The following is a 141,186-nucleotide window of genomic DNA, read 5'->3' as shown; positions in this document are numbered from 1 at the left end:
TTTACAGGCTTTGTGTCAATGCATAAAACACTGAGAAAAAATGGCTCTCACTGAGTGTCACCTCTTTTACTAAGGAAGGCAAGGCCTCAAATGAGCAAATGTTAGTGTGAGTTCACCTCAGGTCTAGTATGAGCCTGAGAAGAAGCCAAATGTAATTGTTTTTTTAATTTATTGGGGTGACCATTGTTAGTGATATTGCATAGATTTCAGGTGGACAATTCTGTATTACATCATCTATAAATCCCATTGTGTGTTCACCACCCAGAGTCAGTTCTCCTTCCATCACCATATATTTGATCCCCCTTACCCTCATCTCCCACCCCCACCCCCCTTACCCTCTGGTAACCACTAAACTATTGTCTGTGTCTATGAGTTTTTGTTTCTCATTTGTTTGTCTTGTTCTTTTGTTGTTTTTGTTTTCTATACCACATATCAGTGAAATCACATGGTTCTCTGCTTTTTCTGTCTGACTTATTTCGCTTAGCATTATACTCTCAAGATCCATCCATGTTGTCACAAATGTTCCTATATCATCTTTTCTTACTGCCGAATAGTATTCATTGTGTATATATACCACAAAATCTTTATCCATTCATCTTTCGAAGGACATTTTGGTTGTTTCCATGTCTTGGCCACCATAAACAAAGCTGCAATGAACATTGGAGCACACTTGTCTTTATGGCTAAATGTTTTCAGATTTTTTGGGTAGATCCCTAGGAGAGGGATTTCTGGGTCATATGGTAATTCTATTTGTAATTTTTTGAGGAACCTCCACACTGCCTTCCACAGCGGCTGCACCAACCAACAGTGCATGAGGGTTCCTTTTTCTCCACAGCCTCTCCAACATTTGTTACTATTTGTGTTGTTGATGATAGCCATTCTGACTGGGGTGAGGTGGTATCTCATTGTGGTTTTGATTTGCATTTCTCTGATGATTAGTGATGTTGAGCATTTTTTCATATGTCTATTTGCCATTTGTATGTCCTCTTTGGAGAAATAAATGTCTCTTCAGGTCCTCTGCCCATTTTTCAACTGGGTTTCTTTTTTGTTGTTGAGTTTCATGAGTTCCTTGTGTATTTTGGATATTAGTGCCTTATCGGGGGCACTGTTTGCAAAAATCTTCTCTCATTCCGTTAGTTGCCTCTTTATTTTGTCGATGGTTTCTTTTGCTGTGCAGAAGCTTTTATTTATTTTAGCTTTTACTTCCATTGCCTTTGGAGTCAAGTTCATAAAATGCTCTTTGAACCCAAGGTCCATAAGTTTAGTACCTATGTTTTCTTCTATGCAGTTTATTGTGTCAGGTCTTATGCTTAAGTCTTTGATCCATTTTGAATTAATTTTGGTACATGGTGACAGATAGCAGTCCAGTTTCGTTCTTTTGCACGTGGCTATCCAATTCTCCCAGCACCATTTATTGAAGAGGCTGTCTTTTCTCCATTGTATGTTTTTAGCTTCTTTGTCAAAAATTATCTGTCCATATTTATGTGGTTTTATTTCTGGGTTCTCAATTCTATTCCATTGATCTATGTGTCTGTTTTTCAGCCAATACCATGCTGTTTTGATTATTGTAGCCCTGTAGTACAAGTTAAAGTCAGGGAGTGGAATACCTCCAGTATTGTTCTTTTTTCTTAAGATTGCTTTGGCTATTCGGGGTCTTTTGTGGTTCCAAATAAATTTGATGATTTTTTGTTCTATTTCTTTAAAAAATGCCATTGGGATCTTGATGGGGATTGTGTTAAATCTGTATATTGCTTTGGGTAATATGGCCATTTTAACTATGTTGATTCTTCCAATCCATGAGCACAGAATGTCTTTCCATTTCTTTGTGTCTTCTTCAATTTCTTTCAAAAATGTCTTATAGTTTTCAGCATATAGGTCCTTCACATCCTTGGTTAAGTTGATTCCTAGGTATTTTATTCTTTTTGCTGAAATTGCAAAAGGAATTGTTTTTTGTATTTCTTTTTCTGAGATTTCACTGTTAGTATATAAGAATGCAATGGACTTTTGTACGTTGATTTTGTAGCCAGCAACTTTACTGTATTCGTTGATTGTTTCTAATAGCTTTTTGGTGGAGTCTTTAGGGTTTTCTATATATAGCATCATGTCATCTGCAAAGAGTGATAATTTAACTTCTTCATTCCCAATTTGGATGCCTTTTATTTCTTTCTCTTGCCTGATTGCTCTGGCAAGGACTTCCGACACTATGTTGAAAAGCAGAGGTGATAGGGGACAGCCGTACGTAGAGCCAAGGGCTTCAGTTTTTCACCATTAATTATGAGATTAGCTTAGGGCTTGTCATATACGGCCTTTATTATGTTAAGGTACTTTCCTTCTATACCTATTTTATTAAGTGTTTTAATCATAAATGGATGTTGTATCTTGTCAAATGCTTTTTCTGCATCAATTGATATAATCATATGATTTTTGTCCTTTATTTTGTTTATGTGATGTATCACATTGATGGATTTGCATATGTTGAACCATCCTTGTGCCCCGGGGATGAACCCCACTTGGTCATGATGAATAATCCTTTTAATGCATTGTTGTATTCGATTTGCTAGAATTTTGATTAGGATTTTTGCATCTGTATTCATCAGAGATATTGGTCTGTAGTTTTCTTTTTTTGTGTTGTCCTTACCAGGTTTTGGTATCAGTGTAATGTTGGCCTTATAAAATGAGTTAGGGAGTACTGTCTTTTCTTCAATTTTTTGGAAGAGTTTGAGCAGGATTGCATTAGAATCTTTTTGAAGGTTTGGTAGAATTCACTAGTGAAACCATCTGGTCCTGGACTTCTGCTTTTGGGAAGGTTTTGGAACACTGATTCAATTTTGTTACTGGTGATCGCTCTGTTTAGATTTTCCAGTTCTTCATGGTTCAGCCTTGGAAGGCTATATGTTTCTAAGAACTTGTACATTTCTTCTAGGTTATTGAATTTGGTGGCATACAGTCCTTCATAGTATTCTTGGATGATCCTTTGTATTTCTGTGGTGTCCGTGATAACTTCCCCTTTTTCGTTTCTGATTTTGTTAATTAGTGTCTTCTCTCTTTTTATCTTAGTGAGTCTAGCCAAGGGTTTCTCAATTTTGTTAATCTTTTCAAAGAACCAGCTCTTTGTCACGTTAATATTTTATATTGTCTTTTTGTTCTCTATTTCATTTAGTTCTGCTCTGATTTTTGTTATTTCCTTTCTTCTCCTGACCTTGCGTTTCACTTGTTCTTCTTTTTTTAGTTCTTTAAGGTGTAACATGAGGTTATTTATTTGGGATTTTTCTTGTTTCTTGAGATCGGCCTGTAATGATATAAATTTCCCTCTTAAAACTGCTTTCGCTGCATCCCAGAAATTTTGGTAGGATGTATTTTCCTTGTCATTTGTTTCTATGTATCTTTTGATCTCTCCTCTAATTTCTTCTTTGACCCAGTCGTTCTTTAAAAGTATGTTGTTTAATCTCCATGTATTTGTGTTTTTTCCCACTTTCTTTTTGCAGTTGATATCCAATTTCAAAGCCTTGTGCTCAGAGAATATGCTTGGTATGATTTCAATCTTCTTAAATTTGCTGAGGCTGATTTTATGTCCCAATATATGGTCTATCCTTGAGAATGTTCCATGTACACTAGAAAAGAATGTATAGTCTGATGTTTTAGGATGAAGTGCTCTATAAATGTCAATTATGTCCATTTCATCTAATGTGTCATTCAGGGCTGCTATTTCGTTATTTATTTTCTGTTTGGATGATCTATCCATAGCTGTCAATGATGTATTTAAGTCCCCTAGTATAATTGTGTTTTGGTCAATTTCTCCTTTTAGTTCTGTTAGTAGTTGCTTGGTGTATTTCGGTGCTCCCTGATTGGGGGCATAAATATTGATGACTGTTATGTCTTCTTGTTGTATAGTCCCCTTCACCATTATGAAATGTCCATCTTTGTCTCTTGTTATCTTTTTCACCTTGAAGTCTGTTTCATCTGATATCACTATAGCTACACCTGATTTTCTCTGGGTACCATTTGCTTGGAGTGTCAATTTCCACCCTTTCACTTTGAGTCTATGCTTGTCCTTGTAGCTGAGATATGTCTCTTGGAGACAGCATATGGTTGGGTTTAGTTTTTTGATCCAATCTGCTACTCTGTGCCTTTTTATTGGTGAGTTCAGTCCATTTACATTTAGGGTGATTATTGATATGTGAGGATTTCCTGTCATTCTATCTTTAGTTTTCTGGTAAGGCTGTGTCTCCATTGTTTCTTTGCCTTTTTGTTGTTGTCTATTATTTCTGTGTGGTGGTATTCTATGATGTTTCCCTCTGTTTCTTCTTTTATTTCAGTATATATTTCAGTTCTGGATTTATTTTGAGTGGTTACCCTTAAGTTTATGTAAAAGAAAGTTTGATATTTAGAGTATTCCATTTTCTTCAGCACGCTTACTTTCTCCATTCCCATATTCCGGTTCAGGCCTTTACTCTCCCCCTTTTTGAGTTTTGGTTGCCACAAATTGTCCCTGTTGATGGTGGTCGAATAGCCTCCTTTAGGATTTCTTGTAGTGCCGGTCGTGTATTAGAAAATTCCCTCAGCTTCTGTATGTCTGGAAAGGTCTTTATTCCTCCTTAATATCTAAAGGATATCTTTGCTGGATATATTATTCTTGGCTCATGATTTCTCTCTTTCAATAGTTTGAATATTTGGTTCCACTCCCTCCTGGCTTGTAGAGTTTCTGCTGAAAAATCTGATGATAATCTAATGGGCTTTCCTTTGTAAGTTACCGTCTTCTTTTCCCTGGCTGCCTTGAGGATTCTTTCTTTGTCATTGATTTTAGACAGCTTCAATACAATGTGCCTTGGAGAAAGCCTGTTGGGATTGAGGTAACTAGGTGTTCTATTTGCTTCTTGGATTCGAGGGTCCAGTTCTGTCCACAAATTTGGGAAGTTCTCATCGACAATTTGTTTGAATATATTCTCTGTTCCCTTCTCTCTTTCTTCTCCTTCTGGTATGCCCATTATTCTTATATTGCTCTTTCTGATGGAGTCAGAAAGTTCTTGTAGAGTTCTTTCATTTCTTTTAAGTCTCAAGTCTCTTTCTTCTTCTATCTGTGTCATTTCCAGGTTTCTATCTTCGATGTCACTGATTCTTTCCTCCATCTGGTCAACTCTACTACCTAAGCTGGTTATTTCATTCTTAATTTCTTCTATTGAGTTCTTAATCTCCAGAAATTCTATTTGGTTCTTTTTTAAAATTTCAATCTCTTTCGTAAAATGCTCATGCTGTTCTTTGATTGAGTTTCTGAGTTCCTTTAACTGCCTATCTGTGTTTTCTTGTATCTCGTTGAGTTTTTTCAGAACTGCAATCTTGAATTCTCTGTCATTTAAGTCAGATATTTCTGTATCTTTAAGTGCCTTCTCTGGAGATTTTTCACTTTCTTTCTGAGCTATCTTGTTGCCTTAGTTATTCATGGCAATTACTGGTTTACTATTTCTCTTCCTAGACATCTACAGGAGTGACTTCTGCAACAGGTTGATAGGAAGAGGTCTTTCTTTTGTTTTCCGGTACCTGTTGGTAGAATGTTTTATTACTTCTCCAACTGCAATTTATTTTTCTTCTCCCACACGGTAGTGCTATGTTTTCTCTGCACTATTCCTGCTTCTCACACAATGGGGAGACGGGCTTCTCCTCTGTTAATAGTTCGTCTAGGTCACAGGGCGCAGTGTCCCGGTGGGTATGCGGAGAGCTTTTGATGTTCCAAAGCTCTTCCAGCTCCTGATTCAGAGCCCATGTGGTTCAGCAGTTCTGTTTACTCCTACAGGGATCCGCCCAGATAGGTGGGGCCAGGGGCAGGGTGAGTTGTGAGAGGTGGCCCAGAGCAATGGCGGCGACCACCACCACAGCCAGTCCTGCTTCCACAGCTCCCTCCCCTTTGCCAGAAGTAGTTGGGCTGTGAATATGTGTTTGTGGTCCACAGTTCTCAAAACAGCAAATTTTCTGTTGTTTTGATCTGACACTGCTACTGTTTCGTTTCTAGCACTGCGAGGTGGGGGCGGGGCGAGCTCTGGGAGGGGAGGGAGGGGGCGGCTAGTCTCAGTGCCTAAGGCTCCGGTCTCTGCTCGGCAGTGCGGGCTTAAACCACCGTTTTCAGCTTTTTTCCCTCAGTCTTTTCTCCGAGGTCTCTGCCGTGAGCGTTGGGTGCAGCCGTGTTATATGCTGTCCCCTCAGCCCTGTGGAGCCCTGGCGGAGCCCTAGCAGTCCGATCTCCCGCAGCTGCGGTAGTTCCGGGAAGCAGCGAGCTCGGTGCACTGAGCGAGGTCTGCTTCCTGCGCCCGCGCGGCTCCGTCTCCACGCGCTTCTCCCTTTCCTCCTCCCCCACTCGTGCGAATCTCCCACCTGTAGGTGATTTCAGTCGGTACTGGGCCTCTTCATCTTACCTGTCTGCTGTGCAGGGAGTCCTTTGTGGAGTTTTTGTTGTTCGATTCTTTGTAAATTCCAGGGGAGCTTTACAGAGGCTCAGCTCATGCCGCCATTTTTTTTCTCCTGAGAGTCTTGAATGAGAGACCATGGGAGGCAGGGCCGGCACCAGTAGAAGCTCTGCTAAATCGAACGGCCACTCCCATTCAATTACAAGTTACCACCAGTGAGACTCTGTTAAAGCCAGGTTAGGGCAGAAATGGAAACATTTTGCTGCCAGCACCCACATGCTTGAAAGCAGGGGAATGACAGCAATGGACTTGGCACTGGCAGGTGCCAATAGGCTAATATGGCACAGGGACCCTCACGGAAGCCGCTTGTCACGTAGATTGTGAGGCGAGACCCTGTAGGGGTGGAATGCGGGGGCAGAGCGCCAGAGAGCAGTTTCCAGGCTCTCAGCCTCACGTGGAAAGCTGCTGGCTCGGGTAGTAGACAGCCGTCAGCTGTGGCTAGTTGGCTGTCACCTGTAACCCTTGAGCCAGTGGCCACTAATATAACTGCTGAGGCTATGTTGGGGAGTCGAGTCGAGGGAAGTCGAGGAGCGAGTCGGTCGGTTGGCAGAAAGCAGACAGCAGGTCGCATGTCGTGTGAATCCAGCCTCCAGTGAGCCTATAGCGGTATGACTCCCCTACCTATGGCTCCGTGGGTGTTCCTTTTTGGCCTCACCATATCCTGTCTTCTTATGCAGGGAGCGGGAGTAGAGACCCCGCAGGCCACCCCGCGCGACACATGTCAATGACGGCAGCATCACCAGATTTCCAACACTTCGCACCATCTTCCACCTTTTGATTTTCCCTGAACAATGATCAATCTTCTCCTTCATCGCAGCAAATTTGCAAGCAATGCGAGCAGGTGGCCGTGAGCACAGGTGCGCATCTGGCACTGATTTGTCCTGGAGGGTTCAGCATAATCACCTGAGCCGTGAAGCCAGCAGCTTCATTTGTGAGTCATTTGTGCTGTCACCAGCCCATTGCCACAACAATCATCTTTGCCAGACACATCTTGCCAGTGTCGTCCCCAGGAAGAGCTTCACTCAAAGCTTCACGGTGCATTTCAAAAGTCTTTCCTTCAGTTGTAACGCTGACTGGAGCAAAGGTGACCACCGTGCAGGGTCTGACAACACCAGTCTCCACTCGGCCCACAGGGACAGCACCAACTCTTCCAATTCCGTAGCCATCCTGGAGGAGCAGACGCAAAGCTTATCAGTTGGACGAGGTGGTGGCAGGATGCAATCCAGAGCTTCAAGCAGCGTGGTTCCACTGACACACACTCTTTACGGGTGACTTTCCATCCCTTCAACCAAAGCATGTGACACTTGGCTGCAGCGTGTTGTCACCATTCCAACCAGAAATTGGCACAAATACTAGTGTGCCTGGGTTGTAGCCAATTTGCTTGAAGTAGGTGCTGAATTCCCTAACGATTTCCGTGTCTCTTCTGGCTGAAAGGTGGCTCAGTGGAACCCATGTTGTTAACACCAAGAGTTAGTTGTTTCACAGCCAGTGTGTAAGTTAGAAGCGTGTGCTCATGGGTCTTCCGTTCTTGGGCAGACCTGCTTCAAGTTCACCACACCAGCAGCAACAGTGAGGACAGCGCCGTCAGCCTGTACTCGTGTTTTTGACAAAGTCTCTGGGTTCTGGAGCATCGGCAATGGTCAAATAATATGTGCTGGTCTCTGTCTTGGCATAGAATTAACCCCTGGTCGTTCGCAGAATGTAAAAGTATTTACGATTCTCTACAAAAGTAAGACGATTTATTGAAACTGTAAGAGAGAGAGAAAGACAGTTGTGTTTGGAACTGGCAGAAGTTTTCACAGGGCAGCCTGAGAGGGAGAGCTGCGGAGGAAGACGGGCAAGAGAGATGCTGGCAGAGTTGGCCAGGGCAGCGTCTGATGGAGACAGCTGCAGAGACAGCGGGGTAAGAGAGATGCTGGCAGAGTTGGCCAGGGCAGCGTCTGATGGAGACAGCTGCAGAGACAGCGGGGTAAGAGAGATGCTGGCAGAGTTGGCCAGGGCAGCGTCTGATGGAGACAGCTGCAGAGACAGCGGGGTAAGAGAGATGCTGGCAGAGTTGGCCAGGGCAGCGTCTGATGGAGACAGCTGCAGAGACAGCGGGGTAAGAGAGATGCTGGCAGAGTTGGCCAGGGCAGCGTCTGATGGAGACAGCTGCAGAGACAGAGGGGTAAGAGAGATGCTGGCAGAGTTGGCCAGGGCAGCGTCTGATGGAGACAGCTGCAGAGACAGCGGGGTAAGAGAGATGCTGGCAGAGTTGGCCAGGGCAGCGTCTGATGGAGACAGCTGCAGAGACAGAGGGGTAAGAGAGATGCTGGCAGAAGTTGGCCAGGGCAGCGTCTGATGGAGACAGCTGCGGAGACAGAGGGGTAAGAGAGAGATGCTGGCTGGCAGAAGTTGGCCAGGGCAGCGTCTGATGGAGACACCTGCAGAGACAGAGGGGTAAGAGAGAGATGCTGGCAGAAGTTAAGCCAGAGGAGAGTCCCATGAGAGAGGTGACCCGATGAGCAGGAGTGTTGGGGTTCCATATTTTTTCCATGCGGGATGTGGGGTGCTTATCAGCTTGTAGGGGGGTTGCCGTTATAAATGTCGTCTCCTGGAAACTGTCCTGTTCCCATCTGTGATGGACGTCAGCTTGCAGGGGAGTTGCTGTTGTGGTTGGGAACCGTTCTGTTCCCATCTAGGCTGGGAGATTGTTAGGTGGTAGGGGGTGGGCCTTGCAGGTGAGAATATTTGGTTCCCACCTGTGATGGATGTAAGGTGCTTGTCAGCCTGCAGGTGCAGTGCTGGCCCGGGGAGTCAGAGCCAAGCGGTTAATGTTTCAGCTCACTCCCGCCAGCTTACAAGCTCTCTCCTATTAACTCTTTACTTCTCTGCCCAGTCTCAGATTTCCACAGGGAGATATCAATGGTGATATCTCAGTTCAGTTTGTTTATCCAAGACCCAGGCGTACTTGAAGGAGCCATTTTCCATGTGAGGAGCTCCCTTCTCAAATTACAGAATCATACACTTGAAACCCATGTAATTTTACTACCCTTTGTCACCCCAATAAATTCTAATAAAAAATTGTTTTTAGATTTTTTGTCTTGATCCCACCACATTTATAGATCATATGGCCAGTAGTGGTTGATTTGCCTGAATCAATGTGTCCAAGACGACAATGTTGATTTGAGTATTTTCCTTTCCCATGTTCACTTAGATTTAGGGATGGTTTCACGACACCAGTGTTGGGGTGGCAAACCTGTTTAGAAAAAGCTCAAATATCTCCTTCTCAGTGACTGGAGTAGCATTATTTAGATCTTCCCCAGTCTCTTCATCTGGCTTAATAGAAGACAGCTGAATTCACATATTTGCTTCAGAATTACTTCTGTTGCAACGTACAGGTCATGTAGCCTCTGGAAAATTCTACTAAACACTTATGAGAGAATGAGAATGAACGCCTAAAATAAATCTTAATATTACTGTGAAAACAGTTTTGTTTTCCTAGACCCCCTGAGTCATAGGATCCCCTGAGCACTCCCCTAACTGCTGCAGTATGTAAATGTGTGTGTGTGTGTGTGTGTGTGTGTGTGTGTGTAGTGAAATTTCTCCTCTGCACACCAAGAAGATAAAGGTCAGAGGGGAGACTTGTCTTAAAACAGCTAAACACTTATAGTGGATTCCAGAAACATGTGTCAACCTCAACTTTAAAAGCTATAATCAACATTATCACCTCAACAAATAAATACAGAAAACTTCATAGTTACATGAACAGGTTAATGATATTTGACAAAATCTGGTGACTTTTCTTAGTAAAAACCCTAAGTTAATTAATCATAGAAGAAAAGTATTTAGAACAAATAAAATCAACTGTCAAAGTCAATGGCAGGATCACTGTAAAGAAATCCGTGCTAAAGTCACTTCTACTGAAACCAGAGGGAACCAGGTGACCACAGGGACATTCAGCAACGAGGCCGGTAGCACTTCTTCTAGGATGAGTTCGGGACCTTAAAACTCCGACCTCGTATGGAAATACAACTGCTCATTTTCAAATTCAAAGTGAAAGTTATATTGCTGAGGCTAAATGTATTTGTAATGAATGATTTGTAGAAAGGCCAGGCCATCCTGGGAGAGTCCATGGTATGGCTGGGTCACGTGACAACCCCCGTGATGGGTTCACCTTGGGATAAAATCAAGGGTGAAGGGTCTTCAAACTCCATGTTGTGTCTGAAATGGCACGTGGAATGGATCCCCAGCATTAGGAAAGGCACAAGTAGGGCACTGCACACAGTGAGTAATTATTGGAAAATTCTGGAGCAAACCAAGCATGTCTGCTTTTTCCTTCATTCTTTTCTGTATGTAGGACACAGAAAGAGATTTAGCCATCACAGAACAATTGAGTTATGGCAAGAGTTGGCCAACAGGTGAAGGAAACAATCTCTGATGCCGCCGGCCTATCCATGTCGTGGGCCTCCCGTTGCAGCTCATGCTTGTAGCAAGAGGTGTGAGTCCACGTTGGGTGTACGAGGGCTGCTGGCAGGTGGTCTGGGGAGTAGAGAGAAGTGGCTCCATCAGCCCACAAGTTTCCCTGAGGAGCTCAGGGCATAATCTCCTGGGCTCACGCCTGCTCAAGGGAAATGGAAGGAATAATAACACTGCTGATGGAGTTTGTGAGATAAGGTGCATTGCTGATCTGGGCACCATCGGAGATGCTCACAGTTTGGATAAACATTTCCATTTCAATTTTTCATACTTCTTATATACATCAAGTCAAATGATATTGATAAATACATCTCTTAATGAGACGAATGGGGCCTACTTGATTCTACATATCCTGAATAATATCACTTATGTCTAAAATAAGGCAATTTTAGTCATGTTTTCATATTTATAAGAGAAAAGTCTGAAGATACTTGTCACATGATTGTGCAGATGCGACAAGAATAAGTTTGTGGTACCAATGTCACTCGAATTCTTGGATTCCTCTAGGATATAGGTCGAAAAAGACATTGTAATATATCACTCAAAATTACTTTTAATGATTTATCCCCACGGGTAATTAGGTCCTCCTTTCATTTTATTCAAAGCACGGAATCAGACACCACTCTCTGGAGGCAAAATTTTGTGTGTGTCAAAATGTGACTTTGCATTATTGTTAGGGAGTCTAGAGATTTATACATGCAGACTCAATGCTGTGTAAGACGTGACGGGTGATGTGTACACTTTCTGTCTTTGGAAATGGAATGAGAATGTTTATGAGAGAGGAGGTGGGAAATGAGAACCAGAGTAACAAGATGAGACATATTATATAAAACTATACGTGGTCATGAAGATCCAGAAGTGATGTCCTCCATGTTTCCAACCCACATGCGTGTTAACCAGTCAGACTTAGCCCTGGAGAAGCCCTGGGATTCCACCTCAGCCAAAAGGATGTTTGTCCCCAGTGCATCCTGCTGAGGACAGGAGACCAGAGGCCCTGTGCCTCGGGATGAATAACACCTCCCCCACCCACCACCCTTTTCCCTTATTTTCAATATTCACTTTTTAGAATTTGAAAATCACAGTAACAGTCTTAGATGTGATCATAAAACAAAACTGAGATGATTGAAAAGTGACTATCTCATTTTTCTCCGTTAACTGAGAGAAAACCCAATGGAACCACAGCCAAATTCAGAAGCACACTTTGTTAGCCTTTAGGATAAATAAACAGTCCCCATTGGCTGATTTGGTTAGACTCAGTTTGATATTTGTCTTTGGGAATGCAGTGATTTATTCTGTTTGACTATTACTTACACTTTCTCCTTTGTGTTGCAGAATTGTGGTGGCTGACATTTACTGCCAGACCCTGTGACGAGCATTGTTCCTGTATTAATTCCTTTATCCTAACACACATCCTTGACACAGGCTATTATTATCTCCCTGATTTTACTGATGAGGAAACTGAGGAAGGGAGGGTGGGCACCTTGCTGAAGGCTCCACAAGTGCTAAGTTCCAGCTGAGCTTAAACCAGGTAGTCTGGCCCTAAATATGGGCTATTCTTCACTACTCAATAAACGAATACCTTCTAAAATTGAAAGATCCAAACAGCATTTGAAAACAAAGTCTAAATCAGCCTGATTAGGAGTCTGATAGGGCCTGGATTGAAACTGTAGCACCCTTGAGAACAGTTGACATCTTTAAATTTTCTAATATTTCCTTCAGGAACAAGTGTGTGCCTCGGATTTTTACATTCCGTGTCATCTTTGAGTAGATTCCATCGTTTTACCCTTCAAGCTCTGCGTGTTTCACTTGTGTAAACTGCAACATACTTTTGTTGTGCTAACGTCCCTGTGGCCAATGGTGTCATTTCCTCTTTGAGTCATGTCTGGGTGACACAGGATGATGGGATCGTGATTGTTGCTTCTGTGCTGATCTCGTAGGCAGCTCCACAATGAGCTTTTATCTGTTCTAACAGTTATTTCCAGTAGATTCTCTTAAATTTCTCTGATAGTTGATCAATCTATTACATATATCATGACCAATTCATTGATTCATTTCTTATTCTCATTCCCCCCCCCATTAGAAGGGAATGTTCACACCTAGATGGTTGTCTTTGTTTATCGTTTTATTTCTTACAGCAGTTTTATATCACAGAAAAGTTGAGCAGAGAATAAATGCAGTTCCCATATGCCCTGTATGTCCGTGCAGGAACAGCCTTCCCCACTGTCAGCTTTCAATTCTTTTGTGTCTATATTCAGAGGTCGACCAGGTCGATCAATTGTAATGCTACTTTCATTTTTGAAGGCCCTCCAGACTCTTCCCATGGTGCCTGCACCATTTTATATCCCCAACAAAGACACACAAGTGTTCTTATCTCTCCACTTACAAACCAACACGTGTAATTTTAATTTTAATTTTTCGATTATGCCATGACACTGAATGTAAAAATCCCATGTGATTTTGACTTCACCTCTGAATAACAGCAAGAAAACACCAGGGCAAAACTCTAGGTGTGTCTGACCTCAGCCATCCACTCTGCCTGCATTGCCCACAGATACAAAGGAAACTGCTTGCTGTGGCCCATGCTGTCTCTCCAGGCACAAAGCCCTCCCTCTCCCACCAGGCATCCTGTACGTCTCAGGGAAACCTGGGTCCTACGTTCCAACAAGCCACGTGGCTTAAGCTGTCTGGTCCCTCACGCTGTTGCCATGGATCCCTCCTCCCAACATTTCTTCATGACAAAATTCTGTCTGTTCTGAGTGTTTGTCAAGCGCACTGCCCTGTAACAGACTCCTTGCTAATGCCTCTCCTCAGAACTGTCATGGCCCCATCCCCGAATTGTCCATAGAGCACCCGCTTATGGTCGGGGAGGCTGAGACCTGCCCGCTGGGCGCTTCTACTGCTGGGTCCCTGACGACCCGTGTGGTCCTCCTGTTGGACACGGGAAACTGAACGGGGGCTTCTTTTGATCGGATTAGCACTGATTTGATAGGAAATCTTTCTTGATGTCGTTGGAAACATTCTCTTAGAGAAGGAAGTGAGTTGGCGGAGGTAGTCTTCCTGTTGGCACTGGTTTCTGTTGGGATATGAAACCACTGATTGTTTGTACACTAACCTGATTTAGTGCTTTGTCACTAATATTTATTCATTCATTCCGGGCATATTTGATGATCCTTCACGGTGCCACTCACGATGATAAGTAAGATGAGCTTATCTGACACTCAGCTTCCGTTAAGGAGCTTCATTCCAGGGGGGCTCCCATCAATTCACTGACTGTACATTGGTAAAGGTACAACCTCAGCTTTGCTGCAAAGGTGAGGAGCATGGTGCCAGCAACACCCAGCTTTGACCTGTCACCGGGGTTGTGACATGGATGGTGGCATCAGCCCTCAGGGAGGAAGGGAGGGCTGGACGCCAGGCCTTGTGACCTGCCACGTCCTCTGTGGCAGGACCAGGGAGGCTCACTAGGTACAAATAGCCCTGGCTCCCAGGGTCCTGAGTCCAGCTCCTGTAATTGCTCATCGTTTGCTAAAGCTGAAAACACAAAGCAAAAGAAACCATGAGGCTGTTCTTCCCTGTCCTGCTGATCACTCTGGCCTTTTGCTGCTACGAGGGTGAGTATCATTGCTAACCAGACTGGCATCTGCCCTGGTAAGTTCCCTGCTCTGAACTACATCACTTATTTGGGGAAGGGGGTGAACAGATCCCAATTCAAACCTTTTCCACCTCTTGTGGCCCAGTCCCCCAAAGCTCAGGGTTCATATGCTCAATTCCCAATACTCTGGAACTTTCATTTTAAAAATAGCGTTGCAGGCACATGTGAGAGTTCTCCATCTGAAGCCTCACTCCGTGTCTGTGATCATGTTCTCAGAAGCCACAGGACAGAATTAAATTGGGATGTGAATCACTGTTCTGCCACTTGGCAGCGTTATGACCTTGAACACAATGCTTAGTCTCCAGGTCTCCTCTTACTGGGCTTCACAGCCACCACCAAGAGCAGCTACGACAGTAGAGTAACGTTAAGTAGGTCCAGAGACCAGCTCTAGGTGGCAGTACCCAGTCGTTATCCAGTAGTCATCAGACCTTCTCCTGCCCGGGGTCTTTAAGGTGCCAGGTGAGCCCACAGCTGGTGACTCATAGCTGCAGACACACAAAATGTTACAGCTGGAGGGTTTTAGTTCTTAGTTCAAGAAGAGCCAGCATTCTCCGACTCCAAATAATAAATCTTCCATGGGCTCTGCCAATGAGCAGCACTCTACCCGCAATCCCTGCTCGTCCTCTGAGAGCACGAGCGCAACGGGAGCAGAACCAGAGCAATCGCTAGGGCTCCATCGCCATCACTCTGAACTAACTCTAGCCGTCCATCCAACAACGCTTTTGTGTGTCTCCATGCCCTCAATCCTGACCCATGTCTTTTGGAGTCTTTCTCTTTCATCTGACTCTCAGAGCCTCCTCGTCCTCCCCGTGCTGTCTGATTAGGGTCAGATGAGAGCCTGGAAGGGCACTTTCCAGGCTGCAGGTGACTCAACGACTGAGGGGATGGAGAATCCAGACCAGGAGAAGGGGTTACTTCAGGTCTCAGCACAATTGCCTTGGGTCAAAAATAACTCTGCGTTCCCACCTCCCACCCTCTCTGAGGAATTCTGTACATCAGTGCACAATAAAAGAGCCAACCATACTTTTGTGTATAAGCTTCAGATGTGTTAAACTTAAACTCATATTTTTTTAACTTTGTAGCTGTGTCGGCATCCAATGACATAATTCTATTGTTTAATTTAGTTTCCAAAGAGCATCTTCCAATACTTAGCAGGTTTACTGACCTCTCTCCAGATTTATTCCCCCTTCTATGATCTCTGGTGAGATCTGACTCTACCATTCACTTGAAAGATTGATAACTACAATCTCCTCTTCCTCAATATCCAAGAACAAAGAAGGTGTCATTCTACGGAAAGGCAAACCTTCGTTTTTGAAATCTAGGGAAGGTGAATTTCAGCACAGCAGGAGAGATGTGGAGAACAGTTAGTGTCTTTTAGAAAGAATAAAAACTGAACTAGGGATCCCTCAAACTGTTTTCCAGGGCTGCCTTGCTCTGTGACCTTGAGGAAGTCAGGACTTCTAGGGTTTGCATGGTCATTGGCACAATTCTGTGATGAGCTCATAAAACCACTGGGGTTCCTGTCCAGGTCTAACATCAGAGAGGAAAAGGGACTTTCTTTATATCACTTGCATTTCTTTTTCTTATGTTCCAGCCAATGCAAATGTGTGTCCATCCCTTGCTAGTGCAGCGAGAAGCTTCTTTTTGGATTCTGTACCCACCTACGAGGGCATTCTTCAGTTTTTTAATCCACCTCCAGAAGCTGCTCAGGATGTGGTGAGAGTAAAGGAAGGATTCAATAAGGACATATCCTATTTTCACCGAGAGAAATTTCTAAGTTTTGTGGTAAATTCTTTTCTTTCTGCACAGAGGTTTCTGCTCAGTGTACAGCCCGGAGGAGGGTTGGCATCTGCTCTGTGAGGGCACAGGAGGCGGACGCCCGTGCCCCCTGATCACGTGTGAGCGGCTGACCAGTGGGAACAGGGTGGATGAGAACATGACGCCTGCTGAGCTGTGCTTGAACTGCACAGAGAGTTTGGCCTGATCCCTCTTCTCAGGTCACCTCCCTGGGCACCAGGTTCCCCTCAGTGTCCTCAGGGGGAGGACAACCAGGGGCCCATGGAGCCATGTTGGATGCCCAGAGCTGCCTGCCTCCCTGCTCAGGAGCTGTCGGGGTCTGAGGTCCCCTCACCCAGGACCCAGGCACTGGGGAATCTCACGGGGAGTGTGGGAGTGTTGAAGGGGAGACAGCGGGAGGGAGGGAACTAGCCCCCGCCTCTGTCCTGATGGAGGGTCACCGGCTGGGGTCTCTGAGCTTCTGCAGAGCCAAGGCCCACCCCTCGTGCCTTTGCCCACTTTCCCACCCATCACGTATCACTGCCCGTGAATAGAGCCACCCCCTGTGATGGCTCCTGCAGCCTCATATGAAACCGAAACACTTAAATCATGTCTTTATGAAGAAATCAGATGTTTAAATGTTGTTGGATTCAGTCAAGTTTATGCAATTTCCATGATAGTTGGGTCCTCAGAGCAGAGAAGCACATGTGCCCTCACGGTGAATTTCCACACCTCCAGGCTGGAAAGCTGAAAGCTGAACTTCCCAGGCCCCTCCCACCCCCGTCCCGGTCTCTCAACCCCATGTCCATCTCAGAGTGAAAAAGCACAGTCCTGGGTCCTGCGGCTCAGAGAAAGCAAATCCTGGGCTGCTCTTCACCCTGCTCCTCCCTCCATTAGAATCCTGAGTCCCACTCTTGGGTCCCTCGGGGTCCCTTTGCTGGGCTGTGGACATGGCTCTTTCCTGACCCACATGGTTTGTTGTAAGTGGACCAGGACATCTGAGTTCACCGCTCGCACTGCTGTCCTGCCTGGGGCCCTCCAATGCCTTTGCTGGTTGAAATATTTCTTCCACATCCTGGTTTTGAGCAACAGCCTGTGTAAATGTGTCATGTCCGGGAGCAGCATGACTGACCTACTCGTTCTCTCTTCTCCTATTTCAGATGAATATAGTGTCCAAATGTGACTCCTAGATTGAAAAGAATCTCACACACATTGACCTCTGACATTCCATGTAACCTGATCTTCCCAGAAAATGTAAAGGTTTCAACATCTTGCTTCAATAAATCACTCGCCCTGCACTTCTCTGCGTGTCTCTCTATCATCCAATAGTCTCTGGTGGATGGGGTGGGTTCATCATGAAGTGGCCGTTGGGTGCTGTCACTAGTACATTTCAGGACCCAGCATCCGGGTTCCCATGGAGGCCTGAGGTGCAGGGACCACAAGAGGCAATATTGGCTCAGGACCATCCTGCATTACTTTACAGATTTCCCAGTCGCAGGGCCATGAGTGAAAAGGACAGTTAGGGGTTGAAAGCAACCACAAGGTTCCTGCTCCTGGGCCTGACCTGAGGGATACCCGCAGCCTCACTGTCTGGCCGGTCATGTGGTTCCCAGCCAGCAGCGTCACTGCTATTCCATCCTCATCATAACCACAAACAACCTGCCTGGTCCTCACCCCTTCACTGTGCTTCAGTCCTAGTATGGTCCCGTATCACTTGTTTTCTGTCCCTTCTCAGTTTGTAGTGAATTCAGGGTTCAGCCTCCAGCGAGCTCATGTCGCTCTGCACACTCACATTGCTCTTCACGGCCTGCACCGCGCGGCCACTGCTTCACCCCTCATGTCCCTAAAGATGCACAAACAAGCTTCCAGCTGCCGTCTGGACAACGCCACTCAAGCAATCCGCACTTATTTCCGAGAGAACATATGAAATCCACACAGTGTCTACCCCCTCCTGATGCCTCCACCACGGCCCCCATTCAGGCTAATGAAGGCGACTCAGAAAACTTGGATACATCAGAGACCCCCGGACTCATTTCCAGGGTCGGCTGTAACATACTGTCACACACGTGGTGGCTTACCTGATTTTCTCAACATGGGGAGGACAAAAGGCTAAAATCCGTAAGAGTCTGCCGAACACACAGTGTCAGGAGGGCAGCGCTGGCTCTGGAAACTCAGGATGAAAATCTGTTCATGGCGCTTCCAGTTTGGAAGGCTGGTGACATGCCTTGTCTTGTGCCCATATCACTATAATCAGTGCCCCATGTGACCTTGCATTCCTCTTTCCATGTGTGCAAATCTCCCTCTGCCTCCTTCATGTAGCATTCAGAAGAAAATTAAGGATTATCTCCCTAACTCCAAATCTGTAACTTTATCACCTTTGCAAAGCCTTTCTCTGCTCTGATGGATAAATCACAAGTTCCAGGTTTCATATGTTGATGTCTTTCAGGGGACTATTATGAACCTGTTGCAGAACATCTCCCTCCTGACATCTAAGAGTCATCTAAGAGCTGCCCCGTCCACTTCCAGAGCCACACTCGGCTCCTGTCCTTTCCCCCCACACAGCCATCATCACGGCCCATTCCTACTCCTGCCTGGTGGGTGCCAAAGTCTCCCAAGGGGTCTCCTGGGGTCTTGATACCCTTCCTGCAGCACCCCCTACTCATGGACATCACAGTGACACTCCTAAAACAAATGTGACCCTCCTAAAACAAATGTGAGTCCGATCTTACGCCTGTGACCATGAAATACTACACGTCATGTGTTTCTGAATGTGTCAAGCAAGAGGACTTATTCTGAGTCCGAAGCCCATTCTCCAATTATAATAGAGATATTTATTCACACTGTGATTGAGAGAATAGAAGATAACAGTTATGTACTATTATCAGTGTCTCCAATTCTTTGACCACAGATGTGTATTCTTAATCACATCAGGAAACATGTGCACTGGAATGGTCCCTATTTTCTGAAACACATTGCACGTTCAGTGTGCACACTATGCATGGTACATGTCTGACTTATTTCGCTTAGCATTATACTCTCAAGATCCATCCATGTTGTAACAAATGTTCCTATATCATCTTTTCTTACCGCCGAATAGTATCCATTGTGTATATATACCACAAAATATTTATCCATTCATCTATCGAAGGACATTTTGGTTGTTTCCATGTCTTGGTCACCGTAAACAAAGCTGCAATGAACATTGGAGCACACTTGTCTTTATGGCTAAATGTTTTCAGATTTTTTGGGTAGATCCCCAGGAGAGGGATTGCTGGGTCATATGGTAATTCTATTTGTAATTTTTTGAGGAACCTCCACACTGCCTTCCACAGCGGCTGCACCAACCAACAGTGCATGAGGGTTCCTTTTTCTCCACAGCCTCTCCAACACTTGTTACTATTTGTCTTGTTGATGATAGCCATTCTGACTGGGGTGAGGTGATATCTCATTGTGGTTTTGATTTGCATTTCTCTGATGATTAGTGATGTTGAGCATTTTGTCATATGTCTATTTGCCATTTGTATGTCCTCTTTGGAGAAATGTTTCTTCAGGTCCTCTGCCCATTTGTCAACTGGGTTGCTTTTCTGTTGTTGAGTTACATGAGTTCCTTGTGTATTTTGGATATTAGCCCCTTATCGGAGGCACTGTTTGCAAAAATTTTCTCGCATTCCATTAGTTGCCTCTTTATTTTGTCGATGGTTTCTTTTGCTGTGCAGAAGCTTTTAAGTTTCATATAGTCCCATTCGTTTATTTTAGCTTTTACTTCCATTGCCTTTGGAGTCAAATTCATAAAATGCTCTTTGAACCTAAGGTCCGTAAGTTTAGTTCCTATGTTTGTTTCTATACAGTTTATTGTGTCAGGTCTTATGCTTAAGTCTTTGATCCATTTTGAATTAATTTTGGTACATGGTGACAGATAACAGTCCAGTTTCGTTCTTTTGCACGTGGCTATCCAATTCTCCCAGCACCATTTATTGAAGAGGCTATCTTTCCTCCATTGTATGTTTTTAGCTTCTTTGTTGAAAATTATCTGTCCATATTTATGTGGTTTTATTTCTGGGTTCTCAATTCTATTCCATTGGTCTATGTGTCTGTTTTCCTGCCAATACCATGCTGTTTTGATTATTGTAGCCCTGTAGTACAAGCTAAAGTCAGGGAGTGTGATACCTCCAGTATTGTTCTTTTTTCTTAAGATTGCTTTGGCTATTCGGGGTCTTTTGTGGTTCCAAATAAATTTGATGATTTTTTGTTCTATTTCTTTAAAAAATGCCATTGGGATTTTGATGGGGATTGTGTTAAATCTGTATGTTGCTTTGGGTAATATGGTCATTTTAACTATGTTGATTCTTCCAATCCATGAGCACAGAACGTCTTTCCATTTCTTTGTGTCTTCTTCAATTTTTTTCAAAAATGTCGTATAGTTTTCAGCATATAGGTCCTTCACATCCTTGGTTAAGTTGATTCCTAGGTATTTTATTCTTTTTGCTGCAATTGCAAAAGGAATTGTTTTTTGTATTTCTTCTTCTGAGATTTCACTGTTAGTATATAGGAATGCAATGGATTTTGTATGTAGATTTTGTAGCCAGCAACTTTACTGTATTCGTTGATTGTTTCTAATAGCTTTTTGGTGGAGTCTTTAGGGTTTTCTATATATAGCATCATGTCATCTGCAAAGAGTGATAATTTAACTTCTTCATTCCCAATTTGGATGCCTTTTATTTCTTTCTCTTGCCTGATTGCTCTGGCAAGGACTTCCGACACTATGTTGAAAAGCAGAGGTGATAGGGGACAGCCCTGTCGTGTTCCTGAACGTAGAGCAAAGGGCTTCAGTTTTTCACCATTAATTATGAGATTAGCAGAGGGCTTGTCATATATGGCCTTTATTATGTCAAGGTATTTTCCTTCTATACCTATTTTATTAAGTGTTTTAATCATAAATGGATGTTGTATCTTGTCAAATGCTTTTTCTGCATCAATTGATATAATCATATGATTTTTGTCCTTTATTTTGTTTATGTGATGTATCACATTGATGGATTTGCGGATGTTGAACCATCCTTGTGCTCCGGGGATGAACCCCACTCGGTCGTGATGAATAATCTTCTTAATGCATTGTTGTATTCGATTTGCTAGAATTTTATTTAGGATTTTTGCATCAGTATTCATCAGAGATATTGGTCTGTAGTTTTCTTTTTTGTGCTGTCCTTACCAGGTTTTGGTATCAGGGTAATGTTGGCCTCATAAAATGAGTTAGGGAGTACTGTCTCTTCTTCAATTTTTTGGAAGAGTTTCAGCAGGATTGCATTAGATACCTTTTGAAGGTTTGGTAGAATTCACTAGTGAAGCCATCTTGTCCCGGACTTCTGCTTTTGGGAAGGTTTTGGATGACTGATTCAATTTCGTTACTGGTGATCGGTCTGTTTAGATTTTCCAGTTCTTCATGGTTCAGCCATGGAAGGCTATTTGTTTCTAAGAACTTGTCCATTTCTTCTAGGTTGTTGAATTTGGTGGCATATAGTCCTTCATAGTATTCTTGGATGATCCTTTGTATTTCTGTGGTGTCCGTGATAACTTCCCCTTTTTCGTTTCTGATTTTGTTAATTAGTGTCTTCTCTCTTTTTATCTTAGTGAGTCTAGCCAAGGGTTTGTCAATTTTGTTAATCTTTTCAAAGAACCAGCTCTTTGTCACGTTAATTTTTTATATTGTCTTTTTGTTCTCTATTTCATTTAGTTCTGCTCTGATTTTTGTTATTTCCTTTCTTCTGCTGACCTTGGGTTTCACTTGTTCTTCTTTTTTTAGTTCTTTAAGGTGTAACATGAGGATATTTATTTGGGATTTTTCTTGTTTCTTCAGATAGGCCTGTAATGAGATAAATTTCCCTCTTAAAACTGCTTTCGCTGCATCCCAGAAATTTTGGTAGGATGTATTTTCATTGTCATTTGTTTCTATGTATCTTTTGATCTCTCCTCTAATTTCTTCTTTGACCCAGTCGTTCTTTAAAAGTATGTTGTTTAATCTCCATGTATTTGTGTTTTTTCCCACTTTCTTTTTGCAGTTGATATCCAATTTCAAAGCCTTGTGCTCAGAGAATATGCTTGGTATGATTTCAATCTTCTTAAATTTGCTGAGGCTGATTTTATGTCCCAATATATGGTCTATCCTTGAGAATGTTCCATGTACACTAGAAAAGAATGTATAGTCTGATGTTTTAGGATGAAATGCTCTATAAATGTCAATTATGTCCATTTCATCTAATGTGTCATTTAGGGCTGCTATTTCGTTATTTATTTTCTGTTTGGATGATCTATCCATAGCTGTCAATGATGTATTTAAGTCCCCTGGTATAATTGTGTTTTGGTCAATTTCTCCCTTTAGTTCTGTTAGTAGTTGCTTGGTATATTTCGGTGCTCCTTGATTGGAGGCATAAATATTGATGACTGTTATGTCTTCTTGTTGTATAGTCCCCTTTACAATTATGAAATGTCCATCTTTGTCTCTTGTTATCTTTTTCACCCTGAAGTCTGTTTCATCTGATATCACTATAGTTACACCTGATTTTCTCTGGGTACCGTTTGCTTGGAGTGTCAATTTCCACCCTTTCACTTTGAGTCTATGCTTGTCCTTGTAGCTGAGATATGTCTCTTGGAGACAGCATATGGTTGGGTTTAGTTTTTTGATCCAATCTGCTACTCTGTGCCTTTTTATTGGTGAGTTCAGTCCATTTACATTTAGGGTGATTATTGATATGTGAGGATTTCCTGTCATTCTATCTTTAGTTTTCTGGTAAGGCTGTGTCTCCATTGTTTCCTTGCCTTTTTATTGTTGTCTATTATTTCTGTGTGGTGGTATTCTATGATGTTTCCCTCTGTTTCTTCTTTTATTTCAGTATATATTTCAGTTCTGGATTTTTTTTTTTTTTTGAGTGGTTACCCTTAAGTTTATGTAAAAGAAAGTTTGATATTTAGAGTATTCCATTTTCTTCAGCACGCTTACTTTCTCCATTCCCATATTCCGGTTCAGGCCTTTACTCTCCCCCTTTTTGAGTTTTGGTTGCCACAAATTGTCCCTGTTGATGGTGGTCGAATAGCCTCCTTTAGGATTTCTTGTAGTGCAGGTCGTGTATTAGAAAATTCCTTCAGCTTCTGTATGTCTGGAAAGGTCTTTATTCCTCCTTCATATCAAAAGGATATCTTTGCTGGATATATTATTCTTGGATCATGATTTCTCTCTTTCAATAGTTTGAATATTTGGTTCCACTCCCTCCTGGCTTATAGAGTTTCTGCTGAAAAATCTGATGATAATCTAATGGGCTTTCCTTTGTAGGTTACCATCTTCTTTTCCCTGGCTGCCTTGAGGATTCTTTCTTTGTCGTTGATTTTAGACAGCTTCAACACAACGTGCCTTGGAGAAAGCCTGTTGGGATTGAGGTAACTAGGTGTTCTATTTGTTTCTTGGATTCGAGGGTCCAGTTCTGTCCACAAGTTTGGGAAGTTCTCATCGACAATTTGTTTGAATATATTCTCTGTTCCCTTCTCTCTTTCTTCTCCTTCTGGTATGCCCATTATTCTTATATTGCTCTTTCTGATGGAGTCAGAAAGTTCTTGTAGAGTTCTTTCATTTCTTTTAAGTCTCAAGTCTCTTTCTTCTTCCATCTGTGTAATTTCCAGGTTTCTATCTTCGATGTCACTGATTCTTTCCTCCATCTGGTCATCTCTATTACCTAAGTGGGTTATTTCATTCTTAATATCTTCTATGAGTTCTTAATCTCCAGAAATTCTATTTGGTTCTTTTTTAAAATTTCAATCTCTTTCGTAAAATGCTCATGTTGTTCTTTGATTGTGTTTCTGAGTTCATTAAACTGCCTTTCTGTGTTTTCTTGCATCTCATTGAGTTTTTTCAGAACTGCAATCTTGAATTCTCTGTCATTTAAGTCACAGATTTCCGTATCTTTAAGTTCCTTTTCTGGAGACTTTTCACTTATTTTCTGAGCTGTCTTGTTGTCTTGATTATTTATGGCAATTACTGATGTATTATTTCTCTTCTTAGACATCTCCAGGAGTGGCTTCTGCAACAGGTTGATAGGAAGAGGTCTTTCTTTTGTTTTCCAGTACTTGTTGGTAGAATGTTTTATTTTCTCTCTGACTGCAGCCTTTTTTTCTCTCTCACACGGTACTGCTATATTTTCTCTGCACTATTCCAGCTTCTCACACAATGGGGGGATTCCCTGGGAGACGGGCTTCTCCTCTGTTAATTAATAGTTCGCCTGGGTCACAGGGTGCAGTGTCCAGGTGGGTATGCGGAGAGCTTCTGAAGTTCCAAAGCTCGTCCAGCTCCTGATTCAGAGCCCTGATGTTTTAGCAGTTCTGTTTACTCCTGCAGGAATCTGCCCAGATAGGTGGGGCCAGGGGCCGGGTGAGTTGTGACAAGTGGCCCAGAGCAATGGCAGCGACCACCACCACAGTCGGTCCTGCTTCCACAGCTCCCTCCCTTTTGCCGAAACTAGTTGGGCTGCGAATCTGTGTCTGCAGTCCACAGGTCTCAGAACAGCAAATATTCTGTTCTTTTGATCTGACACTGCTACTGTTCGTTTCTAGCACTGGGCAGGTGGGGGCGGGGCGAGCTCTGGGAGGGGAGGGAGGGGGCGGCTAGTCTCAGTGCCTAAGGCTTCCGTTCTCTGCTCAGCAGTGCGGGCTTAAACCACCGTTTTCAGCCTCTTCCCTCAGTCTTTTCTCCGAGGTTTCTGCCGTGAGCGTTGGGTTCAGCCATGTTATATGCTGCCCCCTCAGCCCTGTGGGCCATAAGCGGAGCCCTAGCAGTCCGAGTTCTTCCCTCTCCCGCAGCTGCGGTAGTTCCGGGAGGCAGCGAGCTCGGAGCACTGAGCTGTGTCTGCGTCCTGTGGCTGCGTGGCTCCATCTCTGTACTTCTCGCTTCCTCCTGCCCCACTCGCGCAATTCGCCCACCTTTAAGTCAATTCAGTAGTGGGCCTCTTCGTCTTGCCTGCTGTGCAGGGAGTCCTTTGTGGAGTTATTGTTCGATTAGTTGTAAAGTCCAGGGGAGATTTACAGAGGCTCACCTCACGCCGCCATTTTGATCAGAATCGCAAATGTAATTCTTCTACCTCACATTTATCTCTACCTGAGACAAGGGTATTCAAGGTAAAATCTGTGAATAATTCACCTCCACTCCAAATCTATCGTGTCTGGTTTGTCACAGAGGGTGATCAATAAATGTCACACACAGTGACACCAAAGGCTACTTCACTGCTCTGGTTTCTGAATTTGGGGACTTGAGTAAAAGTGCCTTCTCGGAGGAGGAAAAAAATCAGGCCAGCAATACAGGCATTCTCACATTTTGGTTTTTCCATCTGCATTTTCAACTGATGCTTTTACATGAGCTTTTGTGAACAGAGTTATTGTATTTGATTCACCTGAGAATGGTCCTCATGTGCTTTGCAGAAAACATGGAGGTAAAGAGACACACACTTTACTGTGGGGTCATGGACATGAGGTGGAGTTTTGTTTCCTGAGTAAGAAGCTGTGAAGGGCTCAGTGTATCAGCAGGTGACAGAGCTGATCCATAATGACTGAGGCACCAGGCAGAGTCCTAATGAAATCCTGTTCAAGGAGTCAGTCACCCGTTTCATTACTAATGTCCTTCACTTACCTTTGGAATGAAGTGCCCAGCAATGGTCAGCTGGGGTGAGGGGACACCCATAAGAACATGACCTTCTTCTCTATTTCTAGCTTCTTCCTAATTCATTAGTGTCCTTGGCAACTGAAGCTCCACCTGAATTACTAAAAAAGTGAGTCCCAAACAATCCAGATTGAGAATAATGTATTCACAGGGAATTAACTATTGACTCATCTCTCAGGCTCTCTGCCATTTGTTTTTTCTTCAACATAAGCCAACTTTGTTTCTCTTGTTCCTGTTCCCTTTATGTTGTCCCTGCTCAAATGCATGCGGCTTTTCTATCCTATGAGGCTGTCCTGTCCCTCTCTTGACACCAAGAGGCACACTTTGCACACTTCCCTTCCCTTGCCAAGTGCCATGTGTGCTCAGGGCCTCTGTACTTGCTGTTCCCTTGACCTAGAACACTCTTCTCCAGATGTTCCCCGGGATTTCACCATCCAAGGTTAAAAGTCCCTGCTCCGATGCGTGCCTGGGCCACTTTACAGGACGGATGCCCTACAGGTTGTTTGTTGTTCTTTACACCATCACTTTCCCTGGATCTCACAGTCAACTGTATGTGTGTTCATTGTCACCCCAGTGAGAGAGAGGTAAGCTACACGAAAAAGCTAACAAAAACTGGACGAAATTTAATTCTACATTTATAATCAAATTCGTGAAATTTACTTAAATAAGTGAGATATTCTTTGCAAAAACAATCTTCAAAGTAGGCGAGACTAATATTTTCCCACTCCATTCTGTGGGTGAGGGAAGTCTGCCTCCAAGAGGCGGAATGAGGTATTGCACCCAGCCCAGGTGTTGCCTGAAGCAGGAGGAACAGACACACAGGGTATGAACCATTTTGTACCTAGGAGATGGAGAAGGAAAAGAGAAGCAACACGAGGAGGAGGAAGGGAAGGAAAAAAAGGAGGAGGAGGAGGAGGAGGATGGGGACACAAAAAACCACCCTAATAATGAAACAAAACGGCTCATAACATTGTAATTAGCTTTTCTTTTTTTCAGCAAGCATGTCTGCATTCATTGCAACTACTGTCATGTGACGTTATTGCAGTTCCAAAGTCGTTTTTGGTTCGAAAACTCAGTCTCCTTCGTTTCTATGAACAGAACTCAGGGTGGCTGGGTTCTGGGTGTTTCCCCGCTGTGGCTTCCTGGCCCAGCGCCAGGTTCATCCTGTGACTCCTCCCCTCGCTGGGGGGAGGGGTTACGTGGCCACCAGGAGCATAAAAGGAGGAGCTCAGCGCCCTCAGCTCCAAAGTGAGTCCCTTCCTCGCTGCCACACCGCACTCACCAGCCCACAGCCGCTGCTGCGCCATGAAGCTGCTGACCGTCCTCATGCTGATCGCCCTCCCCGTCTCCTGCTTTGCAGGTGAGCACTGACTCGGAGGGCGGGCTTCGCTTTGCAGGGTGTTGTCAGGGCCCCTGTGGACGACCTCCTGTTCCCCACAGCCCAGCACAGCGCCTCTCATTTCTCCAGGGTCCTCGTTTTTCATGTGTTTGGCTTCTCTGGGCTGTGGAAGCCAGGAAGGGGGTGCAAGGAGGCAATGTTTCAGGGCTTGAAGGAAATCCCAGATCCTGAGTTTACTCTCCTAGATGTGAGAACTCAAGACCGTTGACCATAATCTTTCTGAATGTGCGTCTCTCCTGGGATGTAAGATGACAAACACCCTAGCTGTGCCCATAAAGGAATTCATACCTCTGTAAGTGAGCCCACTTTTGCATGCTTTCATCCCAGGTTCTGGCTGCACGCTCCTTGAGGAACTGATAGATGATACAATCTCTTCTGAAGTGGGCGTTGATCAGTTCCTCACGGAACTACAACCCTTTATAAGTGGTGAAACCACTGCAAAGGCCCTAAAGCTACTGAAGCAATGTTTTCTTGACCAGGATGATGAAACTCTGGACAACATCCAAGTGATGATGGTAATTTCGATTTCTTCTTTAAGTGTTTTCAATCCACTGGACAGAGACAAGCAGCCTCTAAGTCTAATTATGCCAAAGCAAGTGTCGACCATGCTTTATTTCCCCGGCTTTCATTGTTGGTGAGTGTGAATAACACTGTCACACCAAGAAAGCCATCCGAGGTTCAGTGCTGCTCTGTCTCTTCACTTTGTGGAATCCTTAGTGAGTGATAAATGAAAAGGGCAAAGAGGGATAAAATTGCTTGGGCAAAAGCTCCCCTAATCGTCAGCTTAGAAAATATCTGATTTTTAAGACCGTCCTTCACTTTAAGGGTGATCAGATAAATGAATTCCTCTTGTTGATAGATCAAATAGTAAAACATTTTAAAGACTTTCTAAATAAATCCTGTCTGCATCCTAAGATTGGATCTGTATCCTCAACCGGGTTGTTAAAATCTTTCATTACAAAGTTACTTACTATATCCCTCTGCGCCATAACCCCAAACCTCAGGAAAAACGCTTATTTGTCTGTGTTCCCATGAGTGTGGTCATTTATGTGCTAATCAATGAATAGGACCCATACACACCTCCTTCATCCCTTTGAAATCCTCAGATCTATCACTTCTCTATCCCCTGTGGGCTGTTAGGTAAAATTCCATAATTATGGTTTTCTTCCTCCATCATAAGCCTCATAGAATCTTGACCCTTGGCGGCACACAAGTCCTTCTGGAGCCCTATTGCATTGAGCGTCAGGGTCACTGGGATTGTTGGGTCCCCTCATAGACAAGAGTTCGCTCTCCAATGGAAGGGAATTATTCACATGCTTCCTGCACCCAGGGCTTCAGGTCCATCTCCCTCCCTCACATTTCACAGTGATCTTGTACCCCAGAGTGTAAATATATGACACAATATAAGTCAGTTCATGCTGGAGCTTCCGTTTCTTGGCTGATGTTGTTTTGTAGAATCTGGACTCTGGAATTCATCTTCTCTTAATTCCATTGACACTTCCTTGTCATCTCCAACCTTGTCTTCCCAGGAACCCATTTGCCTCACTGTCCATCCTTTGACTGTGTCCTCCTGTGACAAATTCTTACAATCAGTGTCATTCTTTCATGAACTTCTTGTTGGACACACATTTTGTACCAAGCACTGCTCTTAGCATCAGGATACATCAGTGAGGAAAACAGACAAACATCCCTTCCCTCAGGATGCTTATATTTTATTGAGGGGAGAAAAATAATGAAGCAAGTAAAGAGATAAATTAAAAAGTATATTGGGAGGTGATAAATACCACAGAGGAAAATAAGGAGAGGAGGAAGGGTGGGCGTGCGGTTTTAATTAGGACGGACAGGGAAGAGCTCAGTAAAGTCGTCATGTTTCAGCCCAGATCTGAAGGAGGTGAGGCAGAGAGTGCGAGGCGTCTGGGAGATGAGTATTCCAGGAGGAAGGACTCTCCAGGGTCTGGATTCTCTTTAGTTTTTACATAAATAGGTGTCATCATAAATTACATTAGGGACCAATATTCCAGGAAACAACAGATTAAGGTTCTGTTGGCCAACCTATGTGAGATGCTAAAAGGTGGTGATTCTGAATACTAGCCCGCATCTGAGTCACCTAGAGGTCTTGCTGAGACAGCTTGTTGGTCCCATCCTTGACTTTCTCATCAGAAGATCTGCGCTGGGGTCCAAGAAGTTGTGTTTCACACAAGCTCCCAGGTGATGCTGATGTTTCTGGTGTGGGAGGAGCATATTTAGAGAAGCAGTGCTGGGGGCAACCTGCCGGTCTCCCCAAGATGTGTCTTACGAGTCTGAGTTTTTGGGCCAAAAACAAGGTTGGCACTTGGGGGATGTGAATGGACTAAAGAAACCACTCCTACTTATCACCATATTTGAAGCTCAGTGGAGCAGGGGCTGTACATTTGCTTCTACTCGGAGAGTGTCCCCAAACTCTAGGTTGTGCCCCAATGGGACCCGGACAGGATTCCAAGCACTATGAGCTGCATGCGTAGGGCAGGGCAGGGGGAGAAATGTTACGGAAGTTCAGGAGTAAACCAGTCATTTCTTGTATTTTCCTTCCTTCTTCTTAGGTGTGAACCAAAAGAGATACCATTGGACCATCGCTTCATGGCAAAAGTTGGTGAATGAGATGAAGGAAACAATGTCTGATGTCCAGCAGCCGTTCCCACGTCATGGGCCTCCCTTGGCAGCTCACAGCTTGTAGCAAGAAGTGTGAGCCCGCGTTAGGTGGACGAGGGCTGCTGGCAGGTGGTCTGTGGAAGCAGCGAGTAGTGGTGCCTCAGCTCACACATTTCCTGGATGACCCTCATGGCAGAAATCTAGGATCACCTAGGATCACTATGGCAACGGAAGAAGGAAAAAAGTGGGTTTGAGGAGTTTATAACATAGAGTACAGTGGTATTGTGGTTACCAGTACAGATGCTTACACCTTTGATGAACCCCTGACAGGCTCAATTTTGATACTTCTTAATTATGTGATGTAAAATGCCCATGGCAGTTCACGCCAACCTCCAGCTGCTCATGGCAGCCCAGCTCCAGGAAGAGCTGTTGCTCACAATATTAGCTGTAGAGGGTGCAGTTCACTGGCCCATGTGGGAACCCAACCGGTGACCTCAGCGTTAGGAGCACCGCACTCCAACCACCTGAGCCACGGGGCCAGCCTCCCAATATACTTTTTAATCTACCTCTTTATTTGCTTCATTATTTCTGTACCCTCGATAAAATATAAGCATCCTGAGGGAAGGGACTTTTGTTTGTTTTCCTCACTGATGTATCCCGATGCCAAGAGCAGTGCCTGATACGAAATGTGTGTCCACGTGTGCTCCAATGTTCATTGCAGCTTTATTTACGGTGGCCAAGACATGGAAACAACCAAAATGCCCTTCGATAGATGAATGGATAAAGAAGTTGCGGTATATATACACAATGGAATACTATTCGGCGGTAGGAAAAGATGAAATAGGACCATTTGTGACAACATGGATGGATCTTGAGAGTATAATGCTAAGCGAAATAAGTCAGACAGAAAAAGCAGAGAACCATATGATTTGACTGATATGTGGTATATGAACCAAAAACAACAAAAGAACAAGACAAACAAATGAGAAACAGAAACTCACAGACACAGACAATAGTTTAGTGGTTACCAGAGGGTAAGGGGGTGGGGGGTGGGAGATGAGGGTAAGGGGGATCGAATATATGGTGATGGAAGGAGAACTGACTCTGGGAGGTGAACACAAAATGTGATCTATAGATGACGTATTGCAGAATTGTACACCTGAAATCTATGTAACTTTACTGTCACCCCAATAAACTTAAAAAAAAAAGTGCATCCAACAAGAAGTTTATGAGTGAATGACCATGATTGTAAGAACTGGTCACAGGAGGACACAGTCAAAGGATGGACAGTGAGGCAAACGGCTTCCTGGGAAGTTGGGGTCAGAGATGAGGAGGAAGCAGCAATGGAATTGAAGAGAAGGTGGATTCCAGAGTCCAGATTCTACAAAAGAACCATCAGCCATGAAACGGAAGCTCCAGCATAACCTGACTTATATTGTGTCATATATTTATTCTCTGGGTACAGAGATGACTGTGAAATGTGGGGGAGGGAGATGGACCCGAGCTCTAGGGGCGGGAAGCATGTGAATGATTCCCTTCCATTGGGGAGCAAAGCCTTGTCTGTGAGGGGACCCAACAATCCCAGTGACCCTGAGCTCAACACAATAGGGCTCCCAGAAGGACTTGTGTGCCGCTAAGGGTCAAGATTCTCTGAGGCTTATCATAAAGGAAGGAAATTATAATTATGGAATTTTACCTAACAGCCCACGAGGGATAGAGAAGTGATAGATCTGAGGGTGTGAAAGGGATGAAGCAGGTGTGTATGGGTCCTGTTCATTGGTTTTCACATAAATGACCACACTCATAGGAACACAGACAAATAAACGTTTTTCCTGAGGTTTGGGGTTATGGGCACAGAGGGGTATGATAAATAACTTTGTAATGAAAGATTTTAACAATCCGGTTGAGGATATAGATCCAATCTTAGGATGCAGACAGGATTCATCCCTGCCCTGCCTGAGCCCCCTTTCTCGCTGGCTGTTCCCCTCCCTGCACACTCAGACCAGGGACACAGAGAGCCCGGCCATGGTGAGCCTGGCTCAGCATGGACACAGGGACTGAAGGAGATGTGGGAACTTGAGCTTGTCGCAACCACCAGGACCTCAGGGCCTGAGCAAGGCAGAGATCGTCCCGGAAGATGGGGTGAGAGGGGAGGAAAATCACTTTCCAGAGAAGGGTCGATGTTGGGCTACAGGTGGTGAGGAACAGCGTGCTGCTCAGATTCTGCAGTCCTGCACCCATGAGCTCTTCATGAATAATGTGTGTGTGCGTGTGTGCGAGCACACGCGTGTGTGGTGTGAGTCTCTCTAAAGCCTCCATTTTCATCAGATCACAAGAAAAGAATTTTAGGTTTGCAGATACTTTTTTGACATGAAATGTATTTGATGTTTCAACAAGTGTCTTGCAATTTGCAGCTCAAAAGATCAAAAAAAGAAAGTTGTGGTTTCTACCAATGGACACTCGGTTCTGTTCTTTCTCTGTAGTCGTCTGAGCCAAAGGTCTTGTGGAAATATGTAAAACACGTTATATATTGTTTGCTGGAAAACAAAACAGACATCACCCCGCCACCACTGAGACTGTGGTGTAGGAGGGTCCCTTGGGATATTGGCTGTTTACCTCTTGCATCTCGACTGGCTGCCAGCGAGAATATAGTGGTATTAACCCCCTATCCATGACTCCGTTGTCCCTTTTCGGCCTTACTGTATCCTGCGTTCACCTGCCGGAGCTGAGCCCCTGTATTATAGTGGGCTATTCAATTTCATATTCTTCACTTCTGGGAAATCTTCTGGATGTTTTTCATTGGTGACTTTCTTCCCATCACAATGTCTCTCATTCTAGAAGCCGGTTAGTTGAACATCCTACAAGGAAGCGTTAGCAACTTTTCTTTTCTCATGTTTGTGTTCTTTATCCTTCCACTATGAATAAATCACTTTTGTTACACATATCTTTTGTCTTCCAACTCCTTTATTATTTTTTTCCACCTGTCATATTTTTTATTTTTCCAGAGCTGCTAGTACTTTGAATCTTTATTAACCATGAAGAGAGTAACAGATCTTAGTAACCTGAGCTTTCTGCAGACCCATGAAGGTGTCCCACGAGAGGAAGAGACTGGCCCAGAGAACTTATACCAGACCCAAGAGTATGAGTGAATTAAGAACTTTGTCTCCTTATCTCTCCCCATTTGTAAGCCCTAAATCTGTCAGAAACTATGGTTAGCAGGTTGAAGAGAAAAAGGGAAGCAAAGGGGAAAAAGTATTAATTGTGACACAATGTGAAGTTTTGATTCTTATACAGGCCTGGATATACTAACTTCTAAAGGGAGACATTGAACTTCACATGATAGGCATAGAGAACCACTGAAAATTTCATTCATCTTCACTGAACAGGTGGTGATCATTACCTGTTCTATTCCTGGGAATATGGTAAGATAGGTTATTTGCACCATCCCACTCATGGGGAGGGGGAGTGGGGAATGCTGAATATTGGTGAGTTTTAAAGAGCAAAAAGTTTTCAATTTTGATTTTTACCTGTATAGTTCATACTTTTTGTGACTTGTGTAAGAAATCTGTGCCAAACATAAAGACATTGAGATATTGTCCTGTTTCCTTCTAGCTTTTTATTTTCAGCTTTTACATTTAGGCCTATGGTCCATCATGAATTAAACGTGATATATGGTGAGGTTGGGATTTGTTTAGTATATCCAATTGTTTCAAGACAACTTGTTGAGTTATCCTTCCCACACTAAATCGCCTTTGCACCTTTGTGAAAAGCTAAATGACCATATATTCGTAGTTCTATTTCTGGACTCTATATGGTTCCAAGGATCTATTTGTCTATCTTTACACCAGTATCATACTATCCTGACTACTGCAGCTTTGTATTAAGTTTTTAAGTTATGCAGTTTTGCCCCTCCAAATTTTTTCTTATGTTTTCAAAATTGTTTTGGCTATTGTAGGTCCTGTGCAGTTAAATATAGATTTTCCAGTTGAAACCAGATTTTTTTCATAAACTTACAAAAGAAAAAAAACCTATTTGGACTTTGGTTGAGATTGCATTGCATTAAATCCGTCCATCAATTTGGAGGAACCTGACATCTTAAGAATACTGTTTCTAATCGATGAATACTATGTTTACCTCGTTTAGCTCTTCATTAATTTCTCTCAGCAATGTTTTATAGCTCTTACTGTACAGGTCTCTCACATCTTTTATCAAATTTTTCCATAAGATTTTGATAATTTTGGATATTGTTATAAATGGAATTGATTTTAATTTCAATTTGACTGTGCAAAGTAAGTACATAGAAATACAATTGATTTTTGTATATAAATCTTATACCTGCAACCATGCTAAATTCCCTTATTAACCCTTTGGTAGGCACTATCAGATTTTTCTACAAGTCATCTCTGAATGGTTTTAATTCTTCCTTCCAGTGCCTTTTTTCTTTTTGCCCTACTGCAGTGGCTACAACCTCCTGTAAAAGGTTCAGAAGCAATGACAATGGACATTTTTGCATTGGACCTGTTAGTGGGACAAATACATCCATTCACCATATTTGCTGGGGAATTTTTTTTTGTAGGCGTACATTATCAAGCCAAGGAAATTCCCTTTAAATTCTAACTTGCTTAGAGGTTTTATCTTGAATTAGTCTTGAACTGTCAAATGCACTTTCGGCATCTATGAATTTAACCACATTGTTCTCCTGTAGTAATATGAATTACATTAATTGACTTTCAAATGCTAAATCTATTTTACATTATTAGTATAAACCCTATTTGATTAAGATGATTTGAGTTGATCCTTTTTTATATAGGATCATTTGTTGGATGATTTACTAAAACTTTTGTCAAGAATTTTTGTGTTGCTGTTCACGAGAAATAACTGTAGTTTTCCTTTCTTGCAATATCTTCGTCTGGTTTGGGGATCAGAACAACGTTGGCCTCATAGATGGAGCAGGAAAGTATTCTTTCCTTTTCAATTTCCTGGGAGTTGTGTAGAATTGATATTATTTCTTCTTTGAATATGTGGTAACATTTACCACTAAAGTGATCTAGGCTTACAGTACTTTGTGAGATTTTACACTACAAATGCAATTTCTTTCATAAATAAGGCTATTTAGGTTTTCTATGTTTTCTTAAATGAACTAAGATATTTTGTATCTTCCAAGGAATTTGTGCTCCTTTCATCTAAAGTGTCAAATTTATTGCGATAAGTTGTTCAAAATATTCTTTTTGTTATATTAAATTTGTGGAATCGATAGTGGTGTTACCTCTCATTCTTGACATTGGTCATTTTTTCTCCTGATCTGTCTAGGTAGAGGCATACAAATTGTTTTTGAACTCCTTAAAGAACCAGCTTTTGCTTTAATTAAACTTTCTCTATTATTTTTCTCTTTTCCACGTCATTGATTTCTGCTCTGCCTTTGTTATTTCCCTTCTTCTGTTTACACTTTTATTTGCTCTTCTTTTTTCAGTTTCGTAAAGTAGAAGCTGGAGTCACTGAGTTGAGATCCTTTTCTAATACAGCATCTAGTGCTATAACCTTCCCTCTAAGTACTGCTTTCGTTGCATCACAAGATACAAGGTCAACACAAAAAAGTCAACTATATTTCCAAATACCCGCAAAGAACAAGTGGAAACCAAAATTAGAAAAACAATACCGTATACAATACCTCCAAAAAAGTAAATACTTCAGTCCAAATCTAACGAAACTTGTACAGGACCTGTATGCCGAAACTACACGATGCTGATGAAAGAAACCAAAGATGTAAATAAATGGAGAGACATGTCAAGTTCATGGTTTAGTAGATTCACCATCATCAATATATGAATTCTCCCCAAACTTATCTATAGATTTAATGCAATTCCAATCAAAATCCCAGCAGGGTTTTTGTAGTAAGCTGATTCTGAAATTTACACAGAAAGGTAAAACTGATAGAAAAGCCAAAATAATTTTGAAAAGAATAAAGTAGTAGGAATCACACTATCAGATTTTTAAGATTTTAACAAAAAGCTACAGTAATCGTGACCACACGGTATTGGTAAAAGGAGGGACTCATGTCAATGAAAGAGAATACCAAGTCTAGAAAAAACCCATATGGCTAACTGATTCCTGACAAACATACAAAAGAAATTCAGTGGAAAAAGAATAGTCTTTTTAACAAATGGTCCTGGAACAACCGGACATCCATCCATATGACCCCCTGAAAACAAACAAAAACATAAACCTCACACTTTAAAAAAAAATTAACTCAAAATAGATCATAAATCTAAATGTAATATGTTAAACTATGAAACATTTAGAAAAAAATATAGGAGAAAATCTTCAAGAACTGAGGCTAGACAAAGATTTCTTAGACATGACACGAAAAAGCACAATCCATAAAAGAAAAAAAAAAAGTAAATAAACTGGACTTCACCAAAATGAAAATTGTTACTCTATGATAAAACAATGAATGAAGAGGCAAGCTCAGAGTAGAAAATATTGCAAAGCACATAACTGACAACGGATTGTATCTGTAATACATAAAGATTCTAAACTCAACAGTAAGAAAACGACCCAATTTAAAAAGGAACATAAAAAGAATTTTAAAAAATTTAAAAATGGCAAAAAAAAAAGGAAAAAAACGAACATAAAAAGTGAACAAAAGATTTGAACAGACACTTCATCAAAGATACACAGATGACAAATAAGCACATGAGATGTTCACCACCATCGGCCATCAGGGAAATGTAACTTAAAACCATGATGAGATTTCGCTACGTTTGTGAGAATGGCAAAAATAAGAAATACTGACAATACCAAGTGCGGGTGAAGATGCAGAGTAACTTGAACTACCTTTTTGCCGAGTAGCAACTTTTTCTCACACTATATAAATATGCTTACAAGTAGGATTTTGACATTGTGACTTTAGGCAAACACACACTCGCCAGTTGACTTCACACAAGTTTCTAGTCAGAGCACAGATGGAACAAATTTGAATTGTGCACCACATTTGAATAAACCATAAAGTTTTTCTTTGCATGGATGGAATCCTCTAGATTTCAGCCTACTCCATATGTTGACTATTTCCTCATTTTTTTAAAAGCACTCTTGAATTTAGCCTTTACTTTGTCCTAAAGCAAGAGTCAGCAAACTTTTCCTGTAAAGGGTCATAGGAAATTTTTTCAGCTTGCGGGTCATAAGGCCTCTGTTGCAACTATTTAACTCTGCGCTCAGCAGAGCCGCTGGAGATGACAGACATTTGTTTCTACCACGTAGGTTCCAGTAAAACTTTTCAGAAACTGGCTGTGGCTTGATTTGGCCCACCGACTTGTCCAGGGGCTGGGGCAGCAGATTAAGAAGCTGGTGGCTGTCGGCTGTCACACATGAAAACACAGCTGGCAGCTATCAGGCAGGACCCAGGGTCATCTCCCACTGGCACTAAGCATTTAATTAGCAGCTGCCTGGTTCTGTTGGAGAAACATCTGAACTGCTTGCAAGCACTGGTCCCACGGTCGCTTCAAGAGACATGGCCTTTCTAATTGTCCCCTTTCTACTTCTGCTTTAGCAATACATCCATGTGCTTGACTCTGGTGACCATCTGTACAAGGGTAGAGCCTGGGGGCATGGAGGTGCTGAGGGACGTCTTAAGTGGTGGAGCTTGGTCAAGAACCCAGTTCGCCTGACCTCAACCCCGGGTCTGGCCCATTGAACAAGCCCTCCTATACAAACAGGGAGTTCCTCAGAAAAATCAGGAATTATCTTCACCTGCCCCCTCGAGAGCAGCTGACGTGTTTCTCAGGGTTGCCCGGGAGCCATCAGATCACCCACTGCATCAGCCTCTCTGGGGTGGGACCCTGAAGCACACCCCTGGAGAAGGAACAGTGCCTCGCTCCTCCAGCCCATCCGGTAGCTCGAGACACACAGCTACTGGGCCAGGGTCCAGGGCATTCTGCTGAGGCCCCGTCTTCACGATACCCACAGCAGGCTTGAAGGAATAGACTTTATTAATCTAGCTCTCAAACACCAGTGGCTAAAATTCGGCTGAATTATACCCATCTATTTACAGAGTGACACCTGCAGGCCAAGCGAGGCTGGGCCTGGCACTTCCCCAAACAGCCACCAAGCGCAGCCTCCACACAGGCCTGGGCCACTTTCCATCTGCAGCACACAGAGAACGTTTATATATACAATGACCAAACCCTCAGTGACAATACCAGGCAGGAGGGCACCAGATCAACAGAGAGGTGGACAGACAGGCAGACAGAGAGACCGGGGCTGAGACTGCCACAAGGCCAAGGGCCTGCCTCAGTACTTCTTCAGGCTGTAGGCCAGGCTGCCAGCAACCCTGCTGCCCTGTAGGGGCGGCGAGTTCCAGACGGCAGAGCTGGTGCGCTTGTGGTAGCGAGGCTTGCTCTTCTTGAAGATGTCCTCTAAGTCCAGCTGGAGAATGGTTCCAAAGAGCTCGGGGAGGTTCGGGGGATGGTAGTACTGATGGATGATGGCCTGGCTGAGCTGCGTGCCTGCAGGATAGAGGGCCGCGTCACTGCCGGGGACTCCCCACGAGCCTCCTCTTGCCCCTGCCCCACCTAGAGAGCCCTGGCCACCCTCTCCATGCCAGCATGCCCCACATCCTGCCATATCAGCTCCTCTGAACCCCCATCCTCCGCCTGTAGGGAGCCGGCCCACAGGCAGATGAGTGGCCGGCAGTCAGGGTCTCCCGCTGTGTACGTGACAGCAGGCCTGCAGGGCCTGCCAGATGCTTTCTCCCACGGAACGCTCTTCGTTTGCTGGACCTATATAACCTTGCTTCTTCTCTGCCTGCGGACGGATCGCTAACCCTCTGGCTGGCCGCCACCGGAGACTCTCCCCAGTCAGTAAGTCTCAATAAACCTGCCTCGCACTCAGCCAGCTGGTGTATTCTTTGGGATGGCAGCTTCTCAGGCACAAATCTTGGAACAACTCGGACTCAGTCCGAACACCGCGCCATCACCAGACACTGGTAATGTTCTCATCACTTGTTCCCACTGCCATCCTCTTAGCCTAACACGGGTCCTCAGGAGCTCCCAGGGGCCAGGCACTTGGCTGGGCCCTCACTGCATGACCTAATTATCCCCACATCCACCTGGGAGCCAGGACTTTTATCCCCCCAGTTTATAATGGCGAGATTTGCCCAAGGCACACAGCTAGTAATTGGCACAGCCGAGGTTTGGAGACAGGTCTAGCTCCAGAATTTAAGCATATGACGCCATCCTCGACTGCCTGGGTCGGCTATTCATCTCATCAGCCCAGAGGCCCCGAGGTGGAGGGTGCAGACTAAGGCTATGGGTGGCACACAAACACGCCACCACGGCTGAGGGGGACACAGCAGGATCAGAAGTTGGAACGTGTGCCCAGCTTGCTCTGCCTTCCGTATATCAACTCACTTCATCCTCAGTAACCCTTCTTACCACGCCCATTTCACAGATGACAAAACTGAGAGCGTAAGTAAGCTGGTGAAGGTCAACTATGATTAGGTGGCTTTGCTGGTCATCTAGCTCCCTGGCCACACTGACTCCTGCATGCTACCACCTCCCAAATGACTTGATGCTGGTAGTTAAGGAGACTAAATCAGATTCTCGTCACTGTGGGGTTCAAATGAGGTGACACTCACAAGAGCAAGTTGCCTTCTATAGAGTGCTGACCCCAGGGGAGTAAGACTGCTCGCCACTCTGACCCCCAGCCCTACAAACTATAAAGCACCCACTGTGTGCACAGCCCCACTGTACTGCTGACAGGCATTGCACCTAGGCCTCAGGCCACACAGTCACACTCACCCACACTCCTGTTTCAATGCTGGGGCCCAGAGTTGGGCTCTATAAACTCCAGGGTCAAATCCTGCTTAAGAGCCCTGCCCCCACCCCAGCTGGCTGGAATCCCCAGCCTGAGCTCTCCGTGCACTGCCTAAACCCCACTATTACCCTCAGCTCTATTCCTGCCCCAGGCTGCTTATTTGGGTCCAAGTGTCACCTGGCCTGCTGGGCAGACTCCATGGAGGGGCATAGCACCCGCCTCAGAACACCCAGCACCATGGTGCCCAGAGCCAGCCGCAACTGAATACATTTGTGGAGAACAAAGGTGCCCCACATCACAGATGTGGTCCAAAGATGGGCCCACTGGCCATCCTTCCCTGGGCACATCCTAAGGCCCGATGCAGGCCCGTCAGGCCATCGTGTCAAGCTGCCGACTCGGGCACAACAGCCTCCCGACACCTGCATCGGCCAAGCCACCCCCGCCAGGGCCCCAGAAATCACACGTGAGGACCCAGGTCTCCAGAGAGCCCCAGCCCTGTTCACCTCTGGCCCAGGAAGGGATCGGTTTCCGGGGATGGGCCTCATCGTCCGTGGAGTCATCGCTATTCAGATCCATCCCATAGTTATCCGGGTTAATCCTGGGGGGCGCCCTGTGCCCTTGTGGAGTCATCTGATATGAGGTACAAGCTGGAGACTGGAAAAGACACACACGGCCGTCAGCCTCCACCTCGCCCCACTCCTGTGCCTCCTGCCACCCACGAGTGCTGGGGCTCTGGCCACTGCCTCATCTCACTCAAAAGGCTCAGGGTCACTTTTTAATTTAAAAAAGTCACACCACATACACAGCTCTGTATCTTTCTTTTTCATGTTAAAGTTAAGTTGCAAATGTATTTCCAGGTCAGTGTGTCTGCCGTGAACAGCTCCTGAGACTCCACTGTCATTTAAACATCTGTACAGGTGAACGTTCAACTAACGTCCAACTTTCCTATGCTACACTCTAAACCCCTCCTCACAGTACATTTTGTTTATAAGACATTAAACTGAAGTAGCCTAAACGCTCGTCCATAGGCACTGGTTAAAGAAATTCTGGCAACTGCCTAGTAAACAGCCGTCAAAAATAAGAGGTTTATAAGTGTTGAAATAGACAAATGTCTACAATATACTAAATGAAAGAAAAAAAGGGGCGGTAAAAACATCAAGCTGCCAAATGGTATCTATCATGGAGTAAGTGTTTGTGTCCCCCTTCCCAAATGTGGAGTCATCCAGTGGGGGGTGGAGCCTTTGGGAGGTGATTAGGTCATGAATGGGATAAGTGCCCTAAGAGACCCCAGAGAGCGCCCACTCCCCTTCCACCGTGTAAGGACACAGCGAGGCCCAGCCATCGTGCACCAAGGCAGAGGACTCCCAACAGACACAGAATCTGCCGGCGCCTTGACCTCGGACTTCCCGGCTCAAATAAATACTTGTTGCTGAAGCCACCCAGTCTATGGTAGGTTGTTAGAGCAGCCTGAACAGCCTAGGCAGTCTGTATACTCTGTGTTCATTCAAAACTCTGTGTATGTCTGTGTCTAGGTGCACAAAATGTTTACGTGTGTAAAAATATAGAAAGATATACATCAGACTTAAAGTTTTCATCTGAGGGTATATTTCCTTTCCTTTATACTTTTATAAAGTTTCATTTCTTTTTTTTTTAACAACAAATTCCATTTTTAGATAAGAAAGAATCTATGTTATTAAAAATAGGAAAAACTACTGGGCCAACTGTATCCTTTCTTTCTTATGGTTCTAATAAATTATCTGTGCCTCCCGCTGCTGGGAAGAGAATAGTCAGAGCTCAGTCCCTCTCTGCTCCAGTGCCCCAGCCTCACCTGCACGTCCATGGTCATGTTCAGGGCTTTGCTGGCTGCTGCAGCCTCTTGGGCTTTCTTCTTTTCCTCCTGCAGCTGCTGTTGCTCAGCCAGGCGCTGCTGCTCTTCCTGGGACCAGCAGCCAGCAGCGTGTTAGACACTGGGTATATGTACTTCCCCTGCCCCCATGCCAACCCCACGAGGCCAGGCAGCCAAGGCAGCTCCTGCCCCAGAAGCCACTGCTCAGGCCCCCCCAGCCCACAACTCAGCGCCGACAGCTCAGCGCTGATCCCATGCGAGCCCCACATGCCCGGCTCCCGTGTACCTTTTTCTTCTTCTCCTCCAGTTCCCTCTGCAGCTTCTCCTTCTGGAGCCGCAGGGCTTTCTCCCTCTCCTGCAGCTCCCTGAGGATCGAGTGAGAGCCTGTCAGAGCAGGAAGCTGAGCCCTGGCCCTGTTTCCATCCCTGACCCGGAAGCCAGGCCCATCGGCACTCACTGTAGAGGACGCAACCGCAGACTGGACAAACCAACTAAGAGCCAACAGCCGTGCCTGCACCCACGGTGCTAGTCAAGTGCACACTGAGGGTGCAGGTGGCGCTCAGCTTTGCAGTCCATCACATCTGGCCCCCGCGCTTCCACACAACCGAGGTCTCAGCCTCAGTGTCATCGGTTGTACAGTGGGGTTCATGACACCTTTCCTCCAGTCACGAGAATCAGATGAGATAATCCAGCCTGACCCACAGGGTAGACACTGGGCTCCAAGCCTGGCATGAAGCAGGGCTGGGCTGTTCGTGGGCCTTGGAGCCACCTCCACGTTCTAGCTTGTGACTCAAACAAGTCATTTAACTTCTCTGCACCTGTTTCCCCCTCCAGAAAGTAGAGCTGCTGGTTCCTACGCCACAAGGGTCATCAAGTGACAATTAAACAATGAAACGTTTGTAGCTTGGTACCCACCAAAGCTGCCAACCATTATGTCCATTATCACACCATCACCCCTCGAAGATCCTGGCATTGCCCAGCCCACATGCAATTCTAAACCACATCAGCGGATGCTCACCCACCCACCCTGTCCCCTTCCCAGATTCCTGTCTCTGACTCTGCCATAGGACCAGAGACACCTCTGCGTCAATCAATCAGCACAGGGCGAGGGCCCCAATGCAGTCCAGTCCTCTGCTTGTGACTCCCCACGTCTCCATTGGGCCTGCAGCCACCCAAAGCCGGACACGGGAGAAGTGTTGCCTGGTGTTTCTGAGGCAGCAGATGGAGGCAGGAAAGACGCAGTTGCTAGGCCCGAGCCTGGGGTACACCCGCCATGTACACACACGGGCACGGTTCTCTGTGTCTACATGGCAATAAACAAGCAGGCTTGTCTCCACTCACAGGCAGGTCCCACCTGGCCTGGCCAATTGGGATGGTGGCTTGTCCTCCCTGGCCAACTGGGACGGTGGCTTGTCCTCCCTGGCACCCTCAGGGCCCGTACAACCAAGCACAGGGGAGGCCCCGGATAAAGGCTTGTAGAGCTAAATGTGGGATTCTTCCCTGCCTCTCAGACACCTCTGCCTCTGAGAGCTGGAAGACCTCAGGGCTCATCTGCCACGGTTCCCAAGGTGGGTAGTCGGGACACGGTGGGGAGCGGGGGGACCCTGAGTTCTCATCACACAGGGGAAGCACATTTATTGGGCAGGGGCCAAGCACGCCGAAGGTCCTGCAACACACCACAAAGAAGCTACCCAAATGCCCATGGGGGTCCTGCTGAGAAATACTGGCTCATCCCATCCCCCCTGCTTCCATGTCAGCTGAGGACAAAATGAACCAAAGGCATCAGCACATCCAGCTGAAGGCAGAAGCAAGGGCAAGTCCCAAGTGACCCTGCCCATGACCCCTGCAAGCTCCCAGAGCCAACGCACTACATTCAGATGCTCTGCCTGCTGTGAGCCTCTGGGTTTGGAGCCAAAAGAAGCCTGTCCCTCGTTTGCAAACCCCCAAGTGAAGATGGGGGCTGTTTCGAGGGGACGGCTCTAGCTCTCATCCACACACACACAGGCGGCAGGTGGTGTGACTGCAGGGTGCTGCCTTGGCCCCGTGGGGCAGCGCCACCAGCCGGGCCCGAGGGGCGACCTCACCTCTCAGCCTGGAGCCGCTCCTGCTCCCTCTTCCGCTCCTCCTCCCTCTTCCGCTCCTGCTCGCGCTGCTCCGCCAGCCTCTTGGCCTCGGCCGCCTTCCGCAGCCTCTCCTGCTCCTCCTCCTCCTTCTTCTTCTGCAGCAGCTCCTGGTGCCGCCGCTCTTCCTCCTCCTGTGAATGGAGAGCAAGCTCAGGGGCTCAGGCCAGGCCTGGGCTGGGCTGGAGAGACGTGAGAGGTCAGGGAAGGAGGGCGGGGAGGCTGGCTGGAGGGCTGCGCCCCCCTGGAAGCCCAGGCTCCTGTCGCATCAGAGAACGTCAGGGGCTGAGCCCGGGTGACCCCAAGCAAAGCGCCACAGAATCACCATCCCCACCCGCCAGAAAAGGCATCTTGTGACGATTTCTTTTGCTGCTGCTGCAGGTTTGGTTAAGGGTACATCCCGGGGCCTATCACTAAAGCCCTCTGGCCTTGCGTAACCGATCCAGGGTCACACAGCTCATAAAGGGCAGAGCGAAGATTGCAAGTATGGCTCCAGAGTCCATGCGCTTAACCCTCAATGGCCACCTCTACAGAAAACGGGAAGCAGGCCACTGTCACCATCTCTGTCCCCAAGGCATCTAGCTGTTGAACCTCTTCAGGGCTTGAAGTCACAGACCCACCAGAATTAACCCAACGAAGCGGGGTGTGCCCAGCAGTCCTCAGGGGCCGAGGCGGTGCCCACCCGCCCCACCTCCTCCCTGGTGCCCAGATCCCGCTGTCCGCCTGCCTGCGCACCTGTTGTAGCCACCTGAGCCTCCGCGCCTCCTCCTCCTGCTTCCTGCGCACCTCCACCTCCTCCATCTTCTTGGCTGCTGCCTTTTTCTTGGCCTTCTCCTCAGCCAATCGCTCCTCCTTGGCCTGCAGAGCCCACCCACATGTGCCCATTGGAGAAGCCCTCCTCACTCAACCCTGCAGACTGGGGCGCAGAACTCTGTGACAGGCACCCCGTGCCCCTGCAGACCCAGCATGTTCCTCATAGCCCAGGGGAGGGGGCGCCTGGAAGCCAGGCCTGCCGGGGGGTATCGGCCTTCCCCCCCCCACCCCCCACCCCCGCAAAGGGCTGTTGGTAGGTGCAGAGCAGAGACCTTCCGCCCTCGGCCTGGCTCAGAGCCAACTCCGGGGCCCCTGTGACGGACAGGGAAGGGGTCCGGGGCGACAAACCCGTAACTTCCCGAGGGGGCCCCTCGTAACTCCTGGGCCCCCACGTCTGACCTGCTTGGGCCCCAGGAGGGGACAGGCCGCCCGAAGCCCAGCGCGCTACCTTCTCAGTCTTCTCGTCGAGCTGAGCGAACTTCTGCTCGATTTGCTTCTTCTTCTCCTCCTTCATCTGCTGCACGCGCTCCCGGGCCAGCAGCACCTTGCGGAGGCGCTCCTCGCGCTTCCTGCGGGCACAGGGCGGTCAGGGGGGCCAGCGCGGTCAGGCCGGGGGCCGGGGGCCGGGGCCGGGCCACTTACAGCTTCACCTCCTCCAGCCGCCGCCGCTTGTCCTCCTCCACCTTCTGCCTGCGCAGCTGCTCTGCCTCCTCCTTCCGCCGCAGGTTCTCCAGGCGCTGCCGCTCTTTCTCCTGGGGGTGCGAGGGCGTGAGCGAGGACAGCCCAGCGCTGGGCCAGGGACGCGGCTGGCCCCAGGCCCACAGCCCCCACCAGGTGGGCGGCAGCATCAGGCTGCTTCTGAGGGCAGGGTCACCCTCACACACACCTCTGTCCCCAGCCAGATTGAGGCCTGGGGCTCCCATCTTTCCTCTGGGGGGACCCCAAGGCCTCCCGAGGGCCTGAGTCACGAGTGCCCTGGCCTGAGCCCTGCCAAAAATCAGGTTCAAAGCAGGAGGTGGGCGCTGATGATGACTATGCAAAAGTGCCTTTGAAAGGAGACTGAAGAAAGCTTGGGAATTTATTACTATTACGCTTTGCAGCTGTTATACTCTGTGTGTTCCCTCTCTGTTTCTTATGTATATCAGCTATTTCATAATAGTTGGAAAAAAAATAAAAGAAAATATTGCCAAATGCCAACAGAGGTTACTACAGACTGGCAAGGTAGATTCGGGATGGCATTTTTTTCCTTTATTTCCCAAACTTCCTGTGGATACAGCTATATAACAATTTTAAAAACAACTATTTAAAAGTACCAGTTGGTTGTTCTGCAGATGACACTGGGACACCCCCCGCCTCCCACAGGCCTAGAAAGCTCCAGGCGCAAGGCCATAGCAGTGGGCAACCAGCAGGACAGGCAGGGCTCCAAGCCCTCCCTGGCCAAAGACAAGGCGGGGTCTGTGTCCCTGAACAGTCAAGGGATGAGAGTGGGGGCTGAGACCCGGAAGAGAGCCCCCACCCATCACCCTGCCTGGCTCCCATCAGATTCCTACTGCTGGGCTCAGCCACCCATAGGCTTCTTTGTCCCTGCACTGTTTACTGTCCATTCTTCCTTGGCCTCTGACTTTGCAGACTTCCCACCTAGAAATCTGGCCCCAAAGTAATACAATCCTTAAAGGTAGAGAGGCGGCTCCGACTATGGGTAGAATAGAGTAGACATACTCCACCCTCTTTCCTACTGAACATGGCTTTAAAGCCTAACAGCCACATTTGCGACCTCTGCAGAGGAAGCAGCAGCAGGCAGATCGGGGAAGAGCAGATCTTTGAAGTATAACTGAGCCAGCAGTGAGTTTGACATATTTTTTTCCTCCAGTCTAAACTCAGTGCGGGCTGAAACCCCAAAGGGATCACCAGGGTGCAGAGAGAACTCCAGGGAAAGCCCTCTAGTTCTGATTCAAGAGTAGAAGGGGACACCTAACATTCAGACGGTGCAGAAACCCCGTTTTTGTTTTTCTCTTCTCTCTCATGCCCCAGCCCACACGCCATCGTGTGGCAACCAAGACAGAGCAGTTAAGGGAACCTGCACAATCAATATTTGAGGGAGGAGAAGCTTCCTCTACACTGCGAAGCTGCGATCCCGAAGGGGGGAAGACACTGTTGCTCTTTTCTTTCTCTGTCTTCCAGCCAGATGGCCCTGGACGCAGTCATGGAAGCACACAGCAGAGCAGGATAACTGCAGTCCCAGCTTCCTGCCTGCAGGACAGAATGGGGGAGCCCCAGCGAAGCAGAAAGGACTGGAGAGATGGAGAAAATGACACCATAATGTTTCTAAACTCCTGGGCTCAGCCTGGATCTAACCTTAACTATCACAGCAAAAACTGAGAATTTTAACTCACCGACCAACTGCTAGGTCCCAGACTGACCGCTGACTGGCTAACCTCGGGCAGATCCAAATAGCACTGCAGCAGCCACTATGAAAAACAGTATGGAGGTTCCTCCAAAATTTTAAAATAGACCTACCGCATGACCCAGCAATTCCACTTCTGGGTAGTTATCCAAAGAAAATGAAAACACTAACTGGAACAGATGTTTGCACTCTCATGTCCATTGCAGCATTATTTACAATAGCCAAGACAGGGAAACAACCAGGGTGTCCATCAAGACATGAATGGATAAAGAAAATGTGGTCTATATATTCAATGGAATGTTACTCAGTTATAAGAATTAAAACCTTGCTATTTGAGGCAACATGGATAAACCTTGAGGGCACTACGGTAAGCGAAATTAAGTCAGACCAAGAAAAGACAAATAAAGGAAAACTAGAGAATTTACTGCCAGTGGACCTGTTCTAAAAGAATAGTGAAAGGACACTCTCCAGACAAAAGAGAAATGATACCACAGGGACACGTGAAACATCACGAATGAAGGAAGAACAATAGAAATAATAAATATCTGGGTAAATATCAAGAGACTATTCTTTTCCTCTCGAGCTCTTTAAAACATTTGACAGTTGAAAGCAAAGTTCTAACACTGTCTGAGGGTTATTCAACATGTGGAGATCTAATATGTAACACAAGGAAAGCATACAGTGGAGAGAGCAGGAGGATTTCTAATTCCAAATGAACTGATAAGATAGATAATCGATTCTAAAGTGATTGTGAAAGTTCAGTACGTAATGCCTATAGCAACCGGTAAAAAAACCTGCAAAATGACAGCAAAATCACAGAAGACAAATTAAAATGGAATACTAAAAAATGTTCAAGTGAACATTTACAAAGTATAGAGTTCACTATATAATTTTAATAAATTTTACTATATATATATATATATATATATATATGTTTTTTTTTTGTTTTTTTTTTTTTTAACAAAAGGGTTGTTTTTTTAAAAGATGGAGAGGGAAATGGAAGCAGAGAGACGACCCTTAGCCATAGGAGCTGAGCTGGGCACAGGAAGGACGTGGAGGAGGACGCTGGCCTTAGGGAGGCCCCCACGGGCAGGGAGCGGGTGGCCTTCGGCCAGCTCTTGCTCTCCAACTGCCCAGACCCAGGAAGACCAACAGGAGGCCAGACCTCCATCCTACTGCCCTCACCACACCACCCTTTCCTCCTGCCCTGAGAGCCGACCAGACTCCTGCTTTCAACAGGGCTTGGCAAAACGGGTTTTTGTCCCGAAACTTGAGTGCTCACATTTCCCAACGTGGGTCAGAGAACTTATCCTGCTGTATTATGAATTGTACAGAAGAGCTGCTTGTGTCACAGAATCCACGTTTCCTCTCTGCCCCAACCCTTGAAGGGGGGCTGGGTTGTCCCTGCTCCCCAGAGGACACATCAAGGCCAAAGCAGAAGGTGGGAGGAACCCAAAATTTTGTGAGGTCCCTTCTGCATCCAGGGGCTTCAGCTGAGCAGTCTCCCTTCATGCCAAGCCCCATGCTGGGTGCTCGGGGTTTGGTTCATCCAATCTCTATGAAGGGACATCTGGTCTCATTTTGTAACCAAGGAAACTTAGGCCCAAAGGTTAGGAAAATGGTCCAAGGCCCCAAGCCCCCTGTTCTAGGCTCCCTGGTCTCCTAACCGAGGACTGTCCTACCCCTACCAGATGCCTGGGCAGGACCTGGGCTCCCAAAGCAGGAAAAGGCAGCTTCTCAGTCATCCCCATAAGCGCGGCAAGGCTGTGATCGGCCTGGGTGGGGCACAGTAGTGCCCTGTAGGAGGAACAAGTCTGTGGGCCCAGGTGCCTAGCAGGGGTCTGGCACAGGCGCATAAGGCCACAGAGCCCGTCTGCTGGCATATGGGAAGGCAAGTCGTCACCTTGGCCACCCAAAGGGGACCAGCCTCCTGCCAGGAGAGGCACGTTCAGGCCCCACATGTCCAGCCGCTGGGAAGCCCCCTGACCTGCCAAGCCCTACAACAGTGCTGCTGAGGCCCCCAGGCCCTTGGTGGAAGCAGAAGCCCTCCTAGCAGGAGGCCCTTCGAAGCACCAGTGGGAACTAAAGGAACGAAGGGGCTGCAGCCCTGCAACTCGGGAGACCCCGGGGAGCCAAGACTGCGGGCCCAGCAGGTCCCAGCTCTGTGTCTCCTTGCTCACAGCAGGTGGCCCAGCTCAGCTCTGAGGTGACTGAGAAGAGAACAGCTTCTGTGGCCTTCTTTCCAGAGGTCACTGCTAAAGGATGGTTCCACCGTCACCCGCAACTGGCCTTCAACCACCCATTGCTCTGCCCCCGCCTCAAGTCGGCAGCTGAGGTGTGTGACCCAATAAATCTCAGTGGCTCTGTGATTTGTCTGTTCTCTTCGCAGCCTCAGACTCTGAGGGGATGCCCAGTGCTGGGGGGGTGGGAGGGAGGCGGCTATGGCACACTTCAAGCTGTGGTCCTGGGGGACAGCCACAGGTCACCCCCTCTGCTTCTTCCTGCCTCAGGGAGGCTCCAGGACTCCTCCTCCTGGTAGCAGAGTCAAAGGCACACCGGCCAGGGCGTCCTGGCTCCAGAACCGCGGGCGCCTCCCACCCGCCCCCCAGCACCTCTGCTTCACCTCCCACCTAACACTCCCGCTTAGGATGTTAGTGCTTCTACGGATGCTGTCAGTTTACAAAGACAGAGCTACAGCAGCTAAGTGCTAGGCGGAGCTAGGTTACAAGGACAGGAAAAGGCTTTACTTACAACGAAGCTGCACTGTGGAGGAGACAAGGAAAAAGCCACGAGTTAATGCCAGGCCAGGGGAAGTCCCGAAGCCAGCCAGCCTCCTGGCTATGCCAGCAGCACCACCACCTCCTCTCCTCTCACCCAGCCCTCATCCCCAACAAGTGAAAGCGTCCCCATGTGTCCCTCACCTTAACCACTCAAGCCTCTGCGGGTGTGGGATGGATGGGCAGGATGGGAAATTCCCAAATTCCCAGCCCAGCGCCCAAGATCCAGGGGTCACCCTGAGCTGGCCAAGCCTCTAGGCCACAGCAGAGAGCCCAAGAGGTCAGGACAGTCCCCAGATATCGAGGCAGCCCATGGCCGGAGAGGCTTGAGCTGGCCCTTGACCAGTGCCAGGTCGCACCTGCCTTGGCCTAGACCCCTGCTGCTCCCAGCAGCCTAGGGGACAACCTCGAGCCTCCCGCCACATGGCCCGGCTCTAGCAAAGCTCGGCCTGGGGCACGGGCTCCCTCACCTTGGGATCCATGCGCAGGGGAGTATTGCGCTTAATGAAGGATTTCATGACGCTGCTGTGGGAGGCTGAGGTCGGGGTCATGAGCATCTGGTTCCTCTGCACAGTGTGCAGGAAGGTCCGGAGGGGCCGTACCACCTGCAGACGGGACCAGGGTCAGGACTCATGGGCGGGGCAGGGGCACCGAGGGAGGGCAGATGCCCACTCACCTTGCTGGCTGGACAGGGAGGCGACGGGGTCTTGCTCCTGGGGGGCTGCAGCTCCTCGTCCTCCGGCTGCAGCTCCTCGTCCAGCTCACTCACCGCCTGCTTGTAGCTGCGCTTCCTCCTGCGGGGGTGCGGGTGGCAGCAGCATCACAGGCCTGATGCTGGGGACCCCCTCCAGAGCCCCCGCCACACCCCATAAAAGGTCGCCTCTATGAACAAAACAGGGCCCAGCCCATAGGGCTCTAGACAGCAAAGGTGGGGTCTCCCTGACCAGAGGGAGGGAAGTGACCAGTCCAAGGTCACATGACTAGGAGGACACGGAAGGATGGGATCTTGGATCCAGTCACTCACTCACGGGCCAGGCTCATCCCATAGCATGAAACTACCTCCTTCATTAAGTCAGAGCACCAGGCCCCACCCCTGCAGAGGAAACGGGGGCCCCTGACCTCATGCCCACTCGCCCCAAGCGAGCACTTGTGGTTCATGCCCTTCTAGGCCCCTTGAAATAATGGCCCGCACACCCCTTCCCAAATACAAACCTAACACTTTGGGGCGGCTCCTTGGGGCCATCTGCTCGGTCGGTCTTGATCTCTGCGAAGAGAGCAATTTCAGTGAGGCTGCAGGGACAGCATGGAGGGGTCAGGGGAAGGTGTCCACCGGCAGCAGCCACAGCAAGAGCAAGGCTCTCTTCCTGGCAGACCCCAGGGTGGCCAGTGGCGGGAGCATCAGCCTTAGCACCGACTGGCCTTGACAGAGTCCAGCATGCTATCCCCAGCCCCTACACCCCTACCCCCATGACTGGCCTGTGACAGGAACAGCAGGACAATTCCGGGGTGGACCCAAACACCTCTAACAGAGAGCTGGGGCTATCTTCCAGGAGCAGAAGCCTATGGAAGCTGCAAGCTCTAACAGACCCCTTAATGGGCTTCAAAAGGCCACGCCTCCTGGTCCTTTCAGCTGGAGCTGGAGTGAGGGGAAGAGGGCAGGGCTCCTCTGCAGGGTCCACCTCAGGGCATGGGGGCAGCACATTTTGTTCCACTGCCAGGAGAAAGCACTGATCTCTCCCCTGCCACTCTTTAACACTCCTTATTCCAAAGTGTGCTTGCAGCCCCCCTGGGGGCTATGAGGCTGTCATGGCCGTTGTCCCTAACCCGGGGTCTCTGGGGAAGCCGTGTTTAAGACCTCACAGCTTCCCACCAGGGAGATGTGAGCCGGACCCGAGGCACCTCTGGCAGCCTGGGGATGCCAGAGCCCAGAGCCCACAGCTCTCCCGTTCTCTGTAGACAGGACACCCACCAAGGTGAGAAGTAAGCCAGCAGCAGACAAAGCAAGAGGCCAGGTGTCCAGTCCCCAGCACATAGCTCTTCCTGCTGCCTCCTGGAAAGGGGCTCAAGGCGTTTACCTGGCACATTCATGTTAATGCCCCAATTCAGGCCTTTCCCTCTCATCTCCCCCTGCTTCCTGCACCAACCAGCCATGGCCACTCCCATGGCACTGCAGCAGCTCCAGCCAAACAAAAGGTGGGAGATGAAACCTACGGACTCAGAAGAGATCTCCGCACCCCTGGGTCTCATTTATCGTCAGCCTATCAGCCCAGAAAATGGGGCTTCCCTCTGCCTCAAGGAAAGTCAGGCCGAGGCCACCAAGGCCTACATGGCCCTGGGTATCTGCATGTAGCAGGCCAGGAAGACTCACCCTGTTGCCTTTCAGAGGGAGTTTCCTGGCCACTAGCCTCAGGCCGCGGGCCGGGCGTGCTAACGGCAATCTTGGCTGCACTGTGGGGCCACAAGGTACTCCCGTCGTTCTTGGGGACCTGGGGGAAGAACCAAGGCTTTAGGGGTGTGCACCTGGGACTCACAGGGGAGCGCACAAGTCCCAAAGCCCTCAAGCCCTTCCTTCCCTGGTCTGCCAACCTTACCTCCGGCTCAGCTGCCTCCACAAGCTCAGCGTCCTCGCTGGGCTCCTTCTGCTTGGGGCTGAAAGCAGAGCAGGAGACACCCCAACCCCTGGAGTAGAGCTCCAGGAGGGGTCCATGTCAGATGCCCTGGCCTGGGGTACCAACCCACAACCCAGGCAGGACGGGAGGACAGCAGCCAGAACCAGTGGCTCCCTGGAGTGTCTGCTGCCTGAGCTATCAGCTTCTGAATCTGGTTTCCTCTCACCCCCATCAGGGCCTTGATTTGGGACATGAGCTCTTTCTCAGCTCTGCCTCAACCCCTTGGGCCTGGATGAGCCATGTCTCACTTGAGGCCTACACTGTGGGGCTAGCAAAGCCAGCAGCTCTGTCTCCCCATCCCAAGCACCGACCCTCTGCTCCAAAACAAAGGTGTGGGCCTAGTTTTAGTGATGGCAGGATGTGGCCTTAGGACAAGGAGTGCTGGCCCCAAACAGTGCTAGGGTGTCATCCTGAAGTGGGGGGCACCCTCAGGCCCCATTCTACCCACCCCAATTTGAATATCGCTCTTCACAGCTGCAGTAGCTCATCCATAGGCCTTTGGATCTGATAACCTATGGAGCCCACGTCACATGATAAGGCTTGGAGGGGTCAAGGCCAGGCCAGGGCTGACAAGTGATACTGACAAATGATGACCTGACACCCATTTCGATCACTACCTGGTTAGACTGGGCCAAGGAGCAGGGCAGCAGTAGTGGGAACCCCTGGGCAGTCCCTAGGAGAAGGGAAGGCTCGGGCCTAGGAAATGCTTCCGTCCTGGGGCAACCCAGGAAAACCTGGCCCCAGTGTGCCCTGTCCACCCCTGTGGGAAGGTCCCCAAGCCCTGGAACTGAACTCACCTGACTTTCTGGGGCACCTCAATATTCAGGAGCCTCTCCAGGTAACTGTGACCTGAGGGGAAAACAAAGGAACAAATGACCTTGGAAACCAACCAGGCACCACTCCAGAGGTCCAGAGAACCAGGCTCTGCTGGAGGCAAGGCCACTCCTAGTCCGCAGCAAGACCCTCTCCTCCTCAGAGACCCTCCCCTTCACCAGATAGACTCTCCATACTCATAAGACAGAAATGCCCAGTTTTACTTAAGAATGTCCATGATGGAGTAGTAACTTGTCACTTTATTAATTCTAAACTAAAGTACATATCTTTCTGAGATTCTGTGTGATACAACAGGAAGTATAAAGAACACCCAAGTCTCTGCAAAGAGCACTTGTGTGTGAGTTCCCAGCTAAACTAGCCGCTTTTCCCATGGAACACTGTTTTTAATTGAAGGGACAAATGACAAGCTGTGGTTATTTAAGGTTGGTATTTGGCAAATACTTTCTTAAAAATGAACAAAGTGAGCCTGTCACTTAAAACAACTAACAGTGTTTGTTACCAATAATAAAAAATTGAGAGAAAAAAAAAAAAATTTAAGTAAAAAATAAAATTTTGGAAACCAGTTATCTACCATGAGTTTCATAGCTTCCTAATACCTAAAGATTTTTCTGATGAGACTAGAATTGTCTCCCGCCTTACCCTGTTCCTTCCACCTCAAGGTGGAGAGCCCTGGGCTTTAAGTCAGACAGGCTTAGGTGAAATGCAAATCAAATCTGAAGGCTGAGGGGGAGGAACAATCGGGATGGCTTCAGTGCTGCAGACTGGGAGATCAGACCCAAAAAGCACAAAAGGGCCTCTAGAGTCTCTTCACCCTCCTCCCTCTGGAGCGCCGGGCTCGCCCACCGCCTTGCCAGGATCAGAGTCAGGCCTGAGGAAATCTCCGAGGCAAGTCAGAATCGTCTCGGCCCTTCTGAGGACCCAAATATGGACAGTGTGCCAGACCGCAAGCCTGTACATGCCCGAGATTTCATGTGCCTGAGCCCCATGACCCAGAGCAAGCCCTTCCCCAGGTGGGAAAGAAACCTGCCTAACTGACCCCACCCAGGGCTTTCCACCAGGCCTCCTCAGCAAGTGGCTGCTGGCTCAGAAAGGGTGAAACGTGGGGCTCAAGCCCCAGCTTCCCAGTTTACAGGCTCAGTGACCTCCTTAAGCCTCAGTTTCTTCCTCTGTGAAGCGGGGAACTCCTAACAGGCTAACACTGCTGCTGCAAGGACCAAATGAGATAACCTTGACTTTTATACGAGTAAATCTTAGAGTACCAGGAGATGTCAACTACAATTTTAATACACGTTAATATAAAACCGAGCCTGTCCTCCCCATCCATACCACTGCCCCTCCATCCTCTGGCTGGACCCTTCCTCCTACCTGGCCTCCCTGCCTCCTTCCCACCTGGCCATTTTTCACAGTGCCAGGAACCTCCCCACAACCATCAAGGGACCACATCCTCCACATTAGCAGGATAAACCCAAGCCCCTTGTGTGGTCCATGAGCCCCAGGTACCCCATCACTTGCCATTTCATGCCTCACGGGCTTTCCTACAAGCTTTTCCCTCTGCCAGGGATACCTTTCCCCACATTTCTTCCACCTGGAGGGACCTCACCTCCTCCCTGCAACCAGCCCTGACTCAGAGTTGCCTGTCCTCCTCTGTGGCTCATAGCATCTGGTCCCACTGGGACAATGGTCCCCTGAGGTGGGATCCAATGACGACAAAAACAACGAACGTTACAGGGCCCTTCTACATGGCAAACGCTGCTCCAAGTACCCCACGTGGGTCAGCCAAAGAAAACCTCACGACAGCCCTTTGAGGTGATGCTGTTACTACCCCAACTGACCTGAGGAACTGAGGCCCAGGAAGAAGTCCCAGTAACCTGTGCAAGGTCACGGGACAGGTAAATGGCTGAGCGGGCACCCAAACCCAGTCATCTGTCCCTCCTGGAATGAGCTGGCTGGGATGACTATTCACACCTCTTACCCTCAGTATCTCCACACCAAACAGTTCACTACAGGAGCAGCACACCCGTGGTGAATCTAAGAAAGCCTGTGCCGGGGGAAAGGAGAACCCACTGCCCTCAGCAAAAGGCCCAGGTTCACGTCTCAGCATGGCTTAAGCCCCCGGACACCATGCTCATCCTCCCTGGAGCTCAGTTTCCTCGTTTGTAAAACAAGAGGGATGGCTGACATCTCTCTGCACTGATCATTACAGTAGCCACTAGCTAAGTGTGGCTATTTAAATCTAAATTAAGTAAAGCGTAATAAAAGTAAAACTTCACTTCCTCAGTGCCACTAGCCACACTTCGAGGGTTCAATCGCCATGTGAGTAGCCAGCGGCTACGGTACAGAACAGCAGGCATGGAGCATTTACGTCATCACAGAAAGTGCTCTACAGACAGCTTCTTGCTCGATTCGCTGGTCCCCCAGAGCCCCTCCAGCCGAGCTGGTTACCAAGCACCGCCCACCGCAGCCCACCACTGCTGAGCCCCCAGACTCACAGATGATGCGGGCGGAGGGGGGCGGCTCTTTGGCGGCCTTCTTGTCAATCCTTCTGCTTGACCTGCGGACGGCGCTCTCCGGCTTGGCTGCCAGGGAATCCTGGGACAGCGAGGCCTGGGGACCCGGGGAGGACGGGCCAATGAGGCTGCGCCGCACTGCGTGTGGGTCCACACAGGAGCCCTTGGGCGTCGAGAAATTATCCGGCAGGATGGGAGCCAGCACACGCTCCCGCCACGGGGAGGCTGGAGAGCCAGGTGAGTCCTGTGGGCCTGGGGAGGTCTGAGCAATCCTGAGCTTGGAGGCGGACCGGCCTGCTCCGACAGCTCGGCCCTTGGGGTCCTGGGGTGTAGCCATCAGGGAGCTCACAGTGACAGACTCCAGTCTCCCGGCCCCTGACTTCTTGGGTGTTGATTCCTTGTCCGAAATCGAGGTGGTCTGGGAGGCCGGGGCTGTGGCTAGAGTGGGAGCTGGGGACGAAGCCCGGGCAGACGTGAGCTGGCTGAGGTGCTGCTCGGCACTGCGGCGCTCGCCAACGCCGATCTCCACCACGGGCACCAGCTGGCACTGGGTGACGCTATTCTTGGGCTTCCTGGTCAGTGCTGTGGGAGACTCTGGGGTGGGCAAAGCAGCAGCCATGTTGGCAGCCGCAGCTGCGGCTGCAGCACGCGTCACCCTCCGCAGGACAGGGCCACTCTCCCTTGTCGCTGTGGCCAGCTGCTCCGCCTTGTCCTTGCTGCGCAGGTGCCGGGAGCTCAACTGGCTGCTACGAGTCTTTCTGCGGGACAACCTGCCAAAGGCAGCAGAGCAGAAGCTGAGATGACAGGCACGCAGAGCAGGCACCCCAAAATTCAAGTAGAGGCACCAGTCTCCCCAGGAGCCATCAGCTCAGGTGGCATATAAAGTGGAGCTTAGAGGCAGAAGACTGGAGTTCTAGTCCAGGCTCTGCCACCCCCAGCCATGAGACCCCAGGCTGCTTCTTTCTGAGCCTCAGTCTTCCTACCTATAAATTGGGGATAATGCCAGTCCTCACAGAATGGCTGGAAAGATTAAAAGCTCTCACTGACTGAGGTCAGACTGTGCCAAGCACCCTGCTGGAGGCTTTACTTATGTTCCTTAATCCACAAGACGGCCCTCAGAGGCAGGGACCATTTTCACTTTAGATTTGAGGAATCAGGCTCAGAGAGGCGGAAACTTAGCAAAAGGACATATAGCTCCTAAGGGGCAAAGCCAGGGTGTGCGCCCAGTACCTCCGGACCTTAGTGGCCAGAGCCATTTCCAAGGGCATCATAACAAGCAGAGCACAGGGGGATGAGCAACAGACCCCTAGTCCACAACACTGGTCACTCTCACCCAAGTAGAAGGTTGCATTTTCTTTCTTCTCCCACTTTCGGAAACCCTTCCTATCCTCCAAGGCCCAGATCAAACACCACCTCCCCTCCCCTCCCCGCGACACACAGACACGCTCTGGACTCCACGGTCTTGGGTCACGCTTTGTTTCCCCGTGACATTTTGCCCCTCAACATGGCCTAATGGTACCCACCACCACTCCTGCAGGCCTCTGCTCCCAATTAACACCTGGCAATCAAACTCTCCCGGTGAGCGCCAAGCCTCCAGAGCCCGTCTGCTAGCTGACCCTCCCCTGGCTAGTGGCAGCCCCCAATCCCTCCAACCTTTTCCGGACTGGGTCTCTGTTTTCATCCTGAATGTAAGAAATCCGTTTCTTCTTCTGTCGGTTCTTCTGAGAAGGCGTTTTGGGCATCAGCTCAGGCTCTCTGCTGAATTCTCTGTTTGGTACAAGGAGAGTGATGCTCGGGGCTGCGTGGGAACCACTGGTCTCCTCCCCCACCCAACCCAGCCCCCACCCATTTCCTGGCAGTGAAGGGTCAAGCTGGTGAGACTGCACCAAGAGAGCTCTCGAAGGCCATGTGCAAGTCGCCTGCCAGGCACTAGGGACTTCCTCCCAGAAACTTGGCAGGGGGACAAGGTTGCTAGGCAACCATGTTTAGCTCCTTCCTCTTCCCATTATACTGGGAAGAGGACACTGGGCACCCTAGCACACTGGGCGCTCAGGAGAGACCCCTGGCAGCCTGTCTAATTGCCTGTCAGGTGGGGAAGTAGACTGCTGTGTCCCCAAGGCCACAGCAGCCAGGGGTCCCCCGACGCCTCCAGCCCTCACCTGGTGAACATGCGTTCGGCCTCTTCCTCAATCTCCTCGAGCCACACTAAGTCCTTATTGTCCACATTGCAAATAAACTCCATGAGCTTCTGGTCACACAGCTCCAGCAGGTGAATGGGCCCTGGGGCTGTTGTCCCCATGGTGGCTCTGTCTGGTGAAAGCAGAGATAAGAGGGACAAGGGCTCGGGGCTGGGAACTGGAACCTCCTCCAGGAGAAGAGCCTGCCAAGCCATAGCACCCACCCCCATCGCCACAAAACCCCCAGTGCCTGAATCAGGGCCATCCCGGTCCATCGCCATTCCCCAGAGATGCAGAGCTCCAAGTGCCAATCCATTAGCCTCATTTTTGCAAAAAGAAGGGCCCATAAGAGAAGAATTCTACTCACACTCTTCACACGTCTTCCCTCTACCCACGCACAGCACGCTGTCCCCGTAAGTCCACACCTCCCACCCAATTCTGGTATCAACCGTCCGCCTTACAAATGGCCTTTTCTGAGGCTTAAAATGACAAGGCATGGCCACTGCCTTCCTTACTCTCCTGCTCTTACTCTCCTGTGGACGCTCCTCTTCCTCCCTGTGGGTAACCAAGGACTTACACACAACTACCCTGCGCTACATACAAGCTGACCCCAGGCCTCAGGCCAAAGAACATCGAATCCAACTGCCTCTTCCAGAGGCCAGTGAACGGAAGGGGTTCTGCGTTCCAAAGGAGTCAGTAAGAAAGTAGGGGAGACATGCTCCTCTCCAAGGGGAGCCCACAATCCTCTCCCTTGAGCCGACATGCCCTAGAAATAGATGAGTAACTGTGAGGGGAATGGATAAGCAATGTCTTATTTTTAAGAAAACACATCTATAAATATTGGGTAGGGGTAAATACAAAACGAATTTTCTCTTAATTTCTTAAAACACGCAGCTCAGGTATCCTCCCTTAAGACCCGGTTATAATATCATCACCAAAGCCTCAGGCAAGGAAGAAGTGTTCCATTACAGCCACAGCAGGGTCTCGGTTAATATTCCTACTGGGTGAATGAATGAAAGAACAAGTGAATGGGTGAAGGTCCTAACTCATAATAAGACTGCATGTCTCATGCCATGGCAATCACCTACCACCCCTTCTAAACCAAGAACCACACAAAGTTCAGCCTCCCACCAAAGATGGAAGCTCCTGGAAGAGCTAAGTCACCCCTTGACACCCGATAGAGCTTAACACCAGGCCATGATGCAGCCTCAGGAGACTTCCTGGGGTCTGATTTCCAGGGCGCACCACTTTTGTTCCTTGAACGAGCTCTGCCCTGTCTGGAACCTTCTGTCTCCTATTTTGTACAGCTCGCTCCTATCACTTGGATCTCAGCAACTCACGGATGACCTGACCACCCACCATGATCCCATTCATCCATTCCAATTCTTGGTACAGCACTTGGGTGACTGTGTCTCTGTTTGCTTACTGTCTATCTCTGCTCCCTAAAGATTTGCTCCCTGAGGCAAGCCCTTGCCTGTCTTGCTTGTAGCTGCACAGTACCTGGCATGAAAGAAATACTTGTTGAATGAATTAATCCACCTATCAACTCTACACTAGAAATAAGCATCCTACAGGTACTTCCCCCACCCCACCCCCACACAAAGGGACACCAAATGAGCTCATTGTCCCCACAGGTTAGGGCACAACACACTCGTCCTGCTCCTAGGTGCCAAGAGCAGCACTAATCACGGCAGGATTGCAGAGCCTTTGGACAGAGACAGCTCTGCAGCCAGCCAGCCACTCATGGGCATGGCCTCTCTGCTGCCATTCCTCTGGCTCCCTCCAGCCCTTCTGCCCCAGAGCTCAGCCTTGGCAAAGTGCAGGACCCCAGTTTGAGGCCAAGAAAGAGACAACTGATCAAGGAAGCCAAAACCAAAACAAAGGTTCGCAGAGGAGCTACGGAAAGCAGTCGTGTGGTGTTTTTTTAAGTATTTGTTCAAAACGGCAAAGGGAGTGAGAGCTTCTTTCGCAAAGTGCAAAAAAAAAGTGTTTGGGCTTCTTCCACAGGGAAGAAGACCTCAGCTTTAAAAGAGGTCCCCAAAGTTAGGACAAAGGTGACCCAGACAAAGGAGCAATCAGTGTACCAAGACTGAGGACCATGTAAGAACCTGTGCACAAACCCCGAGCACCCAACATCCCACCAAGAGAGGGGGGAACTCATCTGTCTCTCCCAATACTTCACTCACACCCTACATCGGACTAGAGGCCCCACTGCCGTGTTTTGCAACGCCTGTTCTTTTAAGGATGCAGGAAGCTGGGCACCTAACCTCCACCACACCCGTTTAGAATGGTCATAATAGCTGCTCCCCTTGACCGAGTCCTACTCCATGCCCAGGCCAGGCAACATTTAATTCTCATCACAACCTCAAGGATACCCATGTGCATATGAGGAAACTGAGGCAAAGAGAAGTTAACTCAAAGTCAACCTGGGGCCGAGACTTAAACGGTGCTCTTAACCACAAGCTAAGCTGCCTACTCGGTTTCAGCCTCAGACAGGCCGGCGCCAAGTTTTGACTCTGGGCACCCCCCAGAGAAGGCCACAGTGACTGAACAGAACTGAATGCTGACAGCGAACTGCTTGCGGAGTGACAGGATACGGGGCAGCATTGGCCTCTGCAAACGGTCAGTTTGAAACGCTGCTCAGCTGGAGGGGGAGGTGTTGAGCGAAGGTTAACTGTACAGAAATGCCCTTCGGCATAATTCCATCACACAACACGGTCGGTGTGCGCTTCCTGCGCGTCCAGGTCAACAAAGGGCCTTCTAGGTACAGAGGTGGTAGGCACCGGGGAGGGACGGGGTTGTTCTCTCGGAACCTGGTGACCTAAGTGGAAGGGCATCTTAGGCTCCAGGGCCAAGGCTGTTCACCTCGCCTCGTGGAAGTGGGGACCTGTCCATTCCCAGGCCGAAAGTGGGGGCGGGGGGTCGCGCCCACAGTCCGGGGTTGTCGGGAGGGGTAACAGATAGCCAACCATCCCCCACCCCCGCCGGCCGCCCGAGCGCACTCACTCGCCTGCACCGCGTCTCCTAAGTGCTGCTCTGATCCAAGTCCGGCCGCCTCCCTAGCAGAACCCGCCACCCACCCAGATCCTCAGCTTCCGAACTCCGGGACTCACGGTTCCTGGGAAGCAATGGGGCCTTACAGCGCGGGCGAAACCTACGATTTTCAAAACTGAAGGCTTGACCAATCCCCGGCAAGTTTGTCTGGGCGGCTGCAAAACTCTAAGCCAATCAGGTAAAAAGAAGCTCTATTCCGGCCACCTATTGGCTACTTGGGTTGACAGTCTGCGGGAATAAGAAGCGGGGAAAGGAAGCGTTGAAACTTTAACTTGTTCAGCTTCCGGGAGGCACAGCCCGCAGCCTGGAGGTTGTCGCGGGGGGGGCGAGAGTGGGCGGGCGAGGTCGGGCCGGCGGGGTGCGCGCGCAGGCCCTCTCACGCCGGAACCACAAGCCCCAGCGTGCATTGCGAAGGCCCCGCGGGGCGTGGGAGGCGCGTCCTTGGGGCGGGAATCGTAGACTTGGAGGTCACACTCTTCCAGCGAGTCTTCAGCTGTGCTGTTCCTTCACCCACATTTGTGCTCCATACAGGATGACATCCTTCCGACTTCTGTCACTTTTGAGAAGTAAAAAGAAAACGCATTGTAAGTCGCGCCGGAGTTTGTATTTTAGTAGAACCCTACCTCTACCTCATCTCTTGGGCGGCACCAACCAGGATTCCCCCCTATATTGATCCCGAGTATTTGTTTGGAGCAGAGATTTTGCGCCCCACCCCTACCCCATATTTGGTGATGAATGACTACATTTTGTTGGGGTGGGGGGTTGCTATTGGCGTCTAGTGGGTAGAGTCCAGGCATGCTGCGGAAAACCCTGCAGGGCACAGGACAGTTCCCACAGCAAAGAATTATCCGGCCCAGAATGCCAGTATGTGTCACTGCTGTTGAGAAACCCGGCTCTTGCCATCACGTGTAAAAAGCAGTTAAATCTCTCCAAGAGGTATTTGCACACCCATGCTCATTGCAGCATTATTCTTAATAGCCAAGCGGTGGAAGAAGCCCAAATGCCGGTCAATAGATGAATAAAGAAAAAGTTCTTTGCCCGTTTTTGTGTCATGTTATTTGGTTATTTTTTGTTTTTGTGATTGAGTTGTAGGAGTTTTTTGGTTTTTTAATCTATTTTGGATTTTAACCCCTTGTCAGATACATGGTTTGCAAATATTTTCTCCCGTTCTGTAGGTTGCCTTTTCACTCTGTTGATTCTTTGCTTTGCTGTGCAGAAGTTTTAAAGTTGGGTAGCCCCATTTGTCTACTTTTTATTTTGTTACCTGTGCTTTTGGTGTCATTTCCAAGAAATATTGCCAAGACCTATGTCAAGGAGCTTTTCCCCTATGTTTTCTTTTAAGAGTTTTAGTTTCAGGTCTTATATTTAAGTCTTTAATCTATTTTGAGTTAGTTTTTGTGAGTGGTGTAAAATAGAAGTCCAGTTTAATTCTTTTGCATGTGGTTATCCAGTTTTCCCAGCACCATCTATTGAACAGACTATCCTTTCCCCACTGTGTATACTTGGTGCCCTCATCAAAGATTAGTTGATTGCTTATTTCTGCGCTCTCTACTCTGTTCCATTGGTCTATGTGTCTGTTTTTATGCCAATACCATATTTTTTTTTATTTCAATGACCTTGAAATCTATTTTGAAATCAGGAATTGTGATGCCTCCAGCTTTGTTGTTTTTGCTTGAGATTGCTTTGGCTGTTTGGGGTCTTTTGAGGTTTCTGATGAATTTTAGCATTGTTTTTTCTATTTCTGTAGAGAATGACATTGTGATTTTGGTAGGGATTGCATTAAATCTGTAGATCACTTTGGGTCATATAGACATTTTAACAATATTAAGTTTTCCAATCCATGAGCACCAGATGTCTTTCCATTTATTTGTGTCTTCTTTTTCTTCCCTTTTCTTTTATTTAAGTGTATTTTCCCAGGACCCATGAGCTCCAAGTCAAGCAGTTGTCTCAATCTAGTTGTGGAGGGCACAGCCCACAGTGGCCCATGTGGGGATCGAACCAGCAACCTTGTTGTTAAGAGCACTGCGCTCTAACCAACTGAGGCAACCAGCTGCCCCTACTTGTGTCTTCTTAAATTCTCATCATCAGTGTTTTATAATTTTCAGTATACAAGTCTTTTACCTCTTTGGTTAAGATTTTCCTAAATATTCTATTCTTTTTGTTGCTATTGTGAATAGTATTGCTTTCTTAATTTCCTTTTCAGGTAGTTCATTGTGTATAGAAATGTCCCTGATTTTTTTTTTTTTTATGTTGCTTTTGTACCCTGCAACTTTACTGAATTTGTTTACTAGTTCTAACAGTTTTGTTTTTTTTCTTTTTTAATCTCTAGTGTTTCCTACATATATTATCATGTCATCTACAGAGATAAAATCACTCCTTCCTTTCTAAGTTGGATTTTTTTTTTTTTTTTTTTTTTTTGTCTGATTGCTCAGGATAGGACTTCCCAATACTATGTTGAAAAGAAGTGGCAATAGTGGGCATCCATGCCTTGTACTGAATCGTGGAGAGAAAGCTTTCAGTTTTTTCCCATTGATTATAATGTTAGCTATGGGGTTTTCACATATGGTCTTTTTTTTTTTTTTCATTACTTTGAATATATCATACAATTCTCCCCTGGCCTGCAAGTTTTCTGCTGACAAATCTGCTGATAGTTTTATGGGTACTCCCTTGTATGTGATGTCACTTTTCTCTTGCTCCTCTTAAAATTCTCTATTGTCCTTGACTTTTGACAATGATTATAATGTATCTCGATGTAGTCTTTTTAGATTGATCCTACTTAGGATTTTTTGAGCTTCATGAATTTGGATGTTCATTTCCGTACCAAGATTTGGGAAGATTTAAGCCATTATTTCTTTAAATAAGTTTTCAGCCCCTTTCTCTCGCTACTCCCTGAGACTCCTATAATGCATACATTGGTTCTTTTAGTGATGTTCTATAAATACCATGGGTTTTCTTCCCTCTTTTTAATTTTCTTTCCTCCTCTGACTGGATAATTTCAAATAACTTGTCTTCAATTAGCAGATTCTTTCTTTGCTTGATTGAGTCCTCTGCTAAGGCTATATTCCTGCACATTTCATTTCAGTCATTGTATTCTTCAGCTCCAGAATTTCTGTTTGGTTCATATTTATGATTTAATAAATTGAATATATTAAGAAAACAGTTACTCCTGAATCACCTTTTTGATGCACAGAGGCCACCCTCAAGGGCTCCATAAAATTCTTAAGAAGGATTGTACAGACTACCAGCAACACTGTCATAACCAACTTCAATCTCGCTTTGCCCTGCTGCTTGGCACATTACAAGTTACACTGATGCGTTATAATTCAGCATCATTTCAAGTACCACACATATAATTGTACCACATTTTTTAAGAATTACCAATGCATACCTTGCATGCCAAAACAAGAAAAGTGGATTTAGAATGTTGCGCTTTTAAGACACAGCAAAGTGTGAATTATTTTGTTATCCAGTTAGATGGCAAAGCATTGTGTTTATTATGTAACGACAGTAAGCTGTGCTAAAAGAGTACAGTACACATCAGCATTATTTCAGCGCTCATCATAAAATTCCCAGTGATTGGAGTGAATATTCCATATGATCAGCAATGATCAGAAAAATAGAAAATTTAAAGCATTATATCTCATCACAGCAGAATTTTTTCATAAAACTAAAAAACGAAAATTTGGCTGCAACCAAAGTAAGTTTCCTAGTGCCTCATTTGTTAACCAAGCAAGGAAAACTAACTTGGGTGAATTAATTAAATCGTGTTTAATTGCAGCAGTCAAAGAAAATAAACTTATTTAAAAATATTAGCCTTGTGGTGAGAACAGTTGCTCAAAGAGTTGAGGGCATTGGGAGCAATATCAGCAGTTATGCCAGGCCAAAAAAAATGGCTCTCAAGATGATGTGAAGATGGAGGCAGAGGTTGGAGTGATGTGACCACAAGCCAAGGAAGCCAGCAAACACCAGAAGCTGGAAGAGGCAAAGAATGGGTTCTCCCTTAGAGCCTCGATGGTGAATGCAGCCCTGCTGACACCTTGATTTCAGATTTCTGGACTCTAAAACTATGAGAGAATTTATTTCTGTTGTTTTAGACTACAAAGTTTGTGGTAATTTTTTACAGCAGCCCTAGTAAACAAGTATAACAGTTGATTAAAAAACAAGTCAAATGATTTTTAGTGGTTTTCCCTGGCTCTTATGCATTGACAGATGTCACCAATACTGCTAGTTATTGTTTATTTGAGGAATGCATGCTGAGGTTGATGTGACTGAGGAATTAGCCTCTATAGTCTGTAGGAAACAACTATAGGCAAGCATATTTTCAAAGAAGTTGAGTAAGCAGGAATTCAGTACAACCTGAAGTGGAATCTTCTAAGATGTGTTACAATTGCTGGGGGTAAAATAGGAGTAGAGCAGAAGATGAGTTAACTGGACAAATTTACAAAGCTTGTGAAAATGTAAAGCATTAAAAATCTGTGATTATTTATTGTATTATTTGTCAGCAGATATTTTCCTCGAAATTTGAATCTATAGTGTAGTATTGAACCTGTAGTGTCAACACTCCATTCACTCTCATAACCTTAACTATGTTCAGTTCCGTCAATTTTTGTCAAAAATAGAAGGCAAATATCAAGAGAAGAATCTAATTGAATTCTACAAATGCCTTCCTGGTGATAAATATTATCAATTGAAATCATATGCTCATGGGCTGATATCAGTATTTGGCAGTACTTCCTGTGTGAAAAGACATTTCAGAAAAGAAGTGGGTAAAAATCTCATTGTAGATCTGCATTAATAGGTGAGCGTCCCAATCATTTTAATGATAGGGAACACTAACTTTCAGCCATAGTTAAGGAAATGTTATCCTCTGTTCCCCACCTTCACACACCCCCATAGAATTCCATTGTTATTAGTCAGCCTATACTAAAAAATAATATATATATATTGAAATTTCATCAATTAAAACAAATGTAGGTATTTGTTTTTCTCTCTTGTTATGTAAGTACATAAGTAATATCCAAGATTTTACCTCTTGGCCCACCAAGTTTATAATATTTACTGTCTGTACAGAAGTTTGCTGACCCCTGTGCTTGAACAACATTTCTGTAACTAAACATGGAAACCCCTTTAGGAACCTGCAACTCAATCCAAGGAACATGTGACTGTAGTCCCTGTGCCAAGGTCATTGCCCCAGGGCAGCTGCCAGCTCCTCCCTCGCTCCAGCTGCGCCTGGACTGACGTGAAAGCCCAGTGGAGCAGAGAGCACATGCACAATTGAGTCTCCCACCGGCACATCCACATAGGCACAAGGCAGTCCAAGCCCACTGATTGGGTTTGCAGGGGAGAGTGAGTTCTGAGCTGCAAGATGCATGGCCTAGGAGGATTTGTGCTGTCTGACATACTCACAAAGAGGCAGGATGCTTTTGGCTAGAAATAAATGACAAAGGTTTGTTCAAGGGCCTTAGGGTTTGCAAACTGGAAACACTAGTAGGCCATACCCAGTGTATTCTGAAGAAGAAAGAAAAGCCTGAGAGTTTTATAGTAAAAAGTACATTCTTGAGAAGAATCAGTTCTGCATTCTTAGTCCCTGGATTGGTATAAGATGGTCATCGTCAAATGTCCAGTAGTTTAGACAATGAAACATTTTCTTTTTGAGGTCATTTGGATGGTTAACTAAAAGTTTGAGGTACATCCAGACATTAATGTACAAGGCACTGATATGTATTCATGTGTTGACATAGGACTGAAAAACCCAAAGTTTAAGTCCCCAGAGCCATTTAAAACGAGAATAATCATTTCCTTATGCCTCAGCCACTTGAAGTTAACAATTTAGCAGTTTGACCACAGTGACTCCATTTTATTCCTCATTACCAACTCGCCTGGACCTTAGGGGCTGGATCTGTCACTTTTGGGGTGTGTGACCTTGCTAGTGGGTCTTTGACCCTCAGAGCCCAGGCTCCCTGGGCTGGGGGTTCATGCTGTGGGTGGTGGGTGTCTTTGGGGGCAGGACCTGGGTTCCCTGGATACCCTGCTTATTCCCGAGTGGGGTTTTCTTACCTTTCTAAACAGTTTCATTGTGCAGTGTAGCACACACCTAGAAAAGTACACAAAACAGATATATGCAACTTATTAATTTATCAAAATCACCCCTGAAAACCACCTCCCAGATCAAGAAATAAAGCTTCTTCACCAGCCTCCCAGAAGCCCCTTCTTCCTCCCAATCAACGCCTCCTTCAAAGTAACCACTTTTTTTTTTAAAGCAAAACATGGTATGGCAATCATTTTATTGCATATATGGTTTTACCACCCAAGCATGCATCCCTCAACATTATAGTTTAGTTTGCCTTTTAAAATAAGAATAATATGCTGTCTGCTCTTGTTGTGTCTGGCATCTTTTACTCAACATTATATTTAAGAGATTTATCCATGCTAATGTGCATGGTTACAGTTCCCTCATTCTTAGTGCTGCTGTATAATAATCCAATTTTGTTGCGACCTGCACAACACAAGCCGTGGGAAGGCGAGGAAGGCGGCACAGGGTTAAACTATAATAAAGAGACAGACTCATATACAGTTAAATCACAGAGGACCAAGGGACTCGCAGCCTCAAGAGACTGGAGCCCCGAATCGGGTCACTGACAGTATTTATTGATTACAAACAATGAGCATCACATAATTAGAGGCAGGGTCTATGAAACTCTTACACCATTTCAAAAAAAATGATTTCAATACCCAATTATTTGTCACAAAGCAGCCGAAGCATGTCGTCCCAAAATGACTAAGGTGCGGTATGCACCACCCTGGGGGAGAGAGTCTCTCATGGTGAAACTGTCCCATGAGCTGAGCAGAAAGAACTAGATCTTATCGCTCTAACTGGCCTCTCTCACAATAAGGTGAGAGGGAGTAGCAGGGGCCAGCAGCAGCTTCCCACAAGAACAAGAGGAAGGAGGGGCAAGGCTCCTTTTTATTATTTCTTATTACAGCTCATTGGGGTCTCAACGGGGTCCCGTCTGGCTTGAGTTGTCCCTCCCGCGAGGAACCTTACTCGCCGTTGACTGCAGACCCTTCTCTTGAAGACCAGATGGAGAGACTCAGGATATTATAAACTCAACCCCAGAGAGGCACAGTCCCACAACTTCTTCTTTCCTGAGGGAAAGGTTGGGGGGGGGGACAAACGGCTAGGCTGCTGTGTGACCACACAATTTCTCAATATTTTGCAGTTTTATTCATTCTACTGTTGATGGACATTTAGAATATGGGGTTTGTCCCCACAGTTTTGCTATTATGAATAATGCTATGAATGTTTTAACCCTCAACAGCTCTTGAAAAACAGTGTTATCCCTTTTCAGGGTGAGGAAACCATCTCAAAGATTGTCATTTCCTCAAGACTGATGCTAGTAAGTGGGAGAGTCACATTCTAACTGCTGACTCTGCCTCCTGAGAAGGTTTCAGAATCTTTCTGTAGCAATCAGTAGAGAAGGGAGCACCGAAGCTGGCAGGACCTCCCATGGGGTGTTTTGGTGTTTCTGATCAGCTACCACATGCCAGAGGCTGCCCTTTCTTTGTTTTGTTTTGTTTTAATCAACTTATTGAGGTATAATTGTATATGACTATATTTTAAACATACAGTTCAGTGAGTTTGGGCAAATGTATGCACCTGTGATCAAGACACACTTCTATCATCTCAGAAATTTTCCTCTTGCAGCTTTGTAAACCTCCCACACTCCATATAAATGGAATCCTGTGGAATGTACTATTTTGTGTCTCACGTCTTTTGTTCGGTGTATTTTTGAGAATCATCCACATTGTGGATCTCAGTAGTTGGTTCTTCTTTCTTTGCTGAATGGTGTGAAGTCATTTAAGTATACGACAGTTTGTTTATTCATTCACCATTTGGGTTTCCACTTTGGGGCTATTATGAGTAATGCTGCTATGAACATTCATAGACAAGTTTCTGTGTAGATATAGGTTTTCATTTCTCTTGGGTAAATATCTAGGAGTGGAATTGCTGTGGCATATAGCCAGGGATGTTTAGCGCTGTAAGATACTGTTGAACAGTTTTCCAAAGTGGTTGCACCATTTTACACTCCCACAAGCAGTTAATGCAAGTTCCGCGTGCCCCACACCTTCCCCACTCCGTGGAGGACAACCCTCCCAACCCCGATTTCTGCTTCTGCTCTGAAGATTCCACGATCACTTCAGCTGCCCTGAGGTCTAATGTCTGCCTCCTCCGCTCAGGGGGGCTCCCGGTCGCTGCACCACGGGGAGACAGAGTCTGAGCGACCGTGGAGCTGAACCCCAGGTGTGTCCTTTCTCTCAGGGGTTACAGCCTGGTTCTTCCTGTGGTCCAATGCCTCAAATGAGTTACCTCACTTTTCATTTTCGGGGTGGTTCCAGTTTTACTGTTGTGTACAACTGGAGGGCTAATTTTCACTAGCTCTTTCAACAAATCTGGTAGCAGAAGTCCTCTGCGCTGTGTGTTTTTTTTTTGGGGGGGGTCTGTGTATTAAAGTCTCAAAGATTTACCCTTTTTTGTCATTGCCTTGTGATAATGATGGCTGAGAGGCTCATTTGTACCAACTTAAAAATGTTCAGAAGGAAGGTATTAAAAGAGTGCCTGTTTATCAGTTTGCAGTGAAGAATAAAGTCACCGAACTAAAATCCTTATGTGTGTTCTGTGCAGTCCCCTTCATAAGGAGGGCACTGAGTGGAATCATAACCACAAGTTCTTTTGTTGAGGATTTAGCGTGAGGACTGAGTATTGAGTAGCCAGAATTAGCCTGGATGTAATCAAGTGCGTTCTCTCTCGAAGGCACCATGGAAGCCATGTGTAATCTGAAGATTGTCCTGCTAATGGAATCAGCAAAGGGAACGATTGAATGAATGAATGAATGAATGAATGAATGGCAGGCATCAATCTGTGATAGACAGCCTGATGCATCCAGGTTACAACACGGAGTCTTGACAGTGGCATCAGAAATACACAAGGTCTGCCATACGCCCTGTATCCACCTCTACCTAAGAGAACTTTTCCTTTGGAACAAGAAATACTTGAAGTTTGGTGATTCAAACTCATTCTCTCCATACAGCCCTCAGGTAGAAAGCATTTGCTGGTCTAACTTTCCTTTTGCTTTGCTTGGTGACCTTGCATATCTCTGATCCCTTATAAATGATCTTAGAGTTGAGCTCACGGATGGCAATCCCATTTTCCTCGTTTCCAGTTTGTAAGGAACGCCTCTGTAGCTCCAGGTATTGAAGGCAATCGAGCACATCAATGCCCCTCTGTGTTCTAAGTCTGTGTCTCTAGTACAGAATCTCTTGTCTGGCTCTAGGCGGGTCTACATTCCTCGTGCTCTAGGGGTACAGCGCTCCCCCTGGCTGACGGAGAGGTTGAGTGAGGCATTCCTACGCAGAGTGAGTGGCTGGACTGCATTCTTTCCATCTCCTGATTCAGAGATTCTAAGTTCTCGTGGTCCTTTTCACATTTTGAAATGTCACAGTCATTGGCTGCCTTGGAGAAAAGGCAACTTAATTTGGTTCTGCAAAATCGAAGTGTGTTTGACAACTGGAAGGTGTTTGACAGAGAAAGCTCTAATATCCGCGTTAGTTTGCTAGGGCTGTTGTAACAAAGCACCACAAACTGAGTGGCTTAACTGACAGAAATGTACTGTTCACAGTGCTGGAGGCCAGAAGTCCGAGATCTCGGTGTCGGTAGGGTTGGTCCCTTCTGAGGGCTGTGAGGGAGAAGCTGTTCCATGCCTCTCTTCTAGCTTCCGGTGGTTTGCCGGCCATCTTGGCATACCAAATCTCTTCCTTCACATTCCATGGTGTTCTCCCCGTGTGCTTGCCTTATTATTAGGTTGGTGCCAAAGTAATTGTGGTTTAAAAGGTTTAAAATAATTCAAAAACCACAATTACTTTTGCACCAACCTACTAGGCCACATGGCTGTGTGTGAGGCATCCTCCCACAGCCAAAGTTCCAGGGAGGCAAACTGACACAGAGTGGTATCCTTCTTTCCCTGCCACAGGCAACAGTAGTCCCCAGCACTCAGGAAGTCTACAGAAACAGGTGGCGTCCATGCAGATTAATGAAGTGCAGTGCCATGTAGCAGGATGGGCCCAGACTTGGGCCAGATAGCCCTGGACGCCATTGTGTGACCTCGAATGTCAACATCCCCATCTGCAAAGTGAAACAGGTGGCTTCTGAAGGTCCTTCCAGCTCTAAAGATGAATTCTTGCAGCATCTGGGAAATCAGATTATAATCTCTGAATTTGGAAATACGCTGTGTCCACTAGGAGGCAGTAACAGTCTGCATTTGCATCTACTGCTCTTTGAACAGATGCCTTACCTTATTAGATGTAAATTAACGGAAAAGGGGGGGGGGCATGAGATAAAGAATCACTTCTCAGTTTTCCCCCAAATATCAAGCTACTGTAGAATAATGACTTATAAGTCACGGTCTTTTAGGACAAGAAGAAAAAAATTAGTGTTGTTTGCTTTCTGCATCAGTCTGGATTTCTCCAGGCTTGAGCCGTTACCCAGGAGGAGCCGTCACTTTTTCCTACCATGTTGAACTTAGAGATCATTGAGTTGTTAAGTCATGGAATTTCAGACCTAGAAGGGCTCTTTGCAGTTGAGGAAACAGACCAGAGTGGAGAGTTGCTAGTGCAACGTCACAGGGCAAGTGAGTGGCGGGGCCAGGACCAGACACCATCTAAGTCAGTTTCTCAGCTCTGTAAGGAGAGGTGATCTCTGAAGTTCCTTGAGGCCTAACAGTCTGATGTTCTGGTCTCAATTATCTGGTTAATGATCTCTGCTCCCTCATGGTCGCTCTAACTAAGCATTAAACTTTGCTTGCTAGGTCAATTTTTTTTAATAGACTTTATTTTTTTATAGCATTTTTAGGTACACAGCAAAATTAAATGGAAGGTACAAAGATTTCCCATTTACCCCCTGCCCCCCCCCAACGCACATAGCTATCCCTGTGGTCAACATCACTTACCAGAGTGGTACATGTGTTACCATTGATGACCCTAAGTTGAAACCTCATTATCTCCCGGAGTCTATAGCTTACATTCGGGTTGACTCTTGGTGTTGTACATTCTATGGATTTAGGTAAGTTTATAATGATATGTGTCTACCATTATAACATCATACAGAGTAGTAGTTTCGCTGCCCTAAGAATCCTCTGTGCTCTGCCTGTTCATCCCTCCCTCCCCGCAGCCTCTGGCAAACACTGATCTTTTCACTGTCTCCAAGGTTTTGCCTTTTCCAAAATGTCATATAGTTGGAATCATACCGTATGTAGCCTTTTCAGATTGGCTTCTTTTGTTCAGTAACACACATTTGAGTTCCCTGCATGTCTTTTCAAGACTTGATAGGTCTTTCCTTTTTAGCACTGAATGATATTCCACAGTCTAGATGGACCACAGGTTATTTATCCATCCACCTAATGAAGGACATCTTGGTTGCTTCCAAGTGGGTTAACTTGTTGAATGTGCAGAGATGGATTATTCACAACCTTCCTCATCAGAATGAGATTCAGTTAAATCTCATTGTAGGGGAGGAAGACACTTCCTCTACCTGCAAGGTTCTTTTAGTGGGTTTGTAATCAAACAGACAAGAGACAGATTAGCAAGAGAAAATGACCAAATTTAATTACATACATATGTGTGGGAACCCCACATACATGAGTCAGAGACCCCACACACAAGAGGTTCGAAGACAAAAAGGGAAAATGAGGTATTTATGGCATTCTGAGCTAAGGATGAGATAAGATGCCTTGGGGCTTCCAAGGGTGTGGGGAAGGTCACTGCAGGGTGAAAGCAGAGCAGATGTTCAGTAATTAGAAGGTTGACCCACCCTGTAGAGAGTTCATACAAAATTATTTCTGGTGATAACTCTCTTTATGGGCAAGGCTCCTAATTTAAATTTTTTCAGGGAGAGGTGAAAGTTTTCCATGAGCCCGCAGAATCTTGGTTGCCTTCAGCTCAAAGTAATTCACATGCCAAAGTGGCACATCTTAGGGTGACACATTCTGAACCCCTACATCATTAAATCCATTATCTCAAATCAAATCTCTGATTAACTCCACTAAAATGGCGGTTCTCTGGACTTTTGGATTTCACAAGGCAGTAAAATTAACAAAAATGGGCATCTATATTGGGTTAATTTTAATGAATAAATATGCATGTTTTTATTTTAAACCTAACACTTATGATCCTACTGTTGTAAAAGAAAAGACATTTTAACTCAAAAAGTCAAGAGTACACAATCAGAATACATCACAATGAGATAAATTCTGATTTTGCACAAATCAGTAAAATCTTTATTGTCCACCAAACACGGCCTACAGATCACCCTCGGAAACCACTGCTTTAAGGAACTAGCCAAGGTTACAAAAGTTCCTCTACAAAAAGGCACTTCTGCCTATGAATGGCTCCCTTCAGGAAATGATGGAGGCTGAAGACATGTCCACGGTGGGTAAGAAAACAGTGAGGGCGGGAAAGTATGTCTTCTTAAGCTGAACTTCCAAAGAACTTCCTGGGAGAGCATTTGTTAACTTCTATCTCTATATGATAAAATGCTTTTGAGGCCTCAAATGCACTAAAAGTAGAACGGGGGGGGGGGGGGGGGGCAGGGGAGGGAGAAAGAGTTTCATTCTGTGATTGCAAACAGGCTGGACCACAGTAAGATGTAGGTTAAGTCTGAGAGGGATGATGGAGGCTCACTGTGTGGGCCCCTCACAACACTCACATTCATTCCGCAAATGCAGAGAAGCTGGGGAAGGGAGAGGGTAATAACCCCCGAGAGAAACTGAGGAACCAGAATTCCTGCTCTTATGTACTCAGTGGCTGTTTGGCAAACTGCTTACTCCCGGTCTATAGCTTTAAAGGACCCCATACAGTTACTAGCACTATCCACTCAGATAATGCTGGAACTTCTTTTTAAACAATATTCCAGTCTTGACAAACCACAGGTTCCTCACAGCAGTCTGCACACTTCACTTTGTCTGTGCCAGACGTTATACTGTCTGAGAAAAGATATATTTAAAAAAACGCAACTTCAGCCCTTTGTGGGCTCTTTTAGGTGTGTTCAAGTCAGGATATAATTGCTATGATTCTTGTTGGCCATGAGACTTGTTCTGTTTGATCCATCATGCTGCCTTTTGCTCTCTTACAATACTCTGCCTCTCTTCTTCTCATAAGTAAAAATCAATCCAGGACTCTTCCTAGATAATAGGGACATTCAGGGCACTCCCTAGGCCCCGTGTGCTCCTGAGAAAAAGAGGAGCTCATGGCATTCCGACCTGCAGGAAAACAGGAAACCACAACTGCTTGGAATGGAAAGAGGTTCTTGCCACATCTTTCCTGAACTTGAAGTCATGCCCAGAGATCTCATTTCCTCAGAAAAAGTGAAAGAGAACATTCTAGGTGGGCTGAAAAGGGGCGGGGAGTTGAAATAAGAAGAAAAATTGTTTAGGATTATAAAGTCTCTCCGTTAGATTAAGCTCTGGAGGGTTAGTATACCTTTCCCCAAAGAGAAGTATAGCCTTTTTCACTCGGGTAGGTGGTGAGGCTCTTAGGCGTGTTCTGGAATCCTTCAGGAGTGTTATGTCTGAAACTTCAGGACTTCTCCTGTCTGCAACTTAGGCTCTCGTCGCCTGAAGAGCTGTGATGTTTGACCACTAGAGTTTTGCACAATTAAAATAATTTTTAAAATAAAAGAGAAAGTAAAAAGAAATATTTATTAAAATACTAGATCTTCATTATAGAAATGTTGGCAAAAGCAGAAATAGAAATTGATCACCATAATCTCAGCACTTGATTACCCCACAGCTCTATTTCTTCCTGTGTATTTCTTTTTTTAGAAACAGCTGTAATCCCGGTGACCTAACAACCACGTATACTTTGGTCACTTTTCTGTGTGTGCCTTTTGCCATGTCACCACCTCATGAGTCTCACTTCCCCGGGCTATGAACTTTCTTCTTGTTGGTGGCACATTTTAATTATATATTCCTTTGTTGAGTTTGAGAACAATAGGTTTTGGTTTTTGTTGTTACTCACTGGAAATCTATGCACGTGTCATTTAAGTAACTATTGTTACTATTTAAGTAACAATGCCTATGTGAGCCATTGTCATGCTTCAAAATCTATTAATTGGATAGATATAAATAGTAGCTCATGTTTAATATACATTTCTTTGATTCCTAGCGAAGTCAAACACTTTCCCATATTCTGTTGTTTGTCCCTTCTATTTTGGTAACATCCTGGTTAAGTCTTTTAGGCAGAACTAATTGGAATGATGTTTACCATTGATGACCATTTAGAGATTAGCGGTAAATGTTCAAAGGGGAGATTAGCAGTAAATGTTCAAAGGGGGAGCCTCCGTTCCGCAGAGAATGGGGGAGAGAGGGCTAAACTACTTCACTGTAATTATCAAACATACGACTTTAAATACAAGTAGATGAAATGTTATTTTCAAATGAAAGAGTAGAGCTCTTCCCCCATTTCCTTCCCAGTGTAGTTTTACTTTGGTTCCGCACTTAACATTTGACACGTGAACTGAACTGGTTGGTTTTTTTGTCTGATCCCTTCTGTGGTCAGTGAAGATGAAAAAGCAGTTAGTTACACATGAGGTTATTAATTGAGGGCTCCTTAAACTAAAAGATTTACACATTCAAAGATTCCCAAGTATAATCTTAGTTCCTTTTCTACTACTGTTGAAATGTCCCACCTCCAACTGGAGGGCTGTCTGTCTGACTGGTTTTACCGTCAGATTTCTGACCTCACCATTTTGCGTTGTCCCGTTTCTTTGCACCTTTTCAGTTCATCAGCGCCCTAAATTCTCTTCCAGATCCTTTATATTTGTTTTATCTTGTTGACTAACATCTATGGAATGCTGCCTGTGCCAGGCACGGGGCTAAGTACTCTTGTAATTCTTAAAACACTTTATGTGGTAGTCACTCGTCTCCCCAGTTTACAGATGCTGGCACTGAATCTCAAAGAGACGAGCCAACTTGCTCTGGAACCACGGCAGGTGCTTGGGGAGTGGCAGGGATTTGAACTCAGGTCCTTTTGATTCTAGAGCCACTACAACATGTCACCTCAAACTTGCAGTTCAAACCCAAGGCCCTGAAAAAAGCCCTCTGCTAAATCTCATCCAATACGGCCTGCCATTTGTACATAGTAGATGCTCATAAAAATCCTTGCTGACTGAAAAGGGGATTGCTTGTTTAAAAACATGTACGTCTCCAAAGGAGGCAGTTTCTCTACAAACCGTAAGAGTTAATTGAGAATTCACGAGGACATTGCTTGGCGCTGTGGAAGACGTAAGCATTTTCAACGTCTTTGGCATGACCCGAATGAGTAGAATTTTTGAACTGAGAAACTCTTCATTACAGAAAAACGAGCAAGCTGTGGATAAACTATATAGTGAGACTCGAGCAAAGGGTAGGACACTTAACATCCTTCCAACTTTCAAAGAGAGAATATGGTCCTGTTTTCCAGATGAAATGATGTCCATGTTCCAGACTCAGAATCGTTTCCTTTCTTGGACCTGACACATCTGCGTCCTCTCTGTGGCGACTGTGGCCTCTCAAGACATTTTTATACACTTGGCAAAGGAATTGCCTTTTCAATCGCTTGGGTCTTAAAATCCCAGTTGCAAGCTTTTCATCACAAATGGCCTCCAAGGTAGGGACACACCCCTTTTCTCCAAGCAAGTCCAAATTAGTGTTTGTATCCGCCTCCCTCAGCATCCTGGAACCACCTGGAACCACTTCGTTTACCTCTTTGAGCAAACTAAACATGCTTGCTTTAAAGTCTTTGTCAGACTATTTTATTAGATTAATTTCATCTGAAATAAGCTTATATTCTAATGACAGATTTTGTTAACGGCCTCAGTATTATTTTTTTCAGGGTTTTATATTATTGGTTTATGGGCTAAATTCAGAATTTGTTTGTATATTTGCTTCTCCTCATCTCTGTCTTCTGTGCTCACCCCTCTGGGTCTTATGGTTCTGCATTTGCCCAGTCTCAAGGGCTGTAGTCCAGAACTGATTCTCGTCATGGTGGGCCCTGCTGCCCCATCGAGAGGTTAAGGATGACATAGATCCAAGCACTCAACCAGCCGGTGGCCTGGCACACTCCCTGAGCTGCAGAGTAAGTCCTCGTCTTCCCACTTCTCTGGACTTGCAGCTTATTATACAATCTTAGCCACGGCACTGTTCAGCAGCCATTGAGTTGAGTCCCCAGCCTAGCCTGGCCCAGCCCACAACTTTAAGCAGACACCCAGCTTCACCCCCCACCCCAAGTAATTTGAGACCTTTAGTTCCCAGGACCACCCAGGAATGGACCCCTGGGCCTGGAGCTCTGCAGCCCACTTACCACAGTGCATTTCCATCTACTTCTCATCGGTGGTTCTGAGCCCACCTGTGGTAGGCAGAATGCCGGCCCCTAAAGAGTCCATGTTCTAATTCCGGGAACCTATGAATATGTTACCTTATGTAGCAAAACGGAGTTTGCAGATGGCATTGAGTTCAGGACCTTGCGATGGGGAGCTTATCTTGGATTCTCTGGGTGGGCTGATGTGATCACAGGAGTCCTTATAAAGGAAAGAGGGAGACAGGAGAATGACATTTCGTGTGACAATGGAAACAGCAAAGATCAGAGAGGTTTGAAAATGCTACGCTGCTGGCTTTGAAGGTGAAGGAAGAGGCCATGAGCCGAGGAATGCAGGTAGCTTCTCGAAGTTACAAGGAAACAGATGTTTTTCCCTTGAGCCTTCAAAAGAGATGCAGGCCTGATGGCATCTTGATTTTGTTGCTCAGTGAGACCTATTTTGAAACTCTGGCCTCCAGAACTGTACGATAATAAACGTGTATTGTTTTAAGACACTAAGCTTATGGTGATGTGTTACAACAGCCATAGGAAACTGTTTTTGTTTTTTTATTGTTGTTATTTTGTTTTCTCTTGGATTATCTGAACTGCTCCCTCTGTTTCTGTGTTTGAAGCTGAGGTCGATCAAATGTGAATTTGCCCACAACTTGACATTTTCTCTAGGAATAAGTCTTGGCTTTACTAAAGTGGGACTAACAGATTGGAAGTGGTAGGAATACATCCAGTGCGAGCCAGTATATTTTCAGTACTTTAAAAAGTTGGAAAACTTTTTTCTAAATGACACACATGCCATGTATGTACCTAAAACCTAGGGTTTCCAGGCGGGAATTTTTTTTTCTTTCCTGTTCCCGAATCCCGAGATATAAACTGTTTTCTGTTCTCCACGATGAATCATTTCCACAAAGTGATGACCGATACTACCAACCACCTGGGTTCAAAGAGCCGATTTTCCCGATTTCCCAACCAACTTTTCTCGGGATTCGGGAACGGAAAAGCAAAAAAACATTCCCAAGAACGGGCGGGAATTCCTGCCTGGAAACCGTACTAAAAACCTAACATTGTAAGGCTATAAATGAACTGCTAGACTGTTTCTGAAATAGTAATAGCCACATAGTACAAGTACTGGACAAAAATGCAGCTGAAATCGGAGATAACTTTTCATCTCTGCTGTCTAATCCCCGTGATTCTTAAAGAAGTAGAAAGAAATAATTCATCTTCTCTAAGATCTCCATTTACCATCCACTTCCTTCAGCGTTTATAGGAGTAATAGCAATATTAAAGGTTTTTAAGTAATTAGAATTGTTTTCTTGTTATTAGGTTGGCGATGTATCTATAACACCATTGTATTCGTTATGGATTGCTGCATAATACATTACACCAAAGCTTAGTGACTTAAAAAAGAACAACAGACACTTACAAATACTTATTATTTCTGTGGATCAGGAATTTAAGAGCAGCTCAGCTGGGTTGATCTGGCCCCAAGTCTCTCATGAGGCTGTGGTCACGATGTCAGCCACAGGCGCAGTTAATCTGAAGTTTGATTGGAGCTGGAGGATCTGCTCCCAAGATGCCTCGCTCATATGATTGACAAGTTAGTGCTAACTGATAGCAGGAAGTCTCATTGCTCATCACTGGGGTCTCCGCATATTGCTGCTTGAATGCCCTTACAGCATGGCCGCTCGTTTCCCACAGAGCAAGCAGTTCAAGAGAGAGCAAGGCAGAAACTTTGATGCCTTTTGTGACACAGCTCAGAAGTCACCCACCACCATGTTCACAACATCCAAATGGATACACAGATCAGCCTACTCAGTGGAGAGGGGACTACACAAGGGCGTGAATACCAGGGGACAGGATCATAGGGGGTGTCACGGAGGGTGACAGGCGGGGTCTCTGCTCCCGCTCCCCACACAAGAACGCAGGACACGGTGAGGCCCAAAAGGAACATCCTGCACCAGTCTCGCTTGTTAGCTGCAATCCGCCGTCCTAACTGCAATCTGTGCTTGCTAGCTCAGCCACCATCTTCTTGCTAGCCCCCATTCGCTGCTAGCGTAGCCACAGCAGTTATATTAGTGGCCAATGGCTCACTGGTTACAGCTGACGGCCAACTAACTACAGCTGATGGCCATCCAATCACAGTTAATGGCCATTTACTACCTGAGCCAGCACCTTTCCAGGTGAGGCCGAGAGCCTGGAAACTGCACTCCTGGCTCTGTCCCCACAGGGGGCCATCTTAGAGGCTGCCTGCCATGACTAGGGAGAAGGTTTTCTTTTGTTTTCAGCCAAAAGCCTTCCTTATCTCATAAACCCCTTAAGATACAAAGTAGGAAAGAAATTCCAAGGTTAATTGGTCCAAACAACTAGCTCAAATGAATCACTTCTTTAAAATTATACCACTTACAATTCTCTGCTGATAGTTGAAAACTGAGTTGTATAAGCCTTGTCTCATTTACATTAGACTCTCAGTATCTCCAAAGAATAGAAATCCTGCGTTATGCTTCTGAAACTCAGAACATCTTACCTGCTGCTTGGCACATAGTAGGAATACATACATTTTGTAAATGTGACAAATTTCCAGTTGTCAGTTGGCATTTGAGGATTAACTCACTGGTCAGTATTCACCCGCCCACCCTTAATTTGATGTTTCTGTGTGTTTTGAAAGCCCGGGCTTATGGGAGTGGCTGACTCCAGAATTTTAGGAGAAGTCACTTGTATAATCAATCTCTGTCTTCCAGCTGAGGTTGAATTCAGTCCAAATGGGAGGCAGATGGGGTATACAGAACCACAAGTGTTGCCAGTGTCCTTGTCCTGTAATGCTAGTGAAACACACTCAGCAGAAGTAATTTATGTCAGTGGAGAGGCAGGAGGTCAGAGATGGTGGGGAAAACAGCAGCATCTTGCTGCATGATTTTTAGGCCAGTCCCCTCATCACCTAAACTGTCTGAGCACCGCTTTCCTTATCTCTTCAATGGGATAATAATACCCATCTGTCTTCACAGATGTGAAGCAACTGGAACGCTCTTATTAGGACTGTAAATAGTTACAACCACTTTACAGAGCGCTAGCAATATCCAGTGTAGCTAATGATATAATATACCCCCCAGCAATTCTACTCATGGTCTGACCTAAACAGAGTTTCTCAACCTGGCTGCATATCAGAAGCACCTGGAGAAGGTATGTTTTTTAATCCTGATGTCTCAGCTCCACCCTCAGAGATTAAGATTTTTATCAATTGTGGGACCAAAGCCCAGAAGTCTTTTTTGTTAAAGCTCCCAAGGCCATCCTCCAGTGCGCACTGCCAGAGAGAACGTCATACGGACAAAGAGGCATCCGCCTTGTACCAAACGTATGACTAAAAGCAAAGGAAATGAAGCATCCAAATGTAAAACACAAGCCTTTAAAATTCTTTTAAAAATGTAAAAGAATACTTATGACCTTGGCATACAGAAGGATTTCGTAAGATTCAAAATGCATAAACCATGAAATAAAAGATCAATCTATCTGGCTTTGAAATGTAAAAATCCTGTATTTCAAAAGATATCATAAACAAAGCAAAAAGGTAAGCGGCAGACTGAAGGATTTTGTGAACCACATAACCAAACGAAGAATTAGTGTTCAGAATATAAAAAGAATTCAAATGGGTTAATAAGAAGATCTAATTATTGTTACTTTATTATTAAGAGACTAAGTGAATAAAATGGGCATAGTTATAGAAGGAATTTTTCAGTAGTAAAAAATGAGTCAGTTATATATTACCATACATGCACGTATATGTATGTATACATATGTTAATTTTTCTGAGTTACTAGTCCAATGATTTCTATACAACATTTTCTAGACTCTCCCTGGTTACTCAGATTTTGATCTTCCTGACTTGTGTGTTAGTTTTCTTATCATTTCTGATAAATTTTCTAGCTCTTTGTCTTTTTCTTTAATTTCTGGGATTCCCTCAATTTTACCTTCCAACCTTTCCTTTGAGTTTCTGATTTTACCATCAGATTTTATTACATGTTTAACATTATGTAATGCAATATATTTAGTATAACATACTTCCAGGAACTTTGTTTTGCTCTCTGTCCCCTTTTCGTAGCAGCCTTTTAAGCCCCGGATGCAATATCTTCTCATATCTCTTCTTTCTGCTCTTCCTGTCTAGTCCCCGTGTTCTCCAAGTTGCTTTTTTTCCAGTTTTTTGTTTGTCTTGCCTCTGTCATTCATCTAAGAGGTCAGCCTCAAATGTCTGACAATCCTTGGCTCTCAGTTCCTATACAGTAGTAAACACCAAAGAGTTGACAGGAAGCTGGGGGCTCAGGGACGGACGGCTGGTCCAGCCTGGGCAGAATGTAGGGTGATCTGATCCTCTTCTCTCCTTCTAGAGGCGTGAGCCCAGCTCCAGCAGTCTGGGAGCCGAGTGAGGCAGAAGCTGCGGGCCCCAGCAGTCAGGTCAAAATCCTTTTTACTTAGTCCACCTATTTTAGAGAACAGGACCCTTGCCCTCAACAGTTCCTGGCGTGGCCCAGTTCAAGATCTCTGTTTTTACTACTGTCTGCAGAGAATAAATTTCCAGGCTTTAGCTGGGTTGGTAAAAGGGGCTGCTGCCCATCTGCTTAGCATAAAGGAGGGGATCTGGGGATCTAATTGCATCCTAAACAGACTTTTAGCCTTCATTGTGCTTTCCCTTAAAGAGTTGTTACAGAAAATAATTGAAAGAGCTCTCCCATAACATGAGATACCTTCTAAGGACACGAATATAAAGCACCACTCTCTTTTCTAAGGGATACTTTGTGAGGAGGGGCTCACTGTATAACTAAATAAATGCAAGTTAAAACCACAATGCAATACCACTTTACACCCACTAAAATGGCCTGTTAACTAAAAAATAATATCACCTAGGTTTTTCGTCACCAGAAAGGATTTATTCAGGAAAAAAGTGCATGTAGACATAGCAAGCCACATGCTTGCCACCCTTAAGATGGAGGAGTATTTATAGAGAGGAAAAGGAAATTAATAAGAGGGGAAGTTAGAACCATACAGCTTTATTATAAACAGAGTTTTTTCTGTAAGGTTCTCGCGGTTACAGAGGGCAAGGACTTCCGCACGCCCTGCCTCCTCCCACAGACCCTCCCACTTGGTTATGTTTACTTCAAGTTCCAGTTAGTCTTTATCAGGCTATGAGTGAAAGAACAGGACATCAACAAGTGTTGGCAGGCACGTGGAAAAGCCAGAACATTCAGACGGTACTGGTGGAAGTACAAAGTGACACAACCACTTTAGAAAACAGTTCAGCAGTTTTTTATACAACTTAACAGATACTTACTGCATGACCCAGAGATTCCACTCCAAGGTGTGTTAAAAAGAAATGAAAACATGTCTAGACAAAGACTTGTCCACAAATGTTCTTAGCAGCTTTATTTATAATGGCCCCAAACTAGAAAGAACCCAAATTCTATCCGCAGGAGAGTGAATAAAGGCATTGTGGTAAATCCAGAGAATGGAATACTATTCATCAATTTGAAAAAAAGGAGTGGAGTACTGCTACACGTAACAATATGGATGAGTCTCAAAGTAGGACACTGAGCAAAAGAGCCAGGCACAAAAGAATACCTTTGATCCACTTACATGACATTCTGAAGAAGGAAAAACTACTTTATAGTGACAAAGAGAGATCAGGGGTTTCCTGGCCCAGGGGTGGGAGTGGGGGTGGGGTTGGGTTGCAGAGGTGCAGGAGGAAATTCTCTGGGGCGGTGGAAATGTTCCATATCTTGATTCTCTTGTGGGAACGTGAGTGTAAATGTTAAAACTCATTAAAGTGTCCACCTAAAACAGGTGCATTCTATATTATATATGTAAATAATATACTTCAATAAAGTTGATTTTTTTTTTAAAGACCTACTCTGTGCGAGGCACTTTTTTTTTTTAAAGATTTTATTGGGGAAGGGGAACAGGACTTTATTGGGGAACAGTGTGTACTTCCAGGACTTTTTTCCAAGTCAAGTTGTTGTCCTTTCAATCTTAGTTGTGGCAGGTGCCGTTCAGCTTCAAGTTGTTGTCCTTTCACAGTCTTAGTTGTGGAGGGCGCAGCTCAGCTCCAGGTCCAGTTGCCGTTATTAGTTGCAGGGGTGCAGCCCACCATCCCTTGCAGGAGTCGAACCCGGCAACCTTGTGGTTGAGAGGACACACTCCAACCAACTGAGCCATCCGGGAGCTCAGCGGCAGCTCAGCTCAAGGTGCCGTGTTCAATCTTAGTTGCAGGGGGTGGAGCCCACCATCCCTTGCAGGACTCGAGGAGTTGAACCGGCAACCTTGTGGTTGAGAACCCACTGGCCCATGTGGGAATCGAACCAGAAGCCTTTGGAGTTAGGAGCACAGAGCTCCAACCACCTGAGCCACCGGGCCGACCCCTGAATCTTTTTTTTTTAAGTGAGGCCCAAATAAAGAGATTATGACTTCTGTCCACTGGCAAGGATTGTTGACTGTGGGCCAGTGGGCTTTCCTTTCGGGTGAGAGGGTGGGCAACCTGCAATTCTGATGATCTCGTTTATGGACCTTCCATTTCCTTAAAGAAGGAGGCTCCACATTTTTGCCTGGGTGGGTAGGGAGGGGGCGGAACCTCGCTGTCGAGTCTGTGCTTCAGGCAGTTCCCATCTGGACTTTTAATTAGCCCCTTTCTTTGGCTCTGCACGTCTCAGCCCTGCTCTTGAGGGTTTTGCAGAGCAGCTGGCTCCTGGGGGCCACATCCCCTCTGGGGGTGCTAACAGCTGCAGCTTCTGTGCCTTCTTGCTCACGCCCCTTTCTTTAGTCATATTCCTTATCCAGAAGGTACTAGTTGACTACTAGTTATCCTCTGATGTCCTCCCTTTCCCCTGCCATTGTCATCGTTGTTTTACCTCTTAATTTTTGTGGGAAAGGAGATAAACACACAATGCGCAAGGTCAATCTGCCATCCTTGTTAGCTTTTCTAAGCAGGAACTACGTTCTGTTTTGTATAAGTCTCTGCAAGGATTGTGCACACGGAGGGTATTCAAAAACTATTTTCTGAATAAATGAATGATGACCCTCGGGGCCGTTCTCATGTTCAGTGGAGGATGAGCTGTAAGGCTTTGGCAGGGCCGTACTTGCTTTAATAATTTATTTGCCACACGGACGAAATCTCAGTTTCTGTAATTAGTGACCGTTATGAACATGGTATAGATTCTGCTTCTACTTGAAGAACTGAGTGAGTTTCCTTACCTGTAGAAACAGAGATGATAATACCTACCCATTTTGGTAGAGATGATGAATGGGGTAAAAACAGGAAACCTATAATCCAGTAAGCATTCACCACATGTTAAGTCTTTTTGCTTTGGGGGAATTTTTTTAGTAGTACTTGCAACAGTTTATCCTAGAATAATATGTGACAGGAGTTCTTTTTATTTTACTATTTTTTTTCTTCTACTTAGGTGACAGAGAGCAGTACAACAGACAATACCTGAATGTCAGAAAGTAATTTTGCAGACGTGCTCAGGGCTGGGCTTACGGTAAAACTTAGAAGTTCCCAGTTTGGTGCAGTTAAAAACATGCTCCTGATTTCTGCTTTTCTGATCCAGGGTCCAGAGTCCTAATTGCTAGACCCTGTGAATATGTTACCCTTACATGGCGAAGGAGAATTAAGGTAGCACATGGCACTGAGGCTGCTAACCTGCTGACCTTCACATAGGAAGGTGATTCTGGATTGTTCAGTGGGCCCAATGTAATCATGGGGGTCCTTACATTGGGAAGAGGCAGTTGGGAGTGATACGACTTCAACCCACCATTGCCGGCCCTGAAGATGAAGGAGGGGCTGTGAGTCAAGGAATATGGGCAGCCTCCGAAAGCTGGAAAAAGCAAGGAAATGGGTTCTTCCCAGGAGCCTCCAGAAAGGAACGCAGCCCTGGTGATGCCCAGATTTAGCCCAGTGACACCTCTGACCTATAGAATTGTAAGATAATCAATGGATATTGTTTTAAACCACCAAATGTGTGGTAACCTGTTACAGCGACAATAGAAAACTACTACAGGAGTTCAAACCGTTTACTCTCCTTAGAGCAGTAAGATGGTAAAGGTACTTAGTTGACTTTCTTCTGAGCCAGTCTCTTAACTAGTTTGCTAACTTATCTATAGGATTGCTTCTCAGAGGGTTATAAAGATGCAGCCATTTAGAAACTAGAGATCTGCACTGTGTTAACCCTGAGTTAAACTGGAGAAGAAACTGTTACTGATTCACAGACATATTCAGTGGAGCCCAGTCTTGGGGATGGGGCAGGGCTGGGAGCAGCCTTCTTCTTGCACAGCCCAGAGCTGTGAGTTCTCCATAGGTGGCCTTTGTTGTTCTATATATGTTTATATGTTTAGTCATTAAAGACCTCTAATGATTAAGGCGGCTGGTAAAGGCCAAGTTCTCTTTGCAAACCAGGCCCCTCCCAGCCCTTGGCTGTCCACTCCGCCCTCCCTCTCTGCCGGGCTCTGCAGTCTGCTCCCACCTCCTCTAGGGTTTCAGTTGGAGATATCAGCGCTCCGTGTCCTTCAGCCCTTCAGCCGACCTTTCTGTAACTGATTTCTCCCTGAGGACCAGTGGGAGCAAAGCTCCAGCTTAATGTCAAAAGGATTGTAACCCCTGCTCCTCTGAGAACCTCCTGTACCTGTGCGCAGCAGAATCAGGAAGGATAGAGTATCAGGGCCTCCATCCTAATTAAAGTCAAGAGCAAGTTCTTCATCGGCACCGTGCCCGGGATTCTTCCTGGGCTTTGCTGAGGCAAAAGAAAAAGAAAGCAGGGTGTCACGTTCCCCGTGCCCAGGAGCCCACGGGAACCAATCGGAGGCCGCGGGAGCCCCCATTAGAGACAGGCTTGATGAACAGTAGCTCTGACCGCCATGGCGATCTCCGTGCTCTCTGCTTGCCCTGGAATCTGATGGCTACTCAGATGGTTCAGTGCACCAAACAGAAACCTCAAGAAGCTCTGGAAGGGGATGGTGGTGATGGCTCCACAACGTTATGGACGTACTTAATGCCAGTGAACTGGACACTTAAAAATGGCTTAAATGGTAAATTTTATGTGATGGGTGTTTCACTACAATTTTTTTTAAAAAAGAAGAAACTCAGTTTCTTGCTTCTAAAACCTAAGATCCATTCTTGATTCTCTCCTTTCCTCAGCCCGCACGACCCATCTATCAGGAAGTCTTGTCCTCTCTACCTCTGGAAGACTTCCGGAATCATCCTCTCCGTCGCCATCGCCACAGCCATGCCTGGTCCAGGCGGCCACCGCCCTTTGAGTACCACAGCAGTGAGCACCGAACTCCTAACTTGTCTCCTCGAGGGACCCTTCCCCTTCTGCAGCCCATTTCCCCCTCAGCAGGCAGATCATAAGTTAGCTCACAGTTTCCCCTGCTTGAAGCCTAATGGATTCCTCTGGCTCTTGGCATAAAAGTCACACTTCCTAGCTGAGCCCCAGGCCCCACGGGATCCGTCTCCGTTGGCTTCTTCAGCCCCATCCCCTGTCACTTGTTTTCATGCTTTCCATGTTCCAGCCGCCCTGGCCCTCTCTCTGCTCCTTGGACGTGCTAAGCTCTTTCCCACCTCCGGGCCTTTACTGTTGCTGTATCCTCTGCAGGTTCGTGCACACTGGCTCTTCCTGGCACTCAGACCTCAGCTTCATGTAACCTCCACGGAAAGGCCTTTTCCTTTGAAGTCTGAAGTGGCCACCCAGTCACTCCATCGCATGGCCCTGTTGCATTTTCCTGATATCCCTTATCATTCCCTAATATTGTCTTGTTTGTTTGTCTAATAATGCGTTGTCTATCTCCTCCCCCTAGAATGGAAACTCCACGAAGAGCAGGAAGTGCCCTGTGATGTCCTCACCCAGAATGGTGCCCGGCACCTAGTAGGTACACAATAAGTATGACTGAGGGAATGAGTGAAGAGGTAAAGTGCATGTCCCAAACCTCGGGAGTCTCCCTTGACTGGGTTGGATGGTGGTGCCCAAAAGACACGTCCATGTCCCAGAACCTGGGATTGTGACCTTATTTGGAAAAACTTTACAGACATAATTAAGTGAAGGATCTTGAGAGGGGGTCATCCTGGATTACCCACGGGGACCCTAAATCCATAAGACCCAGAAGAGAAGACACAGGCACAGGGAGACAGCCATGGAGACAGGCAGAGATGGGAGGGGCACTGCCACACAAAGGACGCCTGGAGCCACAAATTCTGCTGGCGCGCGTTAGCCACGTGTTCACTTTGAGGCTAAATTAACCGTAGAAACCAGGATGTGATTGTCTCCCACGTGTTTGTCACATGGCAGCACCTGAGAGCCAAGGGAAGGATGTTACTCTCCTACTTCCTGGCGTCCCCCACGGCCGTTTGCAGGGTGCTGGGCTCAGGCACTCCACAAAGGCACTGGCTGAACAGTGGGGACCAGCGAGAGGCGCGTTGCTCATGGAGGGAGGGGTCACAAAGCAGTGACGCGGGCCTTAGGACGGATCCAGGGGACTTTGCTGCCTGTGAAAGCCCTGAGTTGATGTAGGCTTGGGTGTCAGCTTAGCCTTGTCCACACTGATTTGCAGTCCCTCAAACCCAGCCTTGAGCTCCTGTTCCCTCAGTCACCCCTGAGCTTGACCTGTGGAAAGGGGTCTGAAGCCTTGTCCCCTGCCTGGTACTTCTAGGCCTGTCACAGGACTGAGTGGTGGGAGGGGAGCTGCCAGGGCGGTGGCCGTTAAGGGGCTTTGCTCTCAGTTCCTCATGTGCCCCATCTCTTGGTTCACACCACATCTGGTGGCTTTCACTGGGGCCTTCTCAGGCAAAGGAGGAAGGGACGGTGGTTGAGAAAAGGGGAAAACATAGCACACAAGAAAACACGAGAAACAGCAGGCCTGGGGAAAAAGCAAGGAGTTCAGAGTTGGTTAATCAGTAAAAACTGCTTCTGGACAAAGACTGTGCCCTGGCCTTTTGCTCACCAAAGGGAGAGACAACCCCCAAGTCCGTCTGTAGGAACCGGCAGCTGTATTAGGGAATGGCGAACACGTACTTGTCTTTTCTAAGGCCACACCTCTGTTTTTCTTTCCTTGTTTGACTGTGGGTTTTTCCATTTTACCTTTCTTGCCCAGCCTTCTCTGGGGAACTTTGCAACAGTCCTTCCCCCCTTGCTAGAGAGAAGAGACTCTATAAATATTCCACGAGGTACACAGGACCCCCGCCCCACAGAAGGCAACAGGACACCACCCCCTCCTCCCACCTGTGCCTGTTAGTAGGGTCAGGGCAGGGACAATGACCTTCCTACATTGGGTCAGTGAAGGGCACATGTGGCCAAGCGGACAGCATCCGGGGCAGAGACAGCAGGAGGTCTCTCTTGCCATTTCTCTCTGCTGCCTCTTAGCAATTTTTTTTTTCTTTCCATTTTCTTTCCAAAAGCAGCAAGGGGCAAAAATTCATGTAGAACAAGAAATGAAGATAAAGAAAGGAAAAGAGCAGAGAGATAGAAAGGTGATGCTCCTGGTAGGAATATGAGGCTTACCTGAAGATCAGGTAACAAAGTCAGTACGATGGTTTAGAGAGAGTTTATCTCTACGTCATGTAAGGAAGATCCATTCAGGAAGCAAATTAGGGGTGCGAGTACCATCTATAGAGTCAAGACTAGGTTGGACACCTTCCTTAGGGGTAGATTTTCTCAACCTCAGGCTCTGGAGATTGACAATGGCCACCGAAGAAAACGGACTTGAAAGGAAAGAGGCCTCCACTTGCCCCAAAGTTACAATCTGAGAAGTGAGGGAGAATATGTGTGATTGGGAACACACACACACACACACACACACACACACACACACACTAGCTTTGGCTTAGAATGACTCTCTGGGCCTTGGCTTATCTTAGGAGCTTCCGAGTGGGTCATGATGGGGCAGAGACAGGATGGGACAGCGACATTGGAAGGAGTGGCCTTTGTGTGGCAGCACTGGACTAGCCCTGGGGTAAATTTTTAAAAATCATTTTGTTGTCCAATAAAACACAAGTACACACACAACAAAATAAACTTTAAAATAAAATAAAGCACAGGGACAGAAAACCACATAAACAAATGTATGGCTTTAATAAACTATTGTAAGAGGAACATCTTATGACCACTAGCCAGATCTAAAAGTAGAACTTGTACCCCAAAGTCCTTCCTGTGCCCCCCGCCCAATTAAGCCCCTCCCTCCCCCAGCAGTAGCTCCCCAACCCTGACTTTTATAGGAATCACAAACATAAACATTTTATCACCCAGGTGTGTGCACTAGACACTACAGTTTACTTAATCTTGTTCATTTTTTCATCAGATGTGTCTTCTCAGCCTCTAATTTCTGGATTTCCCCCCAGATCCTTCCCTTCCCTACAGTTTCTCTGTGGCAGACCTGAAGAGTTTCCCACAGCCTGGATTTTGCCAGTTGCACTCTCCCAGTGCTGGGAAAGCCCTTGGCTGCTACTTGCGGGGACGGCCGGTATAAATGTGGAGACCTTTGGGCAGGGACCTGAGTGTTGTCCCAGCTCCGACACTAACTGGGAACCGATCTGGTTCAGCCAGGGCGAGTGGTTGGTTAGTGGTGCAGCGGTTACAAGGACATGGGCCACGGAGTCCATCAGAGCAGCAGTCCACTCCTGATTCCTGGTTCCAGAACTTAGGACTCTCTGGGTCTGTTTCCTCATCTATATAAAGGACGTGCTATTCATAGCACAGGGTCATTGTAAGGATTCAATGGGGAAAATTCCTTGTGCTGCTTCTGATCCAGAATAGGTATTTTTCTGCTGCTATTGTTATTATTTACTTATTACGAAAATCGCTTTGGGCAGATGGTTTACCTCTGCGAACTTCAGGTTGGTCGTCCAAAGAATCAGTGCTTTTTTGTGTTGCATAGTCAAAAATACATGCCTTTAAAAATACATCTTAATAAGTTGAATTAATGTGTCTCCTTTTCTTCCTACAAAGCTTCTCCTCTATTTGCTTTGGCATTTGAACATGTTTCAGATGAGTGAGTCAGCTGAGAGGAGATTGGTAATTTGCTTGAGCCAGACGTGTGTCAGCCTTCCTCCAGGCGGAACGGGACTCATCTCACACCTCGCCAAGAACTGGCTGAAATAACCTTAAAACATGCCCCGTCTTCCCCATGGGTCTGTTTTGAGACTCAGACAAATTGATCACGGTTCTTCACGTCTCTTTGGAAGTGAAAGCACTGGCTACGGGAGAGTGCTGCTTTTCTCCATTGCATTCTCACAGGCCTGTCCTCCCACCTGGCTGGCAGCTGTGCTGGGACAGAACCCACGTCCTGACCGCCAGCCCAGGGTACAACACATCTGGTAGAGGACCTAGCTATGTCTCATGTCTTGCAACCCCTTCAATTAAAAACTATTTAAACTACCGTATTTCCCCGTAAATAAGGCCTAGCAGGACCATCAGCTCTAATGCGTCTTTTGGAGCAAAAATTAATATAAAACCCAGTCTTATATTACATTATATTATATAAGACCCAGTCTTATAGTAAAATAAGACTGGGTCTTATATTAATTTTTGCTCCAAAAGACGCATTAGAGCTGATGGTCTGGCTAGGTCTTATTTTCGGGGAAACATGGTATAGTCTAGCGAGAGGAAACCCTGCCACCATCTACTGTCAATGTCGAGGGAAGAACGGCTGGCAAGCTGAGGGGAGCTTGTAGGAGCAGATGGAGGCTGGGGCTGATCAGGCTAAGGGAAGGAGGCAAAGTGATTGCAAGGAATTGCAAAGACGTCCTCCTGGCAAGAGGTGGTAAGAGTTCGGATTCAGAAGTAGCAGAGCAAAGGGGACCAATATGAGAAATTATATTTGTCTTTTGTTAAATTTCACTTTCTGTTTTGGGAACTCTCAGATTCACAGACAAGTAGAGAGAATAAACTGTGTAATGACCCCCCCCCCCATATATTCAGCACCCCTATTCGTCAGTTATCGACATTTTGCACTTAAGAGGTTGTAGAAGGTAAGATTGAGAGGACTTGGTGATTGATTAGATGGTGGAGGTGAGAGAACAGTGATGAAGGGAGGAGAGCTAACGGGAAAGAAGTATCCAGAGTGACCCTGGGCCTCTGGCCTGGGTTGCGTGGATAATGCAGGAAGCTGAGCAGGTCTGGAGGACAACGAGCTGGGTAACAGACTCTCTGGAGTGTGGGGGCTGTGCGGATATCACAGGCTACCTACTAAATGAATAAGCAAAGGACTCAGGTAGTGGGGTCCACCCAGGGCCCTCCAAGCCTCCTGCAAGACTGGCCCAGCCTGTGAGCTGAGCCAGAGGAAGCTGGTGGAGCACCTGGTTTGTCTCCCCTCTAGCCTTTATATGTTGGTTTTGCCCCTTGAGGATTTCTGAAACTGAAAAATAACCACCCAGCTTTCCACCACCCCCACCCCAAAAAAGAGAGTCTTGGCAGATGAACAGAAGGATGCCAGAGAGTGTTCTAGAAAGAATGGATGATGTAACAAGGGTGACAGTTCCACCTTGTGGGGAGCTACCCAGGCTCTGCTCCAGGGGTGGCCTTGCTGGACGTAGAATCCAGCTCTGTCTACCTCCCAGCAATCCACATTCTTACTCTGCTGGGAATATACTTACGGTGGGAGGTATAGGGCACGAGAAGTTTCCCAAGACAGGTCACGCTGACCTACAGATGGAGGTGGGAGCAGCCCCCCTCCATATCCCGGACGAGCAACTGCCCGCCTCATTTTATGTCAGGATGACACTAACTGGTCGCCTTGGAGTGCAGCGGTTCCTGCTTCTCCTCACTGGTTGTCACCAGCGATGTCATCACCCTGGTTGGCTGATCGTCATAATACTAACGTGACTCTTCCTTATCACAGTTCTCGTAATTATGGGCAACGCCAAGGGTGCTCTTTGGGTCTGGTTTTATAACCCCTTGGGGTGTAAATAACTCTGAGATAGAGACCTGAGTCACTTAACGTGAGCTCATTACCCAAGAAGCCCTTTGTCATTCTGGCCAATCCTGCGCTGTTGGCCTTCTCTCCTTTGCCTTCTAGCCAAAAAGCAAAACAAACAAGTCACTCTCTATTACATTTCTACCAGCCGTCTAACCAGCTCACAGTCTTCAAAGAAGCCTCTCTTTACACAGTAATTTCTCTCATGATAATTTGAACTCCGAGTAGGTGCTGCTTTGAGAAACCTGTTGCACTAGATTTGTATCCATCGTCACCTTGTCATTTGGCACTTTCAGTGCTGTGTCATTTCCCCCGTTGGATTCAGAGCTCCTTGGGGACTTGCTTCTTTTCCTCCCCTCAGAGACAGGTGTGTAGTGTTCACCAAATCTAATCCATTTCCAGGGCCTTCGGTGGAGTTTTGGTCTCGGCAGCCTCCTGCCCAAAAGACTGAGATGGGAGACTGAGATGGTAGCAGAATTGCCCCCATGCAGCCTGGGATGTTTTGAACTGACTTCAGTTGCCTGGATACTTTGGAGCTCTTGAAAGTGGCCCAGAGGGCACATTCGGGGCTCGGATCTTCTGGCCCCAGGGTGAACCTGTTCTGAAAGTCACGTTTTCATTTCTAAAACTTGTAATATTTAAGAACTTCGGTCTCTTCCCCACCCTGCCCAGAAAGCAGTGGGTTTGTAGGGGGCAGGTGGAGGTGTGAAGGGAAGGTCATCCACCTCTTCACACTCTTGCTACTGAGCTTAGTCTTTTGGCTTTGAGAATAGGTGTTCTGTGTTTCTGTCACTGCCCGCGGTAAGCTGCCCAGCCTTGGTTCTTTGCGACAGCCCCTGTGCCATGACTGTGGCTGCTTCTCTGTCCAACACTGGCCATTCCTCTCTATAGGACCAACATGCAAATGCTGCCTCTCTGGGGGACATGGTTCTCAGTTCTTCAGAGCCCTGAGGGGCCTGCCTCGGGACAGTCCCCTGGGAGACCGTCAGCTGGGGCCCAGCCTCCCCAGCTGGGCTCTGCTTCTCAAAGTCACTGGGCTGAAGGACCAAGTTGTCCTTTACTGCCACTGTCACAGAACAATCTGTGAAATACATTAGAAATTACTACTGAAAAGGAGAAAATATGCCCCTTTGGCATAAGGATTAGTTTGAGCTAAAGACACTTAAAAACTAAGCAAGTGTGAGAAGGGCTCTCTGACCCTCCCTTTTTTCTTCCTAAAAGCAAGAGAGAAAACCCCCAGATGGAAGATGTCTTCCCTACACCAGGAGGAAAGTAACATCCTTATCGTCAAGGACAGGAAGCTGAAGCCGAGAGAATGCTATACACACAGACCATGTAAAAACGATTTTTATCTTCCTTCAGCCTTGCAGACATTTTAGTTACTTTTCTATAATTGCCTTTCTTTGTTCAGCCTTGTCTGCAAACATTTGGGTTTTGTCACATCTTGGGGTCTTCATTCCTTACGAGGGCTGCCGTGTTACCTAAAACTTATATTAAATAAATGTGTATGTGTTTCTCCCGTCGATCTGTCTAAAGTCAGTATAATTCTCAGGCCCAGCCAAAGCCCCGAAGAGGACAGAGGTAAAATTTGCCTCCACTACTCTAGGAAAATGAAATTTTTAAAAAGACTTATGAAAACACAAGTCCTGTTTTCATCATTAGACTCAACAGCCAGAAAATTATTCTCTGATTGCTATGAAACTTTCTAAAACATTTCTCTTAACTTCCACACATGTTTCTTCTTCGACGGGTGGCTCCCAGTCCGTGGACCAATCCCAGTGCCTAGACTGCAGTTTGCGTAGCACTGGCCTCGCCTACCTTGATGTAATTTGCTATGTTTTAATAAAATGCATTTCTTTACTATTTTAAGCCATGTCATAATCAGTTTATAATCTAAAATGATACTTCTCCTTTCCCAATTTTCTCCGCCTCTCCCCTGGCCCACCTCCACTTCTTCCTCTTCTCCTCCTCTGTCCTCCTTTTCTTGTTCCAGAATCCCAATAGCCAACCAACTGGATAGTTTGACCTTTTTTATGAGTGAATTTATCTCTGTGTGTTGCAACGTCTCCGTCTTTGGGAGAACTGGTGGGAACAGAGCCAAGAGCTCGCGAGGGATAGGAGCAGTGCCTCAGGTCGTATCTTGGGGGAGAGATGGTTGTAACAACCGCTAATGTGGCAGGAGGAGAGATAAGAGAGAGTAATTTGTTAAGCAGCAGTAACGTATGTTCCGAGCTTCCATTCTAGGGAAGTTCCAGCCCTGGGAGCCTCTAGCTTTGCTCCGTCTGGCACGGTTTGGGTGCCCACTACCCCAGAAGCTGTCCCACCTTCTTTCACTCTTTCCAGTAGCCCACATACCCTGTGGGTTCCAGTTCTGGTTCCGTGGCTTTTCAGCTGTCTCTTTCCCAGTGACCCAGCCTGTGGGCTCATCCATGTGGCCTTCAGTTTCCTAATCACCAGAGTGAGGCTACTATCTGCCCTGCTGATGTCCCAGGGTTGCCAGATACTGCATTCTGTTCCTCATTCTTTCTTCCGATGCCCACTCAATGGCCTGTGGTAGGCAGACCTACTACAAAGATAAAACTCAAAGATAAGAGTTGTCTAAAGTTCATTGAGGAAACCGACTTAGGGCATGTATCACATTTATTATGAAATCATACGAAGTGGGGCCGCCTCGTTGGCTGCTGGGGGAGTTTGGGGGTTGGGAGTCAGCTGGGGCAGGACTCACAGTGGGCAGGGTGTCTGAACCACGCTCACGGGTTAGGGGAGAGGGTTGCACAAATGGGATCCGGGCTGTGCAAGAGGAGGAGAGCAGGCAGGCGCAGACTTGCCCAAGTTCAGAGTGGCTGGAGCCGTGGGTGCCTAAGGGGGACAAGCAGGTGAAGATTCTGGAAGAAGAGGCCAAAGCCTGGCTTGGGCAGCTTGACCCCAGCTCCCGCCATGCTCATGACACTCCTGCAGTAGAATTCCCTGCCTGTTGGTCTCCCTAACTCCTTTCTTGTTTCCTAAAAACCCTCCCTCAGTAGCCAAAGCATTCCTTTCAGAACATAGCTCTCAGATTTGTCACCACCCAGCTTCACCCCCTTCACTGGTTTTCTGTTTTCAGCTAAAGGTAACTTTAGCTGTGAGCTCCAGAGAAACTTCTGCCCCTCCCTTAACTACCTAACAGAACTTGAATTAGGGGCCTTGCCTTTGGGGCCTTGCCCATAATAAGAGGTTATCAGAGATGGCCTCTTTTGATCTATCTGTAGGGAAGGGCAAACTTCATTTACTAAATGTCTGTTCTTATCCTGCAATGACCCTTTGAAGCCCCCAAGGCACCTTACCTCCTCCCTAGCTCAGAATGTCTTATGTACCTCAATCCCCCTTTCTATTTCTGAACCTCTCATGCATGCTCTGACGTGTGCAGGGTTCCCGTATGCGTGTGTGCATTAAATTGGGTAACTTTCTCTTGCTGATCTGTCTCGTGTCTATTTGATTATTAGACCAGCTGGGAGAACCTTGAGGGTAGAGAAAAGTTTCTTCCTCCCCTATAACGGCACCCAGTTAGGAGTCAGAAATTCTGCCCTGGAGCTCAGAAAGATCTCAAAGATAGACCAGCGCTTAGTTCTTCTGCATTTAGGTGGTAACCGATGCCCCAAACGTGACTGAGTTGTCTAGGGACAGTGTACCCAGATTAAGCAAGAGCCTCGCTAAGGTGGGTTGGGCTCAGAAATAGAATTGTGTATCGAGGATTTAGGCAGCGACCAGCAGAGAGGAAGGAGGGACAGGCAAGGAAGGAGTTTGAAACTGAGCACAGCGAATGCTACCGGTACTGGCAGTGTAGAGTGCCAAACGATGGGCCGGGCTTTGCTCTTGGGGGGCACCTGAGAGAAAGGAATTTGGGTGGCTCCGTAGGGCCCACATCCCATCTGCAATGAGTAGAGACAATAGGAGACCAAAGCAGGCTGTTGTTTCAAGCAGCTTGGCTGCTGAGCGGTTCTCCACCTTCTCCCCTGTTCTGCACTTGATCTACCTCGCACTGTCATCAGGAGCAGTGTTCACCACAGGGTGACTGTCAACTAACGTCACCTTCCTCCCATCCCGTTTTAAGAAACGTTATTAAAAAAAAAAAAGGACAGAGAGCTGGTCGCTAGGAAAAGGATGCTGTATCCAGAGGGAATATCGTGTTGCCTGTAAATAGAAGAGTTTGGGTTTCTGCCCCACACAAAGGTGAAATCATGGTCAGTGCCCTTGAGGAACTTACTGTCTGTAGGGGAAGTGCCTGCAAACCCTCACAGGAATCCAAGGCAGGACGCCAGGAGGGCTGAGCCAACTCAGCTGCTGTCTGCGATGATGGCATTGAGGGAGGAGTGGCTAATTCTGACCCGAAGGGGGACTTGACAAAGGAGGAAGCCCTTAGGGAGTGGGCTGAGCTGGAGAACAGAGGAGGAAAGGCCTGGTGTAGGGGCAGGGCAGCCGTGGAGTGTCTTACTTAGAGTGTGGGGGAGGACGGGGGTGCGGCTGGAAAAGACATGTGGGGCTCCATCCTGGGGGCAGCCAATGCCAGGGGTATTCATGCTTACACTCTGCAGACAATGGGAAGCCACTGCGGGTGTTTGAGGAGAGAGTGGCGTCATCAAACTCACATCTTAGAAGATCCCTGATGGCAGTGTGCAAATTGAACTAGCTGTCAGGAGCCAAAGGAAGACTGTGGCCTCCGTGAGTGAAGGCAGAACCGGAGCTGCAGCACAGACACGTTAAAAAGAGCCAAGGAAGCAATAGTGATGGCTTCACAAGGGAGGATCACGGGTCAGCAGTCTTCAGCTGCTTCTCGTGGGCAGGAACCTTTGACCTGAAGCTGATTTGGTCTGTGCACGCTCAGTGACGTGAAGCCTGCCTTATGTGTTGAAAACATGGTTTTGTAAAATGGACAATGCTTCCCCCAGATGGTCCCTTTTCTGCCAGTCATGGTGTCTGGACTCTCCCGTGGGGCTGGTGTGTAACTGCTGAGAGGGGTGTGGTCAGAACAAACCTGTCACATCCTGTGGTTGTCTGCTGACTGCAGAAGACACCACTGACCTCAGCTCTCCTGAAGTAATAACATCGCTGTCACATGGCTTTCTCCACTCGGTGAATCTGCTGTTCCTTCTGTTTTGAAATCCGCATGTGGCAAGGCGCTGACTCACTTCCCTGAGCCTACAGAGTGCTACTGCTTCCTGGGTCAACAAACCCTGCACGCACCTCCTCTTCTCAAGTTCACCAAAAGGGATGCAAACGACTGGATTTAACACCAACGGCCTGGAATTGTAACTCCATTCTCCCACTGTTGGGAAAGGGGGTGTTTATGGACAACTACGTGATGTTTGGGGTTTTGAGATCTTTGTAGGAAAGGAAGTGTGTAAATACAAAAGGTGGTTACCTCTAATTCAGACCTTTGAGGAGAGAACCAGAATGTGCCACCCAGGTGTGGAGAAGGGTCGAATGACTGACCCTGACTAGCTTTTGTTTAGTCATTCAAGACACATTGATCACCAGACACTGTCCTAGGCTCCTGAGAAATGGTCGAGGGAAGACAGGTACGGACCCCGCCTCTTTTTCTTTTTCTAAGACTTTGTTTGTTTAGAGCAGTTTTAGGTTTACAAGAAAATGGAGGGAAAGGCACAGAGATTTCCGACAGAGTATTGCACGGCCCTCACATCCTCTGTGCTCTGCCGACTCCTCTCTCCTCCCCCCTCGCACCCCCCGCAACCCCTCACCTTTTTACTCTCTCCATAGTTTTGTCTTTTCCAGAATGTGATCTAGTTGGAATCGTGCCATATGCAGCCTTTTCAGACTGGCTTCTTTCACTTAGTAATATACATTTAAGTTTCCTCCATGTCTTTTCATGGCCTGATAGTTCATTTCTTTTTATTGTTAAGTAATATTCCATTGCCTGGATGGACCACAGTTTATCCATTCACCTGCTGAAGGGGTTGCTTCCAAGTTTTGACAACTATTAATAAAGCTGCCGTAGACATCCGTGTGCAGGTTTTTGTGTGGATGTAAGTTTTCAATAAATACCAAGGAACACAATTGCTGGATTAGACGGTAAGAGTGGATTTAGTTTAGTAAGAAACCCCCAAACTGTCTTCCAAAGCAGCTGCACCCTTTTGCATCCCCACCAGCAACGAATGAGGGTTCCTGTTGCTCCACATCCTTGCCAGCATTTGGTGGTGTCAGTGTTCTGGATTTCGGCCACTCTAATAGGCTGTTTTAATTTGCATGTTCCTGATGACATGCGGTGGAGCATCTTTTCATATGCTTATTTGCCATCTGTGTATCTGCTTTGGCGAGGTGTCTGTTAAGGTCTTTGGCCCATGATTTAATCAATATTTTGTTTTCCTGTTGAGTTTTAAGATTATTTGTATATTTTGAATAACAGCCCTTTATCAGATGTGTCTTTTGCAAATATTTTCTTCTAGTCTGTGGCCTGTCCTCTAATTCTTTAGATACTGTCTTTTGCGGAGCAGAAGTTCTTAATTTTAGTTGGGCCTTGCCTCCTCGTGGCGCTTATGTGTGCTTGGGGGACAGCATTCACTGCCTTGGACTATCCTTTTGTAATTAATTCACAATAACTAACACTTACGGAGTGCTCACTGCACACCAGTTTCTGTGCTAAACCCTTGGTCTGCGCTCCTTTTGTCACAACTCCCATTCCCCTTTCCCCTGTAAACAACCTCCTGACACATTTCATGTATATCCTTGTTTGTGGTTGGGGAATTTCAGGTTGTTGTCTTCTATGCATGTATGCTAATTTATATTTATACCAGAGATGTTTATGTAAATTAGGGTGCTGCCATTTTTCTCCCTGCACTGTGAGGGAGAGCCACCCACGTTGCCTTGTGCGTCTACCCCCCTTCTCACAGCTGTGTGGCGACCCAGAGAGTAGCCACCACGTTTAACCCGTCCATCCCCCCACTGAAGGGCCCCGGATTGCACCGTTTCCTGTCTGCACAATCAACCTGCTTTGATGACCACCCTCATGGCCCTGCATGAGAGACTTCAGGATGGATGGATGGATGGATGGATGGATGGATGGATGGATGGATGGATGGATGGACGGACAGACAGACAGACAGATAGAATCTGCAGAATGGCTACACCACCTATATATTACCACCAGTAATTGAGGGAGCTTATAACCCCCTATTCCTAAGTTACTGACATTATTCAGCTTTTCAATTTTTGCCAAGTAGGTGGAAAGTAAAGTCTTGTTGGCTTAATTTGCAGTTGCCTTATAACGAATGAATGTCTCTCCACATATTTGTTTCATCCTATAGGTTTCTTATTCTGAAAGTTACCTGTTCGTACTTTTGCCCATTTTTTCATTGGGTTTTTCTTACTGACTTGTTGATATACAGGATTTCCTGCATATTATAGATATTAGTCTCTTTTTGGCTTCAGATATTTCAAATTTTTCCCCAGTCTGTATCTGTTTGTTATATTGTGTCCTTTGTTTTAACGAAATTCTTTATTTAGAGGGATCACATAAGTTGAGTGTTACGATTGTGCTTTTGGAGTTTTATTAAGATGTCCTTCCTCACCCCATGAAGGTATTATCTTACAGATATTCTAGTAACTTCGTAGGTCATGTTTCACAGTTAGGGCTGCCATCCATCTGCACATCACCTTGGTAAACGGTGCTTATCAGGGATCCAGCTTTGTTTGTCCTTGCTCACTTTACTCACTGGATCTTCATATCGGCTCTCTGAGCTGAGGAGGAAACCGAGGGCAAAGAAGGCCACAGTGCTAGCGCTAGCGAGTGGGGGAACCCAAATCTGACTTTGTTTCTTCAAATGTCTAATCGCTGGATCATATTACAGTAATCTCTAGGGCAGAGGGTCCGTAAAGCCAGGGGCCCGGCACGTAGATCACCCACAGCAGCATTAATTACTTGGTGAACACATGAGGCCCTTGGTTCGGTCTCTTAGACTTAGTTCAATCAGGGCCACATCCAAACCTGCAGCTTCAGTAGGCAGCCCCTTCCCGTCTCTCTGAACCCTCTACCATGTGGACTCACATGCAGCCTACTCAGAAGCAACTTCTCCTCCCTCAACTTAGGACCTCCTTCCACTTCCTGTCTTAACATTTTGTGGTTATGAACTCTAACAAATCATAATTACTAACATGGAGTGAGCACTTTCTATGTGCCAGGCGATGTTCTAAGCACTTAACATATATGCACTCAATGTTCACAACAACCCTATGAGGTGGGTAAAATCATTGTACCCATTTTATAGATCATAAAATCAAGGCCAAGGTTCTCCCTGCTAGTAAATAACAGAGCAAGGATATGAACCCAGGCCAGCAGAGCATGGAGCCTGCCCATCAACAGCTGCATCATAACTGTCCCTTGTGAGGTACAGTTGGGACTCTCCCGTCCAGATCAGGTACAACTGTCAGAAACTATAAAATACAGGTAACTGAACTAGACTTTTACTCTGAGTGTTGTAACATATGCTGCCATTTGACATCCCAGCATCCAGAATCTCAGTGGCCTGGTTACCTCGCCTCCCTGCTGGTGTGAAAGGCCCTGGACATCTCTCTCTGCAAAGAAGCCCACCTCATTCTTGCTGTGTGTCAAAGGCTTGCTGTGTGTCGAAACTATTTAGTGAACATTTGGTTAAGTGTAGAGCCAGTTGCCCAGCCCAGCCAGACAGCAGGGCACTTGTCACTGTGTTTGGCAGATGCTCTTAGTCCTCTTTGTATAACGGAATCCTGGCTGGTTCTGGGGCCTTTGTTCTCCGCTCCCATGACCCATTGTTCTCAGATCCTTTGCTTTCTGCACGATCATCTTGTTTTTACCACATCTTGGTTACTGTTCATTATCTTTATGTTCCTTCCCCCACCTCTTGCCTTCAGCTTTTCTCTCTCCTCTCTACCTTTTCCTTTCTCATGTTCGATGACATCTTATCCACCTGTCCTTTCTTCGCCCTTCTTTTTCTCTACCCTTTCGTCCTGAACCCGTGTTGGAGCTGGTTCAGTATAATGTCACTTCTTCTCCTTCCCGCCCTGTCTCACCACCCCCCCCGTCTCCCCCACACTGCCTTCTGAGCCCCCCAGTCCTGCACGGAGGCTCAGCCACCAACTGTCCAGAGAACCAGACGAAGGGGCAGCCCCCTCTGGCTATGTGACAGTGGCTCTAAATTGTTCTTTGGTCAGATTCGAATGTAAGCAGCAACATAGTTCTGGCTGCTTCTGGCTGAAGTTCTGATCACTGTCTCTTCTCCAGGGAAGGGGGCACTTTCATTTCCTAGGAATAAGCTCCTTTCCTCCGCTCTTCCAGTTAACCTGTCACTTCCACTCACCCTGTTTGACCTCTAGTTGGTCCTCCCACACACACATATTTTTGAGCACTTTTAGTTATAAGACTGTCCCACCCCACTTTGTCAGAGGTTTCCTCCTTCTCTTGTTCTTGCAGGACACCTGCCCCTGACAGAGTCTCTGGAACACCTGAGTTCCTGCTCCCCGTTGCCCTGCTACGCTCCCCAGTAAAGGCTGAACAGGTACTACAGGGACACTGACATGCCACTAAAGGGGCACATGGGTTTAATTTAACGGGCGTAGACTATTTCCCAACACAAAAACTAACCTCCTTCAACAGCTAACACCGGCCCTTCCTGACCCACTCATAACTGCGAGCGCTTTTCCACCAGCACCTTCATACCTTTGCTCATTCTGTCCTTTACCCCTCAAATCTCTGACTACACCCGCCATAGCTAAAAATGCCGCCATGCCTTTCCCAGCATAAGTTCTGAGGGTCTTCCGGGACCCATATTGAGTCCCACCTCCCCTGAAGAGCCATCCCTGCTCTCTCTTCTCTGCGTCCCCGTAGCAGTCCCAACAATGCAAGGACACTCACATCCTCACGAACACTACCTGGTATTGCTAGTAATTTTTTTTTTTTAATCTGTCCATGTTTTTATCTATCTAGTAAGATTCTTTGCTCCTTCAAGGTAAAGGACCACATTTTCAGTGTTTAGAGTCTAGGTGGGCAGATGGGAAATGATGAGGAGCCTTAACAAGTAACTGAATCAGTCAGTGTGGGCTCTCAGATCCCTCCCTCCTGCTACAGTCATATGCCACTTTGCTCTATGGCTGTCCAGGTACATGTCACGGTTTCCCCTACTAGCCCCTAAGGTAATTGGAGCAAGGCATCTCCAAGAGGGTCCCATCCCATCTCCCCCTAAACCCAGCATGGTTGCAGACTGGGTGCTTGCAAAAAGTTGTTGAATTGGCTTGGAGGTCATAAGCCACAGTTCTCTGCCCAGCGACCTCCAGGGCAGCCAGAGAACAAGGATGCTGAGGCAATAGGATTAGAAGCACTTGGGCGTCCACCTGCTGGAAAATCAGTCTTTTCATTTGCAAGACCCAGAAAAGAAGGCCTACGCAGTAAACCCTGGACCACAAGAATCTTGTATCTTGGCACTGGGAACCCAGGAGGAGTTGGGTATTTGAGGCCATGATAGAATGTTGATGTTGACTGTCTTGGCGTAGAATTAACCCCTGGTCGTTTGCAGAATGTAAAAGCAGTTACGAGACTCTACAAGAGTAAGAAAAGATTTATTAAAAGTCAAAAAGGGAGAAAGAGAGTTCTGTTTGGAACTGGCAGAAGTTTTGCCAGGGCAGCCTGAGAGGGAGAGCTGCAGAGACAGAGGGGTAAGAGAGAGATGCTGGTAAATGGAGTTTAGCCAGGGCAGAGTCCAATGGGGGACAGCTGCACTGATGAGAAGGTGTGCTGGGGTTTTATACTGTTCTATGCAGGATGTAGGGTGCTTGTCAGCTCGCGGGGGTGGGGCAGTGGGGAGGGCGGTGCTGCCATTACAATTGTCTTCTCCTGGAAACTGTCCTGTTCCCATCTGTGATGGATGTCAGCTTGCAGGGGAATTGCTATTGTGGTTGGGAACCGTTCTGTTCCCATCTAGGCTGGGAGATTGTTAGGTGGTAGGGGGTGGGCCTTGCAGGTGAGAATATTTGGTTCCCACCTGTGATGGATGTAAGGTGCTTGTCAGCCTGCAGGTGCAGTGCTGGCCCGGGGAGTCAGAGCCAAGCGGTTAATGTTTAGCTCGTTCCTGTTAACCCACAAGCCTGCTCCTGTTAACTCTTTACTTGTCTCCTCATTGACCACACAGGCCAGGGCTCTTGATTCCATGAGCTTGGCATCCTTGCTTTGCTGCTGAAATTAGAGAGCTGACTGGACTCTAATTACGGGACCAGGGATTCAGGATTCGGGAATGCCAGCTGTGCCCTCCTGGGTCTCTTGTTCCTACTTTGAGAAATTGTATCACCACCAGTGGAGTAGTTGCTGACCACGTCTATTCATTTCCTATGGCTGCGGCAACAAAAGGCCACAAACTTAGGGGCTTGAAACAACACAAGTTTGTTCCCTTAGGGTTCTAAGGCCAGAAGTCTGAAATGAGTCCTACAGGGGCGAGAAAGGGCCATGTTCCTCCTGGAGACTCTAGGGGACAATCAGTTCCTTGACTTTTCTGGTCTCTAAGGGCTCCCCACGTTCCTCAACTCGTGACCACATCTCTCCAACTTCTGCTTCCATCGTCCTGTCTCCTGACTCCCAGGCCCCTCCCTCTCCCTTCTAATGACCTTTGTGATTACATTGAGCCACCCAGGTAATCCCTCCGTCTCAAAATCCTTAACTATCATATCTGCAAGGTCCCCTCTGCCATGGAAGGTAACATATTCGCAGGTCCTGGGATAAAGACCTAAACATCTACGGGGGCCGTCATTGACCTTACCGCAATGTCCCGCAGCAGGACATGCATGGCAATCTAGTTTGAATTATGAAATATTTCGAGCTTACAGGAAAGTGCAGGTCAGTATGAGGGCCGCCCATGTGAGATTCTCATCATTATCCCCTGACTTTGGAATTTAACCCTCACCTAAGATGCACGTCCCCAGGAAAGCACTGAGCCTCGAGACCCTGCTAGGAATTAGCCAAGAAGAATGGGGTGGGGATGGGGATCGGCAGGGACTTTCCAGGCAGAGGGAACAGCACTTGCAAAGGGTGGTCTGGGGGATACAGTGTGGCTAAAGCATTAGAGGGAGGTGAGAACTAGAGGGCCCTGTGTGCTGTGCTGAGTGTGGATTTTACCCTCCAAGTGATGGGGCAGTCAGCCTGAAGTAGGAAAGAGGTCAATAAGCCTACGAGGGAGTGTGGCCTGGTCACGTCTTGGCTGGTGTGACCCTTTGGAGGTTGTACAGCCTTTTTGTTCCTGTTTCCTCATCTGTATAAACCGACAGACTACTTCTTAGACTTGCTGAGAGAACTGAATGAGACACGGTATGTAGAACTTGCCTGGACACTAAAAGCAGAGTCACTCAGACACAATGATACTCCTGTGTGTTGTTGTTGCCATTGAAGGCATTCACCCTGGAAGAGGGGAGAGTGCAGGGTGCGGGGGGGACAGGATTTGTAGCCTCAGGGGGCTGTGGGCAGACCCTTTCTTGGCAGGCTGTACAGAAGGTTCCAGGAAAGCCGGAGGCATGGTGGGTGGTGGGAACTTCCCAGCAGCTCAGCCTCCTGGGAAGCTAGAAAGAAAACTTGAACAATGCTTTCCCAGAGGCCAGGACTCCCAGGTTTCTGGCACCTCCTCCCACCCAGCATACCGCGTAGCTTGGCCCCACCTCACTGCCCCAGTAGCAGGGAGCCGGCTGGAGGGAGCTGGCTGCAGATCTGTCGGTATAAGAACTTAGATTTTTTTTCCTTGTTCTGCATTGCTCAAGACACTGGCTCTGACTCATCTTTGTTGTCCCCCCCCGCCCCCCCACTTCCCACAGCACCTGGCTGCTCAGGAAGCCATGTGACTTTGAGCTGCTCTCAGCCCTCCAGGGACTCAGAATTCCATTTCCAAGGACCTGTTAAGTCAGAAGCTCCCAGAATGGCACTTTCTAACTGCTGAATGTGGGCCCCTCACCGCCCAGGATTACTTATGTTTCTGAGAGGAGACTCAGACACCTGGGGCTGGGGGCAGCCAGTGCCCTGTGAACACAGAGCGTTCCATTGACTTTGGTGGAACAGCTTCAGTAATTTGCAGGCAACAGTCCCTCACCCACCTGCATGGTCCAACAAACGAAACATTCTTGAACAAAATAGGAAAAGAAGTCGATTTGTGGCACACATAAATAAAAAGAAAATGAAAAGCACGTCCTTATCTAAAAATCCCCCTTTTCCCACTGCTGGCCCCGGGCAGAAGGCTCTTACGGTCCAACAATCCAACCATGGTTTTCCTTCAGGGTGGGTGTGGCTTCCAGCGGACAGTCTTCCGCTCAGCTACTCACCCCCAACCCGAGAGGAGAACCAGAGAAATGGGGTTGGGTCTCCAAGAGCCATCTTGAGCAGGTAGATGTCAGTTCAGCCCTGTGACCCACCTATTCCCAGGGCTAGCCCCCCTCTCCCCCGACAGTTTCCCACCATTAGGAGAGAACCTGATTTTCACTGCTGTTCCCTCCAAGCCAGGGTCTTAAACACTGTGTGATCCTTTCCCACTCCTGCCCCCACATGAGGCACAGTGGTGAGATCACAGGCTCTTGAGTCAGACGTGGGTTCAAGTTTCAGCTCTACCACTTACTGTATGGCCTTGAGCAAGTGGCATAATCTGAGTGCCAAATGGGCTTTTTGAGAGGAATACATGAGATAAAGCATGCATCGCATTTAGCACAGAATCCGGTGTGGAGGAAGCAAATATTGTCATCATGAACCTTTTAAGTTTTTATTTGAAAAATTATCTACAGTAAAATTGACCTTTTTTGTGTACAATTCTTTTCATTTAGCGCTACGTATAGAGTCACGTAGCTGTCACCATAATCAGGACACACAACAGTTCTGTTGTTGCCCCCAAACGCCCTCCTGTTATCCCGTTCCCTTCCCCACTCATAACCCCTGGCAGCCACTAATCTGTTCTCCCTCAGGGATGAACATACACGTGGAAGCTTTGAGACCGGCTTCTTTCCGTCGGTTGTTGTGTGTATCTACAGGTCCTTTTCACCGCCCAGGAGTATACACCTGCTGAAAACTGCTTTCTCTTTCTTCATCCCAAACAGCTGTCCCAGTCTGACAAACACAGATAGACCCGACAAGGTCTTGCCCTGGAAGTCGCTTTCCCTGGGGAAGCTGGTAGCCCCCATGTTTTGTCAGGTACTCTTCCTATGAATCCCCCATAAGCCCTTCTGAAAGAAAAGAGACTTCAAGTCCAATTGTATGGTTTGAAGGAGAGAAAAAATCTTTGGTCCACTGGGTGGTAGCAGGCAGAAGACCCCAAGGGCTGACAGAGGACATCGGGGACCATCACTCTGAGCCTGAACCCCCTTGTCATTCATGACCTCAATTTGCAGCCAACCGGCCAGGCAGAGCCAGGCAGCCAGTTCTCCCATTTCCCCCCCACACACACACCAGTCATGGGAGAGAAAAGGCTGGTCCCTTTGGGTGGGGAGGATTTCAGCGAGGGAGTGATTGAGCAGAGAGAGGCCATTGGTGGCCCTGAATAACATCTTTCTTTGCACTGTTTTCTTTCTCCAGATTGGTTTGGAGGCGCAGCCCAGATGTGGCCTTGACTCTTGTTCAAAATTATTATTGATGGGCACGTCCTTTCTTAGCACTGTTAGAGAAGACATTACTGGCCTCCGTGTTGTCCTGGGAATGTCTTTTTTGCCTTTTGTCTGTCCTGTCCATTCCTGGGTGTCCTATGGCTGGGTCCTAGAAAGAGAGACAGAGAAAGATTGGTTCTTTGCTTTCTACGTGCAAAATCCATGGCCAGGCCTCAGAGTCTTTCTAATGCCTCCCAGACCCTCAGGGGATACACCACAGCAGTGACACTGACGAAAAGCCCAGTTCTGTTGTCCGCTGGGGGCTTGTGAGCTTTGGCTCAGGGGAAATAAGCTTGTTCCAGATTGCAAAGCAATGCTGGCTGTGGGGATGGGCTATGGCCAGCTGGTCTGGGTGTGCCCACTAGTGCTGAAATCTAACTTTCACTTCCTCTGGAAATCCCACGCACTGGACCTCTGAGGCTTCTGCAATATGTGTTTGTCCCAATTCTCCTGGGGGTTTTGGCCCTGGGTTTTCTGAGCAGTGGTCAACTTGAGTAAGAGTACACACAAAGAGCTTTCCAACCCAAGAGCTCAAAGGTTACAATCCTGACAAAGCTAACACCCAGAAACGCAAAACACTGAGACCAGATGAGTGAGTTAGAAAACATGGACCCTCCTCTGGACTTGGCAGCTGGGAGATTCGAGTGGCATCATAGTTTCTAATCCCAGCTCTGTCTACAGCCCGGAGACCTTGGGCAGGCCCGCGGCTGGGTCCTCCAGGGTCTGTTGCATGCACTCTGAGTCACTTCATAGGGGCCAGCTCCGTGCAAGCCCCTGTTAGAGACACTGAGGGAAAGATGGGGTGGTGCTTGTGTGCCAGAGGCACGTGGAGACCAGGCCCACACCCCAGACAGGATAGAATAAGAAGAGGACATGGATATAGTTGGGATCAGTAAGCACCGTAGGAATCAAAGGGTGTGTGGTGGATGTTACAGGAGGACTTTCAGAGGAATGGGAAGGGCCCTTGGAGGCAGGGGACATGGCAGAGCCAAAGGCTCCTCATGGGAGGGCTGTGGTTCATTCTGGGGCAGTCGGGGACAAGGTTGGAGGCTGTAGGAGACATTAAGATGCCCCACCCAGATCCCCGTCACCAAGAGGGGCACCCACTCCCCCACAGCTGTACCCTTCTCCAGAGAACTGCCTTTGGCTGACACGAGCCACGTGGTCATTACAGCCACGGGGAGCGGGGGGGGGGGGGTGACCTGCAGCCTGTAACACTGTGCTACAGGGTGGCAAAGGCCCACCCCTTTCGTCAAGGTGGGACAGCTCTGTGGTGCCATTCTCACTCCCGCGCTCCCATTGGATCAGGCTGAGGTCAGACTTGAGCTGAAAACAGCTTATCTTGGCTTCTTCACCTGCCCCATCCAGCTTTTTCCTCCTTCCTTGCCAGTTTTCCCTCAATTTATTGAGAGTTCTCCCTCAATTTATCATTTGCATAAAAAGAAACCCCATTTTAGATTCTGCCTCTAAGGAGCTCAGTCCAACCCGGCACAGGGCAGAGCTAAAGAGTCCTTGGGAGGTAGAAGAACTTGGAGCGTGAGTGCACCCCAAATGGAAGGAAACCTGGCTCCTTCAACCTGTTCCCACCTGTGTCACTGACTTTTAAAGTTCAGCAACTCAAAGGGGCTCACCCCACTTTTTCCAGCATGGAGCTCCCGGGTTCCAGCCCCACACAGACCAAGAAGAATTTCCAAGTGTTTGGATTTAGGTAAAGAACAGTGGCAACACCTCTGTTGGGGACGGTCCATCGGCCTGGCCCCGCCTCAGGGGTAAAGGTGCTTAAAGGGACAGAGATTGGTGGGATGCCCCGTTCTTCACGTGATCAGTCCTCAGGAGGCATATGAAGAGAGAAGCTGATGGAAGGAAAAGGCCATCTCCTCCCTTCTGTGTCCGCTTCTCTCTCCAATCCATCTTCCCTTCTCCGTCCAAGCCAAGGACCACCCACCCATTCAGCAGATACTGACTGAACACCCAGCAGCTGCCAGTCACTCGGTTCACATTCTAGCCAGTGGAAACTGGAAAAGGGAAGTAAGTGTACTAAATAGAAATCGTATTAACTACTACTAAGAAAAAAACAGTAATGGCTTAGAGAGAGACTGAGTCATAGGGGAATGAGCCATTTTGGGGAGGGGTCAGGGAAGGCCTCTAGGAGCTGACACTTGAGCTGAACTGTCAGTGCTAAGAAGAGGCCAGTCTGGCAAAGATTTGGGGAAAGAGCATCCAGACAGAAGGAACAGCACACATGGAAGCCCTGAGGTGCATCGAATATGCCAGAACCAGGAGATCCAGGGAGCTCTCTGGGGAATCTCTTGGGATCGTTGCCACTTTCACCTGCTTCCTTGCAGGGAGGAGCACGGAAGCAGGAAGCCTGACACACCTGCATGAAGTTTACCCATTTACATCGAGTGCCATTGTGACAAAGCAGAACTCTGCTGGGGTCCCGTCTCCTCTTATAGGCGGTAAGCTAGGTTTTCAACAGGAGCTCAAAGCTTTCAGAAGGACAGAGACAGCCTCGTGCTCTCCTTTTCCTGTCTCGTGGAGCCAGATGTGCTGGTCACGCTGCACAGACTGCTGACTCCCGCGTGCCCAGGACGGGGATGATGACACTTCCTGTCCAGGTGCAAAGGCTTCAGTTTGCTTCTCTTTGGACACAGAAATGTTTTGAAGACTTGCAAACCCAAACAATCTTTTCGGCAAAGTAGGCCCAAAACACCTCTTAGAGCCGAGGGACAGGGGCCTTGATCTCCTCTCCCAGGAGATGTGGAGCCAGATGAGGCACTGACGACCCTGCCAGCAGCTCCCCGCCAAGGCCATCCCCGCCCCGGGGCACCCAATGGCTCAGGCCCTCCCAAAGCCGGCTACCGTTCTCCATTGGTCTCTGAGCTGCTGGTCCCTGACTGGGCCCACCGCCCAGTTTATTTAACTTCATTGGTCAGGAAAATGCCAGGGTCTCAGGGGTAGGACTGATGAGCTTAGGAACTTTGTGTCCCAGTGTCACCTCTCCTTCCGTCAGCTAACGCACCTGAGTTGACTCCAGACACCAGGACTGGGAGAGTCAATCCCCATAAGCTTGGTTTTCTCTATGAAAATAATCATCATAATTACCTGGAAGGGAAGGAAGAATCATTCAGACCCCTCCAAGGTGCAGGGTGAGGTCTGGTTGGTTTCATCATTTCGTGGAGGTTTTTGATTATTTCTCTTTAGGATCCTTCAAAAGCCATTCTCTGCCAGCCCCCACGGGCAACACAAAGAGAGGCCCAGACCCCACGCCAGGGAGATGGCTGTCCCTCTGTTCTCTGTACCATTCTGGTAGGCAAGAGAGTAAGGCTGGTGAGGGCACCAGGACAGAGAGGAAAGCATGCTACATGGGACAAAGGCAGAGGAAGTGGCTACTGAGATGGAGAGAGTGGGAGTGGGAAGGCGTGATAAGCAGAGGGCCCTCAGATGACAAGGGTGTGACTTCCCAGGTTTCAAGAAATGGGCAGAGGTCACTTCATTCTAAGAAGGAACAGCCCAATTCTGCTGCAACTCAGCAGAGGAACAGGCTACCTCAGGTGGCTGGACCCCAACCCCACCCCTGCTGAGCCTCTGGTTCTCCTGACCCGAGGGGACAGTCCAGGAGAGCAGGTGAGCGTCGCCAACCCAGGGCAGGCTGGACTGGAACCAGATAACCTGGGCAACTCCTCCCTCCGCACACACCTCAGGGGCCAGACACACTCCCTCAGCATAGCCAGCATCCCGTGAAAGTAAGTCTGAACGAGGTGGGGTGTAAGCAGTACGATCCACACCGGCCACTGTCCTTGACCTCAACCAAACACTCCCAGCACTGAGAATCACTGGACACCATGATCTCTAGGGTCACTTTAACTCTTAAACAACATCTGATTCTGTGAAACTGGGGCTTCCAGGTCACCTGGGAAACTGCGGGAGGAACGGGTCAGAGCTGCTAAGCTGCGAATGGCTGTTTGCCAGTGGGGAACAGTGGTTGCAAAACCCAGGCCATATGAACAATACTTTGTGGGGCATTGGACTGTAGGTCTATTATACAGTGTGTATACCTTCGCCTTGCCTCACAGCAAGCCTGCGTAGAGCAGGTACGATATCATGCAGGTGTCCCGAGAGGGGAGTGAGATGGGCCCCCACTTCCTGTGGCTCTTACCCTCCTCTGGACCTTCCGGGCCTGCTTTGTAGGTGCTGGAGGGCAGTGGAAGCTGCGACTCTCCCAGAAGACTGCCCCCCATCCCCAGGGCCCATGGTGGAGGCAGACCAGTTCATTGAAAACCAAAGATCAATCTGAAACAAACCTGTCCAATAAATTCCCCCTCGAGACCCAAGCTGGACATGATCCAACGTCAAGCCTGTCTTTTAGAAAGTGTTTTGTGTTGCTTTACTCATCCATTTAAAGAACAATAGCTTAACATATCATGAAAGCTTTGTCCCCTGCATTCCACTCCTCTAGTCCTCCCTCGGGCCAGAACTCGTATTTCCAGCCAGTAGAGTTTCGACCGGGACATTGATTTACTGAAACAGATGTGTTGACCACTGCTCAGAAAACCAGGCCCACACCTCTTTCTAGGACACTTTCAGCTCTCAGAGCTGCTGCTCTTCTCACCCCAGAAGAGGCAAGAACAATGTATTGACTCTCTTCCCCACAGCATGCAGGATGCTGTTTGCTGTGGAGAAGTCAATATTGATGAGATGAGGGGGTGGGTTGGTGGGTGATAAATGGTTGTTCTGTCTTCGTATGAAGAAATGACCCTTCAAGGGTCGCCATTAGCCAGGCATTTGATTCTCCCCAGGCCCCAGCCCTGGTTGTGAGCACAGAATGTTTGGTCCCAGCAATCCCTCCTCCAGGGGCAAACGAGGGGCCTCCTGCTGCCAGAGAGCCCTCCTCTCAGAAACACCTCCTTATCCATAGGGTGTGGAGGCCTATGAATCTGGCCCCCACAGATCTCCCTCTCAAGAGCGTCTGTCTCCAAATCTTGACCTCTGAGCCTGGAGCAAAGGGCTTTGTTGTCAGGTGGGAGCCTTCCCCAGGGAGGGTCCTGAGCAGGGGTGAGTGAAATGAAGTGACTCCTCTGGAAAACAGTACAAAATCCAGAAATAGCCCCATTGCCTATGGAAAGGTGTCTACGACAAAGGCAACATCAAACATTGTGGGGAAAGAATGGTGATTTAACAGTTAGTGTTAGGATAATTGGAGAGCCCTGTGGAAGCAGAAACAATGGTGCATTCATTTTGTGTACCAGGATACATTACAGAGGAACTGGAGTTACAGTTAAGTGTAGAAATGAAACCATCCAAGAACTAAAGGGAAACACGGGTAAATTTTTCTCTAATTTTGGAATGGGGAAAGCTTTCCTAATTCTGACTCAACATCCAGAAATAATAAGGGGAAAGATTAATAAATTTCAAGGAATTTAACTTTTGTATGGCCAAAAAACAAAATTCATTTAAATAAATAAAAAATAAAATAAAAAAGACAGATGACAAACTGGTAAAAATAGATTCAAATCTATATCACAGACCGAGTGCTAATATCCTTAAACTATAAAGAGCTTCTAATGTAAAAGACCAACAACCTGTGAGAAAAATGCTCTACAAATATGAACAGTTTACAGAAAAAGAAAGGCAAATGTTTCAAAACCATATGAAAAGATGCTCAGCCTCATTGACTTGTAAAGAAATGCACACTGACCCAAGGAACTATTTCTTGCTGATCAGAATGGCCCAAATCCAAAAGTTTAACAAAACACTCTCTTGTCCGACCCGTGAGAAAACAGACATTCTCACACTTTGCCGGTGGGAATTCTAAATGGTACCATATCTATGGAAGGGAATTTGACAATACCTGGCAAAACTACATGTGTATTTGGTTTTTGAACCTGTGCTCCCACTTCTAGGAATCTATCCTAAAGATACACTGTGAACAATACAAAAAGACACGTGGACAAGGTATTTATTGCAGCTCTATTTGTAATAGCCAAAGCCTGGAAGAAAGTCAGATGTCCACCAATAGGACCAGCAGAATAAACAATAGTACATCCACAAAATGGAGTACTTTGCAGCCATAAAAAGAATCAGGAAGGCTCCTCAAAAATTTAAAAGTAGAAGAACCATACGATCCAGCAATTCCACTTCTGGGTATATACTAAAAAGAATTGAAAGCAGGGTCTTGAAGATATGCACACCCAAGTTTATTGCAGCATTATTGACAGTAGCTAAAACATGGAAGCAACCCAAGTATCCACTGAAGGATGGATGACTGGATCAGCAAAATGTGGTCCATACACACCATGGAATATTATTTAGCCTTAAAAAGGAAGAAAACTGCAATATGCTACAATATGGATGAACCTTGAGGACATTCTGCTAAATGAAATAAGCCCATCAGCAAAGGACAAATACTGTATGATTCCTCTTATATGAGGTTCCTAGAGTAGTTACATTCATAGAGAGAGAAAATAAAACAGTGGTTACCAGGGGCTGGGCCGGGGGGTGGGGAAGGACGGGAAATGGGGAGTTAGTGTTTAATGGGGACAGAGTTTCAGTTTTACAAGATGAAATGAGTTCTGGAGGTGGACGGTGGTGATGGTTGCACAATAGTGTGAATGTACTTTATGCTCCTGAACTATACACTTAAAAATGGTTAAGATGGTAATTTTTATGTTATGTGTATTTTAACACAATTTTTTTGAAAAAGGAAGGAGGATGATCTCTACATATTAATACAATGTGATCCTCAGGATACGTTGTTAAAAATAAAACACAGGCGGAGAAAAGTGCGTATAATGTACTATTTATGTAAGAAAGGAAAATAGGGCAGCCGGATGGTTCAGTTGGTTAGAGCGCAAGCTCTGGACAACAGGGTTGCTGGTTCAATTCCCGCATGGGCCAGTGAGCTGCGCCCTCCACAACTAGATTGAAGGACAGTGACTTGGAGCTGGTGGGCCCTGGAGAAACACACTGTTCTACAATATCCCCAATAAAATTTTTTTTTTTTTTTAAAAAAAAGGAAGATAAAAATATAAAGAGACTTTTTTATAATTAAAACATAAATGGTGGTGGTTTAAACAAACAAAAAAAAAAGAATGGGGTACAGGAAAAGAATAGATGCTAGATCCCTTCAAACATATCCTATTTTATAGATTTGACTTTGACCATGGACACATTTACGTAACTATAAAACTATACGTTTGACAATTAAGTTCACGAACTTGTTGCTAACCTTTTTTGATATCAGAATGATTATTCATTATGAATTTGTATCACTGGACAAACAGTTAACCAAGTTTACTATTTGGAAGTGCTGAAAAAGTTAGACGACCTGAACTGTGTGAAAAAGTTAGACGACCTGAACTTTTCGCCAACAATTCATGGCTCTTGCATCACGACAATGCACCAGCTCACATGGCACTATCTGTGAGGGAGTTTTTAGCCAGTAAACAAATAACTGTATTGGGGCACCCTCCCTACTCACCTGATCTGGTGCCCAATGATTTCTTTCTTTACCCTAAGGTAAAGGAAATATTGAAAGGAAGACATTTTGATGACATTCAGGGCATCAAGAGTAATATGATGACATCTCTGATGCCCATTCCAGAAACAGAGTTCCAAAATTGCTTTGAGGGGTGGACTAGGTGCTGGCGTCAGTGCATAGCTTCCCAAGGGGAGTGCTTCAAAGGTGACCATAGCGATATTCAGTAGTGAGATATGTAGCACTTTTTCTAGTATGAGTTCGCGAACTTACTTGTATGACCTCATAGTTTATATAACTATAAAACTAAATTTTAAAAAGAAAGTCCTAAAGATTGACAGCAAAACAACATAAATGCCCCGGTGTGATGACTTGGTAATATAAACATACAGAAAAGAACTATTCCAAGTAATTTTAAAACACGTTAATTTGACTGTATCTTCCTGGTGGGATTTACTCTAAGAAGAAAACTACAAAAACAAAATTTTAAGCTGTTTTCAGTAATGATTGTTTGATGATAGTATTGGGATTGTTACTCCAAGACTGTTGTGTGTGTAGTGGAGAAAAATGTAACTGAATAATTATGTAAGTGTCCTTGAGAACTGAGATTCGAAGCATGGGAGAAAAGCAATTAGGATATAAAAACTACAAGATTAAGCAAAAACCCTAGAATTCTGAATTTGAATTGAAAGGATCAGTATGAACTCATATTTCTTCTTAAAAGAGAAAAAACAGTCCTATCTCTGTTCTCTGAAAAGGTCTAGTGTTACTGAACAATGCAGAAACCAGAAGTGCTTCTAGGACCCAGATGGTGGCCTCTAAATACCATTTTCAGATAAAAGGAACCAGGGCCCCCTGGAAACAGATGATTGCAAAACGGGGGGCAAAAGTACAAAGTGAGCTTGAGCTTGGAACAGCTCATCATACCAGAAAGCAAAGAATTTACCAAAGGCTTCTTATATAGAGGCTGTGGTCCAAAGGACTCAACAGTAAGGCGGACAGGCTGCTACTGGGCCCAAAAATGAGATAAAATCAGTACAGATACTATAATAATTGTAGTCCACTGAAACATGTCAAATATGTTTAAATCCCTGAGTGCATAATGATTTTTTTAAAACCTCACTGATGACCTTGGTGGATACTAGAGAACTACTTTATTAGGAAAACTAGTAAATAAAGAAGGTGAGATCAAGCATTTATTCTGTCTTTTCCTTAAGAACTATACAAATAGTTGATAAGGGGAAGTTTCTCTCTATAGAAATAGTCCACAGAATACCCAAAGAAGGAATGATAGATTTGAATATCACTATTTTGCAAATCCTAATGAATGAATAGATCAACAGCTACTAACAAGCAGAAAGACAGATACTATGTGCATCCCAATGGGAAAACATAATACCACCAGTAAAGTAATTTTGCCAAAAGATATGCCCCCAAAATATGATCAAGCATCTAGATTTAATTTCCAATTTACAGGAAATTTAGGGGACAAAGGAACACGTTAAATAACACCACAAAGATACAGTCAGCAAGATCCAGAGGGGGGGGGGGGCGAAGGGAGGGGGGCACGGAGAGGAAATCTATTACAAGAGTCTAAAGAGACATACTAACCAGCTGCGTATCTTGTTTGGATCCTGATTCAGACAAACAAGTCAGTTTTTGCTAAGGTGTTTGTGGGACAATGGAGAAACATTTATTTTGACTAAAGAGTTGATGTTATTAAGGAATTAATTGTCTTCTGTGGTTGTGTTTCAAAAAGGGAACCATTCCAGAGTAGCTAAGTCTTCTGGAGCTGTCTCAGGACTGTAACAAACTCTTTTTAAATCATTTAAAAAAAAAAAAAAATGTAGTGGGGTATCTGGGCCCAGGATTTGGAAAATTATCCCACAATAGATTCCAGGTTCCAGTCACAACACTGTGTCTTAACAGCTGTGTAACTTTAGGCAAAGCAGTCATAGAACCTCTCAGACCTTCAGTTTCCTCCTCTGAAAAGAGACTGCTTACAACACAGCTACCTGCCCTACGTGCTCCTCAGAGGTGTTGTTGGTTTCAGCCACAATAAGGTGATAAGGTGTCAACATGCTTTGTGTAAACTCTCTGGCACGTCATGTTTATGTAAGGACGATAATGGCTCCAAGAATGTTCTAGTTCCATCTCCAGGAAGCATGAAGCACATTTTCTAATAGAGAGAATCAATCCTTCTATACCTCTTCCTTGGCCTCTTGTGACCTCCCACGAATTCCCTTTGCCACAGAAGCAGGCAAAGCGAATGGGTCCTCAGAGCAGGGAGCCCATGACCACGATGTCACTATCTTCATGGCACAACTGGTCCCAGACCCCACTTCTTTGCAGTGTTCTCAGGTCTCTGCCAGGAAACAATCCTCAGACCTCAGAAAAACTCACTTATTCTCTGCATCTTCCATGTGGCAGGTAGAAAGAGCTCGTCTTGCTTAAGTAAAGATGGAAAAAGCAAACCTGTAAGGGAAGGGGTGGGGGGAGGCCCATCCCTTAATAACAGGAAAGGTGAGTAACAGCTGGGTCTTACATGAAATTTGACAATTAGTCTGTGAGCCTGGCGCTTTGCTGAGTACTGAGGTGGGGAAGGGAGAGGCGTTGCCAAGATGAGGAGGGCAGGAATTCCCCTTCCAGGAAAGGAGGCAGGTACAGAATAGGTCACCACAGTGTGGTGCGGTGATGTGGCACAACAGGAGGGTGCAAATAATGGCAATTCTCAACTCTGCAGGGGGAGTGAGGCAAGCCTCACGGAGGATACATGAGCTGGCTATTGAAGGCTGGGTCGTTTTTCAGGCAGAAACGTCAGGGAGGGCAGTCGGGCAGAAGGACCAGCTGTGCCAAGTCCCCCAAGGGGACAGCTGTTGGGCTGCAGAGGAAGTCCCAAATGGGCAGGGTCTTGGGCCACACATTAGAGTTGCACTTTTATGCCTAGGGCAGTGGAGAGCCTTGAGGGATCTGAAATGAGGAATGGAGTGCTTCCTTCGCATTTCATAAAGCTGCAAAGGCAGCAGCACGGAAACCAGTTAGAGAGCGGTGAGGCTGCAGGCGGGAGCAGGCAGGAAATTAGGAGTTTGCGACGCTGGTTGACTCTTTCACGATTCTTTCACACTAACGAAGAGGACTCTGAGGTCCTGATCCTCTCCTAGGCCATCAGGACTCCCCTCTGCTCACTACTGGGCCCCATCTGAGAGCCCAGCCAGAAAAACTAGCTTGTCCAGAGTGCACGTAAGGGACCTTCACTGGTAGAACAAAAGTCACTTGATTTCTCATTCCAGCGGCCTCCTTCTGCTGCCTCCAAGCTTGGTCAGCCCTAAGCTGCCCTTGACTCCTCCTCCTCTCTGTCCTGGGCTGCTGACCTCTTAGATTCCTAATGAGCTTCTTTGTCTTGCCCCCCACTTCCCTCCCCTCCTCCCTCCCCCACAAGGGAGGCTGGCATCCCCTCCCCCAAACGCTGTGCAAGCTGCTCAAGCTTCTCCCTCAGCAACCCAACCATCACCAGCAGACAAGGAGCTGTGTTTGCTTGTGCAGGCTCCGCAGGTGTGGTGCAGACTTGTCTACACCGTGCAAGTCTGAGGCAGACACAAGTCTGTATTTCCACGAGGAGGCACTCCCAGGCTCTAGCCGCCAGCCCCTGCCAAAGCCTGCACATCAACCCTTCTCTTTCCCTCTTTCTGAGGCTGCCGCTGTCTGTGCTGAGCAGGGCCTCTCACGATCCAGCCAGGGTGGGCGTGGCTCAGCCTGGGTGGGGTGACGAGGTCAAGCCATGTGGTTGGGGACTAGGTCATAGGGTATAACATGGGTTGTGGTGATGGGTGGGGCGGGGGCACCCACAGTAACATGGGGAGGGCTGGCTCCGGGTACTGTAATAACAACAGGAGTCGAAGTTCAGAAAGACCAGGTGTCCTCTTCGAAGTGTCTAGAATGTGGGCAGATACCCAGGGGGTCATTTGGAAGGACACCACGGGAGACCATCAAAAGCAAGATCCTGACCTCTAGGGGCCTATAGTTCAAAGGTAGACCCAGATATTCTACTAGGTGTGATACCGCGTTTCCCCGAAAATAAGACCTAGCCGGACCATCAGCTCTAATGCGTCTTTTGGAGCAAAAATTAAAATAAGACCCAGTCTTATTTTATTATAATGTAAGACCAGGTCTAATATAACATTAATATGCTATAATATAATAATATAATATAATATAATATAATATAATATAATATAATACCAGGCCTTATATTAATTTTTGCTCCAAAAGACGCATTAGAGCTGATGGCCCGCCTAGGTCTTATCTTCGGGGAAGCACAGTAGTCCCAGAGGACATCTCTAGGGCTGCAAACTATTATGATAGCTTGTGCTAGGGTCTGAGGACACAGCATAAAATAGAGCTCAAAGTCTAGTGGAAAGGCAGACAAGCAAACAACAGCCAGGGCCTGGGGATAAGGTCTGGCAGAAGTGTGGTGTGCTGGGCTCTCCCCTCAGGGACTCCCACAGAGGCAGCAAGGCCTGAGTTACCGTAAAGAAGAGGGCCTTCCATTCTCAATCATCTCTAACATCCCCGGTCCTGGCTCTTGACCTTAATCTCCTGGAAAAGGGGGATCCTGAGTATCTAGACTTTGAGTCTACATTGCCCCATGGGTTTTTAAGAAAATGGCTTAAAGACAAGCACTGCTGAATCATGGTTGCATCATCCAGAAATGTACCCGAATCTCATTCAGTATTGTTTGTTTCAATTTCAAAATTCCTAAACTCAAGTTGCCTGCACATTTCCCTCTACTTAACTTCAGGGGGAATCCCAGACATTTAAAACACCAGCTATTCAGTGAAAACATCACTCAACCCATTCTCTCCCAGTCCTCACCTACGTTTCCAGCCATGTGGTTTTTCTTCATTGTACAATCAGCTTTGCATGAACTATTTTGGACTCCGCTTTTTTTCGCGTGACATCATTTCACATACACATTCCTGCGACAAATTTGTCATTTTTAATGACCACGCTGTATTCCATCAAGTGCCCTCTCCTACATATTAGCATTTGTTTCTGCCAGTGGCTATGGCCTGGGACAGCCCTAGCCTCCTCTGGGCCTCTCACCTCTTTATCTGTAAGACATGGTGATTTGGAAACTCTAAAATCCTTTCTAAGCCTTAGCATTCTGAGTGTCTATGATTTTCCAGTTGTGGAATCCTAAATTGTAAGCCTGCAGCAACTATCCCAGAAAGGGAGAGACCCAGTAACTGTTGAGAACTCCCTAAGAGGCAGGAAGGCACTGATGAAGAGATAAGGAGGAAAAGTGACAGCCATACCCACCCCCCTTTCCAGCAAAACGCAGTATGGGGCCCAGCTGGTTGATCTAGACCCCTTTGTTCCTGGTCCAGCCTAGGCAGCCAGTCACTTGAGGAGGAAACGGAAGGGGCTCTCCCTCCCTCTCCGTGTATTGAAGTCACAACCCTCCAAGACTTTCAGCCTTCCCCCTCCCTCCATGACAAAGCACTTTTGGAGCCCAAGCCCAACCCCTCCAGACCAGCAGAGTGCTGAGTCACGGTGGGGCAGCAACTTCCAACACAAACCCCGGCCCCACTTCTGCCATTCCAGCAGCTCTGGGATGAGCCAGTGTTCTGCAGAAACCACTGGCCAGGTGGTTCTGTGGCTCCTCCCTCTGAGGCTGCGGTCCTTGGAAGCCAGCCAAACTCTCCACCTCCTCAAAGTCACGAGGAGCTGGGGCTGAAGGGGAGGGAGGCCAAATTCTGGTCAACAAAGGTCCAAAGACCAGGCTCCAGCTTCGGAAGAATCCAGAAGCTTGGAGATGGCAGTTCTGACACCCTGGGTTCCCATGCAAACAGACACACACACACATCCAGCACAAGACTTGCCTTTCATTCTGCCCAGCTGGCCTCCCCAGTGAACTTCTACAGCCCAGACTGTCCCTCAGTTTTGCCATGACGTTCTGGACAACTGTGTATGTGTTTAACCAAGCACAGAGCCAATACTGGTTCATGAAATCTCTTCCTGCAACAGACCAACTTCATTCTGGTGGGTCCAACTTTAGGCTGCCTCTGGCTACCTGGATGTCCTGGAGGCCCTGAAACTCAGCACCTCCAGACCAAAACCTAGCTTGCCTTCCCCAATGGCCTCTCCCCCAAACTGCATTTCCTCCTGCGCTCTCAGGGAATGGCAGCTGCAGCCCAGGTGGGAGGCTCCCTTGCCCACCTCCCACCCCTCACCACCACCCACCCCCAGTATCCAGTCACCCACCTCATTCTGTCTGTTCTGTTGTCTCCATATCTCTCAGATCTGCTTTCTGTCTTCTTTGCTCACTGAGAACTAGAGCTGTTGCCTCCCAACTGGTACCCCACCCTCTGGCCTGACTTTAATCCATCTTCCACATTCAATCGTGCATCCATCTGTTCATTCAGCAAATACTGAACACCAAGTAACAAGCACCTTGCACAATGCTGGGAGCCCAGAATACCTGCCCTCCGGCTTACAGTATACAGTAGCAGGGAAGACAATTATAAGGTGTGATTTATATGTATATAATTATACATATGAATATATATAGTATATTTATTCATCTTCATTACTTACAGGAGCTACAAATATCAATTCAATTTGTCATTTGAATTTTAACTTTGTTTATGGCATCTTTTGTCTTAGAGCTTTTTTTTTTAAGGAGGGTGAAGCTCAGTGGCCCATGCAGGGATCGAACCAGCAACATTGGTGTTCCCAGCACCACACTCTAAACAGAACTTTTCATTCTTAAGTAGTGAGATCGCCAACTGCCCTTTTATGGCTTTCAACAGCCTCAGAAGAACACTCCCTATCCCAAAATTCTAAAAGATAATCTTCGATATATTCTTCTAGTAACTTCATAGCTTTTTTTAAAGCTTGAATCTCTAATCCAGCTGGAACATGTTTTGAAATAGTGAGTCATTTTCTTCCACATGACTGTCAATTGTTTCAACGTAATTTGTTGAACCCATTCTTTCTCCCCTAATTTAAATGACCAGTTTAGCATCTACCAAGTTCCTATACATATGCGGGTAGGGTTGTTTCGTTGCACTGATATAGTCAGCTCTTCCTTTGCCAATACCAACTGCTCATAGTTCCTTATACTTTTACATATATACATATATACATATATACATATATATATATATATATATATATATATATATATATATATATATAAAATCACAGAGGGCAAATCTACCCCATAACCTTTTCCCCCCACATGCTTATCATGTATTCTACACACTCACTGTTCCAAATGAAGTTTAGAATCATTTTGTCAAGCTCCAAAAAAAAACAAACCAATTTCATAGAAATTGCATTGAATTTGTAGGTTTATTTTGGGAGAACTGACATCTTTACAAAACTGAGGTTGGTTATTTAGAAACATGGTGTCTCTTCATTGATGGAAGTTTTCTTTTCCATCCAGCAGTAAACATTTATAGTTTTCTTCACACATTTCTTATTACCTTTATTCCTAAGTACTTGAAGCATTTGTTGCCAACGTAAACGAAAAAAATTTTCTTTCATTATATTTTTAAACTGATGGTTATTATTATACAGGAAAGCTTTGTAACTGATGACTTGCTATACTCTTATCCTAATAGTTTTTCTGTTGAGTCAGTGTAAGTTTTCTGAAAAACAAAACTAATGTGGTAGAAATCCCTTAGTGTTTCCACGTCATCCAGGATAAAATTTAACCCTTTTATTGCGCATACTCCTTCCTGACCTGGCCCCTATGCATTCTCCAACATTCTCCAACATCTTCCAGCATTCTCCAACATGACTACTTTCCAGGCCTATATTCTTTCTTAAAGTATCTTGGACAGGCCATACATTTCCACACTTTTACACTTTTGCATATGCTGTTCTCTCTGCCTGGAATTCCCTTCTTCTTCTCCCTCCTCCACTTCACCTTCCTTTTAACTTTTTCTTCACACAGCGCAAGTGTTACTTTCTTAGGAAAACCTTCCCTGATCTCCTGTCCCAGACGGAATAAGGCACCCTTTGTCTCCTCTCCCAGCTTGCTTCTGTTCACTTTATTGAAGCTCTAGCCCCACTAAATTTTTTTTCCCTGAAAGTAACGTTTATTTTGAAATGAATAAAGACCCAAGAGAAAGAGCCATAATTCCATCAGCAACTTGGTTTAACATTTTAGTAGTTTCTTTTAGGTTTGGAAGTCCAGCCAGCTTCTGGTTTCAGGTTAGCATCCTGAAAGGGATCTTGGATAAGTCTCCCCTGTGTGGAAGGACCTGGCTAAGAATAGTGAACTTCGAAGCCAGCAGACTGGGGGACAGGAGCTCGAGCCTGGCTCTTTCTTCCACCCACTCCGTGCCTGGGTCATAACTGCAAGCCACATGCAGTTGACCTGCCCTTCCAGGGTCCCTGGTGCAAACCGCACCTGATAAAAGAGACCACACTTCAAAATGGCCACACAGCATCGTCTCCAGATGCACGCCCAAGTCTCTTCTCCTTTTTCTAACTTTCGATCTTAGTTTTAAAGCGCCACCAGTGATTTTTCTGAGGCCCAGGGGGCTCATCTCAACGACTCCCACAGGGAAAGCGGTTTCATGTCTGTCGGGAAACATGGCCCGCCCAGCCTTTGTTGTATAAACTGCACCAGGAGCCATATTTGCTTTCAGTAAAGGGCGGGAGGGCGGGGGCTGATCCGAGGTGGCCGTGGGCCCCCCATTCCGCCTCCATTTTGCAGCTTCTGGGACTTTGAGGAAGAGAAAGTGTGCCCTTTCCCAGTCCAACCAGACTCAATCGGCTTCCTAGGGCCCACGTTTCCATATCCAGTTTCCCAATTTGCATTACGAGGTAATCACCTCGGGGTGTGCTAACTGCTGCTCTGCCGCTCAGATTAACAAGCCCTTGGCCTTGGCCCAGAGCCTCGGGGTGCCGTTGGGGACTAGAGTCGTCCTGATGCCCCGGGGCAGTTTCCCGTCGGTTCCAAGACCCAGGAGGCCACGCGGGTCCGGGCTCCGAGCTGGGCTTCCCGTCCCTCCCCACTGTGTCCCTTCAAAGCCACCAAGCGCGCCACAGAGCGCACAGCCACCCTCCCCGCCGCACGCTTTGCCGCACCCGCCGCGGCCTCCGGGCCTCCCCTCCCCCACCGCCCCGGCGGGGCGGGGCTTCACGCCCACCGGAAAAGACGGGGCCTGGTGCGACGGGCAATCCGCGTGATTGGTCAGCGCGGGCCTGACGCCCGCTCCCGCTATAAAAGGCCGGAGGCAGCGGCCTGCGCCACAGTCTTCGCCTGGAGTTGCCGTGGTTTCCTGCTTCAACAGTGCTTGGACGGAACCCGGCGCTCATTCCCCCGTCCCGCCGGCAGCTCGGATCTAGCCCTCCGCCACCTCCTCCCAGCGCCTTCGGACCGCCCTGAGGTTCCTGCCACCGCAACAGCGCCGCCGCCGCCTCTCCTCAGCCGCCCACCATGACGACCGCGACCCCCTCGCAGGTGCGCCAGAACTACCACCAGGACTCCGAGGCCGCCATCAACCGCCAGATCAACCTGGAGCTGTACGCCTCCTATGTCTACCTGTCCATGGTGAGCGGGCACGGGGTAACCTGGCTGCAGGGCGAGGGGCGAGGCGCGGGGCGCGGGGGGCGGCTGCCCGGGGGCGGAGCCGGGGTGTGGCTACCGGGCGGCCTCCCGCCCCCACGCGCCCTTCGGGAAAATGGAGACTGCTCCAGGTCTCCCAGGACTTGCCTTGCGCAGAAGTTCTGGGCAGTTAGCTCTTTGCGACTGCTCCCGGGGAGGACCTCGTCATAGGCAAAGGCCTCCTGCGCACCCCTTTATGTGTACGGAGAGCCTGGTTTCTTGAAATCCCGGCATTGCAGCACTTAAAACCTATACAATCCTGCAGTTAGGAAGGCAGGTTTTTTTGCATTTCCATCCCATCCTCTGCGTCTACGTGTCCCTGAGACCCTCTGTTTTCTTTGGTAAAGGACGAAGAGGTCCAGCTACCATCCCCCTGGGTATAGCGGAGCCTCCTGGGTAATGGTGTCGAATAGCAGCGGCCTTGGGGGCTGGTGCTAAGTGACTTATCTCCCGTGGGCCGACCACTCCCGAACAGCTGTCTCCACCCCTCTGCTCTGCTTATCTCTAAGTCCCATTTGAATTGAAGCCTATCTGTAGAATCTGCCTTTCTGTGGATAGGAAGTTGTCTTAGTCACCCGTCCTAGTGCCTGGGTACTTAATTCTGTATCTGTTTTCTATCTGTAATAAGAGTTGTAGCCCTCTAAGAATTGAACCCTGAATTCTTGGATGAAACCCACTGACAGCTACTGGGCAAGGAATTATTCTCTGCAGTGATCAGTGGACTCCGTTTTTCAAAATCCTGGTTTTAGTTGATGTGGTGGGAGTTTTAGTCAGAATTGTCTTCCGATCATGCAAATTCTCCAAGAATAGACACGTTCTTGAAAACAGGCCAGAATTTCTATGACTGCCGTTCCATTTGAGGAACACCTGAATGCAGCAAGTGTCCAAAACCGAATCAAATTTTTGCTTTCTACTGGTAATAATGTTTACCTACATTAGCATTGTACACAGTTGTCACCTTGCCTAGTGAGATAATTTTAGAAATCCTTCAGTCTGCCATAAGCTGGCAAGCTCATGTTTTAAAAGGGGTTGATCAGGGAGGAGGGGCTAATAATGCAGGGTAAATACTCCCACACCCTCTCCAGGGAAATTTGACACTGGCTGTAAGAATTTTGCAGTAATACAGGCCTTTCAGACATTCCATACTGGTGTTCCTATGGTATTATAAAGGTTCCTTGTAGTAAACTTTGAATATCAAGGACCAGGTTTCATTTTTGTATTTTAAGAGTAGAAACTAAGTTTGTTGTGTTCAATCCAGAAACACAACCCGACTCCTAACGAAACATGTTCACGTTCCACTTACAGTCTTACTACTTTGACCGCGATGATGTGGCTTTGAAGAACTTTGCCAAATATTTTCTTCACCAATCTCATGAGGAGAGGGAACATGCTGAGAAACTGATGAAGCTGCAGAACCAGCGAGGCGGCCGAATCTTCCTTCAGGATGTCAAGGTGAACAAAAGGTCCTACGGCCGTCACGCTTGCATAGTCTAGCAGTTCTCAGGTGTCAGAAATCAGGCAGAGACTAGCAGTTGCCCTTTTAAAACAAGGATACTTTTGGCTTTTGGCTTTCATGCTCTTTCAGGCCTACCATCTTAGCTAACGTAGGCACACAGTAATAAGCAAGGATGTTAAATTGGAAACTGTCGTCAAGGGAAACTCAGATGTCCCTTTTGCCAAAGCTAGGTGGTTACGTTAGGTACCTGCTGAATTGTCGTGGTTTATTGGTAGAGACTATAGATGCATTGACCTAACTTGCTTTCATTCAGAAACCAGACCGTGACGACTGGGAGAATGGACTGAATGCAATGGAATGTGCGTTACACTTGGAAAAAAACGTGAATCAGTCACTGCTGGATTTGCACAAACTGGCCACTGACAAAAATGATGCCCATGTGAGTATTGGCAACGTGGGAGTAAATGGAGGAAGTCGTTTCCCTCAGGGGCTGGGAAAGCTTCCCAATAATTTTCTTCCCTGTTCTGTTTTCTAGTTGTGTGACTTCATTGAGACTCATTACCTGAATGAGCAGGTGAAATCCATCAAAGAATTGGGTGACTACATTACCAACTTACGCAAGATGGGGGCCCCTGAATCTGGCATGGCAGAGTATCTCTTTGACAAGCACACCCTGGGAGACAGTAATGAGAGCTAAGCCTTTGGCTGGCTTCCAGTAGCCACGGGGGTGACTTCCTGGTCACCAAAGCAGTACATGCATGTTAGGGTTACCTTTATCTTTCTATAAGTTGTACCAAATCATCTATTTACGTTCTTTAATTTGTACCATTTCTTCAAATAAAGTAATTTGGTACCCAGCTGTTGTCTTTGAGTTTTTGGGGTCACACCAGTCAAAATGAAGTACGTATAAGAGGATTTGTACTTAGGAAAATCCTCAGGTGTATGAAACTCCTAAGTTTGGGAAAGATACCAAGGCTCGTTCGTGTGTGCTGATTTCAGACAGAACTAAAGGACTCCTGATTCTGAATTAGGTGTCTGGAATTACATGTTTCCTTCCAGTGATTCATTCTAGCTTTTGTAATTTTTATGTGCAAAAGGGTTAAGTAGTCCTGCAACTACTGATTTTTTGTTATCCATTGGGCTAACCATTTAATTCGGGCTGTCATAGGAAAACATACTCTTCAGTGTGGACAGCCATGTGGCTGACTGGGGCAGTGTCCCGTTGGTGTACACGCAGGCAGGGCCAGGCAGGTGAAGCAGCCCCCTTGGAAAGCAGGCCTGGAATGTGCTTCATCCCTATTGAGAATTGGAAAAAATATGCAACATCGAGTACAGAAGATCTCTTCATTTCAGTGCAAAATTAGCTGTAGTAGGAAAGCAAAGGTTGAGACTTCCTAATACTAAAAACCAGTGACCAATGTCAGGAGACTGCAGAGCTATTAACAGCCTTTTGTAAACAAGCCACAGTGATTTGTAAGTTTCTGTTTAGCCTTAGCAACAAGACAGATTGTAGCCCTTTTAAGTTTTTAATCACAACTGTGTATTCTGACCACAGAAGTAACAGAATCTAGAAATAGGAAGTTAAACTTCTCTCCCATGTGATTGGGATGAGGTAGGGTGGATCTATATTTGGACGAGTGTCCAGAATAAAGGGGATCATTGGTGGTTTTGTGACAGCTTTAGGTTGACCCCAAGGAAGCAGGAAGAGCCCATTTAAGTTCAGAAGTCTTGGTGAGGTCCCAGAAGCAGTAAGATTCTCCAAGGGACGTGTGCCCTCACAACCTTTGGCCAGTCTCAGGTGTGGCACCCTGCAGGAGTGCTACAGGACGAGTGGTTAGGGGGCAGTGCTTATGTAGTCCCAGCTGGGCAGTGTGTTGAGTTCTTGGGCTACAACCTAGAGCCCCCATGACTGTCTGCCACTCCTGTTCAAAGTGAGCTGGATCTAGGCTAACATCTGCCCATCTGAGCCTGTCCTGGTAGCTCTTCCTCCAGCATCATTTCAGTACGATCTCATCTTCCTCCACCTGTGTTCCCGGGACTTCTTCCTGGTGATGCCAGGCTCTTGTATGAAAGGAGCAAAACTTCCCCAACACTTCCCTAGGGCTCCTGCTGAGGTGACCAGTTGTGTTCCCCAAGCCAGTGCCGGGCATAGGTCCAGCCAGCTCTAGCAGTGATGGTACCATAACAAAATTGTGGAAGAAGGATGGGCTCAGAGCAAGGGAAGCTGGTGGGGGCCACCCACGGAGGGAGAGCAGTGCCCCCGATGTGGGGAGAGGACATACCTGTTTTCCAAGGCCCAATAGGGATCTTGCTCCTTGAGTATAACGTGTGCCTTGCTTGTAGATTGTGTGCGTGGTTCTCTGAGATGACTTTGCGGGGCCTCTGACATACCTGTCAGGTTAAACTCCACAGTGTTCCTCTTCACGTGACACAGTTCTGGGTGCTCTTTGAGGCCCCAGCATACTCCAGGAGCAATTCAAGTCTTGGTCCCAGGAATCACAGGCTGTAGGCTTTGGTCTTTGACAGTGTTGTCTACGCCTGAGAGTCTGAAGACGAGGGTGCTGACAGGGTGGGAAGACCATTGGGGTGGGGCTGAGGGGTGTCTGTGGGGCACTGTGGTAGCCTGACCTCCCATACAGTGCATCGGACGTGACGGCGTCCTCCCCACTCACCTGCCAGGCCTTGCTGTCTTGCTGGTCCCTGGAGCTCTTTCTGGCTCCTGTTGCGACCTGCACAACACAAGCCGTGGGAAGGCGAGGGAGGCCGTGAGGGTTAAACTATAATAAAGAGACAGAGACTCAAATACAGTTAAATCACAGAGGACCGAGGGACTCACAGCCTCAAGGGCCTGGAGCCCCGAGTCGAGTCGTGGTGGGTATTTATTGATTTCTTACAATAAGCATCACATGATTAGAGGCAGGGTTCCGCGAAACTCTCACACCACACCATAATAAAAATTCTTCCAATTCCCAGATATTTGTCCCAAAGCAACTGATGCACATTGTCCCCAGGTGACTAAGGTGGGTGTGTACAACCCCCTGGGGGAGCAAGTCTCACAAGGTAAAACCATCCCATGAGCTAAGCAGGAAGAGCGAGATCTTACCGCGCTAATAGGTCCTTTGCACAGCAGGGTGCAGGACAACAACGGGCAGGCATCAGCAGCTTCCCATAATGGTGAGGAGGAGGGGTATGGCTGCCTCCTGACTTTTATTGTGTTAACTCATGGGGGTCCCAATGGGGTCCCGTCTGGCTTAAGTCGTTCCTCCCATGAGGAAACTTACTCGTCTTTGACTGCAGACCCTGTTTACAAGGACCAAATAGGGAGACTTAGGATACATGAACTCAACCCCAAAGAGGGACAGTCCCGCAGAGTCTTCTTTCCCTAAGGAAAGATTGGAGGGGACAGACGGCTAGGCTGCTATGTGACCACAGGCTCCCGGGAGGCTCTCGGACTGGCCCTCATGGAGAAGGACTTCTTTCTTGGGCAAAAGTAGTTTGGTCTTTGAGCTTGCCCTGTGGGGGGTGGTCATGGGACCACAGCCCCAGAAAGCAGCTGATGACGCCAGTGTGAGCGTCCTTCCTCCTCCTGGCTTGGCTGGGACTCCATCTCTTCCTTACGCAGACTGGAAGAGGCGGGAGACTGAGGGATGAGTGGGGGGAACAAAGGACCAAACCTGACCTTTCTTCTCCCTCCTCCTGCTCCCTCCTGGCCCAAGGCCAAGGACACATCTTCCTCACAAGGCCCTGACCCATCCTGTGCCTCCTGACTAATCCCTCCCGGCCCAGCTCACCGCACTGTTCTGTGCTCCCTCTTGCCCACATTAACGCCCTAACAGCCTAGCCTGGCATTGAAGGGCTTCCCCTTCATCACCTACATCTTCCCTTTTATGACCCTCGATCCAGGCGATCTGAATTACTGGTATCCGGGTAGGGGTGGGTAGGTGAAGCCCAGGAGTGACTATGGGCAAGCCAGGGATTTGTGGTTCCCACTGGGGAGCAACGTCCCCAAGGAGAAAAGTCTGGCTTCCTGGGCACACAAGGCCTTCACTCTGCAAGAGAAGGCCCACCTACCCCGGGGTGTGGCCTGCCCTTGGCCATGTCCACCTTCTCCCCATGCGTCAAGGCCCATCTCCAGGCCCGGCTGGAGGCTACCTCCCAGGTGGCCAAAGGCGAGCTGTCTTCTATGTTCTGTCCTTTCCCAGGCATCCAGTACCGGTATTGCGTATCCAGAGTTTGAGCTCCCTCACTAAATTCTGTGTTGCTTGGAGGCAAGGTCTATGCATTATTACTCTGTTACTCCCCCTCCTCCTCCCCAAGCTTCAGCTGTTGGAATACTGACCATGTAGAACTCAAAGGCAACCTCCAGACATGTTTCTGACCTAAGCAAGCCTTCATTTGATCACTTTTCAAAATCTTGCTCACACCAACTAGGGAACTCCAGCTAATTCTAATTATAGCTTAACAGGATATTCGAGCAAGAAGAGAACAGCTTAGTACTGTGGAACAAAACCTTGCTGGTATGGTCCCTGGCGTGCACTGAAGTCCGCTCCACTCTCAACCTGGGGAGAGAGAGCTGTCGGGGCGGCCCTTCAGGCCACGGTGGGCCAGCATCCACTCAAAAAGGATTCTGACCAAACCAGGGAAACGGGACCCACATGGAGAAAAGTTTGGCTGCTGTGGGTGATGCAAGGGCTTTACTCTGTAGCACAAAGTCTACCCCGAAGACACCTGTGATGACCCAGCCTCCTGCTGGAATATGCCTGCCGCCACTCCCCCATCCTAGGGGGAGGGACACCATCCCCCACACACTGAACTCCCCATGCGAACACCCTGGCTTATCAGAAAACACGGTTCTAGACCCGAGTCGGGGACCCGGCCCTGACATCCCAACTGTATCACTAGCCACTGTCTGCACTTGAATAAGTCCCTTCTCTCTCTGGGCCTCAGTTTCCAGCTCTGAACACGGTGAGGGGCTTAGACTGGAAGTACCTAAGAGTCCTGAAGCGGTACACAGTAAGAGTGAAGGATGTGGAGGTGAGTCACGCATACCGGACCCACAAGTGCTGCTTGCCAGCTATGTGACCGTGGGCTGGGCAACTTACTTAACCTCTCTTACCCTGGACTGCATCATCTGAAAGCTGGAGAGAGCAAACCGAGGTTATTGGGAAGAAAAACATAGTTAATATAGTATATGGAGCTTGGGCCAGTGCCCAACACTTAGCAAGCACCGAATATGCATTAACTAGGCTATTCTAAGGTCCCAGGCAGGCCCTTGCACTTGGGGTTTTCTATCCACTGAAGTGGTTCCCTGGGACTGCCCACCTGATATTGAAGGTAGCTCCAAAAAAGGAAGGATGAGGAGACGGGGCGGAAGCAGCTGCCCAGGGGGTGGTGGTACGTCATCATTCCAGTATATGACCTGCTCCTTCGGGAGCAGGTCCGACACGTCCATCCACAGCCAACAGGGACACCTGGTCTCCAGGGACAGAAGAAGTCCAACAGAAAGATCAGTCCAGATGACTTGGAGAGGTCACTTCCAGCTCTCTGGGCCTCAGTTTCCCTACTTGTGAAATGGGGAGACTGACACCTACCTGCAGCCTCAAAAGTTGGGGTGAGAACCCTGGGAGTGAATGGGGATGGTTGTGGGGCAGGGGGGTGAGGCAATTAATTCACTGTCAGGCCTCCCTACACAGCCGATCCAATTTGGGGAGAGCCCATGGGTCCAATTTGGGGAGGGTCCATGGGACAGGCTCCTTCCTCAGCCCCATACCTGCAAACTCCTGTCGACAATCCGGTTGGTCTCAAAGTCTTCATCATCCTCTCCAAATGGATTGGTGAGCTGCTCTGCCACGCTGGGAGTCGATGAGCCTCTGGAAATCCTCAGGTAAAGCTCTTTGTAGCCTTGCTCGCCACCCTTAAACCTTGGCTCCTGCCTTTTTCACCCCTAACCCCTCCCAGGACGCCCTTCCTGCCTGATCATTGCCTCTAAAGCCACTGTGTAAGGGCTTCAGCCGCCCACACAAGGGGGCATTGCCCTTCCCTTCTGGACTCCCAAGCCAGTCTCCCTGCATACCCAGAGCTGGCCCTGTGTGTGTCACTCAACCCAGTCGCCGCCTTTATCTCCCCTCGCTATATCTTACCTGAAGATGCATAATTCTATTCATTCACTCAGTTACTCATTCATGCTCTCAAACATTCCTTTATTCATTATTTTTGAATGCAACAGAGCTATATGCTGAGGCTGTGCTGAATTAAAGGGTGGCCCCAGGCGGGCAGATTCCTGGACACTAACCTCTGAAATCGCCTGCCAAAGCCCTGCAGTGGTGGTGAGCTACAGGGAATTCAGGGGACATCCTGCAAGCCACTGGCACCACAGGAGAATTTCAAGCAGCAAAATGGTTGTGATTGGGTTTGATCTGTAGATAACTGGGGGAGGGCGAGAGGGCATAGCAGTGTGTGTGTGTGTGTGTGTGTAAAACATGGACAGACAGGAGGGAGAGAGAGGGAGACACTACCAAAAAACAAGGAAGAGGGAAAGTGGGTGGGAAATGGGTGGAAAGATAAAGAGGTGGAGACAAAACTGTTACTCGGTACTTCTGTTCGGAAAAACACTGGATGTGATGGGAAGGAATACTTGGATAAGCCACTTGGGGTGGGGACGAGGACACCCCAAACAGACATCTTGAGTAAAGAAAGATGGTGCTTATCTGCTTTCTAAGGGGTGGGGGCCGAGGGCGGTTAACCTTAGGGCTTTTGTTTTACTAAGCAAAGGGGACAAATTTGGGACCAGGGCCTAATCGCTAGCGACAGTGAGAAGTAGCCTCACCAGTACGGCCTGCCATGACTGCCACTCCTATTCCATGCGTTCCCCTTACTCTGGACAAACGTTTGGAGAACATTCTCTTGAGGATTCGTCAAATGGTTTGACAACTGAGCTTTCCCTGTGCCTCTCACGCCTGCTAAGTTCCAGGCCTTGGGTGAAGAATTACGATCAGAAACAGACCTCATGCAGGTCCCACTTCCCTTTGGGTCTCAATTTCTTTGTACGTAAAGAGGTAGAGACACCAGAGGGTCTACTGCCAACGTTTGAGACTGTCCTCTCCTGGCTGGCCGTGACCCCTCTGGTCCTGTCTGCAGCTCAGCCTTGTCCTGTGAGGCTCACCTTCAGCCGGACGCATAGAAGAATTGCAGGAATGTGAAGACAGGGCAACGAGCTCCACCCCACGGCCAGGGTCGGCCTTGGCTGGGTTCAGAAACTGCCGCCCAATTAGGCAAGCCAGGAAGAAGCTGCGAACCGCCATGGTCAACACCTGGGTGGAAAAGGAGGTAGCAGAAATGGGCTGGGTGGGGGACCTGGGGTCAGGAAACTCAAGGCTGCGAGGACAAGGCCTTGCTCTGACTCGCGCACTCATGTGACTTTGGGTCTCTGTGATCTCTTTAAAATGGGATAATCACACTGCCTCCACCAGACTGGACCAGGCAGGAGCCTGGACTCTTCAAACTTGGCCCTAGAGACAACCTGCCAACTCTAGACCCAGCTCCCAGGGTGAGCCTCTTTCTCAGCCCCTAAGTGAGTCCTTGCCATGACAGGTTGCTTCCTGAGTCCTCCTAGCCTCAGTTTCCCAAAGGAGCATGTTCCCTGGCCTAGTCCTCACCTGTGTGTACACCAGCGAGAGACTGAGCCAGTTGTAGGCACACAGTCGTCGTACACCAGGAGTTGTATGCAAGGTGTTCATCTCCCGGTGCGGGGCGGAGGACGGAGGGTTGGGGTTTTGCCCACCACCTGCTCTCCCAGACTCTTCCCCAGGTACCAGGGTCTGGTGATCATGGTCCAGCCCTGGCTGTGTGATCATGAGCAGCTCACTTAACCTCTCTGTGCCTCAGTCTCCTCATCTATCAGAAAGAAGCCGGGATCTCAGAGGTTCATTTTAGAAAGGGAACTTTGGGAGGGGCCACACTGGGCTGTAGAATCCTATTGGAAAAGATCCTACAACCCCAAGGCAGGCTCTGGGAAGACTCGCAGGGGACTCAAGCCTCCTCTTTGTAGAAAACCTTGTTCCTACACAACCCTCCCCATTCTGCAGCAGCCCCATCTGTGTGGGGGCTCACGGTCAGCAGGCTCTGGAGCGGGACAGGGTCCCAGATTCCACCTCCAATCCAGGCCTTCGTTGGCAGGTTGGCAAACCACACCCAGGGCACCCAGACGTGTTGTGTGGCAAGCTCAACTTTCCTAAGTACTTGTGTTCCGCGGGGGTCATGACGCCTGCAGCATAAAGTGAAGCAGTGCGTGGGGGAACCTGCAGAAGGCGTGGCTGGCCAGGTGGCCAGGCCCTGCGGGGACCCAGGGTTCAGCCTAAGTCCCTGCTGAGCTGGTACCTTAGGGACATTGGAGCTCCTTTGCAATCGTCTTTCTTTCAACGAATAATTACTGAGTGCCTACTATGTGCTGTTTGGGGCTGAGTACGTGAGAGGGGTCTGTCTTATTAACCAGGACCCAGACAGGAAAGGCCAGAGACCGAGGTCACAGATGTGCTGGAGAACAGACAACAGGAGGCTTGTAGCTGCTGCCTCGCCGCCTAGCAGCAGGCGGGAGAAGGCACCTAAACAGGCAGTAGCCACTGGCTTGAGTAGGTGGTGGTCATGGCCAGGCACTGGGCTGCAGCCGGCGGGCTGGGTCCTGGTGGACAGACAGGAACACTGAGTAGGTGCCTTGGTCAGAGCCTGTCTAGACTCATGTGTCACCTTAGCCAAGACCCTCCCCTGCTCTGGGCTCCAGCTCTTCCTTCAGGACACCAGGATGGAGATGAAGTGGCCTCTAAGGCCCTTCCGGCTTTGACTGCCTGTGCGCTGTGGGACGTGAGCCCAGAGGCTGCCCACAGCCTTGGCATGGAAGACACAGATAAGGCTATGCCAGTAAATTATAGGACAAGGAGAATGACAACAGTCCACACACTGCGCTCAGGCCTCTGTTCTGAACCCATCTTGGTCAGAAGCTCCCCAAGCTCCGTTAACCCCCCTGGAGCAAGAATTGCTAAGGGGCTCGGTCAGCCTTGTTCACCTTCCCGTCCCAGGGCCCAGAACAGAGCTGCTGGCAGAGATGTTCAAATAATGTTGACTGAGTGATCCACCTGCTGGTCCTTCTGCCCTGGGGATACTCGTCCTCATCTAACTGTGTGGCTCATTCCCACTTCAGGTCACCTCCCCTGAAAGCATGTCCCCAGCCACCCTACCTGGAAATAGCATCCCAGGGCCACCCACACTTTCTGTCCCCTTGCCTAGCTCCGGTTTTCTACACAGCACTTAATCATGTTATAGTTGAAATTATTAGGTTAGTGCAAAAGTAATTGCGGTTTAAAAGGTTAAGAATCATAAAAACTGCCAATTACTTTTGCACCAACTTAATATATTTTGCAGGCCATCCGCTTGTTTACTGCCTATTCCTTCCTTAGAATAAAGGTTCCTATTTTGTGTTCTCGAAGGAGGTGCTCAGTTACAATTTATTGAAGCACTGATTGACACCCACTCTCCCCGCTTGCTCTGATGCCACCTTGGCTGTCTTTCTGTGCCCGGTGCACACCAAGCTCATTCCCACCTCAGGGCCTTTGCACAGACACACAGGCGCCCACTCAGCTGCATGCATGTTGCCTGTGTGTATACATCACACACAGATATGCAGGGACGTCATCCACGCCAAAGGCCTTCAAAACCCCAGCCCAGCCCACCTGGGCAACCCCTTCTCACAGGTGGGTCTCCAGGCTGGTTGGGTGAGCCCACAAAAGGTCTGGCCACTGGACTGGTGGGACTCTCTGGGGTCCTGTGCCCAGTGTCTCTGCCCACACTTAAGGGCTGGCACTGCCCATACGTGTGCTAAGTGGTCACTTGACTCCTTAAGCCAGCACCTCCACAAAGAAGCCCTCGTGTTGGCCCCTTCTCATAATCTGCCCGTAAGCAGCAGCCAGAAAAATCTGCCAGGACCCCTCTAACTCCTTCCTGGTCAGGGGCATGGGGCTGAGAGCAGGGCGGAAATTTCGGGCAATCCCCCTCCACCACAGGCCCTGACAATTCTGCAATTTTCTCAGGACCCTAAAATCCAGAGATTGAGGGATCTGTTTCTGACCCCTGAGATCTTGCTGGGAGAGCTGTGGGAGGGAGAGGCCAGGGGGCTCAGGGCCTCAGCTGCTGTGCCAGGAGCTGCCCACAGAGGGGGAGCTTCCGCCTAGGCCCTGTGGGGTTTGGCAGTGCTGTGAGCCAGTCAGAAGTCCTGGCCCTGTCACCTGTGTGCGGTGATTCTTGGTGGGCCTCTGCTCCTCTTTAGGCCTCAGTGTCCCTATCTGTAAGAATGACAGAATTCTGTGTGTACAGGTGAGGAGCTCTGATTGGCTGCTGGTGACATCATAGGCTACTTGGGCTGTGACTGGCTGGCAGAATCCAGTTAGTAGGTTGTCTGAGCTGTGGAAGAAGAGGGGACGGGGGCTGTTGCGTGTGGGGCCCGGGCCGAGTGTGGGATGACACAGCAGCTCTGGTGTTCATGCTGCTGGCTCCCAGCCAGCTCATGCGAAATAGAGTATGTACCCAGGTCCCCAAGAGCAGCTGGTTAATATCTCAGCCGCTGGCTTCATACATTTTAATACATCAATCAATACGCGAGGGCCTGCCTAAGCTGCTGGAAACGATGCGTGTCTAGGACATGCTCCTCTTGTTTTAAGGGAAAGCTTAAAGCAGCAGTGGCCCTTGTTTCTTCTGTGGCCGTAAGATTGGCTGAGAATATTTGTTAACCGTGTGGCTTCTCGGGATCTTTCTCCAGAGTCTGATTCTGCGATGTAGGAGATACTGCATTTCTAACAAGCACTACGGGATTATGCCAGTGGTCTTCCGACAGCACTTTGAGAAGCTCTGATTTGCAATCTGACCTTGGGCATTGGAATAAATTCACCCCCCTTTCCTCCCTCTTCTCTCTCTCTATCTCTCTGACATACTCCTAAGTGTTCACAATGCCGAGATCACAAGTGATTTTGGAACACACCATTTTTCCCTCGATAATTCAATGCCTAGAAAAAAATTATTTCACAACGACCTTGGGTTCTTTTCTAATCACAGCAGACAACTATGAGGGGGTCTCTTCAGAGATCAGGGACAGCCCTGGGGAGTATTTGCTGCCTCCCTGCCTCCCACGCTGTGGGAAACACCATTCCCATCGCTGTCCTTAACTGAACCAAGGAAAGGGGCAGGTTCACTTGAGCCTCAGTCTCTTCATCTGTGAAATGGGACAATGACACCCACTTTGGCAGCTGGATGAGAATGCTGAATGGGGAATGTTTTAGTCAACTCTCCAAACCAGTGGCTCTCATGCCTGACTGCCTGTTTACGTTTCCTGGTGACAGTCTGCAAACCCCAGTGCCTCGCCCCACCCCTCTAGAGTCAATCGGTCTGGATGGGGTCCAGGCACTGGTGTTTTTTCAAGTTCCCCAGGTGAGTCTAATGGACTGTCTGAGTTGAGAAGCACCGTTGTATTTTCCTACCTTGTAGTCCCTCTTCCCCCACCAACACATATCAGTGCTTGAGAATGAGCTTTCCATTTAGTAGATGACTAATAAATATATATATTTTAATTAAAATTGAAACATGTGCCTGGCACCACACCTGTCACAGGGATGTTCACTTTGTTATTAGTTGAAGGAATAAATGCAACACCAGCCTTTGTTGGGTCAGGTTCTTGCCTCCCCTGTGGTGGCCACTGGAGGGCGCCCTTGACTAGCTGGCTCTGGCTGGCTCAGGAAGCCTGGTCTGCTAGTCAGAGTCTGTTTGGACCCTGAAAGGGACACTGGTGGCTCCTTTATCCTTTATCTCCTGGACTCTAACCAGATGCCATGAGAGGGAGTTGGAAAAAATTGGAGTCCTCCCTCCCTTTCCCCTGAACTGCAGGCTCCTTCACAATATCTCCAAAGTCCCCAGGACCAACTGACAGTGCTGCCCCAGCCCCTTCCCCTCCCAGATGGCCCAGGATATCCCTAGAGACACCCCGTGAGCAGCTATTTGCTCCTGACACCACCCCAGCACTAAGACAGGCACACCCCAGGCATAAGTCATGGTCTCTCCCACTGGATGTTGGCCATGAAAATGTCCCCAGCCAGCCAGGCACTGATTGATCGATGCCATGCTGGGACAAAAGGCCCCAGGACTGATCCCTGTGAGGATGGGGCCCAACCCAGTCAGAATCGACCTCTTCTGCTTTCCATTCTGCAAAGTAGTCATTCAACAAACCATTTCCGAGGTCAAAACTGAGACCATCCTGATTCCTGCCTCCCAGAATTCATAGCCAATTTATCTGAAGAAATCCAAAACACTAATTTGAAAAGATATACGCACTCCTATGTTCATTGCAGCATTGTTTACCCTTGTGTTCATTGCAGCCAAGATATGGAAGTAACCTAAGTGTCCATTAATAGACGATTGGGTACAGAACATGTGGTACATATATACAATGAATGAAAAAAGAATGAAATTTTACAATTTGCGACAACATGGATGGACCTAAGGGGTATTGTGCTGAGTGAAATAAGTCAGACCGCGAAAGACAAATACCATATGATTTCACTTACACGTGGAATCTAAAGAACAAAACAAACAAATAGATACAGAGAACAAATCGATGGTTGCCAGATGGGAAGGGGTTGGGGGAAATGGGTGAAAAAGTGAAAGGAATTAAGAAGTACAAAAATATTCATGGGGATGTAAAGAACAGCACAGGAAATATAGTTAATAATATTGTAATAACTGTGTATGACTTACTGGGGTGATAACTTTGTAAGTTATATAAATATCAAATCACTTGTACACCTGAAATTATTAATAATATAATATTGTATGTCAACTGTAATTGAAAAATAAATTAAGAACAAGAATTCATAACCAAATAAAAACCAGGGAAACAATTCTAACAGAACAGCAAGCCTAATATCTGTGCCAAGTGCACAGAGGTCAGGGAAAATGTACGGGGAAGCAAGCATTCGAACGGGGTCTTGAAGCGTGAGTAGTAATCTGAGCTGAGAAGGATGGAAGAGCATTACATATCAGGGGAACAGCCCATGAAAAGTCACAGAGGCATTACTGAGGAATGGTTCAATATGACATTATTATCTATATTTTACAGAGGAGGGTTTTAAAGCTCAAGACCTGCCTTGTCCGAGGTCACACAACTGTAAAGGGCTAGGCTGGGACTGGAATATGGCTCTTCTGTTTTGAATCCTGTGCCTTTCCACTATCCACTATCACCTCGCCAGTGGAGGTCAGGTTCTGAGAGGTGGAGTTCTACCTGTTAGGGTCATGGTCTCTGTTGGGATTGAAGGGAGGTCGAAGGGATGGAGAGACTTTGTTTGCAGCAGAGCTCTTGGTCTGGAGCCCCCCAGCAGAGAGCCTTCTCTGGGGGCAGGCAGAGCAAAGCTGGGTAGATGGGTGCAGCTTCTAGAGGCAGAATGTTATGGCCTTCTTCTAGGATCACCATGGCAACAGGGGCATCACAGAGGGCCTGCCATTGTGTCCTCTCAGGCCCTGCCTCAGCTGGGCAGGAAGAAGGGCAGGGGCCCTGGGGTGGGCCAGCCAGGTCTGGATGCTCCTCCAGGCTGTATGTAGGGTACCTGGCAGCCCACACCCCTCTCTTAAGGCAAACACAGAACAAACAGGGCAGAAGCCAAGAAAGAAAAGGAAGGCTTAGCACAGCTCGACAGGGAAGAAGAGGGGTACTGCCAGCCTGGGGCCTGGAAACAAGACAGACGGCACCTCTATACTGGGGCCAGGCAGCCCTGATCCCTGAAGGGCTTGATAGAGCCAACATTCAAAGAGATGAACATATAAGCTCTGGCTCCTGCAGAAAGACACAGGGACCAGGAGAAGCTGGGACACGCCTGGGTCCAGCTTCACCAATCCCACTCCTGCCAATGACAACAGAATATCATGGAATAGGCCAGAGCCGGCTCTACTAGAGACGCAAGGAAAGAGGATTCACCACAGCATTGGGGAGAACACTGACCTCTGAGCTGCCCTGTTCCCATGGACTCTGCCTCGCTGAAGCCAGCCAGGTGAGGCACAGACCCCATCCTCGCCACCACCCAGCCACCCCACCAACTCAGAATGGGGACTAATGGGCAGGTGAAGGGAAGGAGGAGCATCACAGGTCAGGCTTCTCCTGGAGAACTGCACTGGGAGTGAGAACCTGGATGCTGTCACACATTCACTACAAGTCGGTGGCCTCAGGTTTCCTCATCTGTTGAATGGGTATGTTAACAGTTTGCTACACTATGAGAGAATGTGAATGGTTTCTCATCCAGCTGCTCATTTTGCAGACAAAGAAACTGAGGCGTATCAAGTCACCAAGAGTTAGAGTCGGAGCTGGAAGGTGTAAGGAGGTCGCTGTCTAGGTCAGAGCAGGGTGTGTCCTCACTGTTCCAGGCTGTTCCTGTGGTTTTAGTTCCACAAGCACGTGCTAAATGCAGCTGTGCTTACTTAGCACTGTGGTGGGCCTTGTAGGAGGGAAAGAAGAGAAGGAACAACTGTTTCTCCACTGTCCTCAGCATTTACTGGGTACCAGGCAGGGCACTAAGCGATTTTTAGAAATGGTCTCATCTCATCATCAGAACAAACCCCTGGGGTATAGGAGGTGTTATCCACCTGTTACAGGTAGACATCAAGGCCCAGAGAAGAAGGTAAGTAACTTGCCTGAGCCTCTACTCAAACCAAAGTCTGCCTGGTCCAAAGCCCTTACAGTAACGACTGTGCAAACTGCCTCTGGGCCCTTAGTTGCTGACCATGGGGTTGGGGTGAGGATGCCTGGCAGACACACCCTGGAGGGGACTCCTATGCTGGGTGGGGGGTTGGACCAGGTAGCCTCCTCTTAAGAGTGTGTGCATCAGTTTCCAGGGAGCCTTTTCCAGGAGGTGGCCAGGTGGGTGGAACAGACCCCAGGGCAGAGGCAGAGAGTGGCACAAGGGCAGGCCAGATGAAGAGTAAGCCACATTGGTGACATCTCTCAGGGCAACAGGACCACCAAGCAAGCTGCCTCTGGTTGCCTCCAGGTGCCTGAGGCATGGTTGCCTGGACAACCACAACTCCACCCCTTTTCCACAAGTATGACCTACGCTACATAGGCTCCTGTGGGGAGGGAGGGGCGGGTGGCATCCAGGAGCAAGTCTTTTCCGTACTGGCACTTCAGCTTTAGAGAATTGCTCCATCGTCCCCCGCCTCTGGCTGCTGACTTCTAGAACCTGGCTGCTCAGAGAGAAGTCTGGGGCCCATTTGCAACAACTTCATTTGGGTGCTTGTTAGAAATGCAGACTCTCAGGCCCTGCCCTAGACTCACTCAGTCAGAATCTGCTTTTTAACAAAGTCCACAGGAAATCTGTGTGCACAGGAAAGTTTCAGAGGCTTCCTTCAGACAAGGACAAGAGAGATTTAAATTTATGATTGTACTATGTGTTTATTGTAAACAGGAAAATACAAAGCAGTAAAAAAATATTATCAAAATTTATTATTTTAATGTATTTCATTCCAGTCTTTTTTTTTAATAGTAAGGTAAACGTCACATACTATAAAATTCACCGTTTTAACCATTTTA

The 141,186-nt window shown here is 47.3% G+C and overlaps 5 protein-coding genes and 2 long non-coding RNA genes across 25 annotated transcripts; 3 read left to right on the top strand and 4 right to left on the bottom strand.

Moving 5' to 3' along the window:
- Nucleotides 1–27,257: 27,257 nt before the first annotated feature.
- Nucleotides 27,258–28,110, top strand: LOC148755975 (mammaglobin-A-like). The gene is made up of 2 exons (XM_088790014.1): nt 27,258–27,395; nt 27,762–28,110. The coding sequence occupies exons 1-2, from the start codon at nt 27,341–27,343 to the stop codon at nt 28,070–28,072; spliced, it is 366 nt and encodes a 121-aa protein (XP_088646140.1). The 5' UTR covers nt 27,258–27,340; the 3' UTR covers nt 28,073–28,110.
- Nucleotides 28,111–35,636: 7,526 nt separating this feature from the next.
- Nucleotides 35,637–61,177, bottom strand: INCENP (inner centromere protein). Of its 4 annotated transcripts, none has more exons than XM_019719048.3 (19): nt 61,026–61,177; nt 58,002–58,148; nt 57,496–57,609; nt 55,825–56,612; nt 53,299–53,350; nt 52,424–52,481; nt 52,201–52,318; nt 51,045–51,096; nt 50,509–50,626; nt 50,303–50,437; nt 49,807–49,818; nt 45,294–45,403; nt 45,100–45,220; nt 44,574–44,696; nt 43,803–43,972; nt 42,005–42,083; nt 41,701–41,808; nt 40,376–40,526; nt 35,637–38,563 (listed from the first exon to the last, which is right to left on the bottom strand). In XM_019719048.3, exons 2-19 carry the CDS (start codon nt 58,139–58,141, stop codon nt 38,349–38,351), a joined length of 2,664 nt encoding a protein of 887 aa, XP_019574607.3. In that variant the 5' UTR covers nt 58,142–58,148; nt 61,026–61,177; the 3' UTR covers nt 35,637–38,348. The 4 variants fall into 4 exon arrangements, with proteins under 4 accessions (XP_019574607.3, XP_019574606.3, XP_074192591.2 ...); XM_019719047.3 differs by having other exon boundaries at nt 58,002–58,152; nt 61,026–61,172; XM_074336490.2 differs by lacking the exon at nt 49,807–49,818 and having other exon boundaries at nt 58,002–58,152; nt 61,026–61,172.
- Nucleotides 46,665–49,800, bottom strand: LOC148755974 (uncharacterized). Its single transcript, XR_016018388.1, has 2 exons — nt 47,045–49,800; nt 46,665–46,942 (listed from the first exon to the last, which is right to left on the bottom strand). It is a non-coding gene; the product is annotated as an uncharacterized LOC148755974 (long non-coding RNA).
- A 119-nt stretch (nt 61,178–61,296) lies between the features above and the next one.
- On the top strand, nt 61,297–114,022 carry LOC148755973 (uncharacterized). Of its 16 annotated transcripts, XM_088789640.1 has the most exons (7): nt 61,297–61,657; nt 76,584–76,769; nt 86,638–86,767; nt 87,297–87,364; nt 101,842–101,926; nt 106,479–106,572; nt 106,954–114,022. In XM_088789640.1, exons 2-5 carry the CDS (start codon nt 76,758–76,760, stop codon nt 101,854–101,856), a joined length of 225 nt encoding a protein of 74 aa, XP_088645766.1. In that variant the 5' UTR covers nt 61,297–61,657; nt 76,584–76,757; the 3' UTR covers nt 101,857–101,926; nt 106,479–106,572; nt 106,954–114,022. The 16 variants fall into 16 exon arrangements, 5 of the variants coding, with proteins under 5 accessions (XP_088645766.1, XP_088645764.1, XP_088645765.1 ...); XR_016018382.1 differs by lacking the exons at nt 76,584–76,769; nt 101,842–101,926 and having other exon boundaries at nt 106,954–109,049; nt 109,367–114,022; XR_016018386.1 differs by lacking the exons at nt 101,842–101,926; nt 106,479–106,572; nt 106,954–114,022 and adding exons at nt 62,978–73,553; nt 93,624–94,271.
- Nucleotides 106,121–108,703, bottom strand: LOC141572276 (uncharacterized). The gene is made up of 2 exons (XR_012497609.2): nt 108,609–108,703; nt 106,121–107,130 (listed from the first exon to the last, which is right to left on the bottom strand). It is a non-coding gene; the product is annotated as an uncharacterized LOC141572276 (long non-coding RNA).
- A 9,547-nt stretch (nt 114,023–123,569) lies between the features above and the next one.
- On the top strand, nt 123,570–126,436 carry FTH1 (ferritin heavy chain 1). Its single transcript, XM_019719050.3, has 4 exons — nt 123,570–124,069; nt 125,429–125,575; nt 125,893–126,018; nt 126,115–126,436. The coding sequence occupies exons 1-4, from the start codon at nt 123,956–123,958 to the stop codon at nt 126,274–126,276; spliced, it is 549 nt and encodes a 182-aa protein (XP_019574609.1). The 5' UTR covers nt 123,570–123,955; the 3' UTR covers nt 126,277–126,436.
- A 324-nt stretch (nt 126,437–126,760) lies between these two features.
- On the bottom strand, nt 126,761–139,672 carry BEST1 (bestrophin 1). Its single transcript, XM_088789908.1, is given in 17 exon segments — nt 126,761–126,875; nt 127,862–128,128; nt 128,130–128,308; nt 128,683–128,741; nt 129,007–129,095; nt 129,097–129,155; nt 129,157–129,202; nt 130,902–130,962; nt 130,965–131,023; nt 131,025–131,050; nt 131,350–131,518; nt 132,754–132,787; nt 132,790–132,889; nt 133,235–133,315; nt 133,689–133,783; nt 133,786–133,842; nt 139,606–139,672. Coding segments are annotated over 17 exon segments (1,563 nt in total).
- Nucleotides 139,673–141,186: the final 1,514 nt, after the last annotated feature.

Source organism: Rhinolophus sinicus, chromosome 14 (genome assembly GCF_057876585.1).
Source record: "Rhinolophus sinicus isolate RSI-liver-muscle chromosome 14, RSI-T2T, whole genome shotgun sequence".
NCBI classification, from domain to species: Eukaryota; Metazoa; Chordata; class Mammalia; order Chiroptera; family Rhinolophidae; genus Rhinolophus; species Rhinolophus sinicus.
The sequence above is the reverse complement of the archived record's forward strand: the minus strand, read 5'-3'. Positions and strand labels throughout refer to the sequence as shown.

What these genes read in the sequence shown, in the direction of transcription:
- LOC148755973 (XM_088789636.1), top strand. An exon ending in GCCCTTTGAGTACCACAGCA is followed by an intron (nt 86,768 to 87,296) that starts GTGAGCACCGAA and finishes TCCTCCCCCTAG; the next exon opens with AATGGAAACTCCACGAAGAG. An exon ending in TGGTGCCCGGCACCTAGTAG is followed by an intron (nt 87,369 to 89,829) that starts GTACACAATAAG and finishes ATTTCCCCCCAG; the next exon opens with ATCCTTCCCTTCCCTACAGT.
- INCENP (XM_019719048.3), bottom strand. Translation starts at nt 58,141, where the DNA reads ATGGGGACAACAGCCCCAGGGCCCATTCACCTGCTGGAGCTGTGTGAC. An exon ending in CTCCCTGTCCAGCCAGCAAG is followed by an intron (nt 50,438 to 50,508) that starts GTGAGTGGGCAT and finishes TCCCGTCTGCAG; the next exon opens with GTGGTACGGCCCCTCCGGAC. An exon ending in CGGCTGGAGGAGGTGAAGCT is followed by an intron (nt 45,221 to 45,293) that starts GTAAGTGGCCCG and finishes CTGTGCCCGCAG; the next exon opens with GAAGCGCGAGGAGCGCCTCC.
- FTH1 (XM_019719050.3), top strand. Translation starts at nt 123,956, where the DNA reads ATGACGACCGCGACCCCCTCGCAGGTGCGCCAGAACTACCACCAGGAC. An exon ending in CCTATGTCTACCTGTCCATG is followed by an intron (nt 124,070 to 125,428) that starts GTGAGCGGGCAC and finishes TTCCACTTACAG; the next exon opens with TCTTACTACTTTGACCGCGA. An exon ending in TCTTCCTTCAGGATGTCAAG is followed by an intron (nt 125,576 to 125,892) that starts GTGAACAAAAGG and finishes GCTTTCATTCAG; the next exon opens with AAACCAGACCGTGACGACTG.
- LOC148755975 (XM_088790014.1), top strand. Translation starts at nt 27,341, where the DNA reads ATGAAGCTGCTGACCGTCCTCATGCTGATCGCCCTCCCCGTCTCCTGC. An exon ending in CCCCGTCTCCTGCTTTGCAG is followed by an intron (nt 27,396 to 27,761) that starts GTGAGCACTGAC and finishes CTTTCATCCCAG; the next exon opens with GTTCTGGCTGCACGCTCCTT.